Below are 142,792 nucleotides of genomic sequence, written 5' to 3'. Positions count from 1 at the left end.
AAAGTGAAAGTAAATTTTTAAAATAGTTTTATTGATTTCATAGAGGAAGGGAGAGGGAGAGAGAGATAGAAACATCCATGATGAGAGAGAACCATTGATTGGCTGCCTCCTGCTAGCCCCTGACCTGGAATCCAACCATGACCTCTTGGTTTGTAGGTTGACCACTGAGCCATGCCAGCCAGGCGAAAGTAATTTTTTAAATTTACTCTAAGTTAGTATATCTAAAATTGGCCAGTGCATGTACATTTTTAGAAAACATGGAACTTACTACGTATATAGTTTTGTAGAGAAGTAAATTGTTGTAACACCCACTGTGAAACAGTAGATTAAACAGTCAAGGAATTGCAAGATTGCATCTCTTTCTAATGCTAATAACGCACTGAACTGGAAAATGTATAATTTAGCACACAGCCCGTGTGCCAAGAAGAAAACAAAGATGCCTGGTTTGGATGTCAACCAGGAAGACATCTGCTTGCCTTGAACTAATCTGTTTGCCGAAAAGCAGCATCGCACTGACCACAGCTGCCCCATCATAGTCTCACCTTCTTCCTCTTACGGACAGAATCCTCCTGAATTTTAGCACAACGCAGGGTTGCCCAGCGGATACCCAGTCACCCAGCCTCCCTGGCCGGTGCGATGGCTATGCCACTGTGCGCCAGCCACGGGCCGGGAACAGGCGTGGCGTGTGCCGGTCCGGACCCTCCCCTTCAGCGGCCATCGCTGCCTCCTACCCCCTCCTCCTCTCCACCCCCTCCCTCCTCCGCGGGGCCCGCTGCAGCCACAGGAAACAAGAAACAACAGAACAGGAGGAACCTGACTTCTGATGGACTAAGGAGAGCCCTGCACCCCGGGGACCGCTCCCCTCCTCTGTGCTGTTTCTTAGAGTCTTGTCCGAGCCCCGGTACCTTCACTTTTCTTGTGTTCAGCCTATTTCACCCGTTCATGTTATAATGTGGTGGATCGGTGCAGAGAACGTGGAAACGGTTTAGCAGCGGTTCTCAACCTGTGGGCCGTGACCCCTTTGGCGGTCGAAGGACCCTTTCGCAGGGGTCACCTCAGACCACCCTGCATATCAGGTATTTACATGACGATTCATCACAGTAGCAACATTACAGTTAGGAAGTAGCAACGAAAATAATGTTATGGCTGGGTCACAACATGAGGAGCTGTATTGAAAGGGCCAGAAGGTTGAGAACCACTGACTTAGAGGTCAGGCTGCTCTGTCTGCCGTCTGTTGAGAGGGCTCTGCACCCATGCGGCTGGGGGAGGGCCGGCTCTCCCTCGGGCACACGGACCCAGCCTCGGTCACTCGAGCACTGCCTGACGCTGACCATCATGACTGCTCATGGCTGGGCCCCCAGCCCATGCCAGGACCATACAAACCCTCCCAACGGTCTTGTTAAAACTGTCAGTGAAAGACCCCTCTTCTCCGTTGGAGCTGAATAGCACGAAGCACCCACGACGCTGGAATTCTTGAAGCTCCTGGCTACCCAGTGGGGGAATCTGCCGAGAAGTAAATGCAACAAAAGAAAACAAACCCGCCGGGCAGGCCTGGCTCAGGGGCTGAGCGTCGGCCTGTGAACCAGGAGGTCACGGTTCATTCCTGGTGGTCGGGCATGTGCATGGGTTGCAGGCTGCACCCACTGTGGGGCGTGCAGGAGGCAGCCGATCCATGATTCTCTCTCATCATTGATGTTTCTCTCTCTCTCTCCCTTCCTCTCTGAAGTCAATAAAAATATTTTTTTAAAGAAAACAAACCCAAGAGAGGAGGAAAGAGGGGTCTTGATGATGGTATTTCAGCTCCCGCATCCAGCCGGCTGAAGCTGCCTGTAGCTGGGGCTCCCCACTTTTGTGGGCCAATAAATTCCCACTTTGGGTTAAAAGTCATTAAAGTTGGATTTTTATAATTTGCAATTAAATAAATCTTGACTGAAACAACTGCTAATGAGAGTCATTTTCACTGACAGCAACATCATTAAGACTTTGCATCTAAAAGTAGTTCTAACCTCAGAGTCATCGCCAAGTCCCCAGGAACGTCCGCGGGCGGGTGCTGCCCGTCTTCTCGTTTGACACGATCCTCCCGCTGGCCCAGCGGAGTCTGACATTTCCAGCTCCGTGACACCACGGCTGCCACCCAGACACACACATGCTCTTCACTCTCCTGCATGTCGGCATCCGCAAATCATTGTGCTATTGTATATAGAACGTCATTTAATAACGTTATCATTTGAGTTGTACTTTTTTGGTGATATGTAGCACCTCTATCCCTTCTTTTAGCTAAAAAAGAGATGTGAGATTTAAGAGAGAACTTTAAATTATATAAGCAGTATATAGAGTGAACAAATAATATAGCATAAATTTAAACAGGCTTTATTAAAACTTGCGACTCAAATCACTTCTGCTGACTGAGGACGTGGGAGTCTTGGCCACCTCTACTCGCTGTCAACTCATCCACGGGGAAATGCCTGAGCACCCTACGCCGGACAAGGTTCCAAGCATTTGAAATACTGCCCTGGCCTGACTGGCGCGGCTCAGGGGTTGAGCGTCAACCTAGGAACCAGGAGGTCACAGTTCAATTCCCAGTCAGGGCACAGGCCCAGGTTGTGGGCTCGATTCCCAGTGAGGGGCGTGCAGGCGGCAGCCGATCCATGACTCTCTCTCATCACTGATGTTTCTCTCACTCTCTCCCTCTCCCTTCCTCTCTGACATCAACAAAAAAATGTTTTTTAAAAAAGAAATAACTGCACTGAAACAAGGAGCCAAGCTTCTGCTCCATCCGAGGTGGGTTTTCTCAGATGCGGGGGCTGCCTCCCCCCACCTGATGGGCGGGCGCTCAGGACTGGCGTCTACGGAGGTCACAGGCCCGCACCGTCACCGGCCCCAGTGCCTTTCTAGGGTCATGATTCGGAGGAACGCCAGAGCCACAGCAGCGGGCCCCCCTGAACAGCTAGCGTCCCGGAGGCCCCGTCTGCTTCTCCTTAGAACCTTCCAACCTGCAGGCAGTGATCCTGGTCTGTTGCTGTTTATCTGGTTCAGCAAAAAGGTCGCGCCCTCACTGGGCCTTCCTTTCAGATGCTGTCATCGCACAGGACTCAACACTTCCTCACCGCCCAGGGCCAACGCTCGCCTCTTTCCCCGTCTCCCCTCGGCACCGGCTGGGGCTCTTTTTCATGGTTTTGTTTTTAAAGTAGTTTATGCAGCAATCAGTGAATATTACTTGTGGTAGAAGACAGGATTAGGCAGGGATTTAATTCCTCCTTGGTTGCTGCTTTTATAAATCCTGAGAAAACCGTTCACATGCGGTGGGATGCGACCGATGGGAAGGGAAGTTTTGGTGTTTGCAAATGTAATTCGACTATTTGAACCCCTTTCGAGTTATATGCCCCCAAATCACATATTGATCTATTACCAAAGAGTGTATTTGAATGATCTGTCAGCTCCTTTGATCATTTAGAAAGCAAAGAATTTGCCCTAGCTGGTTTGGCTCAATGGATAGAGCGTCAGCCTGCAGACTGAAGGATCCCAGGTTCGAGTCCGGTCAAGGGCACATGCCAGGGTTGTGGGCTCAATCCCCAGTGGGGGGCGTGCAGGAGGCAGCCGATCCATGATTCTCTCTCATCATTGACGTTTCTATCTCTCTCTCCCTCTCCCTTCCTCTTTGAAATCAATAAAAATATATTTTTTAAAAAATAGAAAGCAAAGAATTGGAAACATCAGGGAATTTCTAATTCTCAAATGACTTTGTTCCTCAAACACCTGGGAGGAGTGGGTGCGGGGCCGAGGGGGGTCAAAGGGAAACGAGGTGGGATATCTGTCATAGTTAGATTAGACGTGCACTTTCTTATCTTTACTGCGAAACTGCCTTTGGCTGGGGTCCCGTGATTTTCACACTCTGGCGCTGAACATCTGATGGACAGCAATGCCTGTGCTGTCTAGAGGGAGAGAAGTACGGTTGCAAAAGGAAAGTAGGACGAGAAGACAGGCCTGGTGTTTTAGCCGAAGTTCTCAGGCCGATCAGGATCAGGAAGGAGTGAATGTCGGGGCTGAGGACGGGGCCAGGGACTCTCTTCGCATCGTCCCAGGTCCGTGTTCTTTGGAGAGTCTGTGTGGACGTCGAGAGCTGCACAGACCTCAGCTCGAAGCTGCCGACCCGCGGCCTCACGATTCCCAGCGCAGGCCATCTGGCCTCCCCAACCTGAGCCAGGCCCTCTGCTCCCTTCCTGTGAACATCCATCTTCCCCCACACGCAGCCCACCGTCCACACATGCTCTTCCCTCCTCGCCTCCTGCCTCCTCCTCCCTGATGCTGGCAACAGTGGTTCGCCCCCCGACCCTGCGGGACCCGCTCCTGGGGGAGGCCTGGCAATTCCCGAATCTACAAGCCGTGGCCTCCCAGGGCCCCTCGCTCCGCATCTCCGCAGCCTCTGACCCTGGGGACCGCTCCACGGTTCTCCATGTCCACTCTCTGGGCCACCACTTCCCTCCTTCCCGAGACCCTCCCTCACGGTCAGGGGCAAGGCTGCTGTCCTGCCGGGTCCCGCCATCGCCATCGCCGCCTCTGTCCTCGCTGCTCTGCCGCCGATGTCATCTGCTTCTCCTGACTCTTCTCTGCTGCTGCCCACACCGCCTCCAAATGGCTCCACCTGCCCTCACCCTCCCTCCCAACTTGTGGCGCTCGCGGGCATCACGTGTGAATGCCATCAGCGGGCATCTGAGTCAGAAAGCGCCAGGGCTTTCCCAATCCCTCTGCTTCCCCACGGCCAGCCTCACCGACCCGTTCTCTGACACACCTGGCTTCTCTCTCTATTGACCCGTTTAACAAATTTCACTGCACACGTATGTGCCCGAAACTATTCCAATCATGCACAGGAGCCATGTTTCTTGTCGTCTTAGACCTGTGTGCGCATTTACAGAGATATACACGTGTAGGTATACATGGACGCATGTGTGTACATACAGATCCTCATCTTAGAGTTGTACATATAACATTTCTTCAATCTAAATTTCTAAAAGACAGTTTTGCCAAAAATAGGGCCTTTAGAGATATCCATTTACCTAATGTTCTCTGTATTCTTTCCTTACAGCGTGGGATATTTTAACATCCCCAAATGTCTATAGTTTAGATTGTTTGATATTGGCTTTTTAATATGTATTTGATTGGTATTGAGAGTAAATCAATACTGAAAATAATTCTTTTACTATGAAGAAATAGCATGAAGGAGTGGACTTTCCTGTGAATTCTGAGGAAATTTTTCAAAGAAAAATTACAAGGTTATAACCATAAATTAACTAATTAATGAGTGATCCATAATACTTCATTAAAATGACACTACATTGCCCCTGAGGATCCCCTACCCCACCCGACCACCCCATAGAAGGAAACTTATTAGAATGTTAAACACATTTTTTGAAAGTGCCCAAGTGGCACATTTTAATGAACTTTTATAGATGAAAAGTACTCATGTCGTTTTTCCCTTTAAAGTGTAGAAGCAGTAGTATTCAGCAAAATGACTAAAGTTTGGTGTACTAAGGAAAACAGAACTCAATATGAAATAACACAAACATTTAGCTATTTCTGGCCTATGAAGATCTAAGGCACATTTTCTTTTTCTTTTTCTTTTTTTGTGAGGCGGGGGCAAGAATGAAAACTTTTAATATTTTGGCTGGGGGGCTTACATGGGTGTATGCATTTGTCAAAACTCATTCAGCTGTACGTATAAAACCCATGCATGCTTTCTGTGTAAATTGTGTCTCAAAAGTCTGATGGAGGGAAAAATGTACCTGGAAGTAACAAACTTATATAAATTCATTCTTGGAGCAAATCGATATACAGGCAGTCCTTGGGTTACATCGGACTTGACATACGTTGTTTCATGGTTACGTCGCCGTCTCCCATTTGTTTATTAAAAAAAAAAAAGTTCTGTCATTTCGACGTCTGTACATATGTGCTTCATGTTTTCTATTGTTTATTTACCACAAGTAAAGGTCAGGAATTGTTCTCTTTTACGTTTTTTTAATGTTTCCCTTCATGACGGCTGTGTCTGTGCTCCATGTGAGTGACGTAGGTGCTGATGTAGGTGGTTCCGACTGATGGCGAAAATCGTGTTATGTCACCGTAGGAACGGATCTCCCACATAACCCAAGGGCCCACTGTATATAGAAGCCTAAGCAACCGTTCAACCGTTCGACTGTTCAACTGGTAGCTATGACACACACTGACCACCAGGGGGCAGATGCTCAACACACAGGCATGGAAACATGGAAAAGACTGATGAATCTCAGAGGGAAAGGGAGAGGGGAGAGGGCGGGAAGAGATTAACCAAGATCTTATATGCATACTAGAGGCCCGGTGCATGAATCCATGCACCAGTGCTGTCCCTCAGCCTGGCCTGCAGCCACTTGTGCACCGGTGGGGTCCCTTGGCCTGGCCTGCGGGGATTGGGCTGAAACCAGCAGTCTGACATCCCCCGAGGGATCCTGGATTGCAAGAGGGCACAGACCAGGCTGAGGGACCCCACTGGTGCACAAATCCGTGCACCAGGCCTCTAGTGAACTTACAAAATCCCTAGAGAATTTCCATGTGACACTGACTAAAGTTCACTATTTAACTCTAACAAGCAGGGATGCTGTCATTATCTCCTTGTTCTAGAGAAGCAATTTTCAACCTTTCTCATCTCCTGGCACAGAAATTCATTATGAAAATTCTGCAGCACACCAAATATGTATGTTTTGCTACTCTGACCCCCCCCCAAAAAAAATAGGTATAATCCTTATTCATTCACCCCAGATGGCTATTGTTGCATTGGCTGTGGCCATTTTTTAATCTGACAACCTAAGGGGAAAAAGTCATGCCCCCGACTAAACAGAGCACCGTACTACCCCGCGGCCCAGCGCCAGCTCCGGGATGCAGTGATATTAGCTCCGTTACGATGCAGAGGGTGGTGCAGGCACGCCGCCGCCTGCTCGCTGCTCGTGTCTCATCTGCGGCCCACGGGACGCACGCTGTTGCTTTGTGGTTGTTTTCCTTTATATTGACTATTGGGGTGACACTGGTTAGCAAAATGACACAGGTTTCAGGTGCTCGATTCCACAACACACGATCTGCACACTGTATTGTGTGTTCTCCACCCCAAGTCATGTCTTTCCCCCCACACCCTCCTCCCCCTCCCCCCACCGCCCACCCCCTCCCCCCGGGGTGACCCCACACTGTTGTTCATGTCCGTGAGGTTTTTTTTGCTCAGTCCTGCCCCCACCGGCACTCCCTCCCACAGCTGCCTCTATGTTGCTTGCTGCTCGTTTTATTATTGGATTCCACATGAGTGAGATTATGTGGTGCTATTTCCTGTAAGATGAAGCTTATGTTCAGATGAATCAGGGTCGACACACAGGCAAAGCCAGTGCTGCTGCACTGGGCAGCCAGAGGCCAGAGAAAAGCCAAAACTATGTAACTTAGGAAGTACCCCACATGTCCCTTAGCAAGAAGGCTTGTTTCTTGCACTGAGCAGGAGACGGGCTGGTCAGTTATTGCTCACATCCTCTCAAGCACATTTACAGAGCAGATAACAGAAAGGGGAAATGCTAAGCTTTCATCTTCTCCGACGCCCAAATTTCTTTCAGAAGCTATTGAGGACAAAAGCCACTGACTGAAAACCCAAAACGCAGATGCAGGAAACACCTCCTCACTGGCATGCCTGCGTGCCTGTTTGTTTTGTCTGGTCCCTGGATGTAGATTAGCTTCCCTAAAGCAAGCAGCTGGCACTGACGTGAGTAGGTCACATAAAATGAGCATTTGGGCAGGCGGTGATTGCTATAATACATGCGATGATTGCATTATTAAATCTGCATTTCCCATCACCATCCTTGGAAAGATCACCAGAAACACGTTCAGGAACAAGCAACGATTTCATGTTCACCCAGCCACTCACAGTGCTACGCTGACACCTAGTGGAATACAAGTTCCCAGGGCTGCCGAGGAATTCACATTTTTAAGTTTTTCCCACTTAACCTGTAGACTAAATCACACAAACACACACACACACACACACAGGGTGCGGATATCATAAATATATGCCCAAAGACAATATGGCATTGGGGCCAACTTAGTAAGAAATTACTTGAAAGCAGATGCTACATTGGGTCTCGAATAATAACCCCTCACCAAGCTTTATAAAATTAGATTAAAAGTGGCTATGGAAGTGATAGAAGAAGATGTAAACAAGTGGAAGAATATGCTGTGTTCATGGATTAGTAGACTCAATATCATTAAAATGTTCACACTACCCAAGGAGATCTACAGATTCAATGCGATCCCCATTAAAATACCAGCTGCATATTTCACAGAGCTAGAACAAATACTGCAAAACTTTATATGGAACCAAAATAAAGACCCTGAATAGCTGCAGCAATTTTGAGAAAGAGAAACCAGATTTCAAGGTATTCTACAAAGCCATCATCAAAACAGCCTGGCGCTGGCCCATAGACCAATGGAACAGAACAGAGAACCCAGAAACCGACCCAAGTCATTATGCTCACTTACTGTTTGACAAAGGAGGCAAGGGCATACAATGGAGTCAAGAGAGTCCCTTCAATAAACGGTGTTGGGAAAATTGGGCAAATACATGCAGAAATATGATACACTTGTAACTAACTAGTTATTAATAACAGGAAAAGAGCAAGGGGGGGGCAGACATTATAGGCATGTTCCCTGCAAAACACTGGGGGGCGGGGGGCTGGACAGAGGGAAGACAGACGCATGCCCAGTAGAGCTGGGGTGACATAGAGAAGGTACTTGCCTGTCAGTCACACCTGGGAACGGGTCAGTGGCCAGAATGGGCGTGGCCACTGCAAGGGCATGAAGATTTGGTGCTGAATTCCCTGAACGAGGAAGGCCCCTCTCTTGGACTCTCTCGGTTCCTCTTGGCCTGCTGCCCTGGGCTCCTGGCCTACAGGGCCCTCTCGCTCCCGCTTCCTGGCCTCCTCCCGCGTGGCCCACGGCCATGCAGACCCCACACAGTGGACTAATGGGCTGCAGCTGGCCTGATGCTGGGCTGGACGCGGCTCCAACCTCGGGACACTGGCTCTGATCTTAGCTCCACGGAAACCCAGCTACACTCCTTCTGTGGCTGGAAGGGCTGGGGAAACGGGACTCTGGAAACCCAGGGGTGTGACTCCGTGCAAACAGCAATCACTCTCCCCTTTGCGTCTCAGATCCTTTTCTCAGGATTTTGTAAGAACCCCACCCCCAGCACCCAGGAGGGGAGGACCCCCACCTCGCCTGGTACCCCTGGAGCTGGTCAGTGCCCAGCTCACCCACACTCCCATCTCGCCGTGTATGTCACACTCGGTGAGCCCTTTCCAATGAGTCACCTTGAATATCTTAAATTATTTCTTTAATGTTTTCTTTTCTTTGTTGTTTTTTTCTATAATTTCTATTAATGACGTATTAGAACTCTTGTACTAACAATATTACTTTCTCACTGAAATTCTACATCTTTGTTTTTTGTTGGTGGTAGTGTAGTTAGTTGGATCTTGTTGTTTCGTTAGGATTGTTTTGTGAGGAAGATTTCCTTAGCCCTTATAATCCTGTTAAGTTTTGTGTGTGTGTCTGTGTCTGTGTGTGTGTGTCCGTGTGTTATAACTTAAGTTGCTAAAAAGCTCTTCTTTGCTCTCTTAATATTTCTAAATTGTACCATTCTGTTCCTTTTCCTTTTAATGGTTTCAGTACACACACCTCTGAAAAGATTATGCAAAATTTTTCATCGTTGCTTCTCTCTGCTGAGTCTCTGTTTCTTCCTCAAATTTTTGTTTCTTTTAGTTATTTGATCTCTTTTAAGTTTCTAACCTTTGGTTACTATATCATATAGGAGTGGGTGACAGAAAATCCCAGTTCAAAGAAAAGATTGAGGAAGAAATGATGAAAGAGTAAATAATAGATAAGAATGACCAAAAACAAGCAAATAAAATCAGATACAAAATACAGCTAATGTATGTTCCTTAAAAAGAATCTGAAGCAATACAGCAGAAGCAATATCACTAATATCATAGACGAAGACACTGGGTCAACCAAGTGCCAGAAAAATTTAATGAAAAACGGCTCTTGAAATGATCCTCATTGGAGTGTGATATACTGAGAATGTTTAAGCTTTGGGAATAGAAGTGTTGCCATTACTTAAAAGATAAAAAAAAAAAAATGGGCTAGTCTCAGACTTACACCCTCTAAATCATGGATCACCTGAGAATATATAGCATTATCTTTAGAGTTGCAGATGAAAGATTTTAATCCAAGTATTTTATACCCAACCAAATTGTCATTTACCTGTGAAACCAATTTTAAGACTATTTAGATTATTCAAGACCATAGAGAATATACCACTCACATTCTCTCTCTGCAAAAAGTATTACGTTCTCTCCCCACACTCCCGCCCCAGGTGTTCTCAGACTTCCCAAACCCATCTCATGCTTCAGTCTACCCCTCCACATAATCCACCAACACCCCAACGCACACTCCCATGTTGAAATTGGCAGCTGGCTTCTTCCTCTGACTCGTCAGTCACTCCTCCTCCCACCTCCTCAGGGCATTCGCTTCCACACAATTCCAACCTCCAGCACTCCAGGCCCAGTCTTGTCTATCTCCATCTGGAGCAATAGTAGTTTATTACTTCCTGTCTTTCCTGACCAAATTGTATTGCTAAAGGGGCTAATACATATCTTATATGTTTGAAGTTTACAGATGACTAACCCCTTTCCTCTTTCTGGGGCAATATGTTTCAAAATGTAACCTGGAGGGGAACACAGTGGATTCAAAGGAGAATTTAATTCCCCAATTTAATATTTGCAAAATGTCACCCCTGTAACACATTCTTAAGAAATGAAGCAAGCATGTGGGACAGTCACCTGGCTTTAAAAATGTTGTTTTTCAAGTCTTAACTGACAGCTGCCAAAACAAACGTCTTGCAGCGAGACGGGCGTTCTGTCTAGCCATCGGTGCTTTCTCTGGCTAATTTTTGGGAAAGCGTGAACATTGCTACTTTCATCGTCCCCCAAATGGAACTTCTGAACCTACATTCAGTTTACACAATGACTATTGTGTCTTAAACATATAACCTTCCTGAAAACGCTGTTTATCACTGGCACACGGTGTGTCATTATCTAATTGCATTAAGTAAAACACAACTGTTTTACCAATTATTTACTATTGTTTTTCTTAATCTTTATTGTTAAAAGTATTACATATGTCCCCTTTTTTTCTCCCATTTACATTGTTTTTTTAAAGCTGTTTTCAAGGGCATTCTTAAGTAACTATATATTATATATAATATAAATGGAGATAAAATACATATGGAAATATATATGTATATACTAAGGCCCGGTGCACACATTCGTGCACAGGTGGGTCGGGCCAGCCCACCCTGATTGCCTGGGCCGGCTGGGGGAGGGGCTGCAGGTGGTTGGCGGGCCCCCTGGTTCAACTCCAGGCTGCACTCCCTGGTCGAACTCCAGGCTGAGGGGACAATTTGCATATTAGCCTTTTATTATATAGGATACACTTACATATAAGTGTATATGTACATATGGAGTATGTTGTATTCATGGCTGGATAGATACACACACATCTATGGAGAGAGTGGATGGCTGTTGAATGAAGTGTCTTCAGTCTAAACCCTCATCCATCTTGTTATTTAGAAAGTGTGGGTTGTCACTCATTTACTTTGAATGTTTAAAATTACGTCTTAATAAACAGGCTGCGGGACTTGGAGGTGTGCTTTCTTTTGGCTTCAGGTGAGCTTTTCCTCGTCAGCACGTCCTGCGTGGCCATCCAGCGTTCAGTGGGTGGCAGAGCTGGGCGGCTGGTCCCGGGTGCGGCTGTTCTGAGTCAGACTGGGGTCCATGGTGGTGACCTGGTCGCTCGGGTGAGGCGGCCCCTCCAGCCTCTCCCTCCTGCTGCCGCCAGGGCTGCCTGACTCCCCGGGACAGAGGGGACCATCCTCCGTGTGGGGCGCCCAGCGGCTCCCCCGGCTTCCGTGTGGGGGTCCCCTGATGGGGCTCCTTCTCCTGACCCCCCTTACAGGCTCCCCTGGGACACGGGGGCAGCGTGTGGGCGGGTCGCCAGCCCTGGTCCCGAGGGCGGCCGGTGGGGGGCGCCGCGCGGGACCGATCAGACCTGCAGGCTCCTCGGGGCGCGGGGAAGGCCGGCGGGGTCTGTCGGCGCCGCGATGGCTCGGTTCCGACCCAGACAAGGGCTCACAGCATCGCTGCAGCACCGGAGCCCAAACCGGCTGCGCGCCCGGCCCCGCCCCGCGCCGCCCGGCCCGCGGGACCCGAGGGAGGACCGGGACCGGGACCGGGAGGACCGGAGACCCACAGCCGCGCCCCGCCCAGGGCTCCTCCTGCGCCCGCGGCGGCTGGTGCAGACCCTCCCGGCCCGGTCCCGGTCCCGGTCCCGGTGTCGACCCCGCGGGAAGGAGCCCCGCCCCCGCGCGGCGCAAGGCACGCCGGGACCCCGCGGTCCCCGCCCCGTCACCCCGGCAACCGGCGGCGCGTCGCCCGGACAACAGCCGGCGGCGGGGATGCTGCGCGGAGGCCCCTCCCAGGCTCCGCGGCGCCGACACCCGGGCCGCCGGCTGAGCCGCGAGCAGGACCGGGCGCTGCGCGGCAGCATCTACCTCCTGCGGGAGACCGGCCCGACCGGCTTCCTGCTGCGCGAGGAGGAGCCCGCCTTCCGGGACTTCCGAGTAACGGCCCCCGCCCCCGACCCCGACCGCCCGTCCCCCGGGCCGCCCCGCCCCGCCGATCCCGGTCCCCCTCCCCCGCCACCCCCGCCCCCCGCCTTCCGGGACTTCCGATATGACTTTAGAATAGAGTAACGGCCCCCGACCGCCGACCGCCCCTCCGATCCGACCCCGCCTGACCTTTCCCCCACCTCCCCCCGCTCCCCCATCCCCGAGGCCACGGGAGCTGCAGGCCCCGGGGAGGCCCAGGCGCAGGGACCTGTTGCTCGGAGATGGTCCGGGTGGAGCTGAGACCCGGGTCGCACCCGCCGGGGGAGGGCGCCCCGACCTGCGGGTGGAGAGCGGAGCCTGTGGTCTGAAGGCGAGGTCTGCGGGCGAAGCGACCTGAGACCGTCCGGCCCGCACCTGCCCCGCACCTGCCCCGCACCTGCCCCGCACCTGCCCCGCACCTGCCCCGCACCACACGACATGCAAAGTGTACCCTCTGTCTGCAGACCGGCTGTATTTGCTAAATATCCGAAATCGGTTTTCCCCGACCCATTAGTCACTCTCGAGCTAGTAAGACCCTCCAGAAAAGCCCGCGGATATTTGGAATATCCGCACATCCTACCCTCACCGCTCAACCAGCAGCCACCACGCCCCCCCAGCAGCTGGCCGGCGTGGAAACTGAGTGGTTCTATGCACTTGAAGCAGTGACTGCGGATTCCTCACCGGCTTCTCCCATTAGTGCATCCTTTGATCGCTGCTGCTTACAGCGCCGCACTCACTGTGCTCAGCCAAGACAGGCGTGGTGAACGCAATTAGTCTCCTTGGAGCAACTTAAATAAAATAAACTCACCCATTCCAATGCACCAGACGAACAAAAAGCCAAAATCTTAAAAAGGTCTTTAGCTTCGCTGCAAGGCAGGAGAGAGAGATTTTTTAAATTAACCTTCTTTCCCCTTGCCTGAGTATAGGCCATTTAAAAACAGTCTTGTGTGACCATGCACGTTGACGGAGGCGAAGGCCAAGGTGATGGGCGTGAGGCATCAGACGGCCTCAAGAACTAAGGTGCCCTGTAGCCGAGAGGAAACCCTTCAGAGTCACGGGGGCTGGATTACCCCTTGAAATCTCCTGTAATCTAATCATTTGTTCATTTAGCTTTACTCTAACCCAGTGGTCGGCAAACTGCGGCTCGCGAGCCACATGCGGCTCTTTGGCCCCTTGAGTGTGGCTCTTCCACAAAATACCACATGCGGGGGCGCGCGGACAGTGCGATTGAAACTTCGTGGCCCATGTGCAGAAGTCGGTATTTTGTGGAAGAGCCACACTCAAGGGGCCAAAGAGCCGCATGTGGCTCGCGAGCCGCAGTGTGCCAACCACTGCCCTAGCCCCACAAGCTGCCTGGAGCTTTAGAAAGTGTGCGTTTTTGCTTTCAAGGTTTTCCTCGGAAACCCGCACATCTGTAACTGCCCCACGTTTCAGAAAAGACGGGAGCTGTGCAGGCACATCTGCTGGTAAGTGGCAGCCACACCGCCTCCCACAGGGACAGCTGGGGCCTCCCACGGCGGGTGCCCTTCCCGGGGGGAGCCGTGCGGGGTGGAAGGAGGTCGGTGCTGGGGACGAATACAGGCAAAACGGTCCGGCCCATCAGTATACTCCAGCGTGTTTTATTCACTCGTAAGTGCGGCTTAACTTAAAACATACTACCACCTCTACGTGTTTTGAAGGTTAACATTTTTAATAAAAATCAATGTGTGTGTACTCATTACATACAAATATGAAATCGATAAGACAGGGAAAGACTCCCTGATCATTCACGTCATTGATAACTATGCGTTTGGTTAGCGTGTATTTTCTTTAGCTGATTGTTTTCCTTTCCAATAAGCATTTGACACTGTCTTTCCAGATAGAAGTAGGACTTAACTGGAGATTCTTCTATCAAATCTGAAATTTGTCCTCTAATGTCAGAACCTACTTGTAAGGGAATTCCAGAAATAAAGTAATAAATGTGCATTTAGTTTAACTCAATTCGTTTTGTTTATCTCCTATACTGATGTCAAAAAGTCATTCATTATATTATCATAGAAAATTTGTGATTGATATCTGAGAGAGAAAAAAATCAACAAGATTGTAAGAAAATACTGTGCCTCTCATATTTCTAATGCTTTTGTTTATAGGTTTTAAAAAAGTGTAACATCCGTTATTCCTAATGCTTTTATTTACCAAATTTTTTGTTTTGATCAGTTTTTACTGAGCATCTACTAACAAGTTACTTGCTCTGGTTAGCGTAAGGCTACCAAATATGGTCCTTTCAAAACTTGCTGTTTGCTTTTATTATTATTATTATTATCATTAAAATATCTTTTTTCCCATTTTTTTTTTCTGCCAGCTTCCTCAGGGCAAGGGCAGTCTTTCCTGTTACTTATGTCACGTAACTCAGGTTTTACTGTATATTAACTATAAACTGGATGGAAATATAATACAAGTATTTAATATACTGAAATATACTTAATATATTCAGTACAAATTTAATATATATATATATACATATATATATATATATATATGGTACCCACTTTTAAAAAATAGTCATATTCCATTTTCATTGGTAATTTTGAAAATATTTTTCCTGTACTACAGTACAATGGCTCATGTAGGAAAATAGCCATTTGGTGCTCTCTCCAGAAAATCACTCCATTTCTGGGAGGAGGAGACATCTGGGAAAGTTAAAGGGTCCTGTGAATCCCCGAATTCCCCCACTAGCCTCTCTGCAAAGAACCTGATGTCATGAAGAAATGCCTGGACCCCGTCCGGCAAATTCCTTTACTGTAAATCAGGGGTCCTCAAACTTTTTAAACAGGGGGCCAGCTCACTGTCCCTCAGACCGTTGGAGGGCCGGACTATAGTTTAAAAAAAACTATGAACAAATTCCTATGCACACTGCACATATCTTATCTTGAAGTAAAAAAACCAAACGGGAACAAATACAATATTTGTATTTGCATGTGGCCCGCGGGCCATAGTTTGAGGACCCCTGCTGTAAATGTCTTTCGTTTCCATTTATCATACTTTTTTCACACGTGCTCATTTTAAAACATAAATGTGACTGCTTTCATAACAAAGCTGGTGAGGGTCTTCAGTTTATCCTCTGCATCCAGTAGTGTGAATTCTAGAATGCCATTCCTACTCTAAAATTACAATGAGGTAATTTTTGAGCTCCTATCAGAAATAAATGTGTTGTTTTGTTTTTCTACTTGTGAATCTTAGGATCTTGTTGAAAAAATTCAAGCTTCCAAGGAATCATGAATGTAAGTTGTATGTGCTTTTATACAAACTATTTTGAGGTTCACAAATTATAATCCTACAATTAATCCAAAACCCTTCAAATGCACTCGTTGCACAGGCTCTGGTAGTAAGGAAAGTGAGGTACTGTCCACTCTTTTTATAAATCAGTCTTTTCTGACCGTTTGGCTCTGAAAGGAATACAAAACAGTGGTAAAGGTGATGTAGTCACTCACCCCGCACTGTCCTCCTGACACTGGAACGAAAGGCTGACTTGCAGCACAAGGCGTGACGTCTGTGCCACTCTCATGCTGCTGCTGGACTTTAACACGGGGTGTCGGGGGGGGGGGTGTCCGCTAGACGCTTTGCAGCTGGGCCTGGTGGAAGGAGAGATCGACGACCTGCTTCGGGGGGTGGGCCACCTGCCATCTGCCCCCAAACCAGCCAACGACCCGCGTGCGCACACGGAAGGCGACGGGGGCGCGAAGCAGAAGGAGGTCGGCCCGGAGGACATCTGCTCCATCTGCCAGGAGCTGCTGCTGGAGAAGAGGCTTCCTGTCACCTTCTGCAGGTGCTGTTTCCCGCCTGCACCTGTGAAAACATCCTAATGCCATGTGTTTGTAACCGACGCCGGGTGACACGCTGTCGGCAAACATCATACATGTAGACGCCGTGTTTCCTTGGTCTTCTCTTTTTTTGTCAAATATATTTTATTGATTTTTTACAGAGAGGAAGGGAGAGGGATAGAGAGTTAGAAACATCGATCAGCTGCCTGCTGCACACTCCCTACTGGGGATGTGCCCGCAACCAAGGTACATGCCCCTGACCGGAATCGAACCTGGGACCTTTCAGTCCGCAGGCCAACGCTCTAGCCACTGAGCCAAACTGGTCAGGGCTCCTTGGCCTTCTCTTGTCTCCTAATGTATATGTTGTGGGAGGTCCTGTTCTTACTCTGACTATTTCTGGGCTACATTTTAAAGGGTGAAAATGGAAACCTAACTCTACTCGTTTCACTTTAAGTTTATTAAAGTTGAATATTCTTGACATTTCTCTTTTAACACACGAATAAATGCCATGGTTTAGAGTAGTTACAGAGAGTTTTCCAAAAGTAAAGATTATTTTACTTTAAATAAGAAAGAAAATTCTGTTTTTCAGAGCTCTGTTTGTAAACCTAATAATTCAGAGTGTCACCCACGGTTCATTAAGTGTCACCGCCAGCTTTCTCGAAGGCAGCGGATTTGGAAAGTGTGGACAGCCGTTTGCGATGGAGCATTTTTTCATTCTTTGTTTTCCCTCCCGATCATTTTCCAAAATTGTGTCCACACGTAGTTTTCACCACTTCCCCAAACACTGTGTCTCTCAGGAGACGGTCACAGGGTGCTGCCGCATACCTCGGGGTTTCCAGAAAGAGAAGGTGGCAACCTGCCCCCAGCGTGCTTCTTATTTAAAAAGGGAGCAGGCCCTGGCAGTGTGGCTCCGTGGTGGAGCACCGGCCTAGAAGCCAGCAGCTCAGGGCTCCATTCCCGGGTTGCGGGCTCGGTCCCCAGTGAGGGGCGTGCAGGAGGCAGCAGATCACTGGTTCTCTCTCATCGATGTTTCTCTCTCTCACTCTCCCTTCCTCTCTGAAATCAATAAAAATATATATTTTTTAAAAAGTAATAATCACTATTATAATGTTCCTTTTTGTTAATACTATGTGCATTCTCACTTTACAAATGGAAGATATTTTCATGCTGCAAAATTTTTTACCACCATTTCGTTGAATGGGGGAGTTAGCTTGGAATTCTGATGCAGTAAATTAAAGATGACAGATTCGACAGACAGGAGAAGATAGAGTGGGCGTTGACGTAAGCAAACGCGTTGTAGCTGGAAGCTCGGGGTCTGTTTTTATGGGGAATAAAGAAGGTAGCAGAGAACATTGTCTTGACACACATTTGCAGAACCTTGTGTACACAGATGGCAACCTTGCTTCATTTCTCACAGGTTTGGCTGTGGCAATAATGTGCACATCAAATGCATGAAGATCCTGGCCAACTACCAGGACGCAGTGTCCAGCACATCGATGCTGAAATGTCCGCTGTGCCGGGAGGACTTTGCGCCCTTAAGCCTGATCCTGGAGGAATTCAAAAACGCCAGCAAACTGGTGACCGTGGCGGAGAAGGAACGGCTGGACAAGCAGCTGGGCATCCCCTGCAACGGCTGCAAGCGGTGCCCGATCCAGGGGCCATGTTACAAGTGAGTGGCCGCAGCCTGGGGCCCAGGCATCTGGCCGCCTCCCGCCTCCCCTCCTAATGGAGCGTTTTCCCTGCCCGATGGGCGATGGGCCTGTGGGCTCTGCATGCCTCCCCCCCACCCCCCAACCCCACCAGCGAAATGCCCAGTGGTACCGCCCTGGTTCTGGAGGAACTCCCAGCTCAGAGCCCTGCTCCGAGCCCCTCCCCCTCGCTCACAGCCCTTCCTTAGCCTGCGTCCCCTGGGCCAGCGTCAGCCCGGGCTCTCAGAGGGGACAGGACGAGGGGACACAGAAGAGGGGGGCGCTGTGAGCGGGAGGGCAGGCTCAGAGGTGCTGCCCCGCTTTCCCTGAGGTGAAGAGGGGGGTCACAGGAGGAGCAGGAAGGCGGGCGGCCGGGAAGGTGGACGGACAGGAGAGCACTCTCGTCCAAGAGGAAATACAAGCTCCTGGCCCCTGGATTTCAGCCACGGAGACCATCAGGCTTCTGTCTTACAAAACAATAACTAATAAGCAGGCATTGCTCAGGCTGCTACCTGTGTTGACGCTTGTTACCATAGCAACAGGAAACTAACACAAGGTGGGACATTTAGACGGGGCCTCCTCGGCACATCTGCCTGGTTCCCAGGAAATTCTGGCCAGAATTCTTCATCCCAAACCATCCAAATAACTGGGTTTTCCTTGCGTGCGCGTGTCCAGGTGCACCCAGTGCGAGGAGTACCACCTGTGCCAGGACTGCTTCCGCAGCTGCAGCCACGGCTCCCACGCGTTCACCTTCCGGGAGGTGAGTGTCCCCGAGGGACACCGTGTGGGTCCCCTGGGAAACGGAATGAAGTGCATCTGAGAACAGCAGGACTGGATGGCACTCTGGAGAAGAGTGACATGAGACTGAATAGACACCAAGGACCTTACTCTTTGGAGAGCTCTTTCCCACAGGGACGTGCCGGGCAGTCGGTACGTACATTTGTGATCTGTAAAACCCAGCACAGTAGCAGCGTTGTACACAGCCGTCAGGACAGCCATCGGACCTGACGATGCATTCTTAAAGAGATCTGACCATTACAGACTGAGTTTCATATCATGTTACTGACATGCAGCCTATGAACTTTAATTCGCAAAATAAAAGTGTTTGTGATCGGCACAGAAACATGTACGTTTTCTCTATTACAGAAGAGAAATCAAAGATGGAAATTGCTAGAAAAGAGATCAGATGAGACTGGAAAATACAGAGACATTAGCAATGACATAGAAGAACAGACACCACATTTTCAAGAAAAGCCAGGGTGAGCTTCTCAGTGAAATTTCGTGGAGGGCATGGGGTACTTATGTAACGATTGAGTTTGACAAGTTTCATTCAGTCCTTTGTTTGATAAATACATACTGAGTCCTCATTACAGGCCAGGGGACATTGCCGTAAGCAGGTGGGGAGCGAGGCCTGGGGTCAGACGGCATAAACCCAGGCCCTGGGCAGCCAGGTCGGCTGCCTGCCTTCGGGCAGTGACATCTGCTTTGCAATGGGGATGATTCTAAAACCAGCTGCGCAGGACTTCTGTGAGTCTGAAGGGAGTTAACACACACGGCAAATATTCCAATCACGTCGTCATTAGTATTAATTCTACCAGAGGTTGCACTAGGTCCTGGGGAAGTAGTACAGTAATTAAATGATCCTCTTAATAAATGTAAAATTAAAACTGACACATTATGTATGCACCCCTATGTTCACAGCAGCACCATTTACAATAGCCAAGATCTGGAAACAGCCCAAGTGCCTGTCAGCAGGTGAGTGGATAAGAAGGCTGTGGGTCCGCTTACACCATGGAACACTATGCAGCAGTAAAAAGAAGGCTCTCTCACCCTTTGAGAAGCATGGAGGGACCTGGGGAGTATCATGCTAAATGAAATAAGCCAGTCAGAGAAACACAAGTATCACATGACCTCACTCATATGTGGAATCTAATGAACAAAATAAACCGATGAACAAAGTAGATCCAGAGACATGGAAGCATGGAACAGAGTGATGACTTTCAGAGGGCAGGTGGGGGTGGGTGGGAAGAGATCAACCAAAGACCTTGTATGCGTGTATGCACAGCCCATGGACACAGACAATAGGGTGGGGCAGCCGGGGGGAGCGGGAGTGTGGGCTAGAAGGGGTCCATGGGGAAAAGGGGGACACATGTAATACTGTCAACAGTAAAGTTTGAGATAATAAAGTGGTTTAAAGAGAAAGAAGAAAAGGACCCCTGCAGGGGGATTTGAGATCTGCTCTGACGTGGTTGGCCCTGCGGGAAGGCGGTCCCTGGGCCTCACCCCCCCCCCCCCGCCCCCGCCCCCGCCGCCCCCTCTTGCAGGGAGAGTGCCGAGCAATTGGCTGTGATCAGAACACAGACGGGACTGTTCTCCAGTGGGCAGGCCCCCAGACCTTGTGTCATACCCCTTAACTACTAAAAAAATCGAAGTTGCTGCTTTTATTAACCTACTACCTACATTGTAAAATATATGCAAAAGGTCATTTTTAAAGGGTGGAATAAAATTGAATACTTTTTAAAAAATAATTTCAGTGAATTAATCAAACAAAATGTATATATATACACTGAGTGGCCAGATCATTATGAACACCCCATCAGGACTTCATTGGCACTTCCAAAAATACTGAATATTGAAAACTTCCTAAGCAAATACTCTCAAGGTTTTATTATTATTATTATTTGCATAACTAATTCACTTCATTGTACTGATGGGGTGGTCATAATAACCTGGCCACTCAGTGTATACTAGAGGCCAGATGCACAAAATTCGTGCAGGAGTCGGCCTTCCTTCCCCCCATCTGCCTGCACCGGCTTTCCTCTGGCACCTGGGACCTGTTCTTCCCTCCTGCCACTGGCAGGCACCTGGGACCCGGGCTTCCCTCGCAGCCCTGGCTTCATCCAGAAGGTCGTCCGGAAGGACGTCTGGAAGGACATCTGGTCTAATTAGCATATGACGCTTTTATTATTATAGATACACATAACCCAGGGGATATTTAGCCCATGCCCTGTGGGCACTTTGGGGACCACCGCCCTTCATGCGCCCATACAGAGGCTCTGCCTCCTTTCCCTGGGCCCTGGGCCCTGGCCGAGGGGATGAGGAGCCGTAGGGCTCAGGGTGCGGGCGATGTGCGGGGAGGCCAGCGAGCATTGGCGGCGGAAGGACATTGGAGACAGAGAGCGTGCCACACAGGAGGGAGACTCGGGGGTCAGGGGACGCTGAGCCGATGGAAACGGGCACATCTTCCCTGGGACTCCGTGGCTTTGGTGAAAGCGGGCCCTGCAGCCGCCGGTGCATCTATGGAGGAGCAGGAGCACGGCTGTTCCCAGCGGCTTCTGAGTACAAGGGAGGCCTTCGCCCTCAGCTCTGCTGGCTGTGACTCTGGGTGCAAAATGGGCCTGGTCCTTTCAGAGCCTCAGCCACCCGGTCCGGCAATACCGATGGGGTCAGCGTCCCCCCCGGGAAGTGAGGGCGTCAGGCTAGTGCACTAGGTCCTGCGGGCTTATCACAGTGGCGGGAACATCTAACGCGGCCAGTGAGCGCCTTCCTTCCCACCAGACGGAAGAGCCAGTTGAGTCGTATGCTCTTACAATATATATATATATATGTATATTTCAGCCTGAGTCTGTTGGCTCAGACTGAAATAATTGGTATGATTCTCATCAAAATTCTGCTCTGGTTTTCAGGTTACTATTTTAAATTGAAATGACTAAATTTCATTCTTTTTTAAAAATGTTTTTATTGATTTCTTTTAGAGAGAGAGAAGCAGGGAGAGGGATAGAGAAACAGAAACATCCATTATGAGAACCATGGATCGGCTGCCTCCTGCAGGCCCCCCCCCCCCCCCACTGGGGATCGAGCCCACAACCCGGGCCTGTGCCCTGACCGGAATCGAACCCTGACCTCCTGGTTCCTAGGTCGATGCCACACTGGCTGGGCCTGCACTTGATTCTTGATGACGTTGATGTGAAAGTTGGTTCCTCCTTGTTCAGGATCAAGACAATAGACTTTGTAGAACGGTCTGCCGTCCGAGAAAGCAGGTGTTTGTTCATTACGCTGTGGAGGCGGCTCCCTTTTGGAGGAGCCTCCTGATCGGGGCGTCCCGGACCAGCACTCACGTCCGCTCACCCCCCCAGCCAGGTGCACACGCCGAGGCCCGCGGTGCGGTCGCTGCCCCTGCTGATGATCACGAAGAACAGCAAGCTGCTGGCGCCCGGCTTCCAGTGCCGCCTCTGCCTGCAGGCCTTCCGCCCCGGCCAGTACGCCAGGCTGCTGCCCTGCTCCCACAAGGTGGGTCCCCCGCCGCGCCCACGCTCCCTGCGGCCGGCTCTCCAGGCGAAGGGGCCACAGAAGCCTCCCCTTTCTCTCCGCGGTTGCACGTGCAGATGTTCAAATGGAGCGGAGTCTGTAGAGGAGCCGAGAGACCATCGAAACGGCGGCCTTGCCCCTAAGAGCGGACTCCTCTCGATCAGGGCTCGCTTCTGTGCGTACTGTCCAGGAAAGAGAGGCTGGCCCTTTAAGTTAGAGTCTCGCATCTACTGTAGTTATCGGTCAAAATGACAGATATTAGATTTTATGTGTATATTTTATTGATTTCAGAGCGGAAGGGGAAGGGACAGAGAGATAGAAACATCAATGATGAGAGAAAATCATGGATCGGCTGCCTCCTGCACGCCCCCGCCCCCTTGGGGATGGAGCCCTAGGCAGTGGTGCCCTGACTGGGAATCAAACCGTGACCTCCTGGTTCCCAGGTCGATGCTCAACTACTGAGCCAGGCCGGCCGGATCAGAATACTAACTTTTTAATGTATTTTTATGAGTCTTTGGAGGAAACAGAGATGCTTAACTTGACAGAGTTGGTTATCATTTCAAATGAACTCACTTGAAATATTGGAGTGTAATGTTGCTTATCGCCATGTAGTTGGTAACCAGATTTTTCCTAAAATAAACTTACTTATTTTAGTTTAGTTTTCAGTTGTTTTAGTTTTCAGTTTGCCTTCAGTATTATCTCGCATTAGTTCCGGGTGCAGCATGGAGCTTAGGCAGCCATCGCCTTGACCGGTGTCTCCCAGTAGTTCCAGGGCCCGCCTGGCACCGCCATGGTGCTGACAGCACTGTCGGCTCTGTTCTCTCTGCGGGACTTTAATCCCCGGGACCATTCTGCCGCTGCCGGTACAGAAACACACGCAGACACAGAGGACGGACTGATGGCGGCCGAGAGGAGCGGGTTGAGGAAGGTGAAGGCAGTAAGAGTACCAACTGGTGGAATGAAATTGTTCCAATAAACAGACATGGATAGCTGTAGAGTCACCCTTAAGATGTCTGACTGTTTTTCGCCCCAACAACGTGATTTATTTTATCTCACCATCATCAGACCAATAGTCAACCCTTGTTGGCTGTGACTTTTTTTTGTTATTTAATCATTTTCATTCATTAGAAAGAGTAAAATTAATGGCTTAGATAAGTAGTCTTAAACAAAATTACATAAATAATACCCATAATAGGCTTCCCATTTCAATGTTGAAAATGGACATAATAATATAGGTATATTACATTTTATGAAAATAAAATAGACTTATAATAATACTATAAGATATGCCACATTTATCGTGGTTTTCTGTTTTGTTTTCAAAAAACGCATAACCCATAACCAATTACATTTTTAAGAGAACCTCTTCAACATGTTTTTATAAAACTTGGTAAGTTATGATTACCTTTCATTTTTGCTAGTTTTAATAGTAACTCAGTAATGAAACAGGAAAATTTGCATAGATTATATATATATATATATATGCCAAATATTCTAAGTGACCAATTAGTCGACTGCTCAATAAGTCGCTATGATGCACACTGACCATCAGGGGGAAGATGCTCCGACCGGTAGGTTAGCTTGCTGCTGGGGTCCAGCCGATCCGGACTGGGCAAGACGGGCCAGACACGCCGTGGAGCCAACCTCCCACAGCCCCTCCCCAACCTCTAAACTATTTCTTCTAATTAATTTCCTTTCAATGTGCACGAATTCGTGCACCGGGCCTCCAGTAACATTATAAGCAAGAGATTCATACCCTCAGTTAACTCATAACCTTTTTTTAAGTTTCACAGGAAATGTATCGACAGCTGGTTATTCCACAAGTGCAACGCCTGCCCCATTGACGGACAAGTCATCTACAACCCTCTGCTCTGGAAAGACACAGCCGTGAATGGACGCGGACATCGCTCCGTCCCAAACACAGAGGCCGCCCACCTGTGGAAGCAGGAGGAACCAGGGCTCTTTGTTCCTGGTACCGGGTTAGTCGTAAAACAACACGGAGCTTGGACTTTGCCTAGCATCCACCAACGCAACTCTGAAACGTCAAAGACCCCTCAGCGTCCCACAGACACCCACCAGGAAATGACCACAGGTGACCTGTACTCTATCAACGTAGACGATGCAAATTCAAGAAGATTAATCTACGAGTATAAAATCAGGCAGCATTTCCCCCGGTATTTTCACGACTTACCCACGGGATCTTTTGGGAAAATACCATCTCAAACATTTCTTCCTTCTATCGCTCGCGAGAATAACGTCTGTCCCCCTGGAACGGGGGGCCCCCGGGTCAACGACGCCGGTCAAAGCCAGAAGCTGACCAAAGGCTCTAAACGTATCAACCACAATCTGAAGAAGATTCTTGGTGCCAACCTCAGAGAGGAAAACAGGAGACCAAATACCTCCAGAAGATTCCGATCTTATTGTCAGTTGGGGTACAACTGAGCTTGGTTTGTCTACGAGGCGTGCTAACTGTGTGGGGAACTTAGAAATAAATGCCATCATCAGTCAAGAAGGCCTGTGCCTCACCCTTTATATAAAACACTGGAAGGAGTTCAGTTATGAAAATACACGTTTGGCTAACATCAGAATTTTCTAATATTTGGATATTGAACATAAAATGTTTTCTTTGTAGAACATAAAGCAATACTTTGACAAATGGGTATAAAATTCTCTGTTGTCATTTTGCCTATTTGTCCATGAAGAACTAACTACACATAAAGGAAATTAGTTCACTCTTTATAAGACTTAAAGTGTTAGGTGTTTTGATGAGTATGTTCAGGATGTTATGATTATGAATATTTTTTGAACTTTTATATCTGACTTTATGCTGATTAAAATAATTATTATTACTTAAATGAAGGAAGGAGATTTTTCTTGTATTGAATCACTATTTTCAAACATTCCACTTGATAGCATAGAATGGGATTCTTTCCACATACGTGTGGGATGCTAGTAGAGAAAAACAACAATGCCGTAAAATTTACTTTCCGCTAAAAGAAAGATATCGACAATATTCCTGTACTAGTCAAACTTATTAATGATAGCTCTGCCATCACTGGGTTTTCTTACTACAGTAGTAAAGCACACACAGAACATTCCGCCCACAGCCTGCTCAGAGTAGTGATTCCGTGTACCTTTCTGTAGGACGTTCGGATGGGCCAGAGAGCAGGGGAGCTGACAGAGCCCCACGGCAAAAACGTAAACGTGCGTGACTGTCTTCTCCGTGTCCAAGGGTCGCAAGCCCGCGACTCCCGGGAGCGTGCTCACCCACCCGGCTGTCTGAGGCAGACGCTGCAGTCAGCCTCGTGGTTTAATGAGGTCCGCAAGGCTGAGAGCCAGCAGCACGTGAACGGGAAACTTCCAGGAAACCACTGGGGAGCTGGCGTGTCCCGCGGGACTGTGGGATGTCATTCACAGCCCCAGTGAGCATGGTGTAAAACCAGGAAATACAGGTCCCACCAGGGAAGGTTTTGTCCACAAAGGGAAGGAAAAGACAACATCTACTTTTCAACACGTGATCTTTCCCCACAGAAATAGGAAGATGCTTGTCCACCAGAGCAGGCATCGCAGAGAAACGTGTTCCTGCAGCGGTTCACCCACCGGCACAGGGGTGGCCCTGACGCTCGGCGGTTACATACACATTTGGTGAAAAGGTTTTCTCACCGTTTGTAACGGAGTTTATTAACTTTCTGGTTTTTAAAATTACAATTGTGATTGATTTCTAGACGACTTTTCTCCAGTGGCGCTCTGAACGTTTTTGTAACGAAAAAAATACTTAACGCGTTGGACATTGAGCTAAAACCATACGTAAGTCAATGCCTCTGGCATCGCGCACCTGTTTCTTTTTAAAGCCCCGAAGGTGGTTTATTGAGCCCAGATAAAGCAGCACCATGTAGTTAACAGTGTTCCAGCTCAGAGCTCCCAGGAAGGGACCCTGCTGGCTGCCACCTGACCCAGTGCTGGTGGGCGAGTCACTTCTGATAAACTCACTCAGACACCCAACTCCACCCAGCTCCCTTTCCTGTGGCTCTTACCGGCCAGCCTCCTCTGTGCTGCTTTGGAGGCGAGAACGTGATGACCGGCAGCTGAAGTCACCTCCCTGGCGCTGAGTCTCCGATTGTGATGAATGAGATGCCCTCTCCCCGCCCGTTCCCTGTGGGTTGGCTCCTGCAGGACTCGTCAGGGGCTGCATCATTCTCTTAAGACTCCAGACTCCGCCCGGCCAGCTACCGGCGTGGCTCAGTGGTTGAGTGTTGACCTATGAACCAGGAGGTCAGGGTTCAATTCCCAGGCAGGGCACATCCGGTGCTGGCTCCATCCCCAGTAGGGGGCGTGCAGGAGGCAGCCGATCCATGGTTCTCTCTCATCATGGATGTTTCTCTCCCTCCCTTTCCCGTCCTCTCTGAGATATATATATACCAGAGGCCCTGTGAATGAAATTCGTGCACAGGAGGGGGTTGTCCCTCAACTGGCCTGCACCCTCTCCAATCTGGGACCACTTGGGGGATGTCCAACTGCCAGTTTAGGCCCGATCCCGCACTGCCCTCCCCTGCAGGCCTGGTCACCCCCAACTGCCCTCCCCTGCAGGCCTGGTCACCCCCAACTGCCCTCCCCTGCTGGCCTGGTCACCCCCAACTGCCCTCCCCTGCAGGCCTGGTCACCCCCAACTGCCCTCCCCTGCTGGCCTGGTCACCCCAACTGCCCTCCCCTGCTGGCCTGGTCACCCCAACTGCCCTCCCCTGCTGGCCTGGTCACCCCAACTGCCCTCCCCTGCTGGCCTGGTCACCCCCAACTGCCCTCCCCTGCTGGCCTGGTCACCCCAACTGCCCTCCCCTGCTGGCCTGGTCACCCCAACTGCCCTCCCCTGCAGGCCTGGTCACCCCCAACTGCCCTCCCCTGCTGGCCTGGTCACCCCAACTGCCCTCCCCTGCAGGCCTGGTCACCCCAACTGCCCTCCCCTGCAGGCCTGGTCACCCCAACTGCCCTCCCCTGCTGGCCGTCTTGTGGCGGCCATCTTGTGACAGCGGCGTGCGAGGGCATTGTGCTACGCCACCTAGGCTTTTATTATATAGGAGATACATATATTTTTTATTTTTTATTTTTTAAAGACTCCAGATTCCCCTCCATGGAGGCCAGGCCCTGAGCCAGGGCAGCTCCCCCTGGCTTGTACGGGGCAGGGATCCAGATGGAAGTGCCCATGTCAGTGCCAGGGTGGGCGTCATAATGGCCATCGTGTGGCTGAGTGGATTCAGAGCCCAATTCCCGTCCGAACTGACCAGCTAACATGGTATTTCCAGCCCCACGCTCATCTGTTCCACAAACTGTCCAAAGGTGGCACCGGGTGAGGCTTCTAAGGAGCTTCTGAAGCCCCAGGCGCAAAGGGCCGGGACCTAAGTGCGTCTGAGTGAGTGAGTGCAGGGCTTTACACCGCAGACGGCGTTTCACCCGCGGCTGTTCGCACTTAGAGCGCCGGCTCTCCTTCGAGGGCCCCCAGAGAGCTTCCCGAAGGTGGGAAGGAGGTGGCGTATCCTCGTCTCACTTGGGTATTTCGGGGATCACAATTTATTTCACATGCTATCCATTATCTTAAGAAGTCTTCTCATTGGAGGAAAACTAGTATGTCTATCTTATGTGAACTTTGGAGAACACGACAAGCAGAGAGAGAGATCAAGTTCATCCTATAAACAAGGGGTAATCAGAGGTATAATGCTTATCTTACTGTTGGGAGTGGAATAAATTAAAATTAATATTTGAATTCTTCCCAGATTAAATGAGTATGCCGTCGTTTGCCCAAAATGAACAATGCATCGAGCACATTTTCAGGTTTATCTTATCATCTTTAATGAACTGTGTGTGACATTTTACAAATCTTCAGGTGGTTCCAGTTTTCAGCAGTGAATACAGTAGTAACGGCCGTAAGTATACACTGGGATGGGGCCTCCTCTGACGAAAGAATACAAAAGCTAAAAACACCTGGAATCAGAGGGCGAGCTGTCAGCGCTCAGTCTGCGATGGACACTCACAGAGTCAGATTCTCTACAAAGACAGCAAGTGCACGGGCCAGTGTGTGACTCATCCCCCCAAAAGGCAGACGTGACTCTGAGCGTCACCCTCGGGGGGGTCTTGAGGGGTATTGGTTGCCCACAGGTCCCTAAAACAGTCAGAGGCGTCGATCCCAGAGGACTCAGACCCGGGAAGGGATCTGAAGATGACTGCCAGGGCGGAGAAGTGCTCCGACTCCTCAACACGTGTGCCCCGCGCGGTGTGCTGTGAATTACAAAAGGGGTGATCCCGACACAACTGCCTACACGTCGGAAAAATGGGCTTTATAAAGTCTCAGGGCCCTACTGTGCGTTCAAAAATACACGCCGCTGTGCTTTCGTACACGAACCCATCGGGGAATCGAGGGAGACGTTCGCTTTTCAGGTATGTGCAAAGTATGTACAAAGGATCCACAAATGCGAACCACTTGTGACCAAAATTCTCTAGGTTTACATTTGCAAAAGCCTGGGTTGGTTCCATCCAGCATCGTAAGAAAGTGGTACGCGGTGGAGGCTTCTCATCACGGGGGTAAGGAGAAGTCGATGGCTTGTCTTCTGAACAGGAAATGCGTGAACCGCTCGCCAAGGGGAAGGTGCACATGGTTAGCCGTGAGGAAGGGTAAAGGCCGGTGCTTTCCAGGGGAGGACAGAATGTGCGGCGTATAAAACAATTGGGTTTTATTCTGAAACCAAAACAATGCATTTCTGGAAAAGCCCTTGGGGACACCTCTTCTCGTTCCCTTTACACGAGGGTGAGTGAGTGCACATCTGAAAGGTACGCCCTTCCAGCCACGGGTATCCCCTCGCTGAGCCAGGAGAGGAGACACCTCTACTTAGACGTGGGAGAGACATACGTTTAAGATATTGATGAAGTAAAACTTTGCACTCGATGGTTTCCCACTCCAAGATAAACGACTGGTATGAACTGCATTCAAACAAGAATCCACAAAAGAAAGAGAAACGCAAGTGCATGCCGATTGCATCATCCCCACGTGAAGGAACAGGTCCCTGTTCTTAGTGAAAACTGCACATCTGCTGGGGCTGGGGCTGGGGCTGGGCTGGCCGAGACAGCGAGGTGCATCTTGAGGGAAAATGGGGTCCCTCTGACACAGCACGTCTCCTCAAGGCACTTCCACAGCCCGAGTCCTGGCCATGCCCCCAGTTCCTCGGTGCGGCTCCTACCGTGTCTCCCATTGTAAGACCCGTGAGAAGCCTCCTCTGATGGGGGCCTCTTCACTACCCCACACACAACTCAGTGTCAGCCTGGGATCCCCAAACACTTCTCCCCAGGGGCTGGGAGACAGGGCCACTGTGCCCCTGGGCTAGCGCAGATGTGGCCGGCTGGATGCCTCAGCAGGGGGTACAGGGGGGCAGCTAGAGCCTCAGCAGGGAGTACGAGGGGCAGCTAGAGCCGCAGCAGGGGGTACGGGGGGCAGCTAGGGCCTCAGCAGGGGGTACGGGGGCAGCTAGAGCCTCAGCAGGGGGTACGAGGGGCAGCTAAGGCCTCAGCAGGGGGTACGAGGGGCAGCTAGGGCCTCAGCAGGGGGTACCGGCACTGGCTGAAGTCCCCTCTGGAAAGTGATACCTTTCATGGCGTGTCCACGGATCCTCTAAGCTGAGGTGGCTCCTGTTGGCTCTTTCGATCCATGTGCCTTGGGTCTCCCTGTTGCTCTCATGTTGGTCAGCAGGATGAGAAATGGAGCCATTTCCCCCATTTTCCCACCAAGGAAAAGGGGCATCTGCTTCAGGCGCTGGTCTTCGAGGGAATTTTAAGGAAAATGGGGCGTGCGGATTTTAATTAAGAAGGGATTTATTTGGGATCTAGGACTGGGAACTTGGAGCAGAAAGCATCATAAACAGCTGCATGTGTTCACGCGGAATGCTTCGCTGTGATGAAATGACGTGGACAGGGACATATTACCTCTGAAACTGGGGGTGCGGATGGGGGTGCTGCTAAGGCTCCAAGCGTTTTATGAAAAAACTTACTTTTCCCATTAAATTGGAACTGATTTTTTCAAACATCTCTTATGAATATTAACAGAAAAAAAATCTATACACCCACCTAATATCCCAAAGGTATTTTTGAGTCTCAGGGAAATGACATTTCTTTTTTAGCTCATCGACATTTAAGAAAAAAGTTGCAATGCTATTTCCTTTAGTTCCACACACTCTGTTAATGTTTTAATGTTCATAAGGAACATTTTTGATTTATTGATCTTTTAAAAAAATCAAGTTTAATAGCATTTTAGTGACAGAATTTTTGTTAATAAAAGACGTATCTTAGAATTGATTTTCGCTTCCATGTATCAGAGTTGAAACTAAAGGTGCGCTTGGTGAGTCTCTCTCTCTCTCTCTCTCTCTCTCTCTCTCTCTCTCTCTCTCTCTCTAGATTGGTGTAAAGTTTTCCTGGACACCTAAGCCCATTTCACTTTTGAGAGAAGGAAAAAGAAATTTTAAAATAAAAATTTAGTATCAGAGCATCCGTTTCTCAGATTTCTAAATAACAAGTATCACCTTACCGTCTGTTCTGGAGCTGCCCTCTCTAGCAACCAAGTGGCTTCTTGCCCATCTTATGTGAATATGGGGTTCCCTTGGGGTCGATACAATCCACATGCTGTCTGCAGCAGCAACAACGAAAGGTCGAGTGGCCTTCAGACTCTGGAAAGACAGCAGCCCAGAACCGGTCCAGTGCGTTCCAGGGCAGGCGGTGGGAGCAGAGCGGCCATATGTCACCTGAAGAGCGGTTTCATCCCCACAGCTTCACGGGGTGTCCTCAGCGCGGAGCAACCCTTTCGCATGGAGGCAGCTTTGGGGTGCACATCCCACAGGGGTCTTAAGGGAGTCGGGGAGAGGGGGCTGCCGGGGCCACACTCCCAGACTACGAACTCCGGGAGCTGTTCTCTGTTGTGAGCACCTGGGTGCGGACGGTGGGCCAGAAGCCGTCCTGGGCGCCTCCCTCCCTCACGGAGCTCCCATTTCACTGCTCACAGGGCCCCGGCCGGGTCAGTCCACTCCTCGGGCTCATATTGGACCGGCGCCCGGCTCAGGGCTGAGCGTGGGCCTAGGAACCAGGAGGGCCGGGTTGGATCCCCATCAGGCCACAGGCCGGGGTGTGGCTCCAGCCCCAGTGGGGGGCGTGCAGGAGGCAGCTGGTCCACGATGCTCTCTCCCTCTCCCTTCCGCTCTGAAATCAATAAAAAATACATTAGCCCTGGCCGGTGTGGCTCAGTGAATAGAGCGTCAGCCTGTGGACCGAAAGGTCCGGGTTCAATTCCGGCGAAGGGCACAGGCCCGGGTTGCGGCTCCATCCCCAGGGGGGGTGCGGGGGCGCAGGAGGCAGCCGGTCCACGATGCTCTCTCATCATGGATGTTTCTCTCTCTCTCTCCCTCTGAAATCGATAAAAACATATTTAAAAAGAAGAAGTTCCTCCTGCAATTTACACCGACACGCGCATGAACAGCAGGGAGGGGGGCCCTCCAGCGGGGCGGGGGGGGGGGGCTAGTTGGTGGGGAGCAGGGGGCGCCCCTCCCGCTTCCTCCAGATGCTCGCCTTGCTGTCCCTCTTGGGGAGCGGCGGGCGCCCCCTCTTCCTGGCGGGGGAGGTGCCGGCTGCCGCCTCGTCTCCGTCCCCGGCGCCCCGGCTCCCGGGGGCCTCCTCCTCCCCGGGGCGCTCGGGGAGGGGCCCCCCTCCGTCCGGCGCGGGGTCCTCGGGGGAGCAGCCGGCCGTGCCGCTCTCGCTGCCGCTCAGGTCCGCGTCCTCCAGGTCGAGCGCGCGGGGGGCGGCGCCGCGCAGGAAGGTCCGCTCGCGCTCCAGCCGCCGGCCCGGGCCCGCGTGGGGCTCCTGCATGTCCACGCCCGAGTCCAGGCTGGCGTCGTGGCTGTGGCTGTGGCCGCGGCGGCCGCGCTGCAGGTCGATGAACGAGTGGCGCACCGGGGCCACCGGCTGCCCGTCCAGCGACACGAACCAGGCGCGCGGGTGCGGGCAGGGCGGCGGCGGGGACAGCGCCCGCCGCGCGCGCTCCGACAGCCCCTGCAGCTCCTCGTTGAGCGCGCCCGGCACCGACACCGACTCCAGGAGGCTGCTGGGGTAGCGGCCCCACGCGGGGCCCGGCGGCGCGCCCTCCTCCCGGGCCGGCGGGGCGGGGGCGAGCCCCGGCGCCGGGGGCAGCGTCTGCGCCGAGGGCTCCCCGGGGCCCGGCGCCCGCAGCGGCCCGTAGAGCAGCGGCCCCTTGCGCGGCAGCGTGGCCGGCCGGGCCGCCGCGAGCTGGAGCTGCTCGGGGGCGAAGAGGTCGGCGCCCTGCAGGACGGCGAGGGGCGGGCCGTACAGGTGCAGCAGCTGCTCGGGGAGCGGGGCGCGCGCGTACCCCTCCGGGTGGCCCGCCAGGTGCCGCGTCTCCTCCTCGGCGTCCCCCCGGGGGGCCAGGCTGCCCGGGGCGCGTGCCAGCGGCCGGGGCTCCGAGGCCGGCGCGGGGGTCCTCTGATGGGCGGGCAGGAAGGCCGCGTCCTCCCCGTAGAGCTGGAAGTGCTCCCGCGTCTTCACCAGGGCCACGCGCTCCTCCGCCTCGGGCCTGGCCAGGCCGGGCCTCTGTGGGCTGCGGGAGGGGCTCCCCCTGTCCTCGGCTCTCAGGGCGGCCTTGGCAGCGCCGATGTGCTGGATGTGCGTGGTGGACGTGGTCTGGTCTCTCCTGAGGGCCTCCAGCTTGGTGACCGTCCTGTCCCTCTTCTGGGGAGGACCGCACCTGTCCCTGCAGGGGCGGGGGGGAGAGGGGGCACAGTGTTCACAGCTCACAAGCTGGAAGGCCCTTCGGCAGCCAGCCCACCACAGGGCACCCCGTGGGCGATGCTGGGGGACGCTCCCCTCCTGGTTCACCCCTGTCGTAAAGAGCCCACCCAGTCCCAGACTGCACTTGGTAGCCTGCAGCTCAGGCCGGCCCACCCTGTGAGGGAGGGTGGGGTGCACGCGATCGCCCGCGCACCTGCAGTAGCACAGCAGCACCGCGAAGAAGCCGAGGACGATGACGACCGTGCCCCCCAGGATGGCCGTCAGGAACACCGTGTGGTAGGCGGCGATGTCCGCGGAGTCTCCGCCGCCGGGGCCTGAGCGGTTCCGTAGAAACAAGCAAATGACACGAGAAGGAAGTGCAGGCCTTATTATTACTGTGTCACCCTCCCCTGGGGCTGTTTTCTCATTGACTTTCAGAGAGAATTCTACTTAAGATTCACATGAAAACAGATTTCTGTATCGACCACGTTCCGCTCAGCAGCTCCAGCAGGTACCCAGCCCGTCACCGGCCATCCTGGACTGGACAGCAACACAGCTCCTAACAGTGTTGGGAGAGAAGGGGTCACCACATCCAACCCCCGCTGTTTAGAAACCTGCAAACTAAGACTCAGGGGGGTCAGTGCCTGTTTCAGACCCCTGGTCAGCGCCTGTTTCAGACCCCTGGTCAGCGCCTGTTTCAGACCCCTGGTCAGTGCCGGCAAAGGCAGCGACACTCAGGCTGCCCCGAGTGTCTGGCAGAGCACAGCGTCCCCCCCACCCCACCCGCCAGAGATCCGCCTGCAGCGGGAGCAGCAGCAGAAGGGATGGAGGTCAGTCTCGGCAGGACCCTCCCTCTCCTTCAGCACCTGATCCACAGTCTTTCCAAGACAAAAGCTCAGACCAAACTCTAACCTAGTTCAGAAAGGTATCCAGCTTTTACAACTCGTGAGGTCACCGTGTAAGCGGGTCGTTGCAGGGGGATGTTTGGGGGAAGGTACACTTCTCTCTCAGTAACAGAGTAAACGGGTGAACCAAGCGGACCCAGAGACATGGAAGCATGGAACAGAGGGCGGGATCTCGGAGGGAAGGCGGGAGGGTGGTGGTGGGAGGTGATTGACCAAAGACCTCGTGTGCATATATGCATGGGCCATGGCCACAGACAGTGGGGTGCTGAAGGCCTGGGGCGGGGGGCGGGGCGGGCTAGAAGGGGTCAATGGTAGAAAAAAGGGGGCATATGTAATACTTTCAACAATAAAGAATTATTTAAAATATAAATAAATAGCCCTGGCCGGTTTGGCTCAGTGGATAGAGCGTTGGCCTGTGGACTGAAGGGTCCCGGGTTCAGTTTGGGTCAAGGGCACATGCCTGGGTTGCAGACTTGATCCCCAGTAGGGGGTGTGCAGGAGGCAGCCGATCCATGAATCTCTCTCATCATTGATGTTTCTATCTCTCTCTCTCTCTCCTTTCCTCTCTAATATATATATATATATATTTAAAAAAGAATAATATAAAAATACAAAAAAAAAGAGGTATACCTCTTCCCTATAAAGCCCAAGTGCTCCTCAGGCGATCTTTGTTGGACATGAAATGGCATGGTGTTCGCTGAGCTGAAGGGTTACATTAAATATTAACTGTTCTTTCTCATCAATATTTCATTCTCGTTGCAAACCGGAAACGGGGTGAGGCTGGACAGCTGGCAAGGCCGTGTGGTATTTTGCATCGTGAGGACAAAGGCAACCCCCTCTGGTTTCTGAATGATAATGTCCTCAGCACTGAGGTCAGAACCCACACGGCGGGAACAGCCCGGGGACCAACAAGGTTCAGGGCTCACAGTTCTCCTACGCGAACACCAAATTCAGCTTCACTTGCCTGGTGTTATTAGCCGATGTCACCCCAATGAATTCAATTTTTAAAAATGTCTTGTTCCGTGCACAGTTTAAAATGCGAAGACTGTCAATAAAACAATGAACGTTAAAACCTTTTTTTTAATTTCAGAAAAACTGAGAGAGTCTTCACATGAACAGACGCCGTGATGAGTGCGAGGACAGGAGCCGCGGAGAAAGGTGTGTGAGCGTCACCACGTCCGGGTCGGCCTGTGCGCTGGGAGGGTCCTGCCGGCCTGGGACAGCCGCCTCCTGGCCCGGAGCCAGGCACTCCCAGGATTAACTCTCCGACCCACGACCCACGATTAGATGGAGGGATGGCCTGGGCACTCAGCTTTCACTCCCCCCAGACTTCCCGAAAGCGCACTGGAGGTTTTGCTTTGCTTTGTTTTTGGAGATTGCAAACCACAAGCTACAGGAGGAGGAGGTGGGAGACAGGAGCAGAGGCTGAAGGCCGGGAAGTTGTCTTGGCAACACTGGCTGCAGGGAAGGCTGGAGGCAACTCGATTTATGCCAGCCCCACCCCAAGGCCCAGGGGCAGCAGGCCTGGTGCAGCCCGGGCACCTGCAGCAAGCTAGAGGACGTCTCTTTATTTAAGAAGACTGAGCCCGGCCGGCTGGCTCAGTGGTTGAACATCGGCCTGTGAACCTGGAAGTCATGGTTCGATTCCGTGGTCAGGGCACAGGCCCGGGGTTGTGAGCTCGACCCCCAGTGTGGGGCCTGCAGGAGGCAGCCGGCCCATGATTCTCTCTCATCATTGATGTTTCTCTCTCTCTTTCCCTCCCCCTTCCTCTCTGAGATTAATAAAAATATTTTTTAAATAAATAAAACGTTTTTAAAAAGAAGACTTAATGGCTAAAATATGCAGTGCTTGAGTCTTTGGAGAGAGCTGCACAACTCACAGGTACCTGCCGGATTTCCTTAGGTGCACGTGGTGTCATTGGACGCCTTGTTACATCTAGAAACCTGAGAGGCCCCTTCCTCCCGGATCTGACAGAGCACGCCTCCTGGGCCGTCCTTGGGTCCCGTCCACCTCTGCCCGCCCACAGGCAGGCCCATCTTCCCCGGGTAGCACCTGCCTTACCGGGGGAGCAGCTGGGGACACGCTTATCCGCAGCCCTTCCTCCACCCAGGCCTGTGCTCAGGACCCAGGCCCGGGCCCCCCACCTTCTCCCTCCCTGGGAGGCCAGGAGCGTGTGAGGACAGGACGTCAGAGGGTGTCAGCCATCGCGCGGCAGAGCCAGTGACAGCGTCAGGTGGGCCTGGGCCGGGGCGGGGACCCTGCCTCCTGGCATCTGCTTCCTCGGCCTCCCCAGCACCCCGTGGACCCCCCTCGCCCTCACTGCGTCCCAATCACCCAGAGCCTGTCCCCCTCCTGGCAACCAGGTGCTCTCACTGGTCTGGGCGGAATTTATTCACAAAAAGTGAACTCAGAAAAGAGAGAGTGTCCTCTCGGCCTTCAGAAACCTGGTTGCACGAGGAAACCAACCCCGCACATACTGTGGGTCTGGCCCTGTCGCTGCAGGAGGAGGAACGGTGGCCCAGAAGGGCTGCCTGGCTGCCTGAAGCCATCCAGCAACACCGGGCACGACTCCCACCAGATGCCCTGGCCCCGATGTGGCTCTGGCACCGTAACTCTGCTCCTTGCTGACCTGCTGACTGGTTTTATCTTTTCTTTACTCCTAGACCAGCAGTCACCAACCTTTCGGACCTCGCAGACCACCATTGGCGACCGCTGTACTAGACGACAGGGAATGACTTTTTTTCCTGCCTTTATTCAACTCCCCTGTTTGTACCCACCGTTTTGAGCGCATATCTCCTTAGCAACTATTTAGCTGAGTTATCATATCAAGACAACAAGAACTCTCAGCTACTCGCTGAAGTGTATGAAAGAAAGCTGTAATTGCGAAGTTCATGTTTTATATGGAAACTAGAGGCCTGGTGCACGGTGGGGTCCCTCGGCCTGGCCTGCGGGGACTGAGCCAAAACCAGCTCTCTGACATCCCCCGAGGGGTCCCGGATTGCGAGAGGGCAGCTCTCGGATGATGCACCCCGGAATCAAGCTCTCTCCTCTCTGGTTCTGGGTGAGTCACCCGAGAACCGCAGCTGCCAAGTCACCACAGCTTGGCAGCTCCTGCGTTGAGCGTCTGCCCCCTGGTGGTCATTGTGCGTCATAGCTACTGGTCAGATGGTCGAACATTCAAACGGTCACTTAGGCTTTTATACATAAAGATGTTCTGTGATCTCTGATGGTGTTCCCTGAGAAAATTTAACTCCTGCTATATCTACATAAAGACCTGGCTCACTTAAAAAAAGAAAGAGAAAGAGGAGAGAGAGAGAGAGAGAGAGAGAAAGGGAAGACTTGATCCGAACAAACCCCATATTCACCTTAGAGCTCACGGAGCCTAACTTTTCTTATGAACACGGAGCAGACAGACCCAGAGCCCTGAAGCCGTGTGCTCGCTGCACCTCAGCGAGCGCGATGCTTATAACGAGGTCGGCCGCCATCAGTGCCAGCGTGGCTGCTTGGGGGTCGCGTTTTTTAATTAATTTTTGTTTCACTTTTACACACCTCTAGTTCCTGGAAGCGGAGCTGCTATCCAGTAGCCCAAATGCGGCGCGTCGTACGTCCAGATTAAATGATTATTGTAGTCCTTGACCACTCCCCGGCCGTGACTGATCCAAGTACCTGAAAGAAAGGAAAGTGGAGACGCCAAGCAGTTACAGTCGGTATCTGTCCCTTTAGAGCTGAAGGAGTTTGCCGATAGTCATGTAGAGAGTACCTTGCAGGACTTTTTCAAAAATTATGAAACCTGTAGCAATATGTTACCATGGGATAATATATACATCGTATGTCACATGGTACTATAGTACCTATGATAATAAGATATTAAATAAAATGATTTGAATGATTTGTTATGACTACACAAAATAAAATCATTATAAATAAGTACAGGATGTTTTAGGAAATCGTAACTCTCCAAATAATGTTCAAATTGTGCCTATTGAGCCCAACTGGTGTGGCTTGATGCTTGAGTGTTGACCCATGAACCAGGAGGTCACGGTTTGATTCCCAGTCAGGGCACATGTCTGTGTTGTGGGCTCCATCCCCAGTGTGGGGTGTGCAGGAGGCAGCCGATCGATGGTTCTCTCTCATCATCGATGTTTTATCTCTCTCTCCCTCTGCCTTCCTCTCTGAAGTCAATAAAAATATATTTAAATTGTGCCTATTGCGATTATCGTAAGGATGCGAGTAGTGAAATCCGACAGGTGGTTGGTTATCTGCCACCTGTTCTGGGATTCCCTTTAGGCAGGTAGAGTGTATGCAGTGTTTGCATATGTGAAAATCAATCAAAAATTCTTTCGCTGGAAGGTACAGTAGAGGCAAAGGCCTTTGCCAGGAGGAATAACCTGAAATTAGGACTCAATCAAGAAGATCTTCTTCAAAGTGATTTCAAACAACCTCCCACTCAACGTGTAGGAAACTGAGGCCCAAGTAAGGGATGTGCTTACAAACAACCCTGGTGAGTGGGCTGTTTCCATCATGAGGCCTTTTAAGTTACTTTACACTGAAATAGAGCAACCTCACTGGTCAGTTACACTTCAATAAAGCTGAAACAAAAGTGCAGAAACCTACTTCTAAGATCCAACATTCACAAGAAGAGCATCCAGAATGCCTCTCTCGTCACACACCTGTGTTCATGTCAAAGGTCCAGGCGGGGACGGGGTCCCCCGCCCGCACGCCCTGGGGGTGGAGAAGCGGGAGCGAAAGCTGCACGGAGCCGGCCACCTGGAGCTCCCGGCCGCCCGAGTACATCTTCACGCACACCGCGGCCAGGGGCGTCAGCTCGATGCTCTCAAAACCTGAAAAAGGCCGTTTACCAACGTCTACGTGAACACGGGTGCGGTGACCTGTCAGCAGCATTCACATGGCCCAAACACCCGGCTCCTCTCGTCCAGCAGGGCTGCCCACGACTGACCCTTCTCACCCATCCGATAAGGACGCACAGAAGGTGCAGAAAATTATAAAAAGGCATGTGCACACTGCTCTAAATTAGCGGTTCTCAACCTGTGGGTCAAGAAAGGGCGGTGGAACGACCCTTTCACAGGGGTCGCCTAAGACCACCCTGCATATCAGATATTTACATGACGGTTCATCACAGCAGCAACATGACAGTTATGAAGTAGCAACGACAATAATTTTATGGTCGGGTCACAACATGAGGAACTATATTTAAAGGGCCAGAAGGTTGAGAACCACTGCTCTAAATCAAATTTCCATTTTCAAATGTATTTTTTAATTTACAAGGTCACACAACAATCATTACTATCTTCGACACCTGTTTTGACCTCTTTGCGGTAAAATTTGGAGGAGGGTGTGCGGAAGGCTTTGTTAACCTTTCTCCCACTGCATAGGAGCGGATCGAGTGCTTGTAGCATCTAACCACGGGCTGTGTTTCCGAAGTGCCACCCACCCACCCCCCTCCCTGAGCCTCAGCGAGCATCCGACCTAAACCGCTGCGGCCGCCTTGATGGGAGGCTAGGGTACTGTCTCCTACAGACGGCTCTCCCGCGAGAAAGGAGACAGCACCTGATGTGTTAAGCGTGACTCCGGCCGTATACAGGAAACTGTCCATTTTCAGAAACTGCTGCAGGACGGTGAGGTAGCCGGTCACGTTGCCCAGCTGGTGGCTGTCCGGGAGCTGGATGAAGGCTTTTGAAAACTGGGCGCTTGGTTGAGATTTGGCATCTGGAAGGAAAAACAACCTGATCCGTTTAGATTTCCCACCTTAGGGCCCACAGTGACTCGTCCCTGCAGACGTGCAGTTGTCAGAGTAACCACCTCAACCGTGGACTTGTTAGCCGAGGAGAAAGCGTTACACTTACCGGCTAACTTTCCAGTAATTAAAACGGTGTCTTCAAACAGCCATATATTTGCTTGGCTTTGCGGGAACAGTGAAAGCGTCACTGATGAATATACTGTGAAATACAGCACAATGGAGAGACGTTACTAAGCCGGGGGGGGGGGGGAGGGGGGGCAGGGGAGGCAGACATGCATAGTTCTGCTCCAGCAAGACCCTAAAAAGTGGTAAAAAGCAAACTGTGAGCCAGGCCGGTGGGGTTGGGTTCCACCTATGAACCAGGAAGTCAGGGTTCGATTCCTGGTCAGGGCACAGGCCCGGGTGAGGCTCGATCCCCAGAATGGGGTTTGCAGGAGGCAGCTGGTCCATGACTCTGTCATCATGGATGTTTCCATCTCTCTCTCCCTCTCCCTTCCTCGCTGAGATCAGTAAAATATATTTGAGAGGAAAGGGAACAGGCACTCCTTTCTGACCCAGGCTATATGGTCCCGCAGACACTCCCTGTGCAGTTAGCAGAACCGAGGCCCCGGAGGGCGCGGCTGGGACGGGCACCCCGCCCCTCGCTTACTTGGCATCTGGCCGGGCCTCCAGGCCAGCGGGGCCAGCACGTAGCCGACCTTGTGCGCCAGGATGGTGAGGCCCAGGCCCAGCGCGAAGGGCACGCGGACCAGCACGGAGCCCTGGCTCCCGGTGGCGGCGGAATTCGTCTTCGTGTGGTTGACAAACACCTCGACCACCGCGCGGCTCAGGGGCTGGCGGCTGATGATGTCATTCACCTGGACCTTCAGCGTGAACACGGACCCTGGAGGGAAGCAGGAGCGCGGCCGTCAGGCCCGGAGCGCGTGTCTCGGCGTCCACACGCCTCCCGGGCCTGCGAGCGGCGGTGCGAGCTGCTGGCCAACTCAGGAGACAGGGGTGTGTGGATGGGTGCACAGGAGACGGGGGTGTGTGGATGGGTGCACAGGAGACGGGGGTGTGTGGATGGGTGCACAGGAGACGGGGGTGTGTGGATGGGTGCACAGGAGACGGGGGTGTGTGGATGGGTGCACAGGAGACGGGGGTGTGTGGATGGGTGCACAGGAGACGGGGGTGTGTGGATGGGTGCACAGGAGACGGGGTGTGGATGGTGCACAGAGACGGGGTGTGTGGATGGGTGCACAGGAGACGGGGGTGTGTGGATGGGTGCACAGGAGACAGAAGTGTGTGGATGGGTGCACAGGACGGGGTGGAAAACCTTCCGGCAGATTCAATTCTTCCTAAAACCCCACGCATTCGGGGCTCCAAGCCACCTCCACACCAGGTTACAGTGAGCCTGGGGGTCAGTCTAGTTCGAGGAACGTGCGGCTGTGACCCTCATTGCGAACCTAAATCCTATACAGTAACAGCAGCTTCAGGAGGGAGCGGGAGTGCCCATGCCCCGCCATGGCTGCCAGCTCCAACGGCAGGTGTAACGCCTGGAAAACTGAAAGGTTGGAGTATCTAGACACGATGTGCTCTCACCCAACGGTAGCTGCACAGGCCCACTTAGTGCGGAAAACGGATACGTGTGGAGGACAAGCCGCTGCTGCTCAATTCAAAACTGGTCCCCCGGCCGCCTGCCCCGGCCCCTAGACACCGGGGCTGGGCCACCGTCATGAAGCATCTCGTGGGGGCCTGAGAGATTTCTGTCAGGACTTCGCAATGTGAATAGAGACACACAGAGGCGAAGAGAAAATGGAAAAATCAAACACGACAAAAAAAACCCGGCCGGCGTGGCTCAATGGTGGAGCGTCAACCTATGAACCAGGAGGTCACAGTTCAATTCCTGGTCAGGGCACATGCCCAGATTGTGGATTTGATCCCCAGTGGGGGGGGGGGGGTGCAGGGGGGCAGGTGATCAATGATTCTCTCTCATCATTGATCTTTCTACCTCGCTCTCCCTCTCCCTTCCTCTCTGACATCAATAAAAATATATTTAATAATAATTTTTAAAAAGATACCCACACAGAGGCTCAGGTGGCTGGAGCTGAACCCTCTGAGAGACTCTAGGAGCCCCACCCACCGGTTCCCGCGTTCCTGGCCCCTCCCCTTCCACAAGCTGGAGGTGCAGCTGCTGAGCTGTGAGCCTTAGCATCGTCCCTCCCCGGATCCCTCTGTTCCTTGTCCTCAGCCTCAGACGCGGCTGCCGGCTTCCAAGGCAAGAACTGGAATGATGCCAGGCACAACCTGAACACAGGCTGTTCCCTGGGCTCTTCTGCTCGGAGGGCAAAGGCAGACGGACAGTGTCACCGACCAAAACTACGACGCCCATGAGATGAAGGGCACACAGCTCGCGGTGAGGGAATCGGGGTTCTTCTCGGTTAAAATGCGATGCTCCCGCCATTCCACTCCTCAGCATTGACCCGGAAAAGGAAAGCGCACGTCACACAGACTTGGGTATGGACATTACAGCAGCTCATCGTTAATAGCAAGAACGTACACAACGAAATGCCCAACAGACGGACAGACAAACTGCGGTGGGACCACACAGTGTCATGTGTTCGGCGATGAAAAGGCGCTTCCCATCGACACACAAACAGCAGGAACGACTCTCAGAGTGACTACGCTCAGGGAGGGAACACCGACTAAAGAGAGTCCATGTCGTATGGTTCCGTTTACAAGATTCTAGAAAATTCCAACTATTTTATAGGGACAATAATTAGGTCAGTGGTCGCTTCAGGAGGATGGAGGGATGGAGGAGGGGGACCAGGAAACTGGGGGTGATGAGCGTGTTCACCATCTTGATGGTGGTGAGAATGTGAAGAAGGTTTGTATGTCAAACTGCACCCATTAAATCTCAATGAAGCTGCCCTTTAAAAAACAATAAAAGGTAAAGTTTGAGGACAGGTCCGATGAGCCTCGGTCCGTGCCATGGCGCCTCCCGCAGCACATGCAGGCGGGAGCTCCAGCGGGAATTTGTATTCATCCACTTGCTGGGAAGGTTCACGTCACAAGTTCTCGGAGCCTCTGGGCTGTGGACACATCCAATGGGCCGTAAGCCGTCAGCTCACTCCGCGCCATAAAAACTCTGCCTGCCCATCTGCTCCGTCCCGTGAAGCGCGGCTGCCAACGTAAGGCGCTAAGCGCTGGCGGCGGAGGCTGGGTTGGAATATGGGTGGGTCTTTCTAAAACGTCTCCACTGCAGGATGGTGTTTCATTTTTTCACACGTGATGATAATATTCGTGTCACAAATGTGCTGAGACAACAAACGCCAACGTCAGAAAACGTGATCGGCAACGTCACACCGCAGCCACCCACTCGTCTTCCCCTCTGAGGGCCCCACGCCTGGGCCTCAGGTCACCTCACAGACCCAGGGCACACGCAGGCCTGAGCAGGAGCTCAAACTGGAAAAACCATTGATGTCCGTGTGATACACGCGTGTGCGCAGACACACACACACACACACACACACACACACCAGGGCCAGAGCTAGAAACTTCAGACGACAATTCGACAGTGAATCTGCCCAGCTTCACCCTGACACACACCCGCAGGCACCTCCCCGCCTGCTCTCCCGAAGGCCCCGCAGCTGAACCGCCCAGAGAAGAGGGAAGATCCCCGATGAGCAGGCGGATCCTCCACCTCCCAGTCCCAGCGTCCCACCACACATCCCCCGGGAGGGGCCTCGGGGTCTGGTTTCATCACTGTTTACCAGCTCACCACCTCCCGCCGGGCGCCCCAGAGCTGGGAAGGGGGTGCCCATTCACTGGCCCTCCATCCCTCACCCTCCTTCCTCCATCCCTCACCCTCCTTTCTCTGCCTGGGTTGTGTGGCCCCGGCACAAGCAGCAGCAAAAACAGCATTAAAATCAAAACATAAACAAAAAACTCAAAACCATTCCAGCACAAACAACTCGTCTTCCCCCAGTAAAGGGAACATGACAAAGAACCACCTGCCTGTTGGACTTCTGTGCATCAAGTTTGACCAGGGCACCCCCGCTGACTGCCAGAAACACCCACATCCACAACCGCCTCCAGGTCTCCCTCCCACAGAGCCACTCCCCCTCCAGGTCTCCCTCCCACAGAGCTGCTCCCCCTCCAGGTCTCCCTCCCACAGAGCCGCTCTCCCTCCCACAGAGCCGCTCCCCCTCCAGGTCTCCCTCCCTCAGAGCTTCTCCCCCTCCAGGTCTCCCTCCCTCAGAGCTACTCCCCCTCCAGGTCTCCCTCCCTCAGAGCTTCTCCCCCTCCAGGTCTCCCTCCCACAGAGCTACTCCCCCTCCAGGTCTCCCTCCCTCAGAGCTACTCCCCCTCCAGGTCTCCCTCCCACAGAGCCACTCCCCCTCCAGGTCTCCCTCCCACAGAGCCGCTCCCCCTCCAGGTCTCCCTCCCACAGAGCTTCTCCCCCTCCAGGTCTCCCTCCCTCAGAGCCACTCCCCCTCCAGGTCTCCCTCCCTCAGAGCCACTCCCCCTCCAGGTCTCCCTCCCTCAGAGCCACTCCCCCTCCAGGTCTCCCTCCCACAGAGCCACTCCCCCTCCAGGTCTCCCTCCCACAGAGCTACTCCCCCTCCAGGTCTCCCTCCCTCAGAGCCACTCCCCCTCCAGGTCTCCCTCCCACAGAGCCACTCCCCCTCCAGGTCTCCCTCCCTCAGAGCCACTCCCCCTCCAGGTCTCCCTCCCACAGAGCTACTCCCCCTCCAGGTCTCCCTCCCTCAGAGCTACTCCCCCTCCAGGTCTCCCTCCCACAGAGCTATTCCCCCTCCAGGTCTCCCTCCCTCAGAGCTACTCCCCCTCCAGGTCTCCCTCCCTCAGAGCTACTCCCCCTCCAGGTCTCCCTCCCACAGAGCTGCAGAGTCTGTGGTTAAAGACATGATTTTCAACCCGAGGGGTGCCTTCTCCCTGGCGATAGGCCCCTCTTCCCCACTGAGTTTCCAGCTTCCTAGGCAAGTAGCACTTTCTGTCACTTAATTATAATCATTACGGCGGACCCACCTAATCTTCCTCTCACTATGTCACCGTGTTTAAAAAGCGCCCGAGAGCAAATGATTCCAGCGGCAACCTTAGCAAACAGATCGCCTACATGGCGGGAGAAAGTAAAATAAAATGCACACCCACAAGCGCGGCCTCAGCTGCTGGGAGACACTGGGGGTTCAGCACGTAACGGGAGCTGCCAGGTCCCGAGAATCCCTAAGATTCAAAGGGTCACAGGACGGAGGGGTGCCAACGGAGTGCCCCTCCTGGAAGCGGAGAGTTCACCGAGACCCCGGACGTCCCCGATCCATTCTGACCAGCAGAGGAGGTCGGCCCCCCAGCTCTCGCCGTTCTCACCTCACCTGGGAGACACCCAGAATTTCCTTCAAAGACGCCAACGGGAATTCCAAAGGGTCCACAGGGATCAGTCGCCTCCTTCAGACCCTCGCAGGCCCTCGGGCTGTTTCCTCTTTTTCAGACAAATCTAAGCTAATTGTTATCACTCATCTAAATGGGCAGGAGGCAGGGAGTTAATGAGTCTGTTAATCTATCATCAATAATCAAAACTTCCCAGAGGGGGGGGAGAGGGTGCAGAGGGTCCTTGGGAAGCCATCAGCAACAACACCGCGTCCTGGCTGTGCAGTAAGATCCCGGCAGGTCGCCTGTGCGGAGGGTTAAAGGCACGGCCGTCTGTGCACCCAGAGACCCCGGGGCTGGCCCTGGTGAGGTGACACACGCAACCCCGCGTCCTGTCGCCCGGCACGGGGCCTCGTCTCCTCTGCAGCCACACTGCAGTGCCAACGGCGCCCTCGGAGAAAGCGGCTTCTTTCCCGATTTCTCTACAAAAACCAGCCCCCTCTCCCCCTGCGTTCCAAGCACCTACACTTGTTTCATTTCCCACACAACAGGCTCCTCTCCACAAAGATGATGCTCAGGTCGTGTCCCTGAGCAAATGGAGTGAGCAGCTGAAACTAGTAACATCCACCCCGAATTGGCGAAATTCCTCAGCTGGCGAGACGGTTTGCAGCCAGGAAGAGCAGAACTCCCCTGGAAAGGTAAAAAAAACCCCAGGGATTTGGGCAGGAAAGTTTGCCAGACCTCTGAGCCCAGAGAGTCGGAGGGAGACCGCGTGGCAGACAGCCGCGTCCCTTGGGACAGGCACAGCCCCTGACTGGGGAAAGGAGAACCGCGGGATTCCTGGCGCTGCCGGGGGAATTGAGAGCTGGGTCTGTGATCACAGAGGACTGAGCCTAAAGGGGACAGCCTGAAGAGCTGACCAGACCATGCAGTCCCGGTAAGAGAAGAAGCTTACAGAAACCAAGCCTTCCCCGTTTCCGCGGCCGGCGTTTGTTTGTTTGTTTTCACTGAACCCTGTTCATGGGACATTTCGGATACAGACACTCACCTGTGCTGAAGAGAGGGAGAGTGCGCGGAGGAGTGGAATCTGGGGAGAGACTGAGGAGAGAAGGGGGGCCGGGAGAGGTGGCAGCGAATTGAGTGCTGAGACACCCCTGAGCCCAGGACTGAGGCAGCCATTCTCTCCGGAGAGTGAGACTCCTCCCCCCAGCCCCCAGGCAAGGAGCACAGCCACACCCAGATTCCACCCTGTAGGAGATCAAGGATTAAAATAACCTGATCAGTCCCTGGGAGTTAACAGGGTCTGGCCTATAGAGGGATTTTCAATCCCAGCAACAACACAGCACTGGTAACTCTTACGCAGCCAGCTCTGGGCAGTGAACTTCCACTGGACAGAGAGGCTCTGTAGCCTCAGAGGCCAACCCCAGAACACTGCCACCCAGAGGCTGACCCACAAACTGACTCTTTGCTAAACACAAAATAAGGCAGTCTGGGAAACAAATGCGGCTTGCTTTAAAATAAGGACTGTGGTTTACAACACAGAGGAACAGTGTATCGCAGGGAAACTCAACACTCTCCTGAATACCTGGCAGGTCTAAGGCGAGCCACACTGAAGAATAGAAGAACCGAAGGACCTTCACTACTGCAATATTTTTTTTTTCTTTTTTCACCTTTTAACTAAGAAACCAATTTTTTTCTTTTTTTTTTCTTTTTTTTTTCTTTTCCTCTTCTTCTTCTTTTTTTTTCTTTCTTCTTTTTTCCATCACCTGATTTTACCCTTTTAATTACTACCTTCTTATTTTTAACCAGTATTATTACTGCTACCATTTTACCATTTTTTTTTAAAGTGCCATTTTATTTTCTCTTTATTTTATTTTGGGATTAGTGTTCTCCATTCTATTTTCATCGTTATATTATTGGTTGTTTCTAGTTTGCATTCATCTCCAGGGAGCTGTTGCTGGAATTTGTTGGGATTAATGGCTGTTCTATAGGAGTATTCTCCTCATATAAAAAAGTCTCTTCCCCTCTTCCACTTCATTCTCTCTTTTCGCTCTTTTTTTTTCTTTTCCTTTCTTTTCTCGCTTTTACTTTCCCCCCTCCTTTTTCCCAATTTCATTTTTGCACTCCTTTTTTTGGTCCCTAATTTTCTTTTCTTTTTTCTCTTTTCTCTTTTTCTCTTCCTTCTTCCTTATCCCCTAATTCTCTTAATTCAGGTGGTCACCTTTATTTGGGGTTATTAATATCGTGAATATATTTGTGTATAGTGCCTGGTACGTGGTGCCTTGTTGTGTTGTATTTTGTGCCTTTAAATCAACACAGCAGATCCAAGCAACAGCAACCTCCTGAGCACCACACCCTCTGCTGAGGAACAGCAGCTGTACGTGAAACCTCGCCCCACCAGCCAGAAGAGCCACCACAGCTGTGAACAGCACCCACCAGAGGAGTTGCTGCCAACTGAAGAGCAGCTGCTACCGCAACCGCCCGAAGAGCAACCGCAGACCAAGGAGTCACTGCCACCAAGGGAGCAGCCACTGAACGACTCAACGTCTAGATATGTCAGTGAGATCAAACATGGGTAGACAAAGAAACCCCCAAAGGAAAGAGAAGGAGGACTCTCCAGAAAAGCAGCTAAGTAATACAGAGGCATGCAACATGACAGAAAAAGAATTCAGAATAAGGGTCCTAGAGTGCATAAACCGGATGGAGGAAAAAATCGACAACCTCAGCAAGAAGCAAGAAGAAACAGATGAAAAAATCGATAACATATGGAAGAAGCTAGAAGAAACAGATGAAAAAATCGATAACATATGGAAGAAGCTAAAAGAAACAGATGAAAAAATCAACAACTTAAGTAAGACCCAAGAAGATATGAAGAGTGATATAGCTGCAATGAAAAACTCCATTGAAAGTTTCAACAGTAGACTAGGAGAAGCGGAGGACCGAATTAGTGATTTAGAAGACAAGGAAGCAAAACACACCCAAAACGTACTGCAATTGGAGAAAAAAATGAAAAGACAGGAGGAGAGCCTAAGGGAGCTTTGGGACAACATGAAACGAAACAACATACGAATAATAGGGGTACCAGAACAACAGAAGGATGAACAAGGATTAGAAAACCTATTAGAAGAAATAATATCAGAAAACTTCCCTGAGGTGGAGAAGAAAAAAGTCACACAAGCCCAGAGAGTCCCAAACAAGGTGAACCCAAAAAGACCCACGCCAAGACACATCATAATTACCATGGCAAATGTTCAGGACAAAGAGAGAATCTTACAGGCTGCAAGAGAGAGACGGAAAGTTACATACAAGGGATCTCCCATTAGATTGTCAAATGATTTCTCAACAGAAACACATCAGGCCAGAAAAGAATGGATGGAAATTTACAAAGTGATGCAAAGCAAAGGACTGAATCCAAGAATACTCTATCCAGCAAGGCTATCATTCAAACTTGAAGGGGAAATAAGAAGCTTCACAGACAAAAAAAGGCTAAGGGAGTTTATCACCACCAAGCCAGCAATGCAAGGAATGCTAAAGGGACTGGTATAAAAATAAGAAATAAAAAGCTCAGAAAGAAAACAGCCACACAAAAACAGAAATGCCTACAAACAAGTACCTTTCAATAATAACTTTAAACGTAAACGGACTAAATGCTCCAAACAAAAGACATCGAGTGGCTGAATGGATAAAAAACATGACCCATACATCTGCTGTCTACAAGAAACCCACCTCATTAGAAGGGACTCACACAGACTGAAAGTGAAAGGATGGAAAAATATCTTTCAGGCAAATGGAAAGGAAAAGAAAGCTGGGGTAGCAATACTTATATCGGACAAAATAGACCTCAAAGTGAAGGCCATAACAAGAGATAAGGAAGGCCACTTCATAATACTAAAGGGATCAATACAACAAGAAGATATAATCCTGGTAAACATATATGCACCCAATGCAGGAGCACCCAAATTCATAAAAAAACTCCTGGAAGATATCAAAGGAGACATCGACAACAATACAATCATAGTAGGGGACTTTAATACACCACTGACAGCACTGGATAAGTCCTCTAGACAAATAATCAGCAAAGATACAGCAATCCTAAATGACTCACTAGATCAGATGGACTTAATAGACATCTTCAGAACACTTCACCCGAAAGCCAGGGAATATACATTCTACTCAAATGCTCATAGGACATATTCAAAAATAGACCATATATTGGGTCACAAGCAAAGTATCCCCAAATTCAAGAAAATTGAAATCATAAAAAGCGTCTTCGCAGACCACGATGGCATAATATTAGAAATAAACTACAATAAAAACAACCCAAAATACTCAAACACCTGGAAGCTGAATAGCATGCTATTAAATATTGATTGGGTTACCAATGAAATCAAAGAAGAAATTCGAAACATCCTGGAAACTAATGACAATGAAAACACAACAATCCAAAACCTATGGGACACAATGAAAGCAGTCCTGAGAGGGAAGTTTATAGCTCTACAGGCCTATCTCAACAAACAAGAAAAAATGGTAGTAAATCATCTAACTCTACAACTCAAAGAATTAGAAAGAGAGCAACAAGAAAACTCCAGAGTGAGCAGAAGGAAGGAGATAATAAAGATTAGAGCAGAAATAAATGACATAGAGACCAAAAAAACAATACAGAAAATCAATGAAACCAAGAGCTGGTTCTTTGAAAGGATAAACAAGATTGACAAACCTCTAGCCAGACTCACCAAGAAGCAAAGAGAGAGGACCCAAATAAACAAAATCAGAAACGATAGAGGCGAAATAACAACAGACCCCACAGAAATACAAATGATTGTTAAAAAATACTATGGACAGCTCTACTCCAACAAACTAGACAACCTGGAGGAAATGGACAAATTCCTAGAAAAATACAACATTCCAAAACTCAATCAGGAAGAATCTAAAAATCTCAACAGGCCAATAACTATGGAAGAAATTGAAGCAGTCATCAAAAAGCTTCCAGCAAACAAAAGCCCAGGACCAGACGGCTTCACAGGGGAGTTTTACCAAACATTCAAGGAAGAACTAAAACCTATCCTCCTCAGACTACTACAAAAAATTCAAGAGGAAGGAACACTTCCAAGCTCATTCTATGAAGCCAGCATCACCCTAATACCAAAACCAGGTAAAGACAACACAATGAAAGAGAATTACAGGCCAATATCCCTCATGAACATAGATGCCAAAATCCTCAACAAAATCTTAGCAAATCGGATCCAGCAGTACATCAGAAAGATCATACACCATGACCAAGTAGGATTTATCCCAGGGATGCAAGGATGGTACAATATCCGCAAATCAATAAACGTGATACATCACATAAACAAATTGAAAGAAAAAAACCACATGGTCATATCAATTGATGCAGAAAAAGCATTTGACAAAATTCAACACCCATTTTTGATAAAAGCTCTCAGCAAGGTGGGAGTAGAAGGATCATACCTCAACATAATAAAAGCCATATATGACAGGCCCACAGCCAACATCATACTCAATGGACAAAAACTAACACCATTTCCCCTAAGAACAGGAACAAGACAGGGATGCCCCCTCTCACCACTCCTGTTCAACATAGTACTGGAAGTGTTAGCCATTGCAATTCGGCAAGAAGAAGAAATAAAAGGCATCCAAATTGGAAAAGAGGAAGTAAAACTGTCCTTATTTGCAGACGACATGATATTATACATACAAAACCCTAGAGACTCCATCAAAAAGCTACTGGACTTAATACATGAATTTGGCAATGTAGCAGGATACAAAATTAACCCCAAGAAATCCGAGGCATTTCTATACACCAATAGTGAACTTTCAGAAAGAGAGATTATAAAAACAATCCCGTTTACCATCGCACCAAAAAAATTAAGCTACCTAGGAATAAACTTAACTAAAGAGGTAAAAGACCTCTACTCAGAAAACTACAGGACGTTGAAAAAAGATATAGAGGAAGACATAAACAGATGGAAGAACATACCGTGTTCGTGGATTGGTAGAATCAACATCATTAAAATGTCCATACTACCCAAAGCAATCTATAAATTCAACGCACTTCCCATTAAAATACCAACGGCATACTTCACAGATCTAGAACGAACTCTCCAAAAATTCATCTGGAATACAAAAAGACCTCGAATAGCTGCAGCAATCCTGAAAAAGACCAAAGTAGGTGGGATCTCAATACCAGATATCAAGATGTATTACAAAGCCACTGTTCTCAAAACTGCCTGGTACTGGCACAAGAATAGGCATATAGATCAATGGAATAGAATAGAGAGCCCAGAAATCGGCCCGAACCAATATGCTCAATTAATATTTGACAAAGGAGGCAAGAACATACAATGGAGCCAAGATAGTCTCTTCAATAAATGGTGCTGGGAAAATTGGACAGATATATGCAAGAAAATGAAACTAGACCACCAACTTACACCATACACAAAAATAAACTCAAAATGGATAAAGGACTTAAATGTACGACAGGAAACCATAAAAATTCTAGAAGAAGCCAAAGGCAACAAAATCTCAGACATATGCCGAAGCAATTTCTTCACTGATACAGCTCCTAGGGCACTTGAAACGAAAGAGAAAATGAACAAATGGGACTACATCAAAATAAAAAGCTTCTGCACAGCAAAAGAAACCATGAACAAAACAACGAGAAAATCCACTGTGTGGGAAAACATATTTGCCAATGTCATATCTGATAAGGGCCTAATCTCCAAAATTTATAGGGAACTCATACAACTTAACAAAAGGAAGATAAACAATCCAATCAAAAAATGGGCAAAGGACCTAAATAGACACCTTTCAAAAGAGGACATTCAGAAAGCCAAGAGACATATGAAAACATGCTCAAAGTCACTAATCATCCGAGAGATGCAAATCAAAACAACAATGAGGTACCATCTCACACCTGTCAGACTGGCTATCATCAACAAATCAACAAACGACAAGTGCTGGAGAGGATGTGGAGAAAAAGGAACACTTGTGCACTGCTGGTGGGCATGCAGACTGGTGCAGCCACTATGGAAGACAGTATGGAGTTTCCTTAAAAAACTGAAAATGGAACTCCCATTTGACCCTGTGATCCCACTTCTAGGAATATATCCCAAGAAACCAGAAACACCAATCAGAAAGGATATATGCACCTCTATGTTCATAGCAGCACAATTCACCATAGCTAAGATCTGGAAACAGCCTAAGTGCCCATCAGTAGATGAATGGATTAGAAAACTGTGGTACATCTACACAGTGGAATACTGTGCTGCTCTAAAAAGGAAGGAACTCTTACCATTTGCAACGTCATGGATGGAACTGGAGAGCATTATGCTAAGTGAAATAAGCCAGTCAATGAAGGAAAAATACCACATGATCTCACTCATTCATGGATAATAGAGACCATTATAAACTTTTGAACAATAATAGATACAGAGGCAGAGCTGCCTCAAACAGATTGTCAAACTGCAGCGGGAAGGCCGGGGAGGGTTGCGGGGCAGGAGGTAGGGGGGTAAGAGATCAACTAAAGGACTTGTATGCATGCATAGAAGCATAACCAGTGGACATAAGACATTGGGGGATAGGGGAGGCTAGGGGACTGTCTAGGGCGGGGGGATAAAATGGACACATATGTAATACCCTTTGTAATACTTTAAGCAATAAAAAAAAAAAAAAATCTAAAAAAAACAAAACAAAAAAAAAACAAAGATGATGCTCAGCACATCCTAGTGAAGGCCTGGGGGGGGCGGGGGAGGGGCCTGGAGGGAGCAGAGCAGGGGCTCCCTGGGGAAGAAGGGGCGTCTGTAACCCTTTCCACAATAAGATGCGTTTGTTAAACATACACAAGTGCTAACCTAACAAAGAAAAACAAAGGCGGCTTCTTGTTTCTCAGATAAACAAATAAATAAATAAAGCTTGATGCACAATAACAGCAAACGTTTCAGATATCAGCGATGTCAGCTTCAAATTCAAAAGGCCACGCCGAGGGGTATGCGTTCCGATGAGAAGCAACGGACAAGCAGAGGAAGCGTCCCTGGTGAGTGAACGGCTGTTTGCTGGGCCACCCTGACGGGGCGGGGGGGGGGGGGCGCACGGAGGACTTGGACCACATGGCCCCGCTCCCTCCCTCCCCCCGTCACCCCGGCTCGGTGAAACCACAGTTGTCTCTGACGATAGCGCCCTTCCTGTAGCAGGGCCTCTAACCAACTTCCTTTACGCCCTTCGGGGAAGGTCAAAGGTTGCTCCTGAGTTCCCATTTCTCAGAGTGACCACCTTACCATAACCACACCCCAAACGGCAGGCTTTGGGGGGCACACTCGGCTCCCCCTCGGCACTTATCTACAACCAGGAAAGCACAAATGGTGCAGCCACTTGTGATGGTTGGAGGCAACGGGCCAGACCAGTTGGAAAATCCAAAGGCCTGGATTTCCACGGAACACGATTCCCTAGGCCTGATCGATACGTTAATCCATCAGCGGCCTCCATTAGGGGCGGAGTGGCCGCAGCTCTAGAGAGGAACCATCCGCTCCCCTCAGAGTAAAAATAACAGGATTTCACCTGCTCTGCAGCGGAATTCTTTCCTAAAAAGAGTGCCTGCGGAAGACGCCGTGCGAACGGACAAACACGCGTCGGCAGGACGCACGGCCAGCAGAGGGGAGAGCTGCCCGCAGCCTGTCCTGTCCAGAGAGAAGAAACCCGGGCCTTCCCATACAGCCCCCCGGGGGCCCGCCAGCCTTCGCCGGCTTATTCATATGCTGAGAACGTTCTGGTCTGTGTTCAGGTTTCCTGGACACAAAACAAGAGGAAGAAAAACCGTTTCCGTTCAGTCTCTCGTAAGAGCCGTCTGTCTTCTCAGCAAAACAAAAGGGCTGATGCGGTGAGACCTGCACCCCGGCCACGGGGCCTGCCCCTTGCTTAGGTAACGTTCCACGGACAACGCCGACTCTAGGTTGTTCTAAAAGAAAAACTGATTTTACTCCAGAAGATGCTTTCATAGTCTTACTACAGAAGCTTCCGTGTACTTTTACAGTCAACAACAGGAAACACGATGGAGCAGTGAGAACAAGCCCCGCCTCCGTGACCAGAACGTTGTAAGACTGGGGGTCACCTCCTCTGTCTACACTCGCCCCTGACTAACCTGCTACGGGCGATACGTCCAGGCAGAATGCTGAGCTTCTGAAATATTTAGTTTCCTACATGTGGTCTCTGACGGTAACGGCATGGACCTGGTGAGTTCCAGATGTTTCACAAACATCAACCCCATTACTTGACGATTCTGCACAGGAGTCTCCTCTCTCTCTCAGAGCAAGTCTCACCGGCCCGCCCACAGCTCACATAGGAAGAGAAGGGGGCGGGGGGGGGGGGGGGCGGGCGGCCGCCTGGCTCAGTGACTGAGTGTTGGTCTCTGAACCAGGAGGTCACAGTTCAATTCCCGGTCAGAGCACAGGCCCAGGTTGCAGCTCGGTCCCCAGTAGGGGCTGTGCAGGAGGCAGCTGATCAATGACTCCCTCTCATTATGGATGTTGCTCTCTCTCTCTCCCTTCCTTTCTGGGATTAATAAATAAATATATACATATACATACATACATATACATACTAGAGGCCTGGTGCACAAAAATCTGTGCACTTGAGGGGGGTCCCTCAGCCCGGCCTGTGCCCTCTTGCAGTCTGGGACCCCTTGGGGGATGTCCACTAACCAGCGGGGAGCAGGCCTAAGCTGCAGTCGGACATCCTTAGTGCTGCTGAGGAGGCTGGAGAGGCTCCCACCACCACCGCTGTACCGGCAGCCGGCAGCCTGGCTTGTGGCTGAGCAGAGCTCCCCCTGTGGGAGCGCACTGACCACCAGGGGACAGCTCCTGCATTGAGTGTCTGCCCCCTGGTGGTCAGGGTGTGTCATAGTGACCAGTCATTACCAGTCATTAGGGTCAATTTGCATATTACCCTTTTATTATATAGGAGTGCCTGGCCAGCCTGGGCAGGCTGGCCACAGGCCCTTCAGGGTGGGGGTCCCCACTGGGGTGCCTGGCCAGCCTGGGTGAGGGGCTGAGGGCCATTTTCAGACTGGCCACAGCCCCTTCAGGGTGGGGGGGGGGGTCCTGCTGGGGTACCTGGCCAGTCTGGGTGAGTGGCTGATGGCAGTTTGCAGGCTGGCCAAACCCCCCAGCAGGGACCCTCACCCCATGAGGGTGTGGCCAGCCTGGGTGAGGGGCTGATGGCTGTTTGCAGGCTGGCACAGCCCCTTCAGTGTGGGGATCCCCACTGGGGTGCCTGGCCATCCTGGGTGAGGGGCTGAGGGCCGTTTTCAGGCTGGCTAAGCCCCCCAGCGGGGACCCTCACCCCATGAGGGTGTGGCCAGCCTGGGTGAGGGGCTGATGGCTGTTTGCAGGCTGGCCACAGCCCCCAGCCACTCAAGCTCCCAGTGGAGGTGGCTGGAAGCAGGTATCTGGGATTTGTTTATCTTCTATAATTGAAACTTTGCTGAGACCTCCGCTCTCAGCTGGCTCAGGGCTGGCGGGAAGCTTGGCTTCCTCCATCGCCCGGGCAACCAAGCCTCCTGCTTGCTCCAGCTCGTGGCTGTCGGCCGCCATCTTGGTTGGGTTAATTTGCATATAGTCACTCTGATTGGCTGGTGGGTGTGGCTTAGGGTGTAGCAAAGGTACAGTCAATTAGCATCTTTGTCTTTTATTAGTGTAGATTTTAAAATAAAGAAGAGACTGGGCAGATTTGGACCCATTGCCTGAACCCCAAGCCCATGCTCTAGTCACCAAACCACACAGCCTAGGCCCCCTGCCCCCGTGAAGACCTCGGCCACAGAACAGCACGTGAGTAACAGAGACCAGGGCTCCACCCGGATGACCACACGTGAGCCCCGCCTCCCTCCGCACCCCAAGGCCCCTCATCCCCAAGGCCTTCCCTCTCCAGCCTCACCCAGGAGTCACCCAGCTTCTAAAGCGCCTGCAAGAGTCTGACTGCCCCCTTTTTAGGGCAAAGGGAACTGCTCCTTGGTAATTACTGAGGATGGTTAGTTAAATGCCCTTGTTTGCCTTGTAGATTTAAAACTTGTTTTTCAAAGTCAGAGGCCCTGGGGCAGTGCTTTGAGGAGAAAAGGGGTCCTGTTTAGGGGAAGGATGCTAAATTCACTGTGAAGTGACAGGAAAGGGGGTGGGGGGGGGGTGGTGAGAGGCAGGAGATCATCGTCCTGGCCCAGGAAGTGAGAGAGCCAAGTGCTAATGGGAGACAAAAATAGAGGCAGGCAGGGAAAGAAGCAAAAAAGCAGAAAAGGGAGAGAAAACGAGGCTCATGGTGCTCAGGGGTGAGAACTGCACGTGGGCATATTCACATCATGGCTCCTTCCCCAGCCGTGTTCGCACAGCACCCCGCACGCCCCTCGAACACACACCGCTACCACCTGAGGTCTCCTTGTCTTGACCACTCGGGGTGTTCTCTGCCATCGGTGATCAGGTTTTGTTTTTAAAAATATAAATGGCCCGGCCGGTGTGGCTCAGTGGTTGAGCGTCAACCTATGAACCAGGAGGTCCCGGTTCGATTCCTGGTCAGGGCACAGGCCCAGGTTGTGGGCTCGAACCCCAGTGTGGGGCGTGCAGGAGGCAGCCGATCCGTGAGTCTCTCTCATTACTGATGTTTCTCTCTCTCTCTCTCTCTCCCTCTCTTCCTCTCTGAAATCAATAAAAATACATTTTTTAAAAAGGGCCGGGAAATACGGTTTCCCCGAGTGGAGAGATGATACCATTAATCCCGAAAGCCTGGCGCAGTCCTGGTGATGAAAGTAACAATTAAAAGGCAGATTTCAGCTGCTGTCATCTGAAAGTTCTCTTTTGACCCCAAACCCGTTTAGGGACCCAAGGTTCAGCCTGGCTCCAGCAGGTGGGGGGGGGGGGGGGCGGGGCGCAGGTGTTCACACCCCTCCTTGGAAATTAGTAACCGCCTGGGAGGCCTCACCTGCTGAGGTGCCTACGGTTTGTCCTCAGACCTGTGGTCGGGTGCCTCAGTCACGAGCGCTCATGAGTTATTGGCTTCGCAGCCCCGTCCTCAGGGACCAGCGAGCCAGGTGCAGAGTTCCCAGCTCGGCAGCCAACAGCTCTGAACAGAGGGTTATTCAGGTGTCAGGTACCCCCAGGTCATGACAGCATGAAACCTGAACATGACCCCAGGCAACGGCCCCGGTGCATCAACAGACATTGTCTGTGCCTCGATGGCCATTCTGCAGACGCCTTATGCCGGGGTTCATGTCCCAGCATCAAGAAGGGTTCAGGAATCTGGAAAAGGCTGTGCACAGATGACATAGAAATCCAGAGACTAATAAAGAGTCCGGAGACGAGAGATAATTTTGAAAGGCATTGGGGGTCAGAGGACCTTCAGCTAAAGGAACTGAAGACTCTCTCCTTGTCTAGGACCCTTGCTTTTATTAACACAATTTGTCCTAAGGCAAGGTGGAGATAATACACTTCAAAGGGTACAGAAGCATTGTCAGTTTAGGGAATAGCCTACGGCTGTTCAGGGGTTTGGCCAGCAGGAGGCAATAACATGTAGATTAAGATGCCCTTTAACTGTCTGGCAGCCACAATCAGTTCCTATTCAGGTTTGGGGAAATGCCGTTAGCCATTCCCAACAGGTGACTACATGTGTGACTCAACCCTGTTGAGTCCTCAAGTTTCATCAACCTTTTGATGAAACTCTTGAAATTATGACCTGCTGGAGCTGGTCTACGGCATCCGTGAAAAACCGAAGGCTGGAGGGACTGACCCAGGCGCCCGCCAGGCCACCAGTCCGTTCAGGGGCTGTCCTGGCAGCAGAGGTCATGCTCACGCCACGCTTGCCGATTTCACATCACACGTGCACAGTAGCAGGAACACCTCACACGCGAAGAAAACACAAAAACAGCCCTGGCTGGTGTGGCTCAGTGGATAGAGCGGTGGCCTGCAGACTGAAGGGTCCCAGGTTCGATTCCGGTCAAGGGCACAGGCCAGGGTTGCGGGCTCGATCCCCAGTGTGGGGTGTGCAGGAGGCAGCCGACCCATGATTCTCTCTCATCATTGATGTTTCTCTCTCCCTCTCCCTTTTTCTCTGAAATCAATAAAAAATGTATTTTTAAATAAATAAAATAAAATAAAACATCCCTGGGACACGCACCCCAAGAATAAGCCAGGGCTCAGAGCGGGAGCCCAGGGTGGAGGCCGGACGTCTCTCCCAGCCTCCCGCTGTCAGCGAAGGCCAGCGGCGGGCAGGGCCACACGTGTAACCCGCTATCGGCTCAGGTTTCTAAAGGCTCCAACTCCCAGCAAAGCTAACAAGTGAACTGAAACGATACAGTTTAGGAATAATATTTCTTTACTGAAAAAAAAACTAAGTATGAGAACTGCTAACACCGGCCCACGTTCAATCTTCAGTTATTCCCCAAATCGCTCTGCTCTAGAAACGCCGGGGAGGAAAAGCACAGGGTTAGCTCTCGCTGGCGTGTCAAGGAGATGAGCATGAAGTCTTCGCTCCCGGGAAAGACACAGAACCCACAGGAGGCCGCGCAGCACCCGGGCGCAGGTGCCAGCCGCCAGCCTCCAGGCCACCCCGGCAGGTCGGGGAGGGCACCGTTCCCTCGCACCCTCACCCGCCTGCACTCCCTCAGGCCCAGGTGGGCGGGCCTGTGCTCAGACACCGTCGGCAGGTTCTGAAGAACAGCCTGCTGCCCCGGCCCCCGTCACCAGAGACAACGCGCGTGGGCCCAGAATCTGCTGTCGTGGACCCACAGGCTCCGCTTCCACTAAAGGCCCGTTAGACGCCTCCAAACGGAATCTCCCAAGCAGCCAGGGGCTCCTTCCTGACACTGACGATGCACCTCATCCCGGCACTTCCAGTCACCATTTCCCAGGTGAAACTGCAAAGCCCACTTTAAATATATATGTGCATATATTGGTATTGATGTCAGAGAGGAAGGGAGAGGGAGAGAGAAACAGCCATGATGAGAGAGAATCATGGACCGGCTGCCTCCTGCAGGCCCCTCACTGGGGATGGAGCCCGCAACCCGGGCCTGTGCCCTGACCGGGAATCAAACCCTGACCTCCTGGTTCCTAGGTCAAATCTCAACCCCTGAGCCAGCCGGCCGGGCCAAAGCACACTTTTTACCAACAGCAGACGGAAACGCTGATATCCATCTCCCACCTCAGACGATGTGGACAAAGGAAACGTTAAGACACACTACACTCAGCCAAGAGGATGGACGACGACAGTCCTGCAGCAAACCCAGTCGGACAGCGGCGAGTGAGCATCCAGTTCCACGTCTGCCTGCTGTGGGGGAAGAGCTCTGTGTCAGGAAAGCATCAGTTATTTCTGTTCAGTCACATCAAGCACACGGAGAACCCGCCACTCAAACACGCGGGACCGGAAGTCCACACGGCGGGTGTGTGTGTGTGTGTATGTGTGGCCCTGTGAGCAACACCGAGAAACAGGTCCCTTTGGTTATGAAAACCCCGGAGAGAAATCACAGCCGCCCCGTCTGGGAAGAGGGCCTTTACAACACGAGCAGGTCAGACAGGACAATCGGTCTCTAACCCACTTCTCCTGTTGATTCTCAAATTCCTTCAACAACAGCAGCAAGAAAGCAAATAAACGCTTTCATGGATGGGAGATTTCAATCAGGTTTGTGGAAATCAAATTATTTGAATTCCATAAAAAGTAGTCAGTAATAATATATATCAAATATCATTATTTGAAACTAAATTTGGTGAGATCGGTTTCAGGTATTTAGAATATGAAAAAAAAAATTTTAACTTCAAAGGTGTGACACTTGGCCCAACAATTCCGCTCCTCCAAAATCGCCTCCAATTGCACTCGAGAACATGTGTGCAGCCTGGCCTGTGTGGCTCAGTGGTTGAGCATCCACCCATGAACCAGGAGGTCAGGGTTTGAGTCTAGTCAGGTCACATGCCCAGGCTGCAGACTCGATCCCCAGTGTGGGGCATGCAGGAGGCAGCCCATCCATGATTCTCTCTCATCATTGATGTTTCTATCTCTCTCTCCCTCTCTCTTCCACTCTGAAATATATATATATATATTTTTAGAAGATGTGTCAACACAAAGATCTGTACAAGAATGTAGCAGCTCCAGGTACAATATCTGAAATGGGAAGCAACCCACATATCCATCCCCAGAAGCAGTGACAAACCAAGCGTGGTCATTCCTATAATGAAATACGATTCAGCAGGGAAAAGAAAAACTACTGAACAAGCCACCGCAGGGGAACCCACGGAAAGCAGACTGAGTGGAAGAAGCTACACACACAGAGAGCCCGTGCTTCGTGCCTCCACGGGAGGAACAGAAATTCAACGCTCACCTACTGGGAAAACCATCGGGGGGTGGGCCCTGGGAAAGAGGAGGCCCTGCCTGGGAAGGGCCACGGGGACGGCGAGGGGATGTGCAGGCTCCGTGTCTCCATCGGGGGTGGTCACGGGCAGACACCCATCGGTCAGACAGAGCACTGAGGGGTGCGCATGTCCGTGTATTTTACCTCAAAGGGAAAGAAGAGCCCGTGATGGGGGAATGGGGGGAGGTGTGGGCACAGAATTCACAGCTGAAGGTGATCTTTGTCCAGGCTGTGATGTGTATGGGTTTTTTATTTATTTATCTTCATTGTTGAAAGATGTCCCCTTTGCCCCCACCCATTGCCCCCTCCACCCTGCTCCCGTCCCCTCCCCAGGCCTCCATCCCACTATCGGCTGTGTCCATGGTTATGCATCTATGCATACAAGTTCTCTGGTTAATCTCCTTTTAGATACTATTTTTTTTGCTTCCTGTATTTTTTACATTTTCCAACATAAAAAGTTTAAAAATATGTATCGGTGAGATGTACAATCAAAACACGTTTATACCATAAAAATACGCTTTCCCGTATGCGAGGACATTCATTACCACCCGGGTGACCCCTGCGCCCCCTACCCCTCACTGGGAGGACCTGAGGTGGCGCTCATTATTTCCTCTGCTCCCCGCCCCCATCTATCTACCGGGTATCAGAGCGGATATGATGCGCTTGTCCATTCTTCCCAGGCCCTCAAATATGATGAATAATGATCCTGGTTCATCTGGAGAACCCGGAGGGGGGGGCTGCGTCCTCTGGAGAAAACCACTGACTGACAGGTCTCAGCCTTCGCCTTTCCTCTCACTGCTCTCTAAGAAGGGCATTTTATGAGTTAGCTAGAGGTCCGGTGCACAAAATCCATGCACAGGGGTGGCGTTCCCTCAGCCCGGCCTGCACCTTCTCCAATCCAGAACCCCTCAGGGGATGGGATGTTTGACTGCTGGTTTAGGCTTGATCCCACAACCAGCAGTCAGATATGCCTCTCACAGTCTGGGACCACTGGCTCCTAACCGCTCACCTGCCTGCCTGCCTGATTGCCCCTAACTGCTCCCCTGTCAGCCTGATCGCCCCTAACTGCCTCTGCCTTGGCCCTGCACCCAGGACCCAGGATTCCCTCCTCTGAACGGCCACAGGCACCCAGGACCCGGGCTTCCTTCCCTCTGGCCAGCTGCAGGCACCCGGGACCCGGGCCGGCTTCACCCAGGCTGGCTTCACCCGGGCTGGCCGCAGCCACAGGGGACCGTAGGCGGGTGGCTTGTCCCTTTCCCAAGCTGCAGCCACTGGCACCCGGGTCTGCAGGGCAGGCGGCTTGTCTCGGGCCTGGCTTTGTCAGGAAGGACGTCCAGAAGGTCATCGGTGCTGGAGCGGTCCATCCTTGCTGTTTCAAGGGACCTGGCATATATGGCATACTGTTCTTAATATGTTTGCTCACCTTCTTGGCACTATGTGTTTTAACCAAAGTCACCTCTCTGAGAAAGGTTGTTTCCCCAGGTAGGGATTTTCCCCTTAAGTTAGGGAGGGAATAAAACCCCTTAACTAAGTGCCAGGCGGGTAATTAATCACTTTACGAACAATCATGCTTAAGCTACATAATCTTTACTCCCTGGAATGGAGATAAGAAACGCCCTAACCTTTGGAATAGAGATTGATAGGATTGGAATCAACTGGTATAAATACAGATGTAACAAGACAACAGGACACAGAACCTAGACACAGAACCTACACACAGAACCTAGACACAGAACCTACACAGAACCTAGAGACAGAAGAACTTCGCTGGAGAGAACATGGCAAAAGATCCTGGACAGAAACTGGCCACAGAACCTAGACACAGAACCTAGCAAGAGAACCTGGCTGAAGAACCTAGAGACAGAACCTGGCTACAGAACCTGGATAGAACATGGCAAGAGAACCTGACTAGAACCTGGTGACTGAACCTGGCTAGAGAACCTGGACAGAACCTGGCTGGAGAACCTAGAGAGGGAACATGGCTACAGAACCTGACTGGAGAACCTGGAGAACCTAGCAAGAGAACATGGACACAGAACCTGGCTGGAGATCCTAACCAGAACTTCACTGGAGATCCTGACCAGATCCTGGCTAGAGATCCTGGCTAGGCTGCTGATCAACTGAACGCTGCCTCTGTGTCATTCCCTCTTCGCCGACTCCGTCCACACCTTTGGGGACCCCTGGACCTGCTGGGGTTGGACCCCAGCATCTGGCACCCGAACAGGGACCCCCTAGGTAAGCCCCACTCTCGGGATGGACAGGACTCCACCGTAGGAAGAGGGTGGATAGTCTTCACCAACTCCGTCCACACCTTTGGGGACCCCTAGATCTGCTGGGGTTGGACCCCAGCACATCGGGAAGATGTCCGGTCTAATTAGCATATTACCCTTTTATTAGTATAGAGGAGAACATGTAAATTTACTGTTTTTAAATCCTGATTTTTCTAAATCTCATATTCAACTTTTACTTTTTGCTTTTTTATTTTATTTTAATCCTCACCCAATTGCATTGATTTCAGAGAGAGAGGAAGGGAGTGGGAGGGACGGAGGGAGAAACATAGATGTGAGAGAGAAACGTCCATTCACTGCCTCCCATACACGCCCCAACTGGGAACCAAACCAGCGACCTTTCGGCGCACAGGACGGTGCCAAACAAGGGGCCGCACCGGCCAGGACACACTCGCCCCTTTTAACCCACATTCTTCTTCCTCGCAAACAGAGAGACGTACAGTCCCTGACTCATAAAACCCAGAGAGCACTAACCACGGTCCATGGCTAGTTTCTCTGCTATCTGTTCAGCACACACCACTCACTGGATGTGCCTTCATCATTTTCTAGATTTTTCCTGAGCAAAGTCCTCTCCTTTTCCACATACCAGGTCCTGAGGATCAGAACACCACACAGAGGCAGAGAAGAACCGCTGCTCAGCCACAGCTGTTTAAAGACACGCTCACGCCTGCGAGGCCGTAAGAGGGCTGCCAGTGCACACGGGGACAGAATTTCCTGGGCAGAACCCAGTAACTGGACTCTGGTGTTGGCATCAATCAGTCGGCTACGGTCAGCATAAGACAAACACTGAAATCAGCTGATATTAAAAATCCAAAATTTGTATATCTATTTATAACCTCTACCACAAATACTTCTACCGAACGTTTCCTTACTTTGCATATGTCGCCTGCTAAATTCCAAGAAGAATTTCACAGGAGGTTACATCAGTGAAAGGGATCCTGATGCCAGCATTTTTTAAAATATATTTTTATTGATTTCGGAGAGGAAGGAAGTGGGAGAGAGAGAGAGAGAAACATCAGTGATGAGAGAGAATCATTGATCAGCTTCCTCCTACACACCCCACACTGGCGATCAAGCCCGCAAATTGGGCATGTGCCCTGACCAGGAATCAAACCGTGACCTCCTGGTTCACAGGTCGAAGCTCAACCCCTGAGCCACGCTGGCTGGGCCTGATGCCAGCATTTTTGTTCTTCCACTCATCCATCCATTCATCCAACAAACCACTGCTGGCCTGGGCACACCAGGTGCTCTTTTGGGTATTAGAGACATGCAGAACAACCTATATATATAAAAGGCTACTCTGCAGTGTCCCCTCGGGAGTTCGACCGGGAGACCGGGACTTCGATCGCTCCTATGACGTGCGCTGACCACCAGGGGGTGGCGCAGAACGAAGGAAGGAAGGCCCCAGCCGGCAGCCGGCAACCAGAAGGCTCCGATCGCCCTGATCGCCGGCCAGGCCTAGGGGCCCTGCCCGTGCACGAATGTCGTGCACCAGGCCTCTGGTTTAATATCACTGTGAACAGAGCAAAGGCGATGCTGCCATAGAGCTTACAATCCAGGAGGGAGACGGGCTTCTAAGAGCCGAGGACACTGCCTGCCGTGGGAGAACCATTACAGACGGTGGTTTCATATGCCGGTCGGGAAAGCTCCCCTCCCTGGAGCGTGGCTCGGTTGCTGGGTGCCATCCAGGCACAGAAAGGCTGCTGGGTCGGCTCTGGTCAGGGCACAGGCTCAGCTGCAGGCTGGGCCCCCAGTGGGAGACACACAGAGAAAGTCTCTCTCTCTCTCTCTCTCTCTCTCTCTCTCTCTCTCTCTCCCCCCAAAAAATAATTAATAAAAAATAAAATAAATAAAAAGGGCTTCCCTGTTATAGTGACACCTGAGCAAACCCAAAGGATTCCAGGCAAAAAAGGTAAGTGCAAAGGCCCCCCGTGCCCCAGCCACTTGCAAAGGGAGGAAGAGAGGCAGGGTGGCTGCCGCAGGGAGCGAGGGTCAGGGCTGTGGGAGGTGGGGGGTGGGGGGTGGGGGGAGGCTCGGGCCAGGGTGGAGGCTCTGCAGGCCATTTCCAGGGCCCGGCGTCCAGTCTGGGATGGTGGGCAGCCCCTGGAGGGCGGTGGGCAGAAAGGATCCTATTGAATGCTTTTAAAGGCCACTGGTGGTGCGAGGAGAGGAACACGGGCCAGAGCCGGCGGCCAGGTCACCCGGAGACCTCGGGCCCCGGGGACCCTGTACCTTCACGGCGTAGCCCTGTCTCCCAACAAGGAAAGCCGCCTTCGGCCGCTGCTCTCCTGCTCGGCCCTGGCTGGGAGCCCGAGTCCCGAGGGAAAGCAAAGGGCTCAGGAGTGACCTGTGGGCTCAGGCTCATCCACGGCCACGGCTCCTTCATCTCACTCTTCGCACAGCCTGGAGCTCCCGGCATCCGCCTCCTCAAAGCGACGCCGCGGGTCCGGATACGGATACGGGCCGTGTCCGTGCGATGTCCTCGTGCACACGGTGGACGGGTGTCAGTGGGCGCCCACGCACCTCCTCACGCATGCACCGCGCAGTCACAGCCACTACTATTCCCCCCATAAACCGAATGAAACGCACCGCGAACCCTAAACCGGCCACGCCGCCTTCTCCCGGACGAACGGGTGAGGTCCAGCCCCCCCACTCCTGCCCGTCACTTCCTTCAGCTGAGCCAGCAGCGCAGGCCACCAGGCCTCAGCTCCCCATTACAGAAACCCCGTGGGAAAGCCGCCCGCGTCCAGGGCGCCCTTCAGCTGGGGACCCCGTGGGAGCGCCATGCCCTGCTGAGAGGGCCGGCCCTCCTCGCTCAGGGCACCCCGACAGGGGAAGCACCCCATGTGTCCCCAGTCCTGGCCGGGCGCCTGGCTCGAGCAGCACCGAGTGCGATGCTGGCTCCACTCTTTAAACGTCGCCTCCCCAGCATCTCGTGGAATATTACTGGGCAGCACTTACACACACACAAACGCTGGAATTCGCTCAGGTTTTGCAAAAACCTCAGCCCATTCGCCAACAAATCCATGGCTTTTTTTTCTTTCCAAAGAGCAGGAGGGCAGGCATATGGGGTGGGGGTGGGGAGAGGCAGTGAAATGGAGTCCAGCTCCCTCTGAGCCGGGCTAGTGGGGGCGGGGGGAGGAGGAGGAGCTGAGGGCCAGTCCCTGGCTGGAGGGCCCTGGGCACCTGCCTGTGAGTTCCACCCCCGGAGGGGGGGGGGGGCGCCTTGCTGGGTGGGCTCACCAGGGCTCCTCCTCTCTGCCCTCTCCCCCTCCCTCCATCACAAACTCCCCTCACGGTGTGTCACATCCTGAAGGGATTCTTGCAAACTACCTCACACCCTTCCTTCCCGGAATAAGAAGAGAGAGAAATACATGAAAATCAATCAAGACTTTTTTCTCCAATGTCTGCATTTAAATACAGCAGGTGGGCGGCGGGGAGATGGGGAGCCGGACAGAAACGGATACAGAACAGGATGCTGAAGGGATGTGAGAGCCTGTGAGTGTGGGCGTAGGTGTGTGTGAGTGTGTGTGTCTATTGGAGTGTGTGTGGGGGGGTGTGAGTGTGTATGTGTGAGTCTGTGTGTGTGAATTTGTGTGTGTGCGCCAGTGAGTGTGTATGTCTGTGTGTGTGACTGTGTGTGTCTGTTGGAGTGTGTGTGTGTGTGAGTGTGCGTGTGTCTGTGTGAGTGTGTGTGTGTATGTGTGTGAGTGTGTCTGTGTGAGTGTGCGTGTGTCTGTGTGAGTGTGTGTGTCTGTGTGAGTGTGCGTGTGTATGTGTGTGTGAGTGTGCGTGTGTCTGTGTGAGTGTGTGTGTCTGTGTGAGTGTGTGTGTGTGTGTGTGTGAGCACCGTGTGAGTGTGGGTGTGTATGTGTGTGTGAGTGTGCGTGTGTCTGTGTGAGTGTGTGTGTGTCTGTGTGAGTGTGTGTGTCTGTGAGTGTGCGTGTGTCTGTTGCGTGTGTGTGTGTCTGTGTGAGTGTGGGTGTGTATGTGTGTGTGAGTGTGTGTCTCTGTGTGTGAGTGTGTCTGTGTGAGTGTGCGTGTGTCTGAGTGTGGGTGTGTATGTGTGTGAGCACTGTGTGAGTGTGGGGGGGTGTGAGTGTGTATGTATGTGAGTGTGTATGTCTGTGTGTATGAGTGTGTGTCGGTGTGTGTGTGTGTGTGTGTGAGTGTGCATGTCTGTGAGTGTGCGTGTGTCTGTGTGTGTCTGTGTGTGTGAGTGTGTGTGAGTGTGAGGTGTGTGCCCAGCCCAGCAGGGGGATCCTTCAGGAACAGGGAGGGAGGGAAGATCCATAGAGGCAGCACCGGCGCCCCCTCCCACCCCCTCTGCACCCACTGCACCCTCTGCAGAGCCGGGCTTCCCAGAAAGCTCCTGCCCTCAGGCTGACCCCCCACCCAATAGCACCCAGTCCTGGCAGGGAGGCCGGTGGGCAGGGGACCAGGGTGCCCAGGGTGCCCAGCGGGTTTGGGCTGAGCAGGGAGGCCGGTGGGCAGGGGATCTGGGCTGGGCGGGGGGTCCGGGTGCCCAGGGAGGCCGGTGGGCAGGGGACCAGGGTGCCCAGGGTGCCCAGCGGGTTTGGGCTGAGCAGGGAGGCCGGTGGGCAGGGGGTTTGGGCTGGGCAGGGAGGCCGGTGGGCAGGGGATCTGGGCTGGGCGGGGGGTCCGGGTGCCCAGGGAGGCCGGTGGGCAGGGGACCAGGGTGCCCAGGATGCCCAGCGGGTTTGGGCTGAGCAGGGAGGCCGGTGGGCAGGGGGTTTGGGCTGGGCAGGGAGGCCAGGTGCCCAGGGAGGCCGGTGGGCAGGGGGTTTGGGCTGGGCAGGGAGGCCAGGTGCCCAGGGAGGCCGGTGGGCAGGGGATCTGGGCTGAGCAGGGAGGCCGGGTGCCCAGGGAGGCCGCTGGGCAGGGAGAGGCCGCGGAGCTGCGCGGCGGGCAGGGCGGGGAGGGCGGGGAGGGCGGGATGCAGGGCCGGGGCGGGGACCTACCTGGCGCCGGGGAGGCGGAGGCCCCGGGCCCCTCGGGCGGGTCCTGCGCGGCCCGGTCCCGCGGCCGCGGGCGCTGCTGGATGAGGCTGAGGTCCGAGCGGCCGGGCTGGGCGGCGGGGACCGGGCGCGCCCGCAGCAGCAGCGCCAGGCCCAGGAGCAGCGCGCAGGGGAGCCTCGCCATGGCCGGCAGCCGGGGCCACGGCTCATGGCGGGCGGCGGGCGGGCGCCCTGGGCTGCGGCTCTCCGCCCGCTCCGCTCTGCGCGCTCCCGGCGGCGGGAGGCGGGCGCGGCGGGAGGAGCGGGAGGAGGGACCCGCATCCTCGCGCGAGTGCTCGCGGGGCGGGGCGCGGGGAGCGGGAGCCCGGCCACCCCGGCCGCCACCTGCGGCCCCGCCGGCACCCGGCCACCTGCGCCCTGACCCAGGCTGCGCCCTGACCACCAAAACCCACGGAACTACCACGGGCCCCGAAATGAACACGTAAGATTTGTGTTTACGCGCTAGCGAGGGACCACACGGACCAGCAATTAAGGAAAAAGTCCCACTTGCAGAGGCATTCGCGGAAAAGCCTTAGGAATACATTTACCCAAAGGGGACAGATCTGCAGACGGAAAACTGCGGAACAATGACGAGCGCAAGGAAGGCACGGGCGATGGAGCGCCACCCCTCGCGCGTGGGCTGGAAGAGTGAATGTGGTTGCACTGTCCGTACGCCCCGAAGCATCTAGAGAGTCACTGCAACCCCTTTCAGGATTCCAGTGGCCCTTTTCACAGAAATACTCCTTTTAAATCCTAAAATTCATATGAAACCACAAAAGGCCATGAGTAGCCAAAGCAATCTTGAGCAAAAAGAACAAAGCTGGAGATAATACCCTGCCTGACCTCAAAATACAATACAGCCCCAGGCGTGGCTCAGTGGTGGACCGTTGACCCATGAACCAGGAGGTCACGGTTCGATTCCCGGTCAAGAGAACATGTCTGGGCTGCTACTCTATTCCCAGGGTGGGGCGTGCAGGCAGCAGCCAATCAATGATTCTCTCTCATCATTGATGTTTCTCTCTCTCTCTCCCTCTTCCTTCCTCTCTGAAATTAAATTTATATACATAGATATATCTATATATACAAAAGCCTAAGTGACCCTTATGACCAGACAACGGATGGTCGCTATGACGAGCATTGACCACCAGGGGGCAGGCGCTCAATGCAGGAGCTGCCCCCTGGTGGTCAGTGCACTCTCACAGCCAACCTCCCATGGACCCTCCCCCGGCCGGCCAGATCAGTCCCGATTGGGACTGGGTGAGACAGCCCAGATCAGCCGGGAGGGGCCCAGCCCGAGCACAAATTCATGCACCGGGCCTCTAGTGTGTATATATATGTGTGTGTGTATATATATATATATATATATACACACACACATATAAATAGTATATACACACACACATATATAAATAGTATATACACACACACACACATATAAATAGTATACACACACACACATAAATAGTATACACACACACATATATAAATAGTATACATACACACACATATATAAATAGTATACACACATATAAATAGTATACACACACATATATAAATAGTATACACACACATATAAATAGTATACACACACACACATATATAAATAGTATATACACACACACATATATAAATAGTATATACACACACATATAAATAGTATACACACACATATATAAATAGTATATACACACACACATATATAAATAGTATACACACACACATATATAAATAGTATATACACACACACACACACATATAAATAGTATACACACACACACATAAATAGTATACACACACACATATATAAATAGTATACATACACACACATATATAAATAGTATATACACACACACATATATAAATAGTATATACACACACACACACATATAAATAGTATACACACACACACATAAATAGTATACACACACACATATATAAATAGTATACATACACACACATATATAAATAGTATACACACATATAAATATTATACACACACATATATAAATAGTATACACACACATATAAATAGTATACACACACACATATATAAATAGTATATACACACACACATATATAAATAGTATACACACACACATATAAATAGTATACACACACATATATAAATAGTATATACACACACACATATATAAATAGTATACACACACACATATATAAATAGTATACATACACACACATATATAAATAGTATACACACACAAATAGTATACACACACATATATAAATAGTATACACACACATATATAAATAGTATATACACACACACACACATATAAATAGTATACACACACACATAAATAGTATACACACACACATATATAAATAGTATACATACACACACATATATAAATAGTATACACACATATAAATAGTATACACACACATATATAAATAGTATACACACACATATAAATAGTATACACACACACACATATAAATAGTATATACACACACACATATATAAATAGTATACACACACACATATAAATAGTATACACACACATATATAAATAGTATATACACACACACATATATAAATAGTATACACACACACATATATAAATAGTATACATACACACACATATATAAATAGTATACACACACAAATAGTATACACACACATATATAAATAGTATACACACACATATATAAATAGTATATACACACACACACATAAATAGTATATATATATACACACACACACATAAATAGTATATATATATACACACACACACATAAATAGTATATATATATACACACACACATAAATAGTATATATACATACACACACACACATAAATAGTATATATATATACACACACATAAATAGTATACACACACACACACACACGTAAATACAAAGCAGTCCAAACGGCATGGAAATGATATGGAAACAGACCCATCAACTACTGGAACAGAACAGGGGGCCCAGACACATCTGCACACGTATGATGATTGCTCTCCGGTGCCCGCTGGGAACCCACACGCCTCCCCTGAGTTTCACATCAGCAGGAACACCACCAGCGTGGTCTACAGGAAGCACCCCACGAAGGCTATTGGCCCACACACTGCACCAGTGCTCAGCTGCGGACACGTGCTGCCTTTTCACGGGGGATCAGTGAGGACCCGTTCATGGGGGGGGGGGGGGGGGGCTCAGTATGGACCCACGAGCCAGAGAATTCCTCGCAGAACCATTGGACACCACTGGAGGCTGCCCCGCTTGGGACCAGGGACTTTTCCCTTCTTTGAACCTGAACGTCCGTCGTTGCTATTGGACGCCTGTCCCACCAGGATGTGTTGGGAGCAGGGAACTGGTTTCTTTGGTTCCCCGGCTCCGCAGAGAGGACTGGTACCCGGGGGTAGATCAGGACCCAAGCCCCACACACGCGACCCGGTGCGGAGTTAGGACAGCCATGCCCAGAGGTGCCCCTCTCACCGGGGGCTCAGCGCTGGACCAGGATGTGCGTGGCTTTCTGTGAGTTCCTGTTGGCGTTTACTGAGCTTCCAACACTGTACGTTCTACTTTTGATCAAATTCGGAAGCCTTTTGGCTTCTCACATATATATATGTATTTTTAAAGGTAAGATTTCCTTCTTTTTAAAAATATACTTCTAAAATGTTTTTATTGATTTTTAGAGAGAGGAAGGGAGAGGGATAGAGTGATAAAAAAACAATTTGAAACATCAAGGATGAGAATCATGGATCAGCTGCCTCCTGCACACCCCACACTGGGGATCGAGCCCACACCTGGGCAGGTGCCCTGACCGGGAATTGAACCCTGACCTCCTGGTTCATAGGTCGACGCTCAACCCCTGAGCCCCGCCGGCCGGGCTGGCTGCCAATATTTTGTCCGGCCCATTCTCTCTGCCCAGACTCCGTACCTGGCTAGACTGCCCCCTGGGTCACGGAGACTCTCTCCTCCTTCCCCTGGGCTTCAGGCGGTGAGTCTATTGGTCTATTTAGCACGTTCTTTGTTAGGAAGTCAGGCATGTATGTATGAGGTGCGCGCGTCACGGCCGTGACCCTTTTTCTGCGTCACTGCTGCTTGCTCGTGTGAGTAAAGAACAAAATGTCACGGAAGGAAGACACGGTCTACACAGAAGTGGCACCTGAGGCTCAAGTTTATTGGGCGGTCAGTCGCGAGTCACACACCGGACACCAGGAGGACACGGTACCCGCTCCACAGACTCAGAGCAAGTTGGCAACGACAAGGGTAAAACACGCGCGTTTTATGCCTCGCCCGTGGGCTGCTCACGGGAAGCGAACTAAGAAAGCCTGTTACCCAGGCAGCAAACCGCTCTGACGTCCGCAGCTTCCCAATCGCGTCAGGAGATTCCAAAGCGTTTCAGACCCAAGGCGGGAGCCCTGTCCAGCCGGAAGGAACATGCAGAAGGGACGGACCCGAGCGACTTCCTCTGTGTGCCCCCAGCAGACTCACGCCTCCTGCTCACCAAGCATCAATCCATCGCCATCAGCTCAGGGTCAGCGAGCGACGGATGCCGGAGACTGTCTGGGCCTGGTTACTCGTTATGTTGCACTTGGGGACAACGGCAACAGGACGCCAGGCTCGTACCTCTCCCGGAAGCTCATTCTGTACCAGAAGTGGCAGTGAAAGGCAAGCAGGTCCCATCCTCACTGCATCCGCCTCCCAGCCAGCGAGAGGGTGACGCTCCAGAACACAGGACTACGCCATTTCTTCACCATGTTTGATCCTAATTCCATCTTCAGATTTTATTTTTTTCTTATTTATCAAACTCCCACCTGCATGAGCTCCCCAGCAGCACAGCAGGTGGCACTGAGTCAGGGCCCAGGTGGCCGAGCGACCGGTCCTCACCGTGCCGGGCGCCTCCCTCTGCCACAGGAGCGCCCGCCGCCTCCCGAGGTGTTGGCCTGATAACCCAGCCGGCCTGGGACACCCTGTGCTTTCGCCACACAGACCCTTCCCTGAGGGCATGGCTCGCTGTTAGAACCGTCCGCAGCCTCTTAAGCAGCCAGCAGAGTCTCTTTTCTTAATATGTAAATTTCCTTCTTATAGAAAAGTATTAATGAGAATTTACCATGAAAAAGGAGTTTCATAACGCAGGTATCATTGTGACACTCCCTTTTTGATTGTTTTGCACGTCAGAATTAAGAACTCAACCAGAATGATCATAATAATCGCGAGAGAAAGGTAAAGGGAAGACAAGGAACGAATGTCTCATGCAAATGTTTTTTAAAATATTAATTCTCAAATAAATGCCTATGTAAGAAATCAACGACAGTATCAATATCTCCCAACCACAAATGCTTTAAGTATTATGTACCTCACTCATGTGTTTTCTTAAAACTGAGTCAGATTACAAGAACCGTCTACTCAAACTGGATTTTAATTCTCAATAAATAACACAATAGTAATTAAAATAGTTGAAAATTAAAATAGTTTTCATAGGGTTTTGTTTTTTTACATTTTAACCAGATATATTGACAGGCTACTTTCAGGTACAGAGAATCCAGACATTTTCCTCCACGAGTAGGCTCTCACATTAGGCTTCTACCATATTTTTTAGAGATGTAAATTTTCATTTTTAAAGAAAATCCTACTGCCTAAGACCACAGGCATAAAGGCAATCTGAAACATCGCGTGAAGTTCCGATGGGGCGCCCTTCGATCTCCGATACCAGACTGGACCTCGGACAGAGGCCGCACCAGGGACAGACTGTGCGAAAGGAAACACAAACTGCTTGGAAAGAGTGAATCTCTCCCCAACACGTCACTTCAGGAATGACTGTCGGTGTGCAGGGGGGGTGGGGGGGGGAATGGGTCACGTCGTTATAGAGCGACAGCGACTGCCTGGGGGCGGGCCCGAGGATAAACATGGTTTTTTCTTTAAAAGAAATAAATTTATTGGCAGTAGAAGTCCTAACTGCATGTGAGTAAGCTCTCTTAAGCTACTAATAAAATCCATCCTACCAAATCTGCTCACTGTTAAATCACTGACGAAAACTGCGGGGTCCTGCCGATGTTGGGTCGTGTGTGACTCACCCACGTGCCTCTCGCGTATGGCTGCGTGGGGAATTAGCACGCGAGTCACGGCAGGATAAATCCCAGTTGTCTTTAAAACAGAAAGACATTCAATGATTTAAGGGAAACACTTGTCATTGCCTAATGAAGACAGTAGTTAAAAAGCGACGGAACCCTCAACCTCTAACGCATAACATGATGTAATTGCACAAAAACAGTGATGAGAGTCATCGCAGCCCGGCTGAGGGGCTGTGAGTGAGTCACACAGGCCTCCAGCAAACGCATCGCCTGCAGGCACAGCACACTCCGTGCAGCTTTTATAAAAAACTCCTAGAAAAGTAATTCATGGTAATAACCCTAAGAAAGTTGTAAAATCTTCCCAGTAACTGGAATTGCTTATAAAAGTACCTTTAAAAAATTATTTGAGAGCTGAGACTGGCTTTGCACGTTACACCTCGCTCAGAACGAGGTAACGCCAGGTACGCAGCCTCGCACCACTGATGCTCGAGACTTCCGACGCCGGGCACTTCCCGTGCGGCCGAGGCTGGTGCCGGTTCCTGAGGTGTCAAGACTCCTCGCTGGCCTTGACGTTCTTCAGTAACAGTTTGGGGAACAAAAGGAAAAGTACCTAGACTAGACAGGAGGAAAATAAATGAACCCCAACTGAACACTGGATCTAATCTAAGAACGTGCTATTGATAAGCAACTCTATTGACGAACTACAAACATGGTTTTTAAATTAAAATGCCTCTTTTTTTGTATAGTAAGTGGCCAGACCAATTCAATGAAATAAATGATTTCCAACTCCATATAGATGTAAGCAGCACGATGCTCAGCTGAAATCAAGCTGCTACACACGGGTGTTTGTGATGAAAGGACTAACTTTAGCACAGGTCGACTTAGAGGATGGGAAATGCAGCGTACACGTAAATAGTCAAAATGCAATAAGGCGGACCGTGGATTAGATATAAATAAAGATTTAACAACACGTACCCGAATTTCATAGTCAGTCAAAATACTCTCCCTATCTATTCCAGGAAAACATTCTGATGTGGTAATAAATGTAGAAATATTAAAATCCAAGTTCCCAGAGCTGTAACGTCTTTAGTCACTGAAAAGGCGCCTGTAGTGTGATGTGTATTAACATTGAGTCCCTGTGCAAACGATGCGGGTGCGAAGGTCCAAGGAGGAATCGCTTTAGAACAACAACAACAGGTTTCGTTAAATCCAGAGCACAAGCCAGAAACGTCACTGCGGGAGGGGGTACCGTGTCACAGAAAGTGTGATCCACTGACAACTGGCCTATGTACATGGATGAGCTGTCCCGGGAACCGCGTCTCAAGCACCAGACGCACGTCAGTGGGTGTGCGTTCAAGGTGCGTCTGATTGTTGGTGGCGGGCAGCCTGACGGTTATCGCCCTCGTGCCGTGGCCGACGCCCCCGGCAGCAGCGGTGACTCAGTCCCCGCGAAGGGAACCGGGATCGGGGCCCTGGTGCCCTCCGGGGCCGGGGGCAGCGCAGCTCGAGCCGCCCGGTTAGGTCTCCGAGTTCCCTTCGCCGTTCTCTCGCGGCTGGAGCTGCTCCCTCTCGGGCTCTTCCTGAGGCGGCCGCACGCGCTTGAAGAAGCCCATCTGCCGGGCGAAGAGACACGGCCGTTACTGCCGTAGGTGGAGGCCGTTCAAGGATCCACGTGCCTGCGTCACCCCCAAGGAGCCTCCCCCTTCACATCATCTGGGGTGTGCATCGCCCATCGTCATCATCCAAGACCCATCCTCCTTCCCTTCCTCCTTCCCTCTTCCTCCTCCTCCTCCTCCCCTTCCCCCCTCCCCCCCCCCGCCCCTCCCTACGTCCATTCCTCACCCGGTGCATCACAAACACCAGGACCGCCAGCAGCAGCAGCCCTGCCAGGACCGCTAAGATGATCACCCACACGGGGACAGGCATGGGCGCCGGCTGGATGCCCCAGGTGACGTCCGTGGCGACCTGTCAGGGAAAGAAGGTTTTGGGTCTTAAAAACAGCGCAGCTACCGGATGCCTGCTCTGTTTTAACGGTGTTCACATTCTTTCCTTTTCCTGTGTCTGAGGAGTTACGATTGAACATCTGGCATCGACAGCAGACACTCACACACACACACACACACAACTCCCAACAGCAGGGCAACTTCCGGTCGCCTCTGAAGTGGTTTTCAGACAACCCGGTCCAGTCGATGGTGTGTTGGTCCAACTTTCAATCCTCCGATCAAAGACCTTTAAAATGCCTTCACTCCTTGTAGTTAACGTCCCACTTTCTAACGCGAAGGGGAAAAACTGCCAAGAACTTCCCCCATGAGATTCAGGAAATGCTAAGACTCTTATACAGGACAAGATGCTGAAGAGAAAGGCCTACCTTTAACAGGTATGGGGCGAGGGAGTAAATTATTAAACTAGTTTATAATCCTATCGAATGACTCTTAGTTACTTTAAATCAGCGGTTCTCAACCTGTGGGTCCCGACCACTTTGGGAGTCCAACGACCCTTTCACAGGGGTCGCCTAAGACCATCGGAAAACACGTATATAATTACATATTGTTTTTGTGATGAATCACTAGGCTTTCATGATGTTCAATGTGTAACAATGAAAATACATCCTGCAGATCAGATATTTACATGACGATTCCTAACAGTAGCAAAAGTACAGTTATGAAGTAGCCACGAAAATAATGTTATGGTTGGGGGTCACCACAGCATGAGGAACTGGATTAAGGGGGCGCGGCCTTGGGAAGGTTGAGAACCACTACTTTAAATCATCAAAACAGCCAAACGGCCGTTATCTAAGTAAACGCAACATCCAGGGCAGGAAGCCGCGCATCTGCCCCGCTGGCCGCCGGCGACGTACGAGGGTGGAGTTGGAGATGTCGTCGATGGGGAGGTTCTTGTAGGGGAACTCGATGACGCTGAAGGACGCCGACGACGTCAGGGAGTAGGAGCGGTTCTGGTTTTCCTTCTGCGGGAGGGACATGCGTGTGAGGCGTGTTCATGCCCTGCGGAGCTCGCAGGCGTGTGCGGGGGCTGCGCCTGCGCACTCACGTTCATGAAGGTCTGGGTCCACAGCAGCGACCGCACGTACAGGATGGCGCTCTTCCCGCGGTCCAGGCGCCCCACCTGGCAGACGATCTTCAGGCACTCGGCCACCCCGCAGCCCTGCCAACGAGACACGGCTCACAGGACAGGTCGCTGTCCCCACCACAGCCTTTTAAAAATATATTTTTATTGATGTCAGAGGAGGGGAGAGGGAGAGAGAAACATCAATGGTGAGAGAATCCTTGATCGGCTGCCTCCTGCACGCCCTCCACTGGGGATGGAGCCTGCAACGCGGGCCTGTGCCCTTGACCTGGAATTGAACCGGGACCTCCTGGTTCATAGGTCAACTCTCAACCATGGAGACACGCCGGCCGGGCATGCAGAACCGTTCAATTTCAAAATTTATTCTTATATACTATTTTTGCTGAGATCTCTGGGATTTTCCTGCAGTTTTGCAGGAAAGCCTCAAAGATCAGGGCGAGACGAAGAAAATGGGCCAGTTACCGGAGAACAGAACAAGCACGTGGGAACAGCGTGTCTGCCACGGGCGAACCACAGCGACGGGCCTTCGCGAGACAGGAGTAGGGAGGGAGGACCGAGTGGCACGGACCACGTGCAGCTCTCCGAGCACAGCTGCCGCCGCCTCTGACATGCTCTGCGGGTCGGTCCCAGAACCGCGCGTGTCATGCCTGAGGGCTCGCCGCGGAGCCGCACTCACCAGCGTGTGGACGCCCCCGTCGCTCTGGGCCAGGTCCCGCCTGGTGACCAGGTGGCTGCGCTCGCCCTGCCCGGGGACGCTGTCGTTCTCCGCCGGCTGCGAACTGGAGACCTGGGGTCACAGAACAAAGTGACGCGTCATCACGGACACGGCTCACGCCCATCGTCGCACAGGCTGCCAGAGGCCATTTAAACGGGGCCGAACCGGGGCGGACGGGCAACCCACTCCTACACACACACACACACACACACACACACACACACACACACACACACGGCGGAGACACAGGAAGTGAGGGTCCGCCCTGAACGTGTCAGGGAAGGTCGCCTGGGCCTGGCCACGACCCTCCTCCCCTCGCAGCCTCCCGGGGAACCTGACAACCCCCCGGAGGAGCCTGCACGTTACAGGGCGCCGTGTGTGTGCTGGGCGGGAGGGGGCGGTCCCCACGTCCACAGACCCCACGAAACGCCACGCTTCTAGGCCCCCAAGTCCCGAGAACCAGCCGTGAAACGGGGCACCTTCTCCCCAAAGACAAAATGACAACAACAGAGCACCCTTGACACGGTAACGTCTGGGGACAAATCACAGCGCAATGGGACCAAAGTCAGATCAGGTCACTTCATGCCTCCTGAGCCCGGCTGGTGTGGCTCAGTGGTTGAGCAACAACCTATGAACCAGGAGGTCACAGTTCGATTCCAGGTCAGGGCACAGGCCCGGGTTGTGAGCTCCATCCCCCGTGTGGGGCGTGCAAGAGGCGGCCGATCAGTGAGGATTCTCTCTATCCTTCTCGCTTCCTCTCTCTCCACAGTTCACATGTAAAAGGATCCCTCCACAGGTCACTGAGCACCCCCTAGACATGGCGCCCCCGGACTTCAGAGAGTCATTATACACACAATCAATTGCACCCCCGGCCGCCTGGCTGTGAGCTAAAACGGTCTGCGGAACGGGCTGCGAGGAAACGGCCGTTTCGTTCCGTGCATTTCTCGGGTCGGTTCGGGAAAAAGCGAGGGAACCTGCCCGCGATGAGCCGCCGCGGGGGCCTACCTTGATCCTCAGGGGGTTGATCTCGGTGTCGGCCGTGCAGTTCATGGGCCCGTCCACGTCGTACTGGAGGATGTAGAGCAGCGTGCTGTTGTGGTACTTGTGGGGCCACTGGAGGGTCAGCATGGCCTTGCTGAAGGAGCTGGGGCCGTTGTTCCTCAGCTACGGGGGCGGGAAACCGTCAGCCTCGTCCGGCCACGCTCCATCCCACAGCCCCCGCCCTCCCGCAGGAGCCTTAGCAACAGGAGCGGAAGCAGAGCGTCTCCATGGTTACGCTCACATCACCACACGACTGTTACTACGCAAAGGAGATCAAACCCGGGATCTGCTCAGGGGGAGGTCGGGATAAAAACATAGCAGAGAGGAAGATCTGGGCAAGGTTCTGGTGAAGATGGCACAGGAAATGCTCCTCCCGCAGAAGCCAGATCTGCTCTCGGCGTTTCCCATGTGGAGTCGGACCTGGCCATGTCCCTGTGAACATACTCGGCCGCCTGTGGCTTCCACTCAGGTGGCACTAAGGGGCTTGAGACAACCACGTGTGCTGACTGCGTTCGGTAGCCACTGACGCCACTTGTCTCATGAAAATGAGCTTGGGGACAATTCACACAGCCCTGGTGCAGTCACACCCGCGTGGTTTCCGTAAAACTCAGACGCGTCTTTCCAGCAGCAGCCGTCCCCTCCGTGCGGCCCCGCCCGGGCCCCCCGAGGCCCACCCCGCGCACCTCGTAGATGTGCTGAATCACGGGCCCCACGTCCTCCTCGGTCTCGGGGTGCTCCTTGTGCTCCCAGTTGGGGATCGGGAGGAAGACATGGTCAGGACTCGAGACCCTAAACAACCAGAGAAAACCCACCATGATCATCCAAGTGACATCGGTTCGTTCTGAGAGCGCCCTGCGCCCAGACGAAGAAAAGCAGACCTCACCGTTACAAAAGCGCTGCCTGTTTAAGGGAAGAACCACCGTGTGCACTCCTGCCTACGACGCTAACGCGACAGGCGAACGGGTGCCAAGCTGCGTGAGAGCTCAGGGCACTCACGCTGTGCCCGCTGTCGCCTGGGGGTTATTTCAGATGACACGCAAACGAACGTTTGGAGCAGCACCTAGGTCAGCGATGGCGAACCTTTTGAGCTTGGCGTGCCAGCATTTTGAAAAACCCTAACTTAACTCTGGTGCCGTGTCACATAGAGAAATTTTTTGATCTTTGCAACCATAGTAAAACAAAGACTTATATTTTTTATATTTATTTTATATATTTAAGTGCCATTTAACAAAGAAAAATCAACCAAAAAAATGAGTCTGCGTGTCACCTCTGGCACGCGTGTCATAGGTTCGCCATCACTGGCCTAGACCCTTCTCTCCCCGGAGCTGCAGCTCACAGGCCAGCAGCAAGCGGAGCGCCTGCCACCCCAGAGCAGCGAGGGGCCGAGGCTTTACTTCTAAAAAGTAACCGCCGCCCTGGCCCATGTGGGCGAGTGGTTAGCATGTCGGCCTGCGCCCCGGAGGTCGGAGGTCGTGGGTGTGATTCCGGTCAAGGGCATGCACCTGGCTTGCAGGCTGGATCCCTGGCCCCAGGTGAGGTGCGTGCGGGAGGCAACCATTGCCGTGTCTCCCTCACATCAATGTTTCTCTCTCTGTCTCTCCCGCTCCCCTCCCTTCGACTCTCTCTAAAACTCAGGGAAAACGTCCCCAGGGGAAGATGAACAAACTCCTTTGTAAAGGAGCTTAAGTCGTGAGAACGCCGGACACTGCTGGGTGCCCACACTGACCCTCTGATCTCCACGGCAGCGAGGACAGCAAGGTCGACTCTGTAGGACACCACCGGGCTGACTTCATCGAAGAGGTTGGAGCTGGAAGAGAAAAGACGCCAGAGGACCAAGCTGAGCATCACCCTCACTCAAACGAGCAAACGGAAAGCAACAAAGAGATGAAAACATACAAATCAATGATATGCATTAGCGTTTAATTCCAAGTTTTACTTAACTTCTTGTCGTATAAACTCAAAACTGACGGTCATTCTTACGATATAAACAATGACTTTAAAAGGGTATAATCACGTAATGAAGTTTTAGTCTATTCTATTGCATATTAAATTATATTATACTAGAGGCCCGGTGCACAAAAATTTGTGCACTCGGGGGGGACGGGGATCCCTCAGCACGGCCTGTGCCCTCTCGAAGTCTGGGACCTCTCGGGAGATAACGCCCTGCTGGCTTAGGCCTGCTCCCGGGTGGCAGAGGGCAGGCCCAATCCCTAGGTGCAGCCCCTGGTCGGGCTCAGAGCAGGGCCGATTGGGGAGTTGGGGCGCCGCCCCGTCATGCACAGAGCAGGGCGGATTGGGAGGTTGCGATGCCACCCTCAGTCACGCTCAGGGTAGGGCCGATTGGGGGGTTGGGGCACCGCCCTGTGTCACACTCAAGGCAGGGTCGATGGGGAGGTTTGCGGTACCACCCCCTGTCACGCACAGAACAGGGACCATCAAGGGGTTGGGGAGCTCCCCATCATGCACAGAGCAGGGCGGATGAGGGGGTTGGGGCGCCACCCTCTATCACTCACAAAGCAGGGCCAATTGGGGTTGGGGCGCCGCCACTGTCACACTCAGGGCAGGGCCGATGGGGAGGTTATGGCTCTACCCCATCACACACAGAGCAGGGCCCGTGGGGTGGGGGGGTTGGGGCACCGCACCGTCACACACAGAGCTGCAGGGCGATCAGGGGGTTGGGGAGCTCCCCCGTATCAGGCACAGAGCAGGGCCGATAGGGAGGTTGTGGCCCCGCCCCCTGTCACACACAGAGCTGCAGGCTGATCAGGGGGTTTGGGCGCTGCCCCCTGTCATGCTGATCCCGGTGCCGGGAGGCCTCGCGGCTCCGCTGATCCCGGTGCTGGGAGGCATATTACCCTTTTACTATATAGGATAGAGGCCTGGTGCACGGGTGGGGGCTGGCTGGTTTGCCCTGAAGGGTGTCCTGGATCAGGGTGGGGGTCCCCACTGGGGTGCCTGGCCAGCCTGGGTGAGGGGATGATGGCTGTTTGCAGCTGGTCACACACCCTTCAGGGTGGGGGTCCCCACTGGGGTGCCTGGCCAGTCTGGGTGAGGGGCTGAGGGCTGTTTTCAGGCTGGGACTGAAGCTCCCAACCGCTCCTTTTTTCTTTTTTCTTTTTTTATTCTGGGCCAGCTTTAGCCTGGCTCCAGCTCTGAGGCCTCTGCTGCTGAAAGCAGGTATCTAGTTTGTTTAGGTTCTGTAATCGAAACAATGTATAACTCCAGCTCTGAGATCCCGGCTAGCTGAACACAGGTTTCTGGGGTTTTGTTTATCTTCTATATTTGTTACAATGTTCAAACTGCAGGCTCAGAGGCCGGCAAGGCAGGCGGGGAACGTTGGAGTCCTCCGTCACTGAAGCAAGCAAGCCGCATGTTCAGTTTAAGCTGCCTGGCTGCCGGCCGCCATCTTGGCTGGCAGTTAATTTGCATATCGCCTGATTAGCCAATGGGAAGGGTAGCGGTCGTATGCTAATTACCATTTTTCTCTTTTATTAGATAGGATACCATTTTTAACAGATATTTCCTCAACAGTTATAAATTGGAAAGGTGGTTCTTAGTCACCCCAATAAATCCAATTAGAAAAGCAGAAAGGCCGTGCCATACCTTCGGATTTGTAAGTCAAACTTCACGGACGTGTCCATCTCCGACTGCTGGTGCACACTGAACCGGAGGCCGGCGAGGAGCTGACGGGAGGGGAGGGAGATGTCAGAAAATCAGGTCTGATTAGTGCACGTCCACGACCAATAAAAAGAACGTCCTAACCAGTTTTCTGCGCTCGCAAGAACCTGGAGGTGTCTCAACAGACTCATTACAGTCGATCTTCTAGCAAAGCTCTTCCAGGACCCCTGGGCCAACCCATGATGGGGTCTATGGTAAGTCCACCTCCTTGTAATACTCATCGTCTTCCAAAAAAATGAAAAAGTGAACGTTTGTTCGTTCAATGGAACGAAACAACTCCGCACAGAGATGTGTCTGCAGGAAGCGAACCCTGAGCCTGTGTTAAGGGGCAGGAAGGACTGGACTCCGGAGACACGGGCAGCGCCAGCCCCGGCTCCCCGCCCCTCACAGCGCCCCACACCCAGCACCCGGCTCCTGCAGGTGGGACCGTTACAAGAGGAGAGGACGCCGGCTGTGGGTTCGTGTAAATGACACATAAACAGGCATTTCCCACTCTCAAAGCCCGGAGCTGGCCACCGGAAATAACCTGGCCTCGTCCGGACTGAACGAGCTGTGAGTGGAGAAGCTAGAGAGACTGAGAAACACGAAAAAAACAAAACCAAAGTACGTTCCACTTGTTAGCGAAACATTGTGTTAAATATACGTGCGCCCTGGCCGGTGGCTTGGTGGTTCGAGCACCTGCCAATCACTGGCCTCTAAGTCAAAACCCATTGAAAGGCACCATTTTGAAGTGTTTATTTAAGAAATTTACTGTAGACAAACCCACAGGGGAAAGAATGTGCTACTTTCCTTCGAAGGTAAACACTCCCACGTGATCAGAACGTCTCACCTGCGTCCCAGCCTTCATGGGGTTCCCCAGGTCACACACCACCTGGCGGGTCTGGTTTTCTGTCTTAAACGCACAGGAAAGTCTCGCCAGGGCCTTGGAGAGACAGAGAAAGGATTACAAGGAAAATAAATTAACGACAGAAAAAAGAAAGCAGAAGCCAGGAGAGTAAAACGTTCCTGGACAGTGTCATGCAGTCGGACGGTTACGTTCTTGCTGGACAAGGCAATACACCCCTCTGAGCAAGCAGGGGCGGGGCGGGCAGAAGCCAGGCGTGCACAGCTGCCACGTATGCACGAGGAGGCCCTTCTGGAAGGTCCTGGATGCAGACACGGAACCCCAGCAGCTGAGGGCCGGGGTCCGAGGGCCAGGCCGAGGCACTGTCTGCCCGACGGGTTCCAGGCCCTCAGAGGCCATGCCCACCGTGTCCTCAGAGCCCGATGAGGCAGCAGCTGGCAAGGGCATGGGGACAGGCAGGCTGGCTGGCCGTGCAGCCCGGGGGGGCGGCTGGGCTGGCACACACTGTGTGGGGAGCTCCCGGGCGGGCGGCATGAGACTGGGGGTCCCTGGATTCCGGAACAGGCCGTGCCTACCTCGCTGTTGCGGACGACGCCGATGAAGTCGGCCTGCGGGGGGAGGGCCACAATGAGCTCTGCCTCGTAGGCGCCTTCGCCCTGGTTCTGCGCCGTCACCATCAAGGTCAGGGGGTTGTCGTCCCCGACGTAGATCTTCTTCTGGTCTCTGCGGGGCAACACAGGCCCAGACCGTGAGACGGGCCGCGGGGGGCAGCAGAGCCGTCCACGGGACGGGAGACAGACACGCAGACGGCGGCACCGACACCCTCCCAGCGTCTCGGGGCGTTTACACGACCCCCAGCTCAACAGGAAACGGGGACCTGCACGCGGGCGCGGAGCCCACGCTCGTCTGAGCGAACAAGGCGATGGCGCCAGCATATCCCCGCCGCACACACCCATCACGGGCGTCACCTTACGTCTCCCTGTGCGCACTCGGTCTCTGATTTTAGGAGAAAACTGAATTGCTCATTTGCCACGATTCTCACAAAAACTCTGTGTGATTTATGTCTCGTGCACATGTGATGGGATTCCTTCAGTCGGGAGGAGGCCGATGGTGAAGGGCGGCCATGAGAGGGCACGGTGGCCTCTCACAGGACCCAGCGGGGGATGGGACCAGCCTGTCGCCCACACAGCAAGGAGAACCCAGCGCCTGCTGCTCCGAAGCTCAGCACCGACAGCCTGGCCGTCAGACAGTCACGCATCCCCCTCGGGTGTGACGAGTTCTCGCTCAGATGCACCGTCCCCGGGAGGAGGGGCTGGGCCCCGCCGCGTGCCCGTCCTGTGCGCGGTGTCACGGGCGGGCGGGCCTCACCTGTCCACGGAGACCTCCAGCTTGGGTTTGCAGATGTTGTCTTCGCCGCAGTCCAGGAGGATGTGAGCCTAGGAGAGAGGAGTGGTTATATCTCCTGTGCGGGAGCGCGGTGCGGGGCACGTCCTACTACACGTGGAGCGCGTGGGCACGCATGTGCACACATATATACGGGCACATGGATTCGTCCACTTCGCATGCTAACAGGGGTCGTGGCTACTTCCTTTTACACGGGCCAGTGAACGGTCAGGACTGGCAGGAAGGAAAGGCCTCAGGACATCAGACGACCAGGTGGGAGCTTTCCTTCCATCTCCAGTTGAGCTGCTAAGATTGTGGAATGAAGTGTCACATAGAAGAGAAAGCGACAGTCAAGAAATGAGGGTTCCGCCCGGCCGGCTGGGTGCGGTGACTGAGCATCAAACTATGGGCCAGGAGGTCACAGCTCGATTCCCATCAGGGCACAGGCCCGGGTTGCAGGCTCCATGCCCAGTAGGGGGCATGCAGGAGGCAGCCGATCATCATTTATGTTTCTATCTGCCTCCCTCCCCCTTCCTCTCTGACATCAATAAAAATGAAAAAAATAAATGAGGGCTCAGCAGCTGCTAGCTAAGGTGTGTGATCTTGGGCAAAATAAACTCCTTCTAGGGTTTCTCATTCCAGACTACGGTTCTGTCAACGCCATGGAAACGTGGCTGCGGGGTATAAAGGGAGGAGGGGACAGAGCGGCAGTTCAGAGAGCAAACCATGGGACCAGCCACGGAACCAGCCACGGGAACAGCCACGGAACCAGCCATGGGCACAGCACATGGGACGGCCACGTAGGGAGCTACCATGGGAACAGCCACTGGACACCAGGAGTCCAGCGTGTGTGGCCACGTGGAGAGGGCAGAAACCATCCTAGACACACACATATTCTAAGTACTCACGTGCAAAGTAAAACGTAAACTACATTGTTAAAATATACAAATCACGGAAGACTTTGGATTTTAATACAAAAGTACATTAGAATATATTTTAATTTGCCTTACACGTCTACCATGTATAGTTTTATCAAACCACACACAAAGGAGTATTTGAGCCCGGCCAGTGTGGCTCAGTGGTTTAGCGTTGACCCACGAACCAGGAAGTCACTGTTCGATTCCTGGTCTGGGCACATGCCCAGGTTATGGGCTCGATCCCCAATGTGGGGCGTGCAGGAGGCAGCCGATCCATGATTCTCTCTCATCATGGATGTTTCTATCTCTTTCTCCCTCTCCCTTCCTCTCTGATGTCAATAAACACATATTTTTTAAAAAAAGAGTATTTGAGATGTTAGAGTGTTAGACAAAAAAGAAATAACAACCAAAATGCAGGGTAAAGAATCCTGTAAAAGAAGAAACGTTAACCTAAAAATATGAACATGTAATAAAAAAGAGGAAGAAATAGGAAATGCAATCATAATATCTTAATACATGGGTTTTACATAACACTTTCTAAGAATATTGTAATACAGCCCGTATGACATTTTATTGCTTTATTTGGTTTTATGAAAAGAAAGTACTGTACATATACACTGAGTGGCCAGATTATTATGACCACCCCATCATTACTTCGTTGGGCCACGATACCTAAGTATGTTGCTGATCGGGTTCATCCTATCATGTTGATGGCGTATCCCAATGGAGATGGCTTCTTCCAACAAGACAATGCGCCATGCCACGGTGCTCATATTGTGCAGGAGTGGTTTCAAGAACATGAGGGAGACTTTACCTTGCTTAGGTGGCCCCCACCATCACCAGATCTCAATCCAATTGAGCATTTGTGGGACGAAGTTAAAAGAGCCATCAGGCAGCTGGTTCCACAACCACCAAATCTCACAGGACTGGACAGTGCTATTCATCAGGCATGGTGTCAGATTCCTCGCATCGCCTTTCAACACCTCGTGGAGTCAGTGCCAAGAAGAATTGCCGCAGTATCGAAGGCAAAAGGTGGCCCAACGAAGTACTGATGGGGTGGTCATAATAATCTGGCCACTCAGTGTGTGTGTGTGTGTGTGTGTGTGTGTGTATGTATTTTTTTCAAATTAAATCAAAGATAAAACAGATATTAAACTTGTTCAGCAAAATATTAAAATACTGTGTAAATTGGCGTTTTGCTGTTTTCCTTGAATTATTTAACTTTCTATGTGACCCCAACGTTCTCTCCGTATCACCAAGTTCCAAGTGGCTTTCAATATCTCTAACTCGACGCCTCCCCCTTGTACTTCTCTGACTAAAATCCCAAGGTCACAAGAGCAACCCCTGTGGTAATTTAAAACACGAACGGCAAGCCGTGAAGAAGTGAGAGGCTGAGACTCGGGAGGAGCGAGGAGGCGCGTACCTGCCGGCTGAGGTTGGCGGGCGTGAACTGGTTGAGGATGGGCCGCAGGCCTGTGGCGTCGGCCGCCGTGCTGTAGTCCAGCCGGTACTCCATGAAAATGGTGATGGGCGTGAGCTTGTCTCTAAACTCAGACTCATCCTAGAAACGGAGAAGCTGCGCGTTAACGAGGACATCCAGCTACCGGAGAAACCCGTCAGCGCAGAACGCAAAGCCAGCTGTGACTCCTCTCCGCCCAACTCTGCCAGACCCTCCGTGAATGTAAACTTATCAAAGGTTATTATTCACTGAGAACACAATCAGTTTATGCATCGTAATGTCATTATTAGATTCGAAGCGTGTTAATAAAATGAGCACTCAATGACACGCCCACCCCGGCCTGTGCGGCTCAGTGGTTGAGCGTTGACCTACAAGCCAAGAAGTCACTGGTCTGGTTCCTGGGCAGGGCACACGCCGGGACTGTGGGCTTGATCCTCATGTGGGGCGTGCAGGAGGCAGCGGTCAGGGACGTCTCTATCTCATGGATTTCTCTCTCTCTCTCTCCCTCTCCCTTCCTCTCTCTAAAATAAATACTAATAAAAAACGTAGTTTTAAAAAATGCACGCCCAATATTATAACTGGAACGTTACTGCCATCGCTTCAGCTACCCACGTGGTCCTCTCTGGAGCGCCTCGCCCCTCTGCCTTCCTTCTGAGGGACCGCCGTCCTGAGCCCAAGCCCCATCCCCGCGCTGGCCTGCAGCCGTTTATAACGGGTACCGTCTCTGAACAGCACGTTCCCGGGTTTGCTTTCCTGTCTATTTAAGAATCAGATCGTGCATATTCTTTGATCTGCTTCCTTCGTTCAATGCCCTTGTTGGAATCTTCGGATCCGCAGCCAGACACCTTATCCATCGCACCACCGGCCCAGATCTCGTGGCCACAGCGCATGCGTCCACGTATCTGCGTCTTCTCCACTTTCTTCCTTTCGTGTCTTATCGTTTTCTGATACGGGTTTGCACATCCTTGGGTAAGGTTACTCCAAGGTCGCTGTGGGTTTCTTGGTGCCGTTGTAAGTGAGATTCTTCTCTTAGTTCCTCTTTCTGATGGTCTATTATTAACGCACAAAAAGGCAGCGGGTTTCTGGACACTTGTTTTGCATCCTGCTGCTTTAAGTGAATTCATTTGTCAGTTCTGCTAGTTTTTGGTGGAACCTTCAGGGCTTCTAAATTTTACGTTTATTTTAGAAAGAGAGGGAGAGGGAGAGAGATACAACATCCACGATGAGAATCACTGACTGCCTCCGCATGCCCCCCACTGGGGATCGTGCCCACAGCCTGGCAGGTACCCTGGTCGGGAATCGAACCAGCCCCTCTTGTGCACGGGCGGACGCCCAACCAGGAGCCACACTGGCTGGACCTGGACTTGTACGTCAGACCCCGTTCCGTTCATCTCTGCTCTGATCCCTACGATTTCCTGTCTCCTGCGCACTTGGGCTTTGATTGCTGTTCTTGTTCTAGTGTCTCTGAGTGTAAAGTTCGGTCGTTGACGTAAGTTCTCTTGCTTCTCGAGGGAGGCCTGTGACCCCACACTCCCTCTCGGGAGGGCGGGCCCTGCGTCCCACAGACCGTATTGTGGGGGGCTCTTGGGGGTACGCAGTCCACCAGGAGGAGGAGGCCGCTACTGGGGCCGGACATTTAAAGAGCCACACTTGCCCTGACCGGTCTGGCTCAGTGGATAGAGCGTCAGCCTGCGGACTGAAGGGTCCCAGGTTCGATTCTGGTCAAGGGCATGTACCTTGGTTGCGGGCACATCCCCAGTGGGGGGCGTGCAGGAGGCGGCTGATCGATGTTTCTCTCATCGATGTTTCTGACTCTCTATCCCTCCCCCTTCCTCTCTGTAAAAAAATCAATAAAATATATTTTAAAAAAATAATAATAATAAAAATAAAGAGCCGCACTCCCTCACGGGCATTTCCTGTGGACTTGAGCACGAACGTGTACCGAACGTGAAAAGCGCCGGACGAGAAGAAAAGCAACAGGAGAGGAGAAGAGACATGAGGAGAAGGGCCTCACCCGCAGGTACGCCACCAGCTCCTCGCACTGCATGCGGCCCCCCCGGGAGACGGTCATGTTCTTGGGGTGGCCCGGGGACCTGCTATGGAGAAACAGTGCTCGGCGAATTGCTCCCTTTTGCTTGAGTTTATCCAAAAGAAGCTCCACCTGAAAGTCTGCACAAACCAAAGGTTTAGAACCAACGCGGCCCCCGGACACCCGCCCGCACCCGCGGTTCACACAGACGCCCACTCCCGACGCCCTGGGGACGCTGTGCTCCCAGGGAGACCACCACCGACTCGTTCGGGATGAATGTGTCACAATTAATGGCAGCATTCACCCAGTTACCCCCAGGGGAAGGTCAGAGTGATCCAGGCTCCAGGTCCTGAGGCAGTAAAGCAGGTGGAGGGCCCCTCCCTTCCCCGTTAGAGCGACAAGCCTGAGGGGAACCCCGTGTAAATCACACGCAAATGACGCTCCCTGAGGGCAGGGGCAGGACTCCTGCTGAGGGCGGCGAAGAGGCACCCTTTCCACTAGACCAGCGGTTCTCAACCTGGGGGTCGCGACCCCTTTGGGGGCCCAACGACCCTTTCACAGGGGTCGCCTAAGACCATCGGAAAACACATATATAATTACAGATTGTTTTTGTGATTCATCACGATGCTTTCATTATGTTCAATGTGTAACAATGAAAATACATCCTGCAGATCAGATATTTACATGACGATTCCTAACAGTAGCAAAATGACAGTGATGAAGTAGCAACGAAAATAATTTTATGGTCGGGGGTCCCCACAACATGAGGAGCTGTGTTAAAGGGCCACGGCATGAGGAAGGTTGAGAACCGCTGCTCTAAGGCGGAGCCTGACCCGACAGCTGCGTGTGGCGGTGCTTCCAGACCCCGCTCGCCCTCTCGCGGGGAGCCTGTCCTCCACACTCCCGCCGGGGAGCTGACAGTTCGCACTAAACGTCTGTGTGGACTTCACAGGGGACACGTTTATGGACAAAAGTTTAGTGCAAACCATCAGCCCCCGGCGGGAGCGCGGAGGACAGGCTTTTGCGAGAGGGCGTGTGGGGTCAGGAGCACGGGCGACCCAGCTGTCAGGTCAGGCACCCCCTTAAGGCGACAGCGCGGCCGCGGGCCTGAAGCCGGAGTCAGGGCCGGTGCCGCTAAGGTCCGGCTCTCAGGAGCGTCTTCCCAGGACGGGGGGGTGCAGGCCTCTAACCACAGCATCTCCAGTTTCTCTGAAGGTTGAACTTCAGGTCCCATTGGGGTGAAAACCCAGGGGTTTTCCGCTTCCAGTTCTGCTCCATCCACCCCACTGCCCTCCGTGCGCTCACGCCAGGCACGCCCTTCCCGCGGCCCCGACATGCCGTCTCCTCTGGGGGCTTCCTCTTGCCCCCACCAGGGCCTGCCTCCCTTGCTCCCCATGAACGCCACGCACCACCACACACACCAGCACACACACCAGCACACGCACCACTGCACACACACCACCACATGCACCACTGCACACATACCACCACACGCACGAGCACACGCACCACCGCACACACCAGCACACGCACCACCGCACACACCAGCACATGCACCACCGCACACACCAGCACACGCACCACCGCATGCACCAGCACACGCACCAGCACCAGCACACGCACCACCGCACACACCACCGCACAGGTGCAGCCTCCGCCCGCTGTCGTGCCTCCCAGCACCGTCCCTACCAGATCGTGGCCACAGGACTTAACGCTCCCCCTGCTCTCAGGACGCAGAGCCACGTCTTGGGAGGGAAGAGCCACCTGGGAGCTGGCTGTGTGGTTACATGAGTGGCCCAGACCGTGTCTCCTGCTCTTTCTAAACCACCTCCAGGCCAGAGCCAGCGGGGGCTCCCCGAGGCCTATGGACGGAGGTCCCAGGAGACCCCTGGCTTACAGGCCACCAGGACCCCTGGCTTACGGGCCACCGGGACCCCTGGCTTACGGGACACCGGGACCCCTGGCTTATGGGACATCGGGACCCCTGGCTTACGGGCCATCGGGACCCCTGGCTTACGGGCCATCGGGACCCCTGGCTTACGGGCCATTGGCTCGTTCCCTCGCACAGGGACGCGCTGGGCCCGGTGAGGGTGGCGGGCACGTTCAGGGGCGACCCTTCGCTGCGTCAGCGAACAGGTGTGTCATTTCCCCACTGGGTAGGAGTTTCCACACAGAGTGATTGTGGACTAAACATTCAAATACGTAACAACGGCCCGAGTGACTCCCGCCCCCACAGTGTGAGCTGGTGCGCAGCGTCGGTAACTCACGTGATCCCCACGGACACGGACACGGACGCGGACACTTACTCAGTTTGGCGGGAAGCGCGCCTTTGCCATCCGCCCGCAGGCAGAACCTGACGTTGAAGCTGCAGGGAAACAAGAGCACACGCGTCGTCACGCAGGCTGACCATGCTCCGTGTCCTCACGCCTCACGCCCGCGGGGAGCTCGCCCAGCAAAGCGTCCTGTCTGTCTTCATCTTGTATTTAACAACGAAACGAGACAAACTTCCCTCCCTCAGCCTCCCTAGCGCAGGCTCCCCTCCTCCCTCGTCCCGATGAGGAAGAAAGGAAAGGATTCCCCGCTTCCCCCCGAGTCCCAGCTCCGGGGACACGTGGAAACGAGGGACAGAATCCGGACGTGACGTGACGCCGCGTCATCGAAGTCCCACCGACGCTCCCCGACGGGGCGCCCCCCTCGCTAGCGAGCCCGCGATCGCTCTCCCCGGCTCTTGGGAAAGAAAGTCATCCCAGCTCCCGTCACCCCCCCTGCTCTGAGTGCTCCGGCCCTGTGCCCGGAACCGGGTGTTCCCCCAAGTGGGGCTCTCGGGGTGACGTCACAGCATGTGGGTCCAGGCCTATCATGACTAAGTCATACTTATTCCGACGTGTAGGAGAAAGATACTGGTTTCTCCATTCTATCTTAAAATGTTTTCGACAAAACATGTCAGTTTAAAGAAAAAAATCTTCAGAAAATCACAAATACAGGTAGAATGAAAATATGCAAAATCATGCGCTATAGGGAAGAGTAGCATAAAAATATGGAGACTTGAGAAACCGCAAACCATAGAAGAATTCAGACATTAAATTTTAAAAAATATTTTTTTTATTTAAAAACTAGTAAAGGGACAATAGAAGACTGGTATATTAGAGCAAAATAATATTTTTCCATACAGCTACTCACAGATATTAAATCTGAAAAAGATCATACCGTTTAAAAATTAAAATGTTCATGGGTCTTTTTAAAAATTAAGTATGAATGAATTCTGAAATCTTATTAGCTTTTCCTTCTTTTTTAATATATTCATTGAGCATGCATCACTTAAAAAACTACACTAGCGTTGACCTATGAACCAGGAGGTCAGGGTTCGATTCCCGGTCAGGGCACAGGCCCGGGTTGCAGGCTCGATCCCCAGTGTGGGGCGTGCAGGAGGCAGCCGATCCATGATTCTCTCTCATCATTGATGTTTCTATCTCTCCCTCTCCCTTCGTCTCTCTAAAATCAAATACACACACACACACACACACACACACACATATAAACTTTCCACTAGTTTTTAACATACTCCTGGAGCTTCTGCATATCTTTCTGGAACAGTATTTCTATAATCCAATCTATGACATGATAAGAGAGCAGACAAATGAAATCTGTTTTCGCACTATTTCACTTCCCACCTTCATTTTCGATTGTTTTTATAATAACTGAACCACGTGCCCTAACCTGTGTGGCTCAGTGGATAGAGCATCGGCCTCTGGACGGAAGGGTCCCGGGTTCGATTCCGGTCAAGGGCATGTACCTTGGTTGCGGGCACATCCCCGGTACGGGGTGTGCAGGAGGCAGCTGATCGATGTTTCTCTCTCATCGATGTTTCTAACTCTCTATCCCTCTCCCTTCCTCTCTGTAAAAAAACCAATAAAATATATTTTATAAAAATAAAATAAAATAACTGAACCACTCATCAGAATAATAACTATAATAATCACAACATTCGGCTAATACTCTTACCAGGAAACTTTCAGATCTGTCCCAGGCAGCGAGCAGGTCTTATTGTCTTGGTTTAGAATGCTTGGGTAGACTTCAAGGCCAGCGCTGACTGTGATGACCGGTCTGGCTCTGGGGGGGGAGACAGAAAGGGGGAGAGAGAGAGAGAGAGAGAGAGAGAGAGAGAGAGAGGGAGAGAGATGGGAATGAGGAAAATGAAGGAGCTGTCTGCAATGTTGGGCTGACTGAGCATTTCGGGTTCACACTCACAGGGCAGTGAAAAGACAAGAAATAAACCTCAGAATGACCACTGTCCCCGTCGCCCGGGGCTGCCCTGATTCCAGCAGGACGTCCCGTGACCAGCAAATCCCTCGGGCCCAGGCTAAGCGGGACGACTGGCCAAACTCTCTGAACTCTGCCCACAAAAGCAGAACAGCGAAGCCAGCCGTGCGCCATGGACCTAACGCTGCGCTCACAGCGGAACGAGGGCCGTGCGCCATCCGTGCTTTTACGGGGGAGCTGAGATACACACCACAGGCACTGTCAGTGCGACACGGGAGAAAGCCACGGTGTGCAAAGGATGCACACACACACACACACACACACACACACACACACACAATCATTGTAACGCCTAGCATGTTTCTGAGTGTGCACACTAGTAAACTAATGACTAGTCTGAGAAGAGGCTTCTCCATTGTATGCCCTTTTTATATTATTGAATGTTTACCGCCTGCATGTATTACTTCATGAGCAGCCATTTTAAAAACTGAAATGGAGCCTGGCCGGCGTGGCTCAGGGGTTGAGCATCGACCTATGAACCGGGAGGTCACGGTTTGATTCCCGGTCAGGGCACAGGCCCGGGTTGTGGGCTCCATCTGCTGTAGGGGGCGTGCAGGAGGCAGCCGATCCATGATTCTCTCTCATCATCGATGTTTCCATCTCTCTCTCCCTCTCTCTCCCTCTCTGAAATCAATAAAAATATATTTTTAAAAACTTACAATAAATAAAATAAAAACTGAAAGAGGCACCGATTTAAACTCTGTCCGGAAACGCAGCCGCTCCGGCCTGCGCCGCCCCAACCCCCAGCCGAGGACATGCGTCTGGCGGACACGGGCCCGGGAGCCAGTCGCGCTCCTCCAGCCCCGGCCCAGCAGCTGCCGGAGCGTCCTGCCCGCGCCCGCGGCCATGGAAGGTGAGCACCTTCATCTCCTGGGAGGCGGCAGGACGGCCCAGGGCAGGAGGGACTGTGGGCACAGAGTAACTGGGAAGGTGCACGAAGCTGGGAGACACAGGCCTGGACGTCCACGCTGCTCTGAGCAACCGTGGTCCCGGGAGTCGCTGCACACGGCCTCCGTGCTCAGAATGTGACACACAAACACGAGTTAGTTTCTCGCCTCTCAGCGGAAAACGTCAACGCCTAGAATTTGGGGGACACTGAAAAGGTAGGAGACTCTCTAGACACGATTGCAAGAACGAAGAGGGAGACCCTACATGCTTTCGGAAATTAACGACGTCTACGCTTTCTCTACGTGGGGACCTCTCCTTCTACAGGCACCGCTTGCCTGCAGTAAATCTTAAAGAGAAAGAACAGGTTGTGCCGTCATTTCCAGAAAACTACGCTGAACTTAAAGCACTGGGACTTAACTATAAAACGTTCGATTAATTCAGAGCAGAAGCGGCGATGGGAAGGCGCTCACCTGTACAACACAGCTCTGTCCACACCAAAAGCTCCCACAATCAAGTCTTAAAAGAGAGCAGAAAAAATGTTAATAATAATGATAGTGATTCTTTAAAATTCACATACCATTCCATACAGCTTCCAATACAACGATCAGGTGTTAAACACAGTCTCAAATCTACCTCCATGAGGAGGCGGAAGACGACCTTTAGAAGTCTAGGATAGGAAAATTCGAAATGAGCTACTGCCGACGGCAAACGCTCCTCATACAACGAGTCTTCCGTTCGAGCGGACGGTCTTCCCATGGACACTTCGTAAAACCAGCAAAGTGGGGAGCAGAACCCCAAAACATGGACCACGAGGGAAGCCCTGTGGTGCCTGTGGATGCCGCTGTACAGGTATTTTTTCATTTTCTTTTTATTTTTTTAACCAAAACCAAAAAGCACATCGCATACGTTTAGAATACTTAGAACTGACAGCAGACAGCACTCACATCAACACAGACAGAAGGCATTCGTCTTCATATGTGAGAGGTGAAAAGGACTCACAATTAGGAAAAAAAATGCTCTCGCAGCTCTCTCTCACAGTATAAACAAGCTAGATTGGAGGAAGCCCTTTCCTGGCAAAAAAAAAAAAAAAAAAGTACGTGGGGGGAAAAAACACATAAAAACAGGCAGATTGTACTACAAAAAAATTAAGAACTTCTCTATGCCCAAAAAAGCAAATGTGAGAAGCTAAGAAGTATACGGGGGCAGGGAGAAGGAGGTGTACAGCTATGTGCATAGGAAGCACAGAGTTTATTCTTGTTCTATTATTTATTATTGTCATTATTTTCCACACGAACAGCTGTAAACCTATTTTTGTCTTAGTTGAGTTAATAGCCTAAAACATGCTATTTTAAGGCACCTGCCACAAGGTAAAAAAAAATGAATTAATGAAAGAAAAAATGCTCTCGCAGCTCTATCTCACAGTATAAACAAGCTAGATTGGAGGAAGCCCTTTCCTGGCCAAAAAAAAAAAAGTACGTGGGGGAAAAAAACACATAAAAACAGGCAGATTGTACTACAAAAAAATTAAGAACTTCTCAATCCCAATAAAACAGAGAAAAAAAGATGTAAAAAAAGAAATTCACAGAAGTAAATAGATGCAAATAAACAAAACGCTTACCCTCACTAGTAACCAAAAACTGAAAATTAAGACAAAAGGACAGTTTCCACCCGCCACATAAAGTTACTCTACAGGGAACGAAGATGACACTCGACATGGGAATGAATGTGAGAGGAGGACCCTCACTCACTGCTGGTAAGTGGTTTAAAAAGTGGCAAAACCTTCGTTTAGAGGGAGTGGGATTGTAGTTTGACAAGCGATCAACAAACTTAAAAAAAAAACAACGTGCTTATCTTTGACAAAACAATTTTAAAACTTTGTCTAATAATAAAAAAATAAAAAAATTTTAAAAATAAGGTGTATACACACCAGAATTATATACAATATAAATGCCCCAAAATAGGCAAATACGATACGATATAGTCATTTGATAAAATGAAAAATATAAAACTCATGCTTTTGAAGAAAAATTAGTGACATGGGAAAACATTTCTGATACTTTCAGTGAATAAAATATGCTATTAATAGTGCATAAAGCACAATTCTATTTTGTTCATAAATGTGTATGAATGCATTGGAAAAAAGATTGCAAAATACGTTCTGCTGTATTTGCTAAAAGTTCTATAAATATATTGCACTTATAACCAGAAAATCCTTGAACACAGACAGAGATAAGAATCAACTTCCTGTCGTATTTCTAAGAGCGCTTCAACAGACTTGCCCACTGAGCTCACAGTAACTGTCCCCAAAAAAAGGCAGTTACGTTTTCTGCACTATATTCGTTTAAGGAATAGACCCACGATAATCCCAGGTCTATATGAGCCAGAAAATAAAAATCTCACTTTCTCCACTGGCTCAAACCAGCGGGCATGTTGGGCCAACGCCCTTTCTGAGTCTCTCTTCTCATCCAGAAGAAGGTGATGAGCTGAAATAGCGCGCATTCTCCAGAGACTTACATGAAATAACGTATTTGTTAAAAACCACAATGATTAGTCAAATCCACGAAAATGTTAGATCATTGAAAACCAAAAAAGGCCCTGGCGGTGTGGCTCAGTGGACAGAGCGTCGGCCTGCGGACTGAAGGGTCCCGGGTTCGATTTCCGGTCAGGGCACAGGCCCGGGTTGTGGCTCAATCCCCCGTGTGGGGTGTGCAGGAGGCAGCCGATCCATGATTCTCTCTCACCGTTGATGTTTCCATCTCTCTCCCTCTCCCTTCCTCTCTGACCTCAATAAAAATACATTTTTTTAAAAAAGATGTCTAACGTTCAAAAACTCAAAAGGAGCGTTTTTCCGCTTGTGTGTAACTTCCCTGGATTTCCTTACAGACTTCAACGCAGGAAGCTCAGAGCCCGTGGTTTTGCTGGAAACGCCCGGGAAACAGAGCTGCCTTTCCTGCAATGCCCCCTGGGCAGTCAGAGCAGCACCACAACCACCGCGGGGCCCAACCAGCACGTGAGATCCTGGACTGAACTGACACACAGCACCACTCAGCACAGCACCCACTCAGCACAGCACCCACTCAGCACAGCATCCACTCAGCACAGCACCACTCAGCACAGCATCCACTCAGCACAGCACCACCCAGCACAGCATCCACCCAGCACAGCACCCACTCAGCACAGCATCCACCCAGCACAGCACCCACTCAGCATAGCATCACACAGCACAGCACCACTCAGCACAGCACCACACAACACAGCACCCACTCAGCACAGCACCCGCTCAGCACAGCACCCGCTCAGCACAGCACCCACTCAGCACAGCACCCACTCAGCACAGCACCCGCTCAGCACAGCACCTCTCAGCACAGGCCGTTTGCTCCGGGCCGAGCGCCTGCGCGCTCAGTGTGGCCGCACCTGGGTACCCGTTGCGGTCGATGTCCGTGGCTCCCTTCATGGCGTAGCCGAAGCTGGGCGGCATGCTCTGCGCGGCCCACCTCCCCTCCAGGGCCTGCGACGGCGCCGCGTTCAAGCCCGTGGATCTGCCGTTGAAAATGTAAACGATCCCTTTCCTATCTTCACCCCCGTAGGGAGCGGCGATGGCGATATCTGGGGGGGAAGGAAGGGGGGGCGGAGAGGGAGACGTGAGAGAGGGAGAGGAGGAGGGGGAGGAAGGAGGAAGGGAGGGGCGGGATGGAGAGAAGAGGGCTTAGCGTGTCCCGTTCAAAGGCAGCCTCGAACCCGAGGAGACTCAGCAGCACCGGGTGGAAGTGACACAAGTGGAGGAAGACGCTCTGGGTCTGACCCGCGACCAGTCAGCTAACCTTCCGGGGCCTCGAGCTCCTCGCCCTCCAGTGGACGGGGTGAGGGTCAGACCCCTCCCAGGCTGCCCTGGCTCCCACATCCAGCCAGCAGCTGCGCGTGGTTTGGTTTTTTTGTGTTTTTTTTTCCCCAAAAGCAAAAGTCAATGTGGCTTGGAAACTTGAAAATCAGAAATCCTTTTTGGTCTTGCTCAGCTTACACTGAACTAACATAAACCAATAAACGCCTGGAATTCTTAAAAAAAAAAAAAAAAACTAAAGCAAAACCCACCAAGTGGTCACTGTGACCCGTTCTAACTGAAATATTTTACAAACGCGCCCACTCCCGCTCCCTCTGCCGCTAGCCACACCCTCCCCACCCGCTGCCCGGGCCCCGGGAGAGACGTGTGAGTTTCCTTCTTCATGTTTAACTTTCTTTAGATATTAAGGGGCAGGTCCCTACTTGCTGTTGATGACACACACACTGACGGTTCAACTATGCAGGCCTCTCAGAAAGGGCTTTAACAGTGTCTTTTCTAAATCTTGGCCACGTGTAATCTATATTTCACCCCATCATAAAAGCCACCTACATTTTTTTAAAAATACCTGCAGCGATTGAGTAAGTGACTAAACGGGACTCTTCTAAACAGCGAGCTTGTTCCTCTGCCCTCGTGAAGGGAGCGAGAACCTCCCTCAGTCACAACGAAGTTGCAGCTTTAAAAATGTTCACACCAATCGCAGCTTTGCGTGTGTGACAGCTGCCCCGGTGCCTGGCGCTGAGTTTGCGCTTGTCCGCATGGTGGGCAGCAGGGGGCACTCCGGCTCACGGGCCAGGGCAGGGCTGGGGGCCGGGCCGTCCCTCTCCCAGGGGCACTGCCCCATCTGCTCTGCTGCACGAACAGCAGCGCGTGGGATCCGTTTTTGAAATGCTCGCTCCGGTTTCTATGGGAAGAGCACCTTCGCGCTGGACCTGGGTGTCTGTCACTCTCGCCCGCATCCGCCCCCGGAAGGAGGCTGTCACGGGGCAGAACTTCTCCAGCTGGACCCGGCACACGAGGCCCACAGCCGCCCGGCCTTACCGTTGAAGCCGTCCTGGTCCAGGTCTCCCAAGGGCGCGATGGCGCTGCCGAACCGCGCGAAGACCTCGAAGCCGTTGAGCTTGGTCGTCTGGAAGTCGCCCGAGGCCGTCTGCAGGGACACGGAGACCTGCCCCACCTCCTGCAGCTTCCCGTCCGAGCCGCGGTCCATGAACAGCGGGGCGCCCACGAACACGTCCGCGTAACTAGGGAACGGACCCGTTCGTGCGGATCCAGTCCGCCCATCACTCCCCCCCCCCCACCTCCCAGCCACACGGAGGCTCAGAACGACCATTCCAAAGCTGAAGGCCCCTCCAACTCGTCTAATAAAACCAGGAGCAATCCACACCATTACTTCTCTCCTTCATACGATCAAAGCTATTAAAAGGCATTATGAGGGCTGGCAGCGGAGGGGGAAGGCATCAGCTCATGAACTCGCATGTGTACCAGCATCACCCATGGACCCCGACAACAGGGGGATGAAGGCCTGGGGCGGGGGCGGGGGGCGGCTGGGAGAGGGCAGTGGGGGAAAACGGGGACATTGGTAATACTTCAACAATAAAATTTAAATAATAAAATAAATATAAAATAAGAGGGATGATGGAAAACATAGAGGCCGCCTAGCATTCCTGGTAAGGCTGCTTCAAACCGGTTCCCTGCTCAGCAGCCTCAGAGGAGCGGGACCGGGCAGAGAGGAAACGCTGAGTTTTAGGAAAGCGCTCGTCAGCGCGGACGAAAGCAGTTTCTGGAAACACCGTCTTTGACTTACTCGTCCCCATTGATGTCTGTGGCAGCGACAGCAAATCCGAAATACGCAGCCATCTGGGAAAGGAGACGAAAGGACAGGTTACCCCCTCCGGCCGGTCTGACACCGGCAGCCGTGGTCTCTGTGTCAAGGAGACGGGCGGTTCCTCCGCGCACAGTGCTTCAGCCTGAACGCCTCTGCTGTTTATCCACCCACACGGCAGCCTCAGGCACCGAGCGTGTTACTCTCCTGCATTCACGAGCAGAGCGTGTCCCGCGTGCATCATTTCAGTGACTTCGACACATACAGCCCGGCCGGCGTGGCTCAGTGGTGAGCGTCGACCTATGACCCAGGAGCTCACGGTTTGAGTCCCAGTCAGGGCACAGGCCCGGGTTTGGGCTCCGTCCCCAGTGTGGGGTGTGCAGGAGGCGGCCGATCCATGCTTCTCTCTCATCATGGATGCTTCTCTCTCTCCCTCTCCCTTCCTCTCTGAAATCAATAAAAATATTTAAAGTAATAATAATAGTAACACTGGGCATGGGAGCACAGGGCTGCCTAATGGTCCTAACGCAAAGCCGAGATTCCCCACAGAGCCGAGGAGGATCATGCCTGCACACAGGAGGATCATGTCTGCACACAGGAGGAGGAGCATGCCTGCACACAGGAGGATCATGCCTGCACACAGGAGGATCATGCCTGCACACAGGAGGAGCATGCCTGCACACAGGAGGAGGAGCATGCCCGCACACAGGAGGATCATGTCCTGCACACAGGAGGATCATGCCTACACACAGGAGAAGGAGCATGCCTGCACACAGGAGGATCACACACAGGAGGAGCTGCCTGAGGTGAGGAAGCCGTCCCAGCACAGAGGGACACCCCCCTGCACCCCAATGGCAGGCCATTCGCTCCCAGCTGAGCAGCAACCCTGACTGTCCCCCAATGGGAAGAGGCTGTGGGGACCGGGGTCCACTCCCTGTTGCTATCAACCCTCTCGCGAGGCCCAACCATCTCTGCTGAGCAGGACGTGGGCCTGAGCCGGGAGCTGAAAACCAGACAGCTGTTCCCCCGAGTGCTAACGCACTTTTCCCGTGTCGTTACCACCTCATGGAGTAAACCCGCACCCGGGACGTTTACAAAGCACAGAGCGTTCCTTAGGGGAGAGGTTAGCGACATCAGCAAAGAAAAAGGACGTTCCTGGTTTTGTGTGTGAGTGACCTGGTTCTGCATTTCCTTTTAAAAAAACTAGCACAACATGCAATTACAAAAGTGTTTGCCTAAACAAATTACTTTGATTAAAACAATATAAAATACCTAAAGCCCATTTTACATCTGTACTATTGAATACTGAACCAACATCTATTACATATTGAATATTAAGCCATTGGGATTCGCCAAGGAAACCTGTAAGACGTTAGGAATGCTGACATTAAGGTGCGAAGCGGGGGACGTTTCAGACGCGTACCTGCTCGCCAGTGAAGTTGTGCAAGGAGGACATGTTCTTCCCGTCATAAATATAAACCTGTGCGGGGACCAGAGTGTGAGGCACAGGGAAAGGTAAGATAGCCCAGAGATTTCTAAAAAATATTTGTTCACTTTCCTACCATTCCCAAAGTCCTCGCTGCTCTGGGAACTCCCGAGACAAAGTCTGAAAAGAAAAAACTCAATTACTCATTTTGAAGACCAACATTGGGAACTAATGGAGGAAGGGACATGTCAGAAAGCTCTAGGTTTTGTTATTTCAACGGACGATAAGTAAGAGATTTTTCAAAGAATCGGTTCTCCATAACCAGTGACCAGTGTGCTTTCAACCACAAAATCAAACACGTACAAAACAGACTCATGAGGACCCTCCAATAGGCGCCTGTGTGTAATCTGGAGGAAAAGAGCAGTGAGACAAAGTGGCCCAAGAATGAAGAGAAGCACTGGCCGGCGTGGCCCAGGGGCTGAGCGTCCACCTAGGATCCAGGGGGTCAGGGTTCGATTCCCGGTCAGGGCACAGGCCCAGGTTGCGGACTCGATCCCCGTGTGGGGCGTGCAGGAGGCAGCCGATCCATGATTCTCTCTCATCATTAATGTGTCTATCTCTCTCCCTCTCCTCGCCTCTCTGAAGTCAATAATATATTTAAGAAAAAGATAAGAAGGAAGAGAACCAGCAGAGCCAATGAAATAGGGCAGGGGCGGCAGTTACTCCGAAACGGGATCCGAATCAGGGCAAGTCAGCGGCCGCCAGGTGAGTTCTGAGGGGTGACGGGCGGACAGAGGGTGGGTGACCACCGTGCCCAGAGCCCAGGGGGAGGGTACCGATCAGCCTGAGGAAGGAGCAGCCACGCCCCTCCGTGGGGACCGCCTGCTGAGCAAGGAGGCGGAGCCCAGGAAACACAGTGGACGCTGGTCTCTGGAACGAACTTCACCCCAGAGGCTGAGCAGCGATTCCTTCAAAAACTGAGTCATTCTCCCATTAAATAATGTAAATTAAGGTAATCGTTCCAGACCCCACTGATTCCCTACGTCAGCCTTTCCTATGAACAGTCCCTGCCTGATGTGCTGTTCAATGTATAAACAAACACTCTTTTCTTAAATTCACAGACCCACCGCCTGCCAGCCTTAAAGCAGTTATTCCTGTCCCTGCCTCCCGAACGCTCCCCCAGGCTCATTGCTTTCTTTTGTCCAAACCAACAGGGTTTCCTAGCTCTCCAACTGCCCGTGGTTGCTGTTTTGTGAGCACAGTCACACCCTCGCAAGGCTGGCCCGGTGGAGGCCTCTCGTTTTAAAGGGGCGCCAATCCCAGCAGCGAGGCCCCCTCTCCTCGGCCGTCGCCTGCCAGGGGCTTGCAGTCCCGCTGAGGTGCCAGCCGGAAAGCGCTGTCGGGTCGAAAACTGGAGTTTTGGTCAACAACCGAGACATTTCTTTCTGGGAACAACTTGGTGGAGGACTGAATTGTTGGAGATGGGAGACGTTCAAGAAACAAGGTCTGCCCGTAACTGGGGGGCGGGGAAGGGGCTGCTGGGGGGAGACTGAGCCCCCCGCCCCCAGCACAGGCTCCATCGTCGCAGCCGTGGCTTGAGGACCTCGGACACGGCCAGCTCCTGTCCATGCACCAACCCCCCCCTCATTCCTGGGACAGTCCCTGAAACGGTGTCAGAGCCCGTCAGTGGCTGGACTTGCTCAACGCCGGCCCCCGTGTGTAAAAAAGGAAGAAACGCAGCTCAGGCCTTTCGTACCATCGATGCCGTCCCCGTTGAAATCGCCGACCGCCACCGAGTAACCTGCACCGGGGACAGAAGGTGGACAGCGTCAGGCGGGCACCGTCACCCTCGCCACTCAGCGCGCTCTCCTCCAACTGCAATTCCTCCAACTGCTATACTTCCTGCCCTGGGGTCAGAGTCGCACGTGCACAGGAGATGCACCTTAAAGTGCCTGAGCTAAATATTCGAAGAGTAAATATTCTATTAGAAAAACAAGGCTTTTACCAACGTCAGAGCTACTGAGAAACGGTAAATCTGCAATTCATCACCCAGTAGCAGACGTTCTCAGCCAGCAAAGCACTGTGTCTGTCGTGTGCACTGGGTTTAATGAGTCAGAGACATTGAAGAAGAGAACAAACGTTCAGAAACCCTAACGCCACAGCCGTCGTTTAATACAATAATTAATTCAGGCTCGGGGTCAGGCCGCCTGGTGTGACACTCAGAGCAGCAAGTTCTAAGTGAGGGGCTTCAGGCAAGTTGTTCGGCCTCTCGGGGCCCGAGTTTATTTTATGTAAAATGCGAACAATAACAGTGCACGTTACAGACTTCCTGTGGGGATTCAATGCGGAAACACTGAAAAGCACTTGGTGCCATAGCCAGTAGCATAACTTAAACGTTATCTGCTATTATCGTAGCATAAACCAGCGGTTCTCAACCTGTGGGTCACGACCCCTTTGGGGGTCCAACGACGCTTTCACAGGGGTCGCCTAAGACCATCGGAAAACACATATATAATTACATATTGTTTGTGTGATGAATCACTATGCTTTAATTATGTTCAATTTGTAACAATGAAAATACATCCTGCATATCAGATATTTACATGACGATTCATAACAGCAGCAACATTACAGTGATGAAGTAGCCATGACAATAATGTTATGGTTGGGGGTCAGCACAACATGAGGAGCTGTATGAAAGGGTCGCGGCATCAGGAAGGTTGAGAACCGCTGGCATAAACGCTCATGCTCTTAAATTCCAGTTACTGAAATGTAACGTAACCTGAGTATTCAGTAACAATTTGAAATTATACGCCCCTTACATTAAAAACAAACAAACACAAAGACCTTAATCTATTTCACATGAAAGGTTTTCCCACGTAAAGCAGCAACCGCAGGACAAGTCCACTCCGGTGTCGGCGTCACCTACCCAAGTAGCTGTCGTCAAACACGGCCTGCGCGGTCCGCGTTGCCAGCTGGTTGCTGTACTGGATGCTGTAAACCTTGGGGTCGTATTTAGAAACGATTTCTGCCACTTGGTCCGAGATGAGCTGGCCTGGAACACAGAGAAGTCGCTTTCGAGTGGGAACGTTAAGAGGCAGACGGTGGGGGCCCTGTACGAAGAAAGCAGCCTGGGAGTTATGACTTCGGATGATGAGCCGTGAATGCCTCTCCTTCACCACATTCAATCTGAGACTGGATTTTATTTTTAAGCCACAATTATTTCTGTTCAATCCAGTACACACTTAAAATTGGTCTCTGCTAATAAACAAAATTTTCTGAGTAGAGACTTTGTCTTAATTCCCTAAAAAAAAATCAATGTTAAGTAAATGGAATAAAATCAAGGGCTATTTTCCAACAAAATCTCTGAGAACTGGAAAAATGAACTGAAGTAATGAAATATCTTTTCCTTCACCGTAAGAATCACTGGGTCAACTGACTTTTCCCAGCGAATTATCTGAAGACCTTTAGGAAGCAGCCTGGTGGGCAAGCTCACTTTCCTTCTCAACCGGCAGTGACTTGGCAGACAAATTCAGACGACGTGAAACTCAGGCCGAAGCCGCCACTTCCGCGGCCTGAGAAAACCACCTCTGCCCTCTGCTGCTGCAGGAAGAAGCCGTAGCGGCCAAAGGCCGAGCCCTGTCCCTCTCCGTGCAGCCCAGGGCGGGAATGACCGGGAGAAACTGTCCGTCTGGGGCGCTCCTCACCCTCTGGGCCACCCGGGACCTGACACACGGGGGCCGGGGGGCCGTTCAGTGTCTCCCAAGCAAAGAACAGGAAAAGGCTCATCTCTTCGGCCGAAAGCGCCACCATCGCGTCCCTGTTCTCACAGAGACAGTGCCGGGGTCCACGGAAGCTCCCTCCAACAGGTCTGTTCACGGTGGAACCTGCTCACTGTCATCTCATGAGAACAAAATCACAGGCTCTGCCCGGCCCCCGAGTCTCCGCCACAGACCGGCTCACCCCCGTTTACCGCGAAACCCAGGGCCCAGGACGCCACTGGCACCTGCACCGTCCTCACTTAGGCACAGGGAGGGCCCGGCCCGGGCGCCCGGCACGGCAAAGGAGACGCCGCTCAGACGCGGCACGGGCACCGCGGTGGCTCCAGCAACGGCAGCGCCCACACCGCCCGCCCCGACTGGTTCCCACACGAGCTGATGAGACACGTCCCTGCCCCATGACCAGCACACCCAGCAGCAAGAAGAAGAAACCTGTTTCATGTCTATTCATGTAACGGTGAGCATGTATTTCCTCGTGTGCAATTAGAGCTACTGTTTCCACCGCAACGCCGTACCGGCCGGGTGTCACCTCCTGCCGCCGCTGTCCAGGCCAGCGTCACTCACAGGAAGCCAGCCCTGGCCGTAGCGAGCGCGGCTCTCACACTGACCCCAGCCTGGGCCTGGCTTTTCTTTTCTCCCTTCTCTCCTTTGCCCCCCCTTCACTTTCAGTTACTCCCACTTCCCAGGACACCTTACTCCCTTCAGCAAATCTCTCTTGAGCCGCCCTGCCTATGAAGCGAAGGCGGTTTCCCGCAGAGAACAGGTAAGACACGCGTAGCGTCGAGTGTGGGAGCAAAAGCAGCGTCCGGCCACTTCAAACCCATCTGGCTGGAGGGTCCCCCTTCTCCCCAATCTGGCCACGCCGCAAACACCGGAGTGGCGAGAACAGGAGCGCCGGCTGGCAAACGGCTTTCTCCACAGAAAATACACGTGTGTCTAATGACCAACGGAACAAGCCAGCGGAGAAGCGCATGTGGCTAAGGATTCTGAAGCCGTCAGCAGACCTTGGTCTGTTATGTGTTCAGATGGCAACTTTATTAGACCTCCCAGAGTGACGAAGAACATGTTGTATGTTCACATCAACCATCAATGCCAGTTTAACTACATCCTTTTGGAAATTAATATGATCCTCTATTTTGAAAACTCCCAACACAAAGACATCGTTCTTGCTGTCAGTGGTGAGTGAGAAAACCACCATTTCAATATCCGAACGAGCACATTCCAAACACTGTCAGAGCCGGAGCGTCCGGGGCGCCGCCACCTGCCCGTCACAGCTCAGCCGCACACTCCCTGCCACTCCCGTCGCGGGCTCACAGCAGACACGGAGGACACGCGCCAACACGGAAAGGACTTGAACTCTCTTTATACCCTAACTTACACTTCACCTTTTAAATATCCAGGTTATTTTCTCCTAAGGATACATGTACTGCTGTATATTATGTATACGCTATACATGCACAACACTAGAAGTACTGTCTTATAATCCCTTTAAAGAACACTGTGGAACTGGTCAGTGATTGAACAGGGTGTCCCCGAAAATGTGTGTGTATTTTCAATGATTACAAAGTCAATGTTTATGAACACACAGTTCATTTTAAAAATCGAGTTATTAGCCGCTAAAGTGTATATACATTTTTGGGGACACCCTCTACACCCTGTATATTGTATTTTTCTATTTCTTTCTAAGTGGAATAAGCCAATCTGAGGAAGACAAGCATCACATGATCTCACTTATGTGTGGAATCTAATGAACAAAATGAACTGAACAACAAAGTAAGACCTGAAGCAGGGAGGCGTGGAACAGACGGGTGTGCCTCGATGTGGGGGTCGGGGGACGAGCAGAGATAAACCGAAGGACTTACACACTCATATGCACGGCCCATGGACATGGGCAATGGGGGGGTGAAGACGTGAGGGGGGTAGAGGCTGGGCAGAGAGGGGTAAAGGGGCGGAAACGGGAGACTCTGTAATGCCATCAACAATAAAGTATGTGTATACTAACATAATAATAATGTGAAATCTCACAGGGACACGGTAAGACAGGTGGGTGCTAATTAGCAGGTCATTATCGGGTGATTAAACCATGTTAACCTACCTTGCCAATAAAAGCTCCCAGGACCACCAAGAAGCACTCTGTCGGCCTAGATTAAATCAGACAAAACGATGTATTTAAAAGCAGGGGCTTTAAACACGGGAAGCAGTGAGTTAAACATGAGCTGCATCGATGTACATAGAGGAATGGAACACAGATACACATATATTAGAGCGAACAGGATCACAAATCTCAGACTCATCCAACTCAGTCTCAGGTATTCTCAACGTGCCTTTTCTAAAATACAACAAAAATGAGAAGTTATGTTCATTTAATATATGAAAGTTAATGAACGTAACACAACACCCACAGATTCCGTGGCTCGAGGCTGCTTCACAAACTGGGTACAGAAGTTATCACAGGGTTACAACACGGAAAAAAGTCACTCCTTAATATTGTCTGTTACATGTGTGACTACACGGCAGCCTTCCCTCATGAAATCCTTACAAATGTTTCAGCTAAAGGGAGCTTTAGTCTCCTGCAGACCTAAGCAGGAGCGGGCTGAGAAGGCAGATTTCCAGGGTGTATGATATACACAAGTTACTCTTGGCCAGCACTGCTTGTACCCGAGCCGGCTACAAGGACCTGATTCACGGCAGGTCGTGCTTAAGCTCCACATCTCGGACATTTCTTCGGGCTGGAGGTAAAGGAAACGACGTCCCCCTCCCAGTGCTCACAAAGCCCTTTCCCGCTCTCAGCATCCTCCCGCGTGGCTGAGCAACATGGTAGATACTTCTAAGTCATCTGCTCTAAAACGACACCTTTCCTCAGACAGGAGGCGGAGAAGTGAGCAGTGAATTCAGCAATGACTGTTCCTATGAGAATATTCCTACCGGTGTAGGCACAGAAAACATGGACACTTTTTTAAAAAATACAGTAGCCATTTGAAAATATATCACGCAAGTTTAAACCTAATATTTATCGCCATACTTTATCTCTTCGTTTTGCTTCCTTAAATTCTGAACTGAGTAAATTTTGGATTATGAATTTCAAATTGAGTAAATTAAAATCAATTACTTAGTAAGGAAAGCTAACCATAAGTTTCAGTACCTAGTCTAGAAAAAAAAATTTAATAAAAAACAAACATTTTTTAAGAAAGAAAATGCTTTATGATGATTATAGTTGATGTTCTAATAAATCTAAGGCACGCCTCCTCACATTCTACAAGAAAGCTGCAGGAAGCTTTCTGAGGAAGCACTACTTTTAACCAATCAGCATATTTCTGAGATTCCTCTAAGAAGTGATTCATAGTCTCAATTTCACATTCAAAATGCTCAGACCCCCCACCCAAAAATAACCACACAGACAAGCCCCAGGAAGGAAAGTGCTCAAGAAACTTTCCCTTTGAAAATACAAGCCCAACTCTTATTTTAGGAAAAAGATAAAAACCATCAGCTCTGGAAAGCATGTGGTCCTCGTTAGAAATAGGCGGATCCTGCCCTGACCGGTTTGGCTCAGTGGATGGAGCGTCGGCCTGCGGACTCAAGGGTCCCGGGTTCGATTCCGGCCAAGGGCATGTACCTGGGTTGCGGGCACATCCCCAGTAGGGAGTGTGCGGGAGGCAGCCGATCGATGTTTCTCTCTCATCGATGTTTCTAACTCTCTATCCCTCTCCCTTCCTCTCTGTGGAAAATCAATAAAATATATTTAAAAAAAAAAGAAATACGCGGATCCTGCACATCCGACTGGTCCCGCCTCTCACTGGCTTCAGGTCCGCTCGGGGCTGCAGGCGCGTAACGGATGGCAAATACCCTTGTCTCTCGGCGTCTGTGTAACGGGACTCTAACTCCGCCATAAAGCTCCCGGCGATAGCGTTGGTGAAAAATCAGCTTCCGTCAAAACCAGAAAACGCGAACGCTCCAGGAACGCGTCTAACTGGGAATGTTAACGCTGAGTCGTAACAGTTATCTGCCACCCGCCGAGACGCCCCCCCGCCCTCGTCCCCATGTGGATGCCAATTCCAGCAAAAGCGGCGTCGAGGGAGAGAACGCAGAGAACATCCAACGCCTGGGCCACGCTCACTAGCTGTCTGCACGAAACAAGCAGTCGCTACGGCGAAGCTGAAGCGTCGGCCGATTCATTTAACCAGGACTGAGAGGAAGGCAGCCTGGAGCCTCGCCGAGTCATTGAATGAGAACTTACCTTCGTGAAATCAATGCTGAATCCTCCTTGACAGAATCCCTGTCCGTCAGCATCAATGTTTTCTAAAATAAACAAAAGATTGGAAATGTACACAAGCCCCCAAACAAGCGAACAACACACAAGAACAACCCCGACGTCGCTGTGATGGTGAGACAGCGCGCATCTCACTCGCCGGCACTGGGAGCGGCCGCCACGTGATGAGCAGGTGCCCACGCGTGTTCGCTCAGCGAGGACCAGATTCAGGTGCCCGGCCAGTCACCAGGCAACAGAAGAAACACCGAAGGCGGTGAATCTCCCACGTCTTCCTTTTAACCACAAACCACAGCAAGGTTACATTTTATCACACACACACACACACACACACACACCAACATGCACACACACAAATAAAACAATTTCACAGAACACTGCCACCATTGTTAGGTACCGTACACTCTACCACTCTGTAGTTCATCGTATTTCATTCCTTTTTTTTTTTTTTTTTGGTGACTGGTTAGGACCCACTATCTGACTTCATAAAACAATGACGAGTTGTGATCTGAGTTAAAAACTCCCCTTTGAGATTCCCGTCTCTGTTACTATCCTGCAGTTGGTAGGTCTTTGCACGAGTAAAGAAACACATACATTCCTAACGCATCCATTTCTCACGTACATTTTACAGCCAATCACAACAACAGAATCTATTTAAAACACAGTTCAGACCTTCAGGGGACAGCCAGCACCTAACCGATGTTCTGTGAAAAGCAAAGCACGGACCACGCCGCACAACACGTGTAGTTCCGGGGTCGATGAACGCGGGCGGCGTTAAACACGACACTTTCGGGTGCTTTTACCTGATGACAGACTCCGTTGTTCTACTCCTTGGGGGCGACCCTTTTTGGGGGACGGCTTCTGGGCAACTGGTCTATTAATTTCAATGAAATCTAATCATGAGCAATGTTGTGCCTAGACTAGACGCAGGAGGAACCTAAAGGTTTCCCCTTGTTTTATTCTGAGGATAACGGGAAACAGCGAAGAAAAGGCTACTCTTCCCTTGGCAAGGAATTTTCTTTTCTTAACCTCCTTTTCACTTGCAGTTGACAGACAATACTGTATTACTTTCCGGTGTACAAACAGCGATGAGACATGCATATGCCTCGTGACACGACCATCCTGGTAATATCAAGGAATTCTTACAGCCAGTGTCGCCACACAGAGATCATCACGCTGCAGTGACTGCATCTGCCTCCCAAATAGAGGAACCAAAACCGCTGTCTGAAGTCATTAGGGCAGCGTGCGAGGACTTTTGTCAAATACTCCCACCAAACATTCTGAGCCCTTTTTAAAAAACTTGGGAACTGCCCAAGATTACACACTTCGTATTCCAAATTTAGATCCCCCCCCCCCCCCGAAATAAACCTCAGAGTGTGAAGTTACCCGTGTAAAATTTCCTCCCAGGAGGGGCTGGGAACTGTAGCCGGGGTTTCCATTCACAGCATCTGCGAACTCACCCGCAGGGATTCTCTCTGACCTCAGGCCAGACAAGCACTTCCTTCACTTGGGTACATCTGGGGAACTATCTCAGACTGTTTCTGAGGACGTCCTTTCATCGTCAGACTTCCTACGGTTTCCCAGAACATCCCGTTAGAAACCACCCCTGCCCTTTGAAATGGTCTGAACAGGAACACTATTTTTTCTAATGTGCGTGTGGTTTTTTTAAATTGATTTTTAGAGAGAGAATAAGGGAGAGGGAGAGACAGGCAGAAACATCAATGATAAGAGAGAATCACTGATCGGCCGCCTCCCGCACGCCCCCCACTGGGGATCGAGCCCACAACCCGGGCCTGTGCCCTGACCGGGAATCGAACGGGGACCTCCTGGCTCATAGGTCGACGCTCAGCCCCTGAGCCGCGCCAGCCCGGCAGGCACACCACTGAACGGAGTGCTCATGCCGCCGTTAGGAATTTCACGTGGGCCACAACCTCCTTCAGGGGAAGCTTTTGCTTTTATTCCTGCGACGGTTTCTGCCACCCTCAGTGAAGCCTGACGGCAGTGCTGCCTGTGGCAGGCAGAGCAGCTCTGCACGGAGCCTCCCCGAGGCCGGCTGCTCTCAGCCCTTCCTGGCGGCATCTCAGTGCCCACAGTCCACACGCAGGGGAGCGAAGGCTTCCAGATGACCAGTCCGAGCAGCCAGTAGGCGCCAGAGCAGGTGCGAGCCCGAGTGTGTCCACCAGGAGGCGCAGGCCCCCTCTCCCCGCAGGAGCCACCCAGGGGCCGGGAAGCCAACTGGACATGAAAACCAAGAAGGAGCTGTGTTCCCACAACATCCTTGTCGGGAGCGGGCGGCACACGCACCTCCGTCCGGCCTGGGAGTGAGGGCAGGCGCGTCCGCAACGGGGGCTCCGCACTAGAGCAGAGCGGCTGGGCTTACTGTGCGCCGGCTACGGACACAGCAGGAGCCCGGAGCACGTGTCATCAGGAACCAGGAGGCTGCTCACAGTCAGGTTCCAGCCCAGGGTGTCCCCGTGGGTCATGCCTGCGTGGCTCAGGGGTTGAGTGTCAACCTATGAACCAGGAGGTCAGGGTTTGACTCCCAGTCGGGGCACCTGCCCGGGTTGTGGGCTCCATCCCCAGTGTGGGGTGTGCAGGAGGCAGCCGATCAGTGACTCTCTCTCATCACTGATGTTTCTCTCTCTCTCTCCCTCTCTATCAATTAAAAAAGAAACGGTATTAGTCTGAAGTTCTCAATTCGAGTACCCCTCAAAGTCACCCATGGAATTTCTTTAAAATGCAGGTCCCCAGGCCTGCCCTTGTCCCACTGAGTCAGAGTCTCTAACGTCTGTCAGAAAAGCTCAGTGGACCTTCTTTTGACTAAAAGTGACTAAAAATACAAGCTTCCAACATTGAGTATGAGTTACAACTAACTACGGAGGATGGAGACTCCTTCTTCAGAGACAAGCCTGCCGGCCGCACACTTGTCCTGACTTTACGGTACCAGCACTGGCTTCCCTTTGCTGTCATCAAACATGACAGCCTGTCTATGAATGTTCACCCCCTCCCTCGACACGCGCACGCACACGCACACACGTGCGCACACACGCACACACGCACGCACGCACACACGCACATCCTTAACCATCTAGGCCCCCGCCCTGTTTTCAGAGGTGGTGCACATCCCACACGTACTTGACCGGCACGGGGCGTACTCCACGGTCCGCGCCCCGTCCTGAAGGAAGCAGGTGCCCACGGGTTCTCGCTCCTGCTTCGTCTCCGTCCTCCAGTGGTACAGCGGGGCGCAGGCCTGCCGTCAGAGGGGCCAGTGAGCGCGAATTCTCTGAAACCAGCGTCTCAGACCACCTCGCCTGCCTCAGAGCAACAGTCCTCTGACTCAGGGCTCGGACGTACGGATGGTGCGTACTTCCAGCCACGGGCAGGGTAGGAGGGGCTGGGGAGAAGGCCTCGACAGAGACTCTGGGGCCCAGAACAGACCACGGGGACACCACACACTTAGAAAGTGAGCAGGAGAGGAGCCATTGAAGGAGACGGCAAAGGAGTAGCCAGCGAGAGGGGAGGGAGCCAGGCCAGGGTGGGGTCCGTAGCCAAGGGAAGGGCATGACTTCAAAGAGGGGTTGCCAGGCCAGTGTGGATCAGTGGTTGGGTGTCGGCCCATGAACTAGGGGGTCACGGTTCAATTCCGGTCAAGGGCACAGGCCCAGGATGCACGCTCGATCCCCAGTGTGGGGCGTGCAGGAGGCAGCTGATCTGTGATGTTTAAACATGAAACTCCCTTCATTTCTACATAAACCGACTATGAACAAACAAAACACTCACCAAAATTTTGTCCTGCTTGGACCTCACGGATGCGCCAAACCACTGGTGGGACTTAAATTCCAACGGGTCGTCCTGGGCATAGTCCCTGTTGCCTGAAACACAGAGAGTGCGGGATGCACGTCGAACAGCACGTTCTGGGGCGGCAGCTGGTTCCACGCAGCAGCTTTAATAGCGTGGCTCTGCTCAGCCAGGCTCCACATCGCTTGTTCATCTCCTGCCCTTTCCACCGAATCGGGAAAGATGCCTTAGCCACGTCCCAGGGTGTCACTCACCTCACCGATCACCCTAAGGCAGACGTGGAGCAGTAACAGCCATGGAGGTTTTCTGGTTGCCAAACTGTAAGGTAACTGACGATAAACAAATACTTATGATTGCCAACGGGCCCCCCGGCAGCTCTCTCTGTGGCATAAAGACATTTACGGAAATAAGAGGCTACGAAACGCGGCTGCAGAACACCAGCCGCAGAAGGGCCACCGCCAGGGGCCAGGCGGCCGGGCGCTGCGATGCCAGAGCGGAGCCAGGAGCCAGGACGCAGCTTGGAGGGAAGAGAACTCGGTTTGGGATGAGAAAGGCAAACGTTTCTCCTCCGGGCTGCGTGACCGCGAAAACTACCCCCAAAGTCCCAGGCGTCGTGGGAAGCGCCGTCATTGAAAACACGATAAAAACCCCTCCCGCGGTGAAGCTCATGGGGAAAACGCAGAGACCCGCATGGAGTGTTTGGGGAGGAGAGACCAGTTTGTTCATCTCTAGTTTGTTCTGCTTAAAATCCCTTCATAATCCTTCCTCATAAGTGCCAGGGGCCAATACAGCGCCGACGTCAGGAATGCAGGCCCACACGTGAGTATCGCCAAATGCCCCGAGTGCCTCCGCTCTTCAAATCCGTTCCCTAAGCCGCACCCACGTAGGGTAGTACGACGGTTATTAAATCCGTTTTGGAGACTTGACACTCACGGACAGACCTAAAGAATTAATGAGCATCTCAGTAATGCCAGCTGTCTGACAGGCAAGGGGAAGGGTGTACCCTTGTTCATCGTAATACTCTTTTTGTTGTTGTTTAGAAAAATTTTTAAACGTATTTGTATTGATTTCAGAGGGGAAGGGAGAGAGAAACATCCATGATGAGAGAGAACCATGGATCGGCTGCCCCCTGCACGCCCCACACTGGGATCGAACCCACAACCCAGCATGTGCCCTGAGCGGGAATCGAACCCTGACCTCCTGGTTCATAGGTCGACGCTCAACCCCTGGGCCACGCGGCCGGGCTGAAAACAGTGTTTAATGTGTCGACCTCAAAGGCCTGGCTCTCTCTGAGTCTGAGCACCATGTTCTCCGCCCGTGGCCAGGAGGCTCCGTTTGTAAGTAGAGGGAAGAAGAGGAGCAACGGACTAGTTGACACGCGTCCTTCCCTGTGAAAACCAAGGCTCCCCGCCACGCTGGCTGCCGCGAAGCCGTGTTCGCCGTGCGGCCCCCCTGGGAGCAGCCACGTCCGTGACCTGCAGGTCCCCAAGCAGCCGGCAGGTCCTCACTCCATCCACCCCGGGAGGTGAAGCCACAGGCCCAGTGCCCGCCAATGCCCTCAGCACAGACAGAAGCGACCGTTCAAGACGGCTCCGCGTGGCTATGAGTTAACTAATCATCGTTAAAATGGAAAGGAAAACCACAGTAAGATATCACGGCACATCAGTTGGAATGGCTATTATTTAAAATTTAAAAAAAGGATAAAGAGATGCTTGCAAGGATGTGGACAAGAGGGAACCCTGTACACTGCCGGTGGAAACGTAACTGGTGGAGCCATCATGAAAAAAATAGGCTGCTCAGGAAGTTAAACGTAGAGCTGTCCTATGACCAGCAGCCCCGCTTCGGATTCACAGGAAAAGGGAATAAAATCACTGTCTGGAAGGGTCCCTGTGCTCCCAGCACCCACAGCAGCCAGGACACGGAGGCCACCTAACCGCCTCCTGAGGAACGAAGGGAGGAGGCGCCGGGGACCAGGATGAGGGCAGCGCAGGCGGGAGGCACGCTCGCTCCTCCAGAGTCGCAGCTGAAACGCAGAGCGATCGCCCAGCAGACGAGCCGCACAGAAGCCTCCCAACCAGGATGGACAGAAGCCACATCGACAGGACGGCAGGAGCGGGGAGTCGAGCAGGGCTGGCCCCGTTCGGGAGCTGAGAGGATGGGGGGTCCCTTGGCGGCGAAGGTCCCCCTGAGGAGCGTGGTCTCAGGCCCACGCGGGGAACCCCAACCCCGAGCCCCAGAGCCGGGGAGGGGACCCACATCACAGCGGCTGAGGAAACCATGGAGTGTCCGCCGCTGGGGAACCCGGGCTGAACTGAAACGCAGATGTGCCCCAACAGCCACGGGCCGAGGTCATGTGATCACTGCGCTGTCAGTGACCTCACCGGCCCACAGGCAGGCAGGCAGGCCCGATGGGACGCACCACAGCAACCCCAGGACCAGCCCCTCAGGAGGATGCGAATCACCCACGCGCGCGCCTCCGGGGTCACACCGCAGTCCCCTCACCCAGGCGCGCGCCTCCGGGTCACACCGCAATCCCCTCACCCACGGCGAGTGCCCTCGGGGTCACACCGCAGTCCCCTCACCCACAGGGAGCGCCCTCGGGGTCACACCGCAGTCACCCTCGTTCAGCACTTTGCTCCAGAGGCAGTTCCCTCTTTAACCCTCTGACCTCTTCCTTCAGAGACCGGCCTGGAAACACCGACAGCCTCAGGCAGAAGCTCCTTAGAGGAAGTGTGAAGGGGCGGGACCCTCTGTCCGCACAAACGGACAAGCAGCTGGGGCCTGACCACCCCCGACCCCCCTCCCCGCCCCCCACGCCCCCCATCCCCCACCCCTCTCCCCTGCAGCGGGCGCCACGTGGGGCGGGAGGGAAGTGAAGACACAGTCACGGCCCTGAGGCCCCCGGGGCGAGTGGACCGGGCTCCCCAGGGAAATGGGGTGCGGTCAACGCAGAAGTGCCCGTGGGAGGACATGGTCCCAGGCCCCAGACAAGAAAGAACCCCGACTTCTGTGCATCATTCTGTAAAACACCTTGGACCGTTTCCTTAGATCTTCCAGGTAATTAAACAGTATTTCCCATAATAGTGAGACGAGAAGACACGTCCCCCATCACATAAACTAACATATTTTATCACTTTCAAACATCGAGGAGAGCCCTGGCCGGTGTGGCTCGGTGGTTGAGCGTCGGCCTACGAACCAGGAGGTCAGGGTTCGGTTCCCGGTCAGGGCATGTGCCCAGGTTGCAGGCTCAGTCCCCAGTGTGGGGCGTGCAGGGGGCAGCTGACCCTCTCTCATCATTGATGTTTCTGTCTCTCTCTCCCTCTCCCTTCCTCTCTGACATCAAAAAGATATATTTTTTAAATCAATTAATAAAAAAAATAAAATTAGATATAATTTTTTCCAAAAGCAAAGAGGAGTGAGAACAGCAGAGCCAGGAGGAGGCACGATGAGGGCCATGTCCCGGACGGGGGTGCGTCTGTGCATTTATGGAGTCGCCTCTCCACAGGGACAGGAACCGAGGCGCACCCCCCCCCGCCCCCAGCCCCCCACCAGCGAGTGCGAGAGGTTCCGCTGAGCAGCGGAGAACACAGGCCCTTTGAGAGCCCCCCGCCCATCAATGCTGGCTTGTTCCCCAGCGAGGAGGCGGAAATGCTCCTGAAAGCATCTAACAGTTCAAGACAAAAACTCTTTGCTGACGGCTTTTGTTTTAAAGCCAAGTCGATGTTAAGCCTTAAAAAAGGGGGGACGTGTCCGGTCAGCGTGGCCCAGAAAGAGGCTTTAAAGCAGTGGTTCTCAACCTTCCTGACGCCGCGATCCTTTAATACAGTCCCTCATGTTATGGTGACCCCCAATTTCATTGTTACAAATTGAACATAATTAAAGCACAGTGATTAATCACAAAAACAATCTGTAATTATATGTGTTTTCCGATGGTCTTAGGCGACCCCTGTGAAAGGGTCGTTCGACTCCCAAAGAGGTGGCGACCCACCAAAGGATCCTAAGAAAATTCCGTTTTGGCAAAACATTGCAAGTGTTAAAATAGCAACTAACGGCACGAGTGAGTCACCTGGGAACACAGGACGGGGCTCCCTGACGCCAGGCTGCCGGCCACTCCCCACGGGTCTCATTCTGCACTGACCACCTCTGTGTCATTACACAGAAAAGGAAGCCCGAGCCGGTGTGGCTCAGTGGACAGAGCGTCGGCCAGCAGACCAAAGGGTCCCGGGTTTGATTCCGGCCAAGGGCACAGGCCTGGGTTGCAGGCTCCGCCCCGGCCTGGGCCCTGCCTGGGCCGTGTGTAGGAGGCAACCAAACAATGTGTTTCTCTCACATCGATGTTTCTCTGCCTTTCCCTCTCCTTCCACACTCTCCAAAAACCAACGGAAAAATATCCTGGGCTGAGGATTAAAAAAAGAAACAAAAGGAAAGGACTTCACACAGTTACAAGCTTCCAATGTTGGCCCCACAACCATCAGGGCGCCTCTCCTGGCTCAGCTCTCGGACTCGCCAATGCCCAATGCCCAGCTCGCCCAGTGGCGCTGCCCGTCTGCCTGCAGCTGCTCCGTCTAAAGGCGATTTACCCTCCGGGCGCCGTGTGGGCAGAAGCAGTGCTATCCGGCCGCTTAGCCACTCCGAGTCATGAGCCCCATCGGCAGGTAGACAGGAAAGGCGGGCCCGGCCGGCGTGGCTCAGGGGTTGAACATCGACCTATGAACCAGGAGGTCAGGGTTCGATTCCCGCTCAGGGCACAGGCCCGGGTTGTGGGCTCGATCCCCGGTGTGGGGCGTGCAGGAGGCAGCCGACCCATGATTCTCTCTCATCGCTGATGTGTTTCTCTCTCTCTCTCCCTTCCCGTTGTGATACAATCGGTCACAAATGAATGACAGCTCATCCTGCCAGTCATCGTACCTTGTGCCAGAATGCAAAAGCCCGACCCGTGTCACGCGGCCTCACAGGTCTTCCTCCCTCTGAGGAAAGCCTGCGCCGGTCGGGGTCCTTTTGGGGTTCCCCATGTCAGCCGCACGTGGAAACAGTGGGGCCTCATGCAGACGGCTCACACGGAAAAACCGGGCACGTGACCGCTGCCCTCGAGCCGGTCTGATGACTGACACCCACTCTGGCGCCGGTCACGACGGCCCACGTCACGGTTCCCGTGTCACCGACACTGCCGTGCCCGGAGCGAATACGGTTTAGGACGAGCAGGAAGTGACAATGCGGAAAAGGCACTCACCTCCCCAGCTTATCCTAAACTCCTAGCGCAGCCAGCAAACCGGGAGCATGTGAAGAACAGGGTCAAACTCCTGCAGCTGGAGAGCGTCACGCCACTTCTTGGGGCTTTCTACGCTTTCACCAACACACAAACATGCCAACACGGGTGCGTGCAGGATCATACACAGGGCGAGCCCCCAGAGGGTACAAAATGGAAATGGCAATGAATAGTGACTAATCCAACGGGCTACATCTGAGAAGAAGGAAACACCCACTGAGCTGCCAGCTGTTAAAGCTGTTACACTTGGAGGGACACCCTCTACCTTATTTCACTGATCTAAATGCAAAACTTATTTTTTTTTATTGATTTCAGAGAGGAAGGGCGAGGGAGAGAGAGAAACACCAATGATGAGAGAATCATGGATCGGCTGCCCCCTGCACGCTCCCTATTGAGGATCGAGCCCACAACCCGGGCATGTGTGTCTGACCAGAATCGAACCCGGGACCCTTCAGTCTGCAGGCCGATGCTCTATCCACTGAGCCACAGCAGCCAGGGCTATGTATCTTATTTTATTAGAATTTTACAGTTAAGTTAAAGCAAGCACTTTCAAAAATCAATATTCTTAAAAAATCCAACGGCAGCTTGTAGTCAGGGGCCCGGCACCGGCGTTTACCTGTGGCGTCGAACTCGATGGGCTGGCACCGCCGCTGAGAAGCCCAGTCGCACTTGAGGACCTGGCCGCCCTCCACGATGCCAGGCTGCGTGGTGTTGGCCTTGGGCGCGCCCACCAGGAGGAACATGCTGGAACCAGAGGGAGGGGCGTTAGCAAGGCACAGAGCAGCGGCTGTGCAAAGGCACCTGAGCCCCAGGCCGGCTGCCCCGCTCCCGCCCTCCAGGGCGGCCCCTGGGAGGCCCCTCAGCCCCCAGGACGCCCCCTCCGAGCTCTCGCCACATCACCTCCCGCACCCGCCTCCCGTCCGCCCCTCCCGGCGACCTGGGTCCCCCCTAAACTTAGATGCAGGAGGGGCACGGGCCCTCGGGCGCATGGCTCTCAGCCCCTGGAGGTCCTGCCCCCAGGGGCCCTCTGTGGGTGCAGGGAATATTCACAGAAGCCCTCTCCAGGCCGGGCGCTCTCCGTGGGCAGCCGACGCAGGGCCTGCGTCCATTGTCACGTTTACTTGGTTTCCGTTCCATTTCGTGGGGAGGCCCCTGCCAGGCCAGCCTCGTGCTCAGCGCTGGCTGCGTGGACGCAGCCTGGGAACCTGCCCGGACCCCACCTGGACCCCCAGACTCACCGCAGACGCGCCCAGCAACGCGCACCCGCGGGCGCACCCACTGCCGGCCCTCCTCCTGGCCCCCGACTCTGCGAGAAATCAGCCTCCCACCTGGACCCCCAGACTCACCGCAGACGCGCCCAGCAACGACGCGCCCAGCAACGCGCACCTGCGGGCGCACCCCGGCTCAGCGAGAAATCGGCCTCGCTTCCCTTCAGAGAGAGCCGTCCCGAGAGAACGATCAGACGGGCGTCCGCCCTCGCCGCCCTATCTCTAGAGCGGAGCCTGGACGTGGCGCCCGTCACGGGACGTTTCATCGCAGCAGGCGCACGAGGGCCACACAGCCTCCCCCCATCCCCGCGTGGGGGGTCACTGTGAGTGACGATGGGAGAAGGGAAATCTCACACGGGTCAGGGTCAGGGTCCCCGTGGAGGGGAGGGGCGCTCGCCGTGACCTCTGACCCACGGCGCAGGCACAGGGCACCGTGAGCTCCATGCGGGTGCGGGGTCTAGGCCGTCGGGCGGGGCAGCTGGCCCTCAGGACGCCTGAAGCCACAGGCACATGCTGCTCTGGACCCGCAGCTCACCCGTCACACGGCCTTTCACACGCCTGTGGCTGCTGTGAACCCTCCCAGGGGGGGTTTCCCATTGCTTCTCAGAGAGTGGATGAAAGGGGGGGGCGAGGGAGAGAGAGAGAGAGAGAGAGAGAGAGAGAGAGAGAGAGAGAGGCGACTGCTGCCCTCCTACCCATGCCCCGACCGGCAAGTGGGGAGAGACCCACAGCCCAGGTCCTCGTCCCTGATGGGGCGTCAACCCCACAACCTTCTGTGCTTAGGCCACACCCAAACCACTGAGCCGCACCAGCCAGGGCCAACCTCTTACCATTTTCTTTTTTTAAAATATATTTTATTGATTTTTTACAGAGAGGAAGGGAGAGGGATAGAGAGCTAGAAACATCGATCAGCTGCCTCCTGCACACCCCCCACTGGGGATGTGCCCGAAACCAAGGTACATGCCCCTGACCGGAATCGAACCCGGGACCCTTCAGTCCGCAGGCCGAGGCTCTATCCACTGAGCCACAATGGTCAGGGCTCTTACCATTTTCTATCAAAGCTATTTCCCCCCTTTACAATGAATTACTTCCTTGAGTGGAGAGGATGCTAATTCATCTTCGCATCTGACACACAACACCACCCAAGAAGAGATGTTTAAACTGACCGCTGAGAAGCAAGGAACTGTGGTATCCAAGGGGTTCAACATACAACAGCCGCCTGTAACGGAGCCACTTCCCGCCGCCTGGGAGCGTGAAGAAGGCACCTCCTGGTGCACAATCACGGGGGAAACTGCCTGTAAACTCATCATATTTGGGTTCCGGATGCTTCGCCCGGCACGTGAGGCAGGGGGGCCGTTCGGAGTGAACATGCGGCCGAGCTCCGCGGGTGAGAAGGAACAAGGCGCCTTTCATCCGACGCTGCCCGCTCCAGGCACGAGGGCGGCGACCGGACGGACGCACGTGGGTGTCGCCGAGTCCCCCTGAGATACTCCGTGTGCAGCCTGCCCGCGGCTGCAGCACGACAGACAGACACGTGGGACCACATGGACGGAGAGTGTGAGCCTGCAGGTCCTGACTGCGAGGTCCTGGGGGGAGGGAGCCGAGGAATCAAGTTCTTGGTCTAAAATGTCAGCACGTGCCCGGCCGGCGTGGCTCAGGGGTTAAGCATCGACCTATGAACCAGGAGGTCAGGGTTCGATTCCCGGTCAGGGCACAGGCCCGGGTTGCGGGCTCCGTCCCCAGTGTGGGGCATGTAGGAAGGAGGCAGCCGATCCGTGATTCTCTCCCATCACTGATGTTTCTATCTCTCTCTCCCTCTCCCTTCCTCTCTGAAGTCAGTAAAGATACATAAAAATAAATAAGCAAAGAGAATGTCAACATGGAATTTAAGTTACTTTGGAGAGGATCACGGAGAGATGCAGGAGGCGAACCGGCCTTGGGTGGACGTGAACGTCTGGAGAGGGAGTCGTGTGGAGGAAAATTACACATTTGTGTGGAACCGAGTACGGAGGGTGGCAAGAGGCGCTGAGAAAATGAAGGAACGTGAAAAACAGCACAAATCACGGAAAACTAAAGCCTGTTCCTGTGTTGGGAGGGCGCCCTTTATGTCCTGTGGTTTCTGACACAATCACACAAGGAGCCTGCTAATGAGACACTCTACAGAAAATTAACTAATTGCTCCTTGAAGCTCATCCAAGAAACCCAATGCCCGTCTGCAGCAGCGTGAGCAGGGCCACGGGGTGGCCGCCCAGAGAAAGCGTTTGCAACACAAGCAGCGCTGCCCAGGGGCACCGTTCGGGACTAAACAGCTACCACCTGACATAACTCAACCGGCAGAGTCGCGTGCATTCTCCCAGTGTCGGCTTCCTCTGTGCTGAACGGAGGTAACAGTGTCGACGGCCAGGACCCACAGAGTGAGGTTTCAGGACGCGGGCAGCAGACGCCGGCTCACCTAGAACCCCTGACGGCACCCCCCGGTGACCGGACCAGGCATCCAAACTACAGGAACACGCTTCCCAGTGACAAAGGAATAGAAACGTTCAATCCGCTATTTTTTTAAAATATATTTTTATTGATTTTTTTTTAATTGATTTCAGAGAGGAAGGGAGAGGGAGAGAGATAGAAACATCAATGATGAGAGAGAATCATGGATCGGCCGCCTCCTGCACGCCCCCCACTGGGGATGGAGCCCACAACCAGGGCCTGTGCCCTTGACCGGAATTGAACCCTGGGACCCTTCAGTCGGCAGGCTGACGCTCTATACCAGGGGTGGGCAAACTTTTTGACTCAAGGGCCACAATGGGTTCTTAAACTGGACCGGAGGGCCGGAACAAAAGCATGGATGGAGTGTTTGTGTGAACTAATATAAATTCAAAGTAAACATCATTACATAAAAGGGTACAGTCTTTTTTTTTTTTTAGTTTTATTCATTTCAAACGGGCCGGATCCGGCCCGCGGGCCGTAGTTTGCCCACGGCTGCTCTATACACTGAGCCAAACCAGCCAGGGCCAAATCTACTTTTTTTAAGTGTTTGTTTTTTTTCTTTCCTTGGTTTCCTCCAAGGACCACTGACGAACTCAAATGCTGCAAAATCACAGAGAAAAGAGGAAGGGTAGGAAGTCGCTGGCTCGCCGCATTTCCTGCCGACGGTGGAGGCTGGGGAGGGCACACGGGTCACGGCTCACAGAGGTGTCCCTGGTCAGCAGCCAATCACCTGAAGCTCAGCAATTTCGTTTCTTATGCCTGCAACTTTCCCTCCATGAAGTTTGGCCAAGAACAGTATCAGGATCCCGTCCTCACCTTTCTGTTTTTTATTTTTTTAAATACATTTTTGTTGATTTCAGAGAGGAAGGGAGAGAGAGAGAGAGACGGAAACATCAATGATGAGAGAGGATCCTTGATCGGCTGCTTCCTGCACGCCAACCCGGGCAAGTGCCCTGATTGGGAATCCAACCGTGACCTCCTGGTTCATGGGTTAATGCTCAACCACTGAGCCACACCAGCCACTGAATGACTTGAGACTTTCCATTCAATTCCATTTCAAAATCAAGGTGTGCGTGCCTGAGCAGGCTGCTGACATCACGCTAAGAAATTCTAAAAGGTAAAGGGCAAAGTGTGGGCTTGGGGGGGGGGGGTTGAAGATGGAGAGACAGGCGGGGGGGGGGGGGGGCAGGGAGGCGGGAAGAGGCAGGGCTGAGTGATGGAGGAAGACACAGACAGGTAAACCCGACGTGTCACTTTAAGGGCAGCGGCTCTGGGGATGTGACCTTGACTCCCAAGGACAGGCAACCAGCAAACAAGGACACGCACATCCAGTCAACCCTGCAGAGGAGCGCGTTCTCGGCTGCTCCCAGCCCACGCCTCTCCCCGAAGCAGCTGGTGACACCCGGCCGCCTCCGGGGGCCAGTGAGCTGCCACAGAAGGAACGTCTGAAAAACCGCCGTATACGTTACAGAAAGACGTGTGCAAAGACTTCAGAGCCACTTGCTCTCCTCTAGGACATGCTAGAGCAGCATGCGCAGGACGCAGCACAGGTGCGGGGACTGTCAGTCCCACGAGGTCCCTTCTCTTCTATGCCGTCCGACGAGCCCTGGGCCTGAGTCGGGAGCAACCAACACAGGGTTTAATTCCTAAGTCCTGAGGCTGTGGTGTGTGGACGTCTGTTGTTTATGGAAGAAAGGAACCGACACAGCCAGGGCCACACGGAAGCTTTGTGTCAAGCGTCGTTTGTACAGAGCTGTGAACGTGGTCACAATGATGGGGGGAGACATGGGGCGCGAATATCTCCCTCTGGATATTTTTTCCATTGAATTTTAGAGAGAGTGGGAGGGAAGGATGGAGGGAGGGAGGGAGACAGAGAGAGAGAGAGAGAGAGAGAAGCATTGATGTGAGAGAGACACATCCATCGGTTGCCTTCTGCACGTGCCCTGGTCAGGGCAGGATGGACCTGTAACCTAGGACGTGCCCTTGACCAGAACTGAACCAAACCTGGGGCCCTTTGGGGCTCGTCCAACGCCCTAACCACCGAGCACACGGGCCAGGGCAGGGCGTGAGCGTCCGACAGAGGGGCAGAGTGGGGAGACGGAAAGGGCCTCCCCCACGACGATGACGCCGGGCCTCTCTCCGGCCCTGGGAGGGAGACGCTGTGGGGGAGACATTAGCAGCCAAACGGCAGGAGCACAGGGGGCCCCATAGACACGACTCCCGGGAGCACGGGCGAGGTCTGCAGGCTCCGGGCCCGATGGTGGGCACGGGGCGGGGACTGAGCGCCCACACACTCGTACGGACCACCGGGCGCAGGGGCGAGGGCAGGAGCAGAGGTGGGAGGCAGGGGACGGGCACAAGGAAGGGCTCCGGGACCGTCTGCCTGGTGACTGACCACGGGCTGGTATTGGGGGCGCAGTTATAGAAACAACGGGAAACAGACCACGAGAGGGAGGACGTGAAGCTACTTCCCCGGCGACGACGGAGAAGAGGAGGCACCGTGAACAGAAACAGGTGACCTGGCACCGCCTGGCGCAAAGCCCTCCAGGCTGCGGGGTGCGAGTCACAGCTGGCTGACCCGAGGGGCCCCGGCGCCCTGGGGAAGCTCCCGGTGCTGCCAACAGGAGGGGGGGGTGCAGAACCACCAGCAGTCGCAGGACCCAGCCAGGCACGCTCCCCACACCCTGCCTCTGGGGCCCACGCGTGTTGAACAGGGAGACGGACAGGCCCGACCAGCGCCCCTCAGCACAGACCGTGAAAGGTGAACTCCTGTGCGCAAGGAAAACTGAACGGGAACGCTGCTCCACGCCCGTCTTCCTGAAGCTTTTCAATGTGACTGTGAACGTGGCACGGAACTCGAATCCCACGCCATCTCTCCCCATCACACCGGGCCCTGCCCCACCCACTCCCCACTCCCCACCCCACAGCCGAGGCCGGGTGGGGACCTTTCTCCCGCGAGGGCCACGTGGGCCTTCGTCACATCATTCGGGGCCATCAGAACGTCACCTTAAAAATGAGCCCGCTGCGCCCACCCCCACCCGGTCAAACATTGACCTAACTCACCCCGGACCCGGGGCAGGGCCAGGCCAGTGATTCGGGGCCTCCTGTGGCCCTCGGGCCGGACGCTCCCCACCCTGAGCGAAAGCCTGGAACTCTTCTAGCTCCGCCTCCTGGCCTGTAAGATGGAGTTTACCTGCTTCCCCACCCGCCCCGTGGGTGGTGCTGTGGGGTCAGATGAGAGCAGGAGGAAAAGTGCTGTCGGTTACAAAGCAGGTTAACCAACGTGAGAGGCCATGATTCTGAGTAAGTCCAGGGTGCAACCTGTACTGTCCCCATTACTCTCCCCAAGAACATGGTCTTCCTTCTGGGCCTGCACAGGACCTTTACATTTTACATAAGTTTGGCACGATGACCGCCATAAGTTAATGCACGCGGGGAAAGGTACATAACACGCTTCCTTCTTATTTGACACAACTTTTAAATCACTGTGTTTGTGACTTTCCACTTCGTACCGAAAAACTGGTTTCTGGAGGATTTTCTTGAGGCGTCCCCTTGATATTTTTGATGGGTGCTTTATTTTTCCTTTTCTTTAATAATCACCGATGCGTCAGTTTTCACAACAAAATGGAAATCATTCAATAACAAAGCTCTCTGACAAGAAAAGTTAGACTAAAGCATTGCCACCGCTGCCCGAGGCCTCAGATGCCTACAGAACCCAGAGGCAGCCGGGAGGGACTTGACTGCCTTCGCTTCCTCCTGAGCCGGTGTTCTGCCTCAGGAGGAAGGAACCTTTTTCAAAAAAAAAAAAAAAAAAAAAAAAAAATATATATATATATATATATATATATATTTTCTTGACTTCAGAGAGGAAGGGAGAGGGAGAGAGAGATAGAAACATCAATGATGAGAGGGAATCATGGATCGGCTGCCTCCTGCACGCCCCCTACTGGGGATCAAACCCACAACCCGGGCAAGTGTCCTAACGGGGCATCAAACCGTGACCTCCTGGTTCATAGGCTGATTTCTATTTTTTTATGATTATTGACTAGAGGCCCGGTGCATGAATTCATGCTCCAGTGGGGTCCCTCGGCCAGGCCTGCAAGATCAGGCCAAAACCAGCTCTCCGACATCCCCCAAGGGGTCCCAGATTTCGAGAGGGCGCAGGCCAGGCCCAGGGACCCCACCGGTGCCCGATAAGGGCCAGGGGGCACCTCGGGAGGGCTCCAGGGCATGTCCGGCCCATCTCACCCAGTCCCCATGGGCCAGACCCAGCAGCAAGCTAACCTACTGATCAGAGCATCTGCCCCCTGGTGGTCAGTGCGCATCATAGCGGCTAGTGGGACCGTCGAAGGAATGGTCGGACACTTTGCGTCTTAGGCTTTTATTATATAGGATTTCAGAGAGGAAGGGAGTGGGAGAGAAAGAAACATCAATGAAGAGAGAGAATGATTGATCGGCTGCCTCCTGCACACCCCCACACGAGGCATCCAGCTGCAGGCTGGGGCGTGTGCCCTGCTGGGAATCGAACCGTGACCTTCATAGGCCGATGCTCAACCACTGAGCCACACCGGCCTGGCTGACTTCCATTTTTTCAGTAAAGCTATACCTAGAGCTCACGAGTCTATCAGTGACAAAGATTTCAAAACACTGTCTGAAAACAAACCGAGCTGGGCTCTACCTCACCCTGGAAAGCCCACGTGGGCGGTCCCGTAACCTGTGAGGTCACAGTAGAGGCAGCAACTTCCTGACTAAACAAAGATGAATCATCCAGCTGCCTAACCAGACACAGTGAATGTCTCAGGGCAACAGTTCAACGGGACCGCACCTCCCGGTAAAAACAAAGGCGAGCACCTCGTTCTGTGTCTTCACTGAGCCCAGAGGGCGGCCTCAGCCCCGGGAGCGGCGTCTGCGAAACATTCCACCAGCCCTGACGCAGGCAGCGCTCACTCCGCTAAGCTCAGTGCTAACTCTGGACAAGAGACACTGCGTCCTCAAAACTGTCCGAACTGCTGTACAAGTTAAACCCCAAAGAGCAGCCCTGGGGGCCACTAAAATCCCCTGTGCCTAAAGGCAGACACGTAAAAATACCCGCAAACAAGAATTTACATAACAGACACGCCGGCAAGTGATGAAATCAGAGAAGGCAGGAGATGCCGCCTACCGTTAGCGCCTGTTAATCGCTCTGGAAATCTGTGCTCGGCTCACAGCTCTGAGGCTGAAACAGCAAATAAGACCGAGTTCCCGGCACAAACCGTGCCCAGCTCCACCAACTGCTTCCGCCCTGCGTCCTGCTGCACCCGGGTCGCCAGAGTGAGCGATGCGCCACATCAGAGGGACTGGAGCCCGGCTCCTGCCCCAGGCCCCGCGGGTGGGACAGTCTTAGATCATCTCCACGGTGGGCGCCGAGCGGCACGCGGTCTCTGAATGCCGGGCCGGCATCCCCATGACCGTCCCTCCACCCAACACGGAACTTTAAAATACAAAAATGGGGGGGGGGCGGTTAGAGAGCAGCCAAGGGACTGGTCCGCACGCGGGTCAGCATAACCAAGGCACAGACAGGGCGGTGGGTGGGAACGGCTGGGGGGGGGGGGGCAATTGGGGGAAGGAGACACATGTACAACTTTGGACAAGAAGCTATAAATAAATAAATAAATAAATAAAATACAGTGTTTCCATTGCTAAGTCCCAGAAACACCACCAAGAACAGCTTTCCCTCCAGAAAGCAAGGTTTAAGCATCAAAAGGCATCCGGCGGCCCTGGCCGGTTCGGCTCAGTGGACAGAGCATCAGCCTGTGGACTGAAGGGTCCCAGGTGCGATTCTGGTTCCGGGAACTTGCCTGCATTTCGGGCTCCCCGCCCTGGTCCCTGGTCGGCGCGTGGGTGCAGGAGGCGACCAACACATGGGATGTGTCTGCCTCCCCCGCCTTCCGCTCCCTCTAAAATCAATGGAAAAACACCCGGGGGCGAGGCTGAACAACAAAAAGGCATCCGTCCAGCGGACACCATTACGTCACTAGTCCGAAGGCCGACGCGGGGCTGGGGAGGCGAGAATGACGTCACTGTCCGGCCAAGTCCCGCCGGTCCCGAGTCCGTCCGAGCCCCGCCGGCCTCGGCCTCTGCGCGCGGACCGGGGTCTCGCCTGCTCAGCCCGAAGCGCACAGGCCCGGCCCAGAGCGAGGCGCCGGGCGGGCGGAGACGGGGGGCGGGCTGCGGAGGGAGCGGGAACCCCGGCCAGGCTCGGGGCGCCGGGAATGAGGGGCGAAGCTGGCCCGGCCCGGCCCGGCCCGCCTGGGTCCATCTGCACTTCCCGGGTTCCCAGCCCAGGTCGCTCCCAAGTGCCCCTCCCGGGAGCGGAGGGGAGCGGAGGGGAGCGGAGGGGAGGTGGGGGCCTCGGGCTCCTCTCCCCAGACGCGCCACCCCCGGAACCTACACCAGCGGGGGTGGGGGCGTCCCCCGAGTTCTCCCCCGAGGTCTCCCCCGGATCCGCTCCCGCGCGGGCAGCGCCCACCCGCGGACACTCACGAGGACGCGCTGGGCACGAAGAAGTCCACGGCGAAGCCGAAGTAGCTGCCCTCGGGGCCCGCGTACTCGGCGGGGCTGTCGGCGTCCAGGTTGAAGGCGCCGCAGACGGGCAGCAGCAGCGCGGCCAGGAGCAGCCCGGCGGCGGGGCGCGCGGGGCGCGGGGGGCGCGGCGGGGAGGCCATCGCGGGGGCGCACGGGCCGCGGCCGCCCTCCCCGAGTCGCAGGGAGCGGGCCGGAGCGGGGCCGGAGCGGGGCCGGAGCGGTGGCGGGCGCGGGCGGCGGCGGGGCCTCTCCTCTCCCGGGACCGGGCCGCCTGGTGCGGGGCGGGGGGAGGGGCGGGGGGAGGGCGGGGCCGCGGGAGGAAGTGGGGGCGGGGCCGCCTCCCGCCCGGAGCCGATCCACTTCCTGGGCGCCCTGGCCGCCGTCCGTCTGTCCGTCCCGAGGCCCAGACCTCGGAGGCCCGGGCTGCGCTCCTGGGGTCGGACCCGCCCGCGCCCACCCCCACCCGGCGCCGGGGGCTCCCCCTCCCCGCGGCTTCTGCTCTGAACCCCGCACTTGTCCGCCCCGCGTTTCTGCGCCCTGCGCCCCGCGGCCCCGGGAGCCTCCTACTGAGTGGTCCTCCTCCCCTCACCCCCCCTACACTCACACACACTCCCCACACACATACACATGCACACACACATACACATGCACACACATACTCCCCATACACACACCTGCACGCACATACATGCACACGCATACACACTCACATGCACACACATACACACTCACATGCACACACACATGCACACACATACACACTCACATGCACGCGCACGCGCACACTCACTGGACTTAACTATAAGCTCGCAGATGCCGGCAGAGCTTAGGCCGGGTTACAGCCTCACTTGGAGCCAGACCATCCCGTGCTCAGTCTGCTCTGCCCTGACCTTTGTGACCTTGGAAAAGGGCTCAATCCCCAGGAAAAGGCCCAGAGAGGGCTGGCGAGGCGGAGCCCGCACAACCCTGTCAGATGGGTCCCGCCGTTCACAGCCTAACCTCTGTGCCAGCTGAAGCCGGAGTCTGTCACGCTGGTGGAGTCTGGGGTTTGGGTAGAAATGGGGGTTAGCACAGAAAGGAGAGTGTGTGCCCTGCGCCTACTGAACAGGCCCTGGGCTGGCTTGCTGTCAGTGTGTTGGGTGCCAGGGACTGAGATGGACAGACAGACTTCCTGCCATCAGGAACCTTTGACTTTTTCTTTTCTTTTCTTTTTAAAGTGATTCCTACCCTCCCTGCTGGCCCCGCCCTCTGACCCAGCCTCCTCAGGGGCAGGATTGGGAAGGGGGGAGGGAAGGCGGAGAGAGAGGACTCTTTTCTTCATATTCCCAAGTTCCAGCACCTTGACAAGCAGAATGCAAACAATCAATAAAATGGTGAATGAATGAACATAAAAGGAAGCGTACACTTGCCCAGGGAAGTAATTTTTTAAAATGAGGCTAGCCCAGCAGGCTGGTGTGGCTCAGTGGTTGAGCACTGGCCTATGAACCAGGGGGGTCACAGTCCAATTCCCCGTCAGGGCACATGCCCGGGTTGCGGGCCACTTCAGGAGGCAGCCGATAGATGACTCTCTCATCATGGATGTTTGTCTCTCTCTTCGCCTCTCCCTTCCTCTCTCTGAAACCAATAAAAATATTTTTAAATAAAATAACAAAATAAAATGAGGATAGTATAAGGGACCTCTGGGACAACATGAAGCATAACATATCCGCATTGTAGGGGTACCACAAGGAGGAGAAAGAGAGCAAGGAATTGAACCTGTTTGAAAAAATAATGACTGAAAACCTCCCCTCGCTGGTGTGGGAGACAGACACGCTAGTCCAGGAAGCATCCCACCAGGAGCCACGCCCGAATGTTGCTTTTGTATCTTCTGAGCTCAACATGGAGCTCAGCGATGGAATTAATTCCTCCGTCTGGAGACCTAGTAATAGCTAACATTTTCATCAGCTTCCTGATGGTGCGTTGGGTGCTCACTGGGGACTTTGTGTGCATATGAAGTCATGTATGAGTCCTAAACCCTGCCAGGTAGATTCCACGAGTCGTCACAATGTAAAGGTGAGAAGACTCATTTCTTCGAGATTGAATCATGTTTTCGAGGTCACAGAGGTCGTGGCAGAGGCAGACTGGGCGCGTGATGGTCTGGCTCCAAGCTCACGCTCACTGGCGGGAAGCTGCCTTTTACAACGTAAAATACACAACATACAGTATAGGAATAAACAAAGGCAAAGGGATGGAATGTATTCAAAGCGACCGGAAAATTAACAATTACCTTTACCTTCCTTCCTTCCTCTGAACTTTTTACAGCTTAATGTTTACCAATAAAACACTTAAATCAAACTTTACTATTGGTTGTATTCATCTAGTAAGGTCTACTAACTTGGAAAGGTTTGTCTAAGAAGAAATTGTGAAAGAGTAACTGAACTATGATTTGAGTAAAAACTAAAAATGGTCTTAATCTACTAAAGTTTCACCATGAAGAAAATAGTTATAGCCTGGCTGGCGTGGCTCAGTGGTTGAGTGTCAACATATGAACCAGGAGGTCACGGTTTGATTCCCGGTCAGGGCACATGTCCGGGTTGTGGGCTCGATCCCCAATGTGGGGACATGCAGGAGGCAGCCTATCAATGGTCCTCTCTCACCATTGATGTTTCTCTCTCTCTCTCTCTCTCTCTCTCTCTCTCTCTCTCTCTCTCTCTCTCTGTCTCAGTTGTTGGTATTAATAAAGGAAGTATGAATTAAGTTATTGTGAGCAATATTCTTTTAGATGAATTAGTGCCTTCACCAATTTTGTCCCCTTTAAATGATTCATTGAGGGGGTTTTCTAAACTCTCCAGTCTTACTTCCTCTAAACACTTGGAGACTAATTAAAGATTTCCTCCTTTTGTCATTATGGAAAAAGGACAGGGAATTTTCATAAAATGTTACATATTTGGATTTAATAGGAAATGATTACATTCACTAGGGCAGTGGTCAGCAAACTCATTAGTCAACAGAGCCAAATATCAACAGGACAAGGATTGAAATTTCTTTTGAGAGCCACAGTTTTTAAACTTAAACTATCTAGGTAGGTACATTGTTATTAACTTCATTAGGGTCCTCCTAAGCTGGCCTTTGCTAAAAACGTCCTCAATCTGATGGAGGTACGTTCGCTGAGGTCGACCCCTTCCAACTCTCCCATCCACACTCGTCTTGTGTACTTGTTTCAGATAGACGAGTGTGGGTGGGAGAGCTGGAAGGGGTCGACCTCAGCAAATGTACCTCAAAACAGTGTACCTCCCCCGCGCTGCGTATCCCGTGGCCCGCCTGCGCCGCGTCTCCCATCACCCGACCGACACTCCCACTTCTTCTAAGGCCACTTTTTCAAAACAGACTCGCCCAGGCCGAAAACCGACTTCTGCGCATGGGCCGCGAAGTTTCAATCGCACTGTCCGTGCGTGCCCGCACGTGGTATTTTGTGGAAGAGCCACACTCAAGGGGCCAAAGAGCCGCATGTGGCTCTCGAGCCACGGTTTGCCGACCACTGCACTAGGGGCGTAGATACAAAGCTCTTAATCACATAACTGCATTAGGTTTAGCTCCTAGACACATAAAAGAATTAAATAAAGGTTTGGTGCATAGTAGCATTTTTGTGAAGCATAGAGTTCTTTCTACAGTTAGTTCTTTTTCTTTTGAGTTTTGAAAAAATAACTACTATTGTAGAGGTGGTTACATTGACTAATGCTCTTAGGCATAAGAGAGGTTCTTTACAAAACTGAGTTAACATTTTAATCCTGTTTCCGGTTAATTATTCTACTTTAGTTTCTAATATCTTCATCATTCACAAAATTTTACAACTGTGACTGTAATAAAAAGTTCCTAACGAAGAATAAATCTTTCCATAAACCTAAACAATAAATATATGGAAGAAAACTTCAAGGGCAGTGTAACAACTGTGTCTGGTATAAAACCAAGAGGGAATGACACTCCTTAAAAATAATTCAAGCCCGGCTGGCGTGGTTCAGTGGTTGAGCGTCGACCTATGAACAAGGAGGTCACAGTTAGATTCCCGGTCAGGGCACATGCCCGGGTTGGGGGCTTGATCCCCAGTGTGGGGCGTACAGGAGGCAGCCTATCCATGATTCTCTCTCATCATTGATGTTTCTCTCTCTCTCCCTCTCCCTTCCTCTCAGAAATCAATAAAAATATATTTTTAAAAAAATTTCAAGCTCAGGTCGGAGAGGGGAGCTGTTGAATGGAACTGTCCACATGATGGAACCATTCCGCACCTGTGTTGCCCCAAACACTCCCATTGGGCAGATGGGATGACTGAGCCCGTGAAATGTGGTCAGTGTAACTGAGAAATTACACTTTAAATTTTATTAAATAATTTTTTATTGATTTCATAGAGGAAGAGAGAGGGGAGAGAGAGAGAGAGAGAGAAACATCAATGATGAGAGAGAATCACTGATCAGCTGCCTCCTGCACGCCCCCAACTGGGGATGGAGCCCACAGCCCTGGCTTGTGCTCTTCACTGGAGTTGAACCTGGGACCCTTCCGTCTGCAGGCCGACGCTCTATCCACTGAGCCAAACCAGCTAGGGCTACATTAAATTTTATTTAACTTTCATAGCCACATGTGGCTAGTGCCTCCCAAACTGAACAGCATGGTTATCAATGGTACATACAAGCTGGAAGAATTGGATGTGATGGGCTCTGGTCTCTCCCAGCTTTATACTGCCCTCGGTGTGAAAATGAGCAGATCCATGTTATTTCGTCTCCAGGTTCTGCTCCATTGTGCACCGAATCTTCCCGTTCCCGTGGCTGGGATCCAGCCTTCATTAGCTTAGTCACCTGGCCCTGCGGCAGGCCCAGTGCAGTGGAGAAAACAGGATCCGCTCCGCACACAGTCCTCTAACCTCCTCCCCTCCCCCTCACTGCCCCCACAGCCCTTCCCTTCCTTCCTCCCACCTTTCTCCAGGCGAAGGGTGGGGGTGGGGCGGTGGGCCTCAGGGAATCTCCAGACCCCTGGAAGCCCGGAAGGCCTCCTATGCCATCTGTAGATACCTGCTTGTCTTCTCTTTATTTAGCAGCTCGAGTCTCACAGCCGTGGCAGGAGGAGGGAGATTGTTGGGAATGGAAAGTGGGATTTTCACCACAAGCGGTTTCACTCTCACTCTGGCCAAGCCCTGCAGGCTGACCCCACCAAGATCCCGGGACAGATTCTCGCTGTGGAGGGTTTTCTGTTCTCACCACCTCCCGAGGGCAAAGGCTAGGCCGAGCTTGATTTCCATCACAGCTGAGAGCAGCGTCTGATAATGTCTGATAACAGCTTTCCCTTCGGTTCCTTCCCGCTTTCACTCCCTGGTGTTCAAATGTTCTTGGCAGTGGGACCCCGCCCCCCCCCCCTCCCCTTCAGTGGACATGTGAGCAGAATTCCCAGACAGGAGGCAGGTCCAAGAGCAGGGCCAGGTGTTCAGGGTCTCCATCCAGCACGGCCAAAGACTAGGCTGGCTTGATTGATGATTGATTTGTATTGATTTCAGAGAGGGAGGGAGAGGGAGAAACATCTGTGATGAGAGAGAATCACGGATCGGCTGCCTCCTGCACACCCCCGACTGGGGATTGAGCCCGCAACTCCAGCCTGTGCCCTGACTGGGAATTGAACCCGGGACCCTTAGGTATGCAGGACGATGCTCAACCACTGAGCCACGCCGGCCAGGGCCAGAGGCCTTATTTTAAAATGGCAAAACGGTAGGCCAGGGTGAACCCGGGGACTGCAGCCATCTGAGGAGTCAGGTGTCGATGATAAAATCATACCATCGCTGCAGGCCGCAGGGCTCAAATCTCAGATCCGCCTGGAGTGACAAAGCCCGCTCGCTGGTGACAGGAGGGGGGCGGCCTCCCACCCACACCCCCAGCGCTGCCCCCGGGACCCCCCGGTTGCTTGCAAACCGCAGACGATGTTGAGACACCGGCTCCGGAGTGCAGTCCTGGAAAGTGGCCTCAGAGGAGGCCACGAGGCTGCAATTGTTCAGGAAAACACCCGCTCTGAGGGCATAAGCGGAACAAACGTGGAAACGTCTGTCAGTCACCGAACGGAAGCGTGTGGACGCAGCCTTTCGCTCTGCACATTGGCTCCATGGGGCCGGGCTGGGGAGCCTTTGCCAGGCTTCTGTCCGCTGAGTCAGCAAGTCCGCTTCCCGGCCCCAGCGGCTCCGAGGGTGAGTCACAGCCCTGCCCCAGGAGGCGCACAGCCCGCAGCCACGAGTCTAGACGGCTGGGCAGCCTCCTGGCCATTTGTGGTGTCGGCCCCCCTTCTCCCGGGGAGCCTCCAGGGGAGAGACAGAGGCTCAGAGGCAGCCGCACACGCAGGAGGCCTGGCTGCCTCTCGTTCCAGCATCAGGTTCAGGCCGAGCTGCAGGACGTGATGTACGTCTCATGCAGTATCTGGGACACCATTTTCCTAACGGAACAGCTTCCCTCACCTGCAGTTCACACCCACCTGGCAGCCCCGAAGTGTGGGCCTCACGCCCTCCAGGGTCAGAGACACAGGGCTGTTGTCCTGAGCTTAATCGTAATCGTAATCGCTGCCTGGCCTCAGGGAGGGAAACGAATCATCGAATCATCGAGGAGCAGAGGTCTCCAGAGCAGGCTTCCCAGGCCTGGGGCCACGCGGGGGCTTGAGCCGCCTGGGGGTTTGGGCGGAACTCAGATTCTCGCTCAGCCGCCCGCCCTGCGGCCTCACTCTCTGCTCCTCTAACCAGCTCCCGGGTCAGCACACGCTGGTCCGGGACCACACGCTTCAGTGACAAGGTTTTCGATGTTTCTCAAACCTGGTGAGCATTTTTTAACATATACTTTATTGATCTCAGAGAGGCAGGGAGAGGGAGAGAGAAACATCAATGATGAGAGAGAATCATGGACCGGCTGCCTCCTGCAGGCCCCCCACTGGGGATGGAGCCCACAACCCAGGCCTGTGCCCTGACCGGGAATCAGACTGTGACCTCCTGGTTCGTGGGTCAACCACTGAGCCAGGCGGCCGGTAGACAGAGAGCGGGCCTCCAGCAGGTACAAGGGGAGAGCAGAAGGCCCAGGGGCCTGTGTTTGTTGCGATGAATGCCTCTGGTCACGGGCTCATTCCTCGGTTCCAGAGACACAACCCCGAGCCCAGAAGAATCCGCTCCCCGCTCCACTCCCAGCGCTTCTGGGAGCTGCTGGGCTCCCGTGTGCAGCCGCGAAGCCGGCTTTGGTGGGTCTGCTCGCACGGGTGGGGTTGCTGTCATCTGGCTGGGGGCAGAGCCTGGAGGAGCCCGGTGGGCCTGGGGGTGTGGACGCCAGGGCTGTGACCCTGAGCCCGAGCGGAGCTGCGAGGGTCGCCTCCCTTCTCCAGGCCTCACTCAGCTGTGCTTTGTTCTTTGTTAAAACAGATTTTTGTTGATGTCAGAGAGGAAGGGAGAGGGAGAGAGAGATAGAAACCTCAAGGATGAGAGAGAATCATGGATCGGCTGCCTCCTGCACGCCCCCCACTGGGGATGAGCCCACAACCCGGGCCTGTGCCCTTGACCGGAATCGGACCTGTGACCTCCTGGTTCCTGGGTTGACGCCCAACCACGGAGCCACACCCGGCCGGCCGGGCTCAGCTGTGCTTTCCAAGCAAGTGGGAGAGGCGGGAGGTTTTATTAACGGTGAGGCCACGAACTAGCTCCCAGCTTGGAAATGTCGTCTCTGACACACTTTCCCCAAGAGTCTCAGTAAGTTATTCCCCTTAAATGTTCCCAGTGGAGGCCAAGCAGCCAGCACGCTGCCTCCGAGAGCCTGGAATGTGCGCCGGCCCCTCCGTGCGAGGCCTGGCCGGAGCCGAGGAATGTAACCTCAGGAGAAATCGGCTCCTCAGGGCCGTGCTTCTCACGCGTGTAGCATGGGTGTGGCACACACTCACACGGGCCCAGCAGACTGTGCACAGCAGCCCCGGTTCTTAACCAAACACCGCCCCCTTTTCCTTCTAATTTTGTTACTTTAGTGTCAACCATTTTTATGTTCTCGTCCTTGAATTACAATCTTTTCTGCAGAATTGTTTACCTTTGGGCTTGTTCGTACTTTATACTGGAGTGTCACCCCACGGAATTTTTTTTTCTTTTATATTTTCTCCTCTTCCTCCCCCTCTACCTCCTCCCTCCTCCCCCTCCTCCTCCTCCTCCTCCTCCTCCTCCTCCTCCCCCTCCTCCTCCTCCTCCCCCTCCTCCTCCTCCTCCCCCTCCTCCTCCGAGGATTGGTCCCAGTCTCAGCAAATCTCACTTGTAGAGCTGGAGGTTCCAGGCATCTTCAGGAGCCTGTTAAGCCTCTGAACCCTATAATTAACATGCCTCCCCCCAGCCGCCCCTGCCTGGGCCACACACTCCGTCTCAGTAACATTCGCCAAGTGAAAGGGGGTTTCCCTTTGGCCTCCATCAGCGCAGGTTCTGTCCGGCTGTCTGCCAGCATCTGAGCACTTTGTGCAGGAGGGAGGGGGCTGTGGGAGGACGTGAACGCAGCGCATGGCGTTTCAGGATGGAGAGGAAGTGCCCACGAAGCTCCGCTGACCAGGAGGCGGCCGCGGGAGTGTTCACGGTCACAGCCTTCCTCGGACCCTTGCCGGAGGAGGCGTTACTTGGAAACGATGATGTGCTGGTTAAATGTCCTCACAGCAAACAGCAAACCCAAAACAAAAAGGTCCATTCGAAACCTCCAGCTCCTTGCCGGCCAGTGTGGCTCAGTGGTTGTCGGGGCTCGATTCCTGGTCAGGGCACAGGCCCGGGTTGTGGGCTCCGTCCTCAGTCGGGGGCGTGCAGGAGGCAGCCGACCTGTGAAGAATCTCATCACTGATGTTCCCACCTCCCTCCCTCTCTGAGATCAATAAAATTAAAAATAAAAAGGATGAAGAAGGGCTCCGGTACCCAGGGCTGCGCCCAGACCAGCTGCTGCCTGGGCCATGGGGCTTCTCACAGCAGCAGGTGCGGCCGCACCCCGTCCCCCGGAGCCGGTGCCTGGGAATTCCCGAGGGCGACGACCCAGGTGCTGTTGCCATAGAAGCACCTTCCCCTGGCAGCTCCGTCATGTCATGCGGTGAGTCCGGAAAGCCCCGAAGAGGAGGAGGTTGCCAGGGCAACAGCAGGTGAGTGGGGGCTCCGCCCTCCCCACCCCGCCCCTGCACCTCTCCATCCAGCGCCCTGGTTCCCTCCGTCCGTAATAAAGGGAGACCCCGTGAGCATTCTGTTCCCTGAGCTGTGAGCCACCAGCAAGTTAACTGGGGAACCTCCGACTTGGAGCCGTGTCCATCCAGCACAGGCCATGGCGCGTCTGGAGCGGGTGGAGGGCGGGCGGCCTCGGGGGTGTGATCTGGCGCGGCCCCGAGTGGACGGGGTCAGGACTGAGCTGGCTTGGGGGGGCCCAGCTGGTGGGGCAGGCCTGCTGGTGCGAGGGAACCCCGTCTCCTGCCAGTGGGTGTGGAGGATCCGAGTGTGCAGAGCATGGAGGGCGGACCCTGGGAAGAGCCGGGAATGTGGGCTTTTCCCTCACACGCCCATCTGCCATCTCGGCCGCAGGAGAGAGTGTGGAGGAGAGAGGCGCAGCCCCCAGGCCATCCTGGTCAGGACGTCTTCGGGAAGCTCTGAGAACACGGTCTATCGTTTGCCAGAACTTAGTCATCTGGCCACACCTAGTGAGCAGGGGCTGAAAAGCAGGTGTTTTGTTGTTGTTAATCCTCATCCGAGGGTTTCCCCATGGATTTTTAGAGAGAGTGGAAGGAGGGGGGGGGGAGACAGAGAAACATCGACGTGAGAGACACGTCGGTTGGTTGACTCTCGCACGTGCCCTGCCCAGGGCCGGGGATCGAGCCTGCAACTGAGGTACGTGCCCTTGACCGGAATCGAACCCACAACCTTCCGTCCATGGGCCAATGGTGTATCCACTGCGCCACACGGTCCAGGGCGAAGGTAGAGGGTGTCTAGCCAGGCACGTTAATAGTCAAGTCAAGATGCCGGTACCAAGGACGGCGGGGCCAGTGGGTGTGGGCGAGGCAGGGGGCGGCCTTCGCCTCCTCCGTGCAGTGTGATCACAGCTGTGTAATTGTACGGCAGAGCCAGGCCTGGGAGTGAGGCGACATGAGGACACGTGCATTTTGGGGGGGGCTCCGGTTGGAGAGAGACTGGGGCGTGGGGAAGGAAGGGAGGGCCGCGTGGGCAGGGTGTGTGGTGGGTGCGGGGAGCGTGTAGGCATTCAGTAGAGAGGACTTCGAAGTGTTGAGACGTTGAGAAGACAGCAAATGAGGAAGGGGAGTGTGTCAGCTGAAACAAATGTTTTCCAGATTCAGACCTGTGTCATTTCTTTCTCCTTTGCCCAGCCCCCTCCCGGGGCCACTTCTCCCATCGTCGGCTCTCACAGATGTGAACCGTGACCCCCCCACACCCCATCTCTGTTTTAAACACCTCGATGGTAAGTTAGCACTTACTTGTGTCACGTGCATCTTGAGAATGTGAACGCTGTCAAGGAAGGCACACTGGCCTTTTTTATTTTTTTAATACATTTTTATTGATCTCAGAGAGGAAGGGAGAGAGAGACAGAAACATCAATGATGAGAATCATCGATCGGCTGCCTCCTGCCCTGACCTCCTGGTTCCTAGGTCGATGCTCCACCTCTGAGCCGCGCTGGCTGGTGGCTCACTGGCCTTTGTTACCATTGTCCCCAGCCTGGCATCGCGCCCGAATACACAGCAGCGAGCATTTGCTTCGTTAATGGAGCGAGCAGGTAGAGGCCACGCTGATAGGGGAGAATGCTGGTCGGGTGCATACCAGGGCAGGCTCTGGAACGGGGCCGTCTAGGGAAAGGCACACGAAGCTGTGAGGCCTCGGGTCCCCGGCGAGGATTTGCTAAGAGCAGTTGCAGATGGACAGACATCAGTTTCCTTGTGATCACATCATTCTGCTCTTTCACCCAGACAGACCTGACACCTGCTCTTCTGCTTCCTCCCCACGTAGCGAGCCACCTTGGCTCTGCCTGACTGTGGCCACCCCCCCCCCCCCCCCCCCCCCCCCCCCCCGCCCAGCCCTGTATCAGACAGAAATCATAGTCAAAAACTCCTTGCCAACGTTCATGGGAAGAAACAACATTCCTTCCCACCAGTGACCTTGTGAAATGTATTCTACTAGCCTGGGCCTCAGTTTCCTGATCTGTAAAGTGGGAACACTATGGACCCACAGGTCAGGGCTGTGGAAGGAGGTGAGGAAACCCACATACAGCTCCCCGCAGTGACTGTCCCCAGTGTGCCTCCAGCACAGGTGGGCGTTATTCCCCGCCCAGGAGCCAGAGGCTAGGAGGCGGGGCCCAGGCCTTGCCTGGTTCACAGGACCCTTCCTCCAGGAAGGCCTCCGAGAGTGGGAGCCACGGGGGCCAGTGAGGGGAGGGGGACTGGCCAGTGAGCGGCAGTGCCCCGGGGCGGGAAGGGGGAGCTGAGACCGAGTCCTGCCCACACTGGCTCTGGGGCACCTCCAGGACCCGTGGGCAGCGGGAGAGAGCAGCGAGCCGGCTGCACTGGGTCACGGGTGGACACGGGTTGGCACTGACTCAGGGACTTGAGAGGAAGGGAATTTCCTAAAGGCCTCGCTCCCGAACCAGACACCGTTTGTCTAAGATAAAAAGCCTCACTCGCAAGTCATGTCAGGCAAAACCAAGACACAAAGCCCTCACCACAGGCCAGGGAGAGAGGAATTTCCCGGCTCACACCCCGGGAATCCAGCAGCCTCACCTTTTTTTTTCCTTTTTTTAAAGCTACGGTGGGAAATAAATAATAAATAAAGATATGGTGTTGCCCGCAGGTGTGGCTCGGTGGTGCAGCATCGATCTACAAACCAGGAGGTCACAGTTCGATTCCGGGTCAGGGCACGTGCCAGGGGTGTGGGCTCGGTCCCCAGTGGGGGCGTGCAGGAGGCAGCAGATCAAAGATTCTCTCTCATCACTGATGTTTGTTCCGCTCTCTCTCCCTCTCTCCTCCTCTCTGAAATCAATACAAATATATTTTAAAAAAAGATATGGTGGTACAGGTGCAGTGATGCAAAGATGATTTTTTAAAACATATTTTTATTGATTTCAGAGGAAAAACTGCTGTCCTGGATTCTCCTACTCCCTGGCATGTAATTCGGGTGTTTTTCGTGTTCATCCATAAACACATATACACATACAGGGTGCCCCCCAAAGTGGACGTACCCTTTAACAGCTGGTAGCTCAGTTTTGAAAATGCAGTGTATTTTAATGAACACCGCCTTCATCGCTATTCAAAGTGTGTGCGTCCGTGTTGGGGGGACACCCTATCGGTGCACATCTGTCCTGTCTCGTAGTGCGAGCTGCTAGCAGGCAGGGGTCCCGCCGGGTGCCCTACGTAAGTCAGGATGAAGAAATAGTTTGGTTCGCCCTGGCTGGTGTGGCTCAGTGGGTGGAGCGTCAGCCTGCGGACTGAAGGGTCCTGGGTTCGAGTCAGGTCAAGGGCACATACCTCAGTCCCAGGCTCCTCCCCAGCTCGGGCCCTGGTCAGGGCTCATGCAGGAGGCAACCCATCGATGTGTTTCTCTCACATGGATCCCCCCCTGCCTTTTCCCCTCTCTCCCACTCTCCCTAAAAATCAATGGGAAAATGTCTGGCGAGGCTTAAAAGAAGAGGAGAGATTCTGTTCGGTGATTCATTCACACCCAAGGCTCTGTTTCCAGGCAGATCTGACACGTCAGAAGCAGCTGAGCTCCCGGTGGCTTCAGAGCAGGAATCATAATCCTGCTGGCAGGGATGAAGTCATCCTAACTGGTTGTTTTTTTAGAAACAGGATTTGAACAATATCCTGCTGACTGGAAAGACGGACGCCCTCAGCCCGCGACTCCCCCAGCACGACGCTGTAAGCGGGACCGACATTTCAGGTCGTGGGTTGGGTCCTCTCCTGCTTCGGGAGACAGGCCCACGCTGTCCGTTGGAACACAGACGACTTTTCCAGCTCACGGCGGGTAATTTCTTTCCCTTTCCATTGTCATAAGGTGCGAATTCACTGGTTTAAAGGCTGAGCCGAACCCATGTAAACCCGAGGCTCTGACTGGTGTGTGTGTGTGTGCGTGTGTGTATGTGTGTGTATGTGCGTGTATGTGTGTATGTACGTGCGCGCGCGTGTGTGTATATGTGTGTATGTATGTGTGTACGCATGCGCGCGTGTGTATGTGTGTATGTACGTGCGTGCGTGTGTATGTATGTGTGTACGTGTGTGTGTGTGTGAGAGAGAGAGAGATAGACAGAGAGATACAGGGAATGCTGGAAACTGACCAGTTGTCTGGGAAGCATGAGTTCAGGGTGACACAGGAAAGTGCTAAGAAGCTAAAACCAAAGTGCAATCGAGAGGCGGGCTGGTGTGGCTCAGGGGTTGAGCATCGACCTAGGAACCAGGAGGTCAGGGTTCAATTCCTGGTCAGGGCACAGGCCCGGGTTGTGGGCTCCATCCCCAGTGTGGGGTGTGCAGGAGGCAGCCGATCAGTGATTCTCTCTCATCACGGATGTTTCCATCTCTCTCCCTCCCGGGGAACTGGAGCATCACAGAGTCCTGCAGCCCAGGAGCCCAGGTGCCCAGGGAACCCAAGGCGGGGCACCCCCAGGGCTGGGCACCCCCACGGCGGGGCACCCCCACAGTGGTTAGGAGGAAACAGGCTGGGCTGGGCAGTGATGGGGAACCTGAGACAGTTCTCCCCATGCCTCGCTGCTCCCTCCCGCCTCTTCCTCTCCTTGCAGGTAACAAACCCTTCCGCTGGGCATTGTTTCTGTTTAAATAT

The 142,792-nt window shown here is 52.9% G+C and overlaps 3 protein-coding genes across 6 annotated transcripts; 1 reads left to right on the top strand and 2 right to left on the bottom strand.

Moving 5' to 3' along the window:
* Positions 1–12,565: 12,565 nt before the first annotated feature.
* On the top strand, positions 12,566–25,368 carry ZSWIM2 (zinc finger SWIM-type containing 2). Its single transcript, XM_036318626.1, is given in 12 exon segments — positions 12,566–12,730; positions 14,147–14,223; positions 15,977–16,017; positions 16,352–16,562; positions 17,975–18,226; positions 18,921–19,005; positions 19,392–19,504; positions 19,947–20,000; positions 22,382–22,535; positions 24,339–24,955; positions 24,957–25,024; positions 25,027–25,368. Coding segments are annotated over 12 exon segments (1,926 nt in total). The 3' UTR covers positions 25,116–25,368.
* A 6,723-nt stretch (positions 25,369–32,091) lies between these two features.
* Positions 32,092–68,325, bottom strand: FAM171B (family with sequence similarity 171 member B). 2 transcript variants are annotated; one of them, XM_036320665.1, is made up of 8 exons: positions 68,046–68,325; positions 40,670–40,903; positions 40,127–40,219; positions 39,831–39,989; positions 38,933–39,103; positions 37,812–37,928; positions 33,571–33,691; positions 32,092–33,339 (listed from the first exon to the last, which is right to left on the bottom strand). In XM_036320665.1, the coding sequence occupies exons 1-8, from the start codon at positions 68,224–68,226 to the stop codon at positions 32,094–32,096; spliced, it is 2,322 nt and encodes a 773-aa protein (XP_036176558.1). In that variant the 5' UTR covers positions 68,227–68,325; the 3' UTR covers positions 32,092–32,093. The 2 variants fall into 2 exon arrangements, with proteins under 2 accessions (XP_036176558.1, XP_036176559.1); XM_036320666.1 differs by lacking the exon at positions 38,933–39,103.
* Positions 68,326–72,205: 3,880 nt separating this feature from the next.
* Positions 72,206–129,253, bottom strand: ITGAV (integrin subunit alpha V). 3 transcript variants are annotated; one of them, XM_036318570.1, is made up of 30 exons: positions 128,946–129,252; positions 119,288–119,415; positions 113,388–113,479; positions 112,743–112,857; positions 109,578–109,639; positions 107,439–107,484; positions 104,494–104,619; positions 103,321–103,365; positions 101,701–101,744; positions 101,562–101,618; positions 100,121–100,173; positions 99,355–99,557; positions 97,893–98,084; positions 94,949–94,994; positions 93,273–93,380; positions 91,577–91,635; positions 89,256–89,410; positions 87,206–87,343; positions 84,851–84,918; positions 84,058–84,205; positions 83,468–83,560; positions 82,564–82,643; positions 80,687–80,767; positions 79,644–79,749; positions 78,925–79,083; positions 77,881–77,991; positions 77,169–77,331; positions 76,978–77,085; positions 75,963–76,085; positions 72,206–75,733 (listed from the first exon to the last, which is right to left on the bottom strand). In XM_036318570.1, exons 1-30 carry the CDS (start codon positions 129,125–129,127, stop codon positions 75,474–75,476), a joined length of 3,351 nt encoding a protein of 1,116 aa, XP_036174463.1. In that variant the 5' UTR covers positions 129,128–129,252; the 3' UTR covers positions 72,206–75,473. The 3 variants fall into 3 exon arrangements, with proteins under 3 accessions (XP_036174463.1, XP_036174464.1, XP_036174465.1); XM_036318572.1 differs by having other exon boundaries at positions 75,486–75,733; positions 77,169–77,282; positions 128,946–129,251; XM_036318571.1 differs by lacking the exon at positions 101,562–101,618 and having other exon boundaries at positions 128,946–129,253.
* Positions 129,254–142,792: the final 13,539 nt, after the last annotated feature.

This window comes from Myotis myotis, unplaced genomic scaffold (genome assembly GCF_014108235.1).
Source record: "Myotis myotis isolate mMyoMyo1 unplaced genomic scaffold, mMyoMyo1.p scaffold_m19_p_8, whole genome shotgun sequence".
Classification (NCBI taxonomy): Eukaryota; Metazoa; Chordata; class Mammalia; order Chiroptera; family Vespertilionidae; genus Myotis; species Myotis myotis.
This window is presented reverse-complemented; position numbering and strand designations above follow the sequence as displayed.

Excerpts from the sequence above, each read along its gene's own strand:
- FAM171B (XM_036320665.1), bottom strand. The coding sequence starts at position 68,226 with ATGGCGAGGCTCCCCTGCGCGCTGCTCCTGGGCCTGGCGCTGCTGCTG. Across the intron at positions 40,220-40,669 it reads GAGGCCCGGCCAGATGCCAA|TATATTCATCAGTGACGCTT; the intron begins GTAAGCGAGGGG and ends TGTATTTCACAG. Across the intron at positions 37,929-38,932 it reads GACCTTTGACATGAACACAG|GTACTTGGATCAGTCACGGC; the intron begins GTGTGTGACGAG and ends CCTTTCTTTCAG.
- ITGAV (XM_036318570.1), bottom strand. The coding sequence starts at position 129,127 with ATGGCCTCCCCGCCGCGCCCCCCGCGCCCCGCGCGCCCCGCCGCCGGG. Across the intron at positions 89,411-91,576 it reads CGCGCTTCCCGCCAAACTGA|ACTTTCAGGTGGAGCTTCTT; the intron begins GTAAGTGTCCGC and ends TGGTTTGTGCAG. Across the intron at positions 79,750-80,686 it reads GCTGCCGTGGAGATCAGAGG|GGTCTCGAGTCCTGACCATG; the intron begins GTCAGTGTGGGC and ends CTGGTTGTTTAG.